The sequence below is a fragment of the Ruditapes philippinarum genome, unplaced genomic scaffold, assembly GCF_026571515.1.
Source record: "Ruditapes philippinarum isolate M1 unplaced genomic scaffold, ASM2657151v2 ctg914_1_1_1_1, whole genome shotgun sequence".
NCBI classification, from domain to species: domain Eukaryota; kingdom Metazoa; phylum Mollusca; class Bivalvia; order Venerida; family Veneridae; genus Ruditapes; species Ruditapes philippinarum.
This window is the reverse complement of record NW_026856575.1, coordinates 103,592-247,770: the sequence shown is the minus strand read 5'-3', so window position 1 is coordinate 247,770 and position 144,179 is coordinate 103,592. Positions and strand designations below refer to the sequence as shown.

Here is a 144,179-nt window from a genome sequence, read left to right as displayed (position 1 = left end):
TTTCCTAATTGACAATGAAATTCCCATAAAGCTCCGGATAGCAACACGTCGTAACATTTCTTGCAGCCATAATCTCTAATAAGGCTAATCTAAAAATGCTGCTTTTAATCCGTAACGTCGTCATAAATGTAAATTTAACTGTATGACATGTTTAGCTTTAAAGACGATGTACTTTGTTGATGGAAAAAAAACGTCTTGATAAATATTAAAAATTAAATTGTGCCTGCAAATAATTAAGACTCGTAAACATTCGGACATTTTCGTCACTTTTCGTAAAGCGTCGATTTGATCTGGCTCAACAGGACGCTTGTAAAATGGCTGCATTTGTCGCAAACATCAGTCAAATTATCACAAAGATCAGACGTTTTATGTATAATTTCATGAATATATCGAACTTGCTTTCTAAATTATTATCACACGTTTAATTGTATTTTCAAAAACAGCACTAATGCATTCAAGAAAAAATGCCATGTCTTTGGCTGCGCCGCTATTGTAGTTTATTCCAGACCATATCAGTCTCGCCTCAAAAGTCAGTAGCATATTACTCACTATTTATCATATGGTATTGTAAAAAGATTGGCTTTGATATTTTCCAGTTACAATATCTATAATAATTCATGTACAAAAATACACGTGGATGTTGTACACATTTCAAAACTCTGTAATAACTTTTCTTTCTTGTACGTATTTTTGTCTATGTGGATGGAATTAACAGATTTCTTTAAACCGTTCATTTTTAATCAATTATTTTTTATTTTTTAAATGTATGCCTGTACGCAATTTTACTCGTAATAAAACCGGCAGGACTTCACAAGTTTTACGTCAGTCCTGTGATTAACGGATCTGTATAGTGTTACAATCACCGTGGTGTCCCTTAAACTACACCATATTATTTTAATTAGAAAATCCTCTAAAAACACTTGTAAAATTTGCTGACATGTGAATGATAATGAATTAAATATGCCTCAATTTCGTTCTACATGAAATATATTATAACCTAAGAGAAAAAGTGTGTAAAATTATATTTAAATTGTGTTTAAGGAAACATAAAACGTGTTTTTAATAGGCAGCCCACCTGGTAAAGCAAGGTTTTATAGCAAATGTTGGTCGTCCTAGAAATCATAATAAAAATACTATGGTATTCAAATGTTACCATTTATAATACAATAAGTACTTGATTGTAATTAACATTTTTTCATGACTGTTTTCTCTACAAACTTATCTGGAAATTGTTTAAAAACATTTTGAACACGGTATTTCTGGACAGAAGTAGTTGAAGAAAATGAATAAATGGTAGGAAAGGAAGTTTTCTTTGCTTATTCAAAATCTTTAAAAGTGGGGGAAATTGCTATGATAATTTTTGTTCTTTGGTTTTTTGGTAAGACACGAAAAGTAGGAAAAACTCCCGGATAATAATAAATTTTTGTTTTTATTTACTATTTTTCGTCTGTGTATTATTTTTCATTTATTATACAACATTATTTTGTAGCCTTAAAAAATACTCCTTTTAATTTCTGTTATCCGCGTACGAATACATCGTCATGTCGTGCGTTGATAATATTTGAAGAAAAAAAATACCCGTGCCGCTTTTGCGACGTCGTAAAAATGTTATTGCACTGCCGTGAATATTTTGTCGTGACGTCATTTGCGCTCTAAATTTCAGCGTTATACTACTATAGGCGCGTCAATGAATTTTTTTTCACTTCAAACGGTCTTTATTTTTGATATGTGATAAATAGAATACTAAATTCGTGTAAATTCATTACTAAATTTATTGAACTCGTTGAATAAAGTAATATTAAGCTCGCCAGAGGCTTGCATAATATTATTTTATTCAACGAGTTCAATAAATTCAATATTAATCTTACACACTCATTCTATATAATGTTGCTTTGACTTAACCTGATATGTTTTGTTTACTGCTACTAATGTTTACAATGCGTGTTTAAGAACTGAAATACTTTGAATGTATCAAAAGGGGACTATTTTCTGTGTGTGAACGATTCCGTAATATATATGTTTGTATTGGAAAGATCGACGACAGGATGAAATATATATTATTGTAATTACTACATGTATTAAACAAATCACAAGTACAATGTATTTGTATTTGGGTTGACATATGATAATTTTTAGAGGATTTTGAATGAGTGTAAGTTCCATGCTGAATTTATTTAACGAGTTGTATAAAATTATATTATGCGAGCCTCTAGCGAGCGTAATATTATTTTATTGAACGAGTTCAATAATTCTAATTATGAAGCTACACGAATATAATATTCTGTTTATCACATACCAAAACTATAAGAACTGTTCATATTTTTTTTTATTCATTGACACTCGTTTAGTGTAACGTTAACATTTAGCACGTCTTATATAACGCAAATGACGTCGCGTCAAAATATATGCCCGGCCGTGCGATATCGTTTTTACGGGGACGGCTACGTGATAAACATGTATAAGCAACTGTTTAACATAACGCAACGCGGGTTGTGAAATTTATTGATAGTAAAATATTGTATTCGACATCCTATGAAGTTGCCAGTGGGATAGAACTAAATCTAAGATTGTAATTAATATCATATGTGTTGTATTACATGTATGACTTTTTCATAATCCTCTTTGAAAACAAATTTATTTTTACATGAACGTTTATTGTATATTTTTTATTGTAAAATTGTCTGTTCTGTTCTGTTATGTTCTTCATAACATTGATCCGTGCAAGTTATCTTCTCTTTCCAATATTTCACACAAACACTTCATGTCAATCAAAACATGTATCTGTTTTCTGCATGTCTGATTCACCAAATGACAAAGATGTCAATATTTCACTATTTAAAGAGGGTTGGGAAAAAAAAGTCGGAATCTAAAATGTCAACTTTTTTTACTCAAAACAGCAATTTTCCCTTTAACCTAATTGAACAAATCAAATGGCCATTTCTTTGGAATCTCTTCAGCTAACTTATAATATAAATGACAACTTTAACACCGTTTATAATTACAGATTCCCCAGATAGACAGATTGAAAAACAGATAAAGTTGTGGTCAGTAAAACGGCGGAGTGATAAACAAACCGATAAGGGACAGCTCCGGTGGCTAATTTTAGGTTGTCTACATTTTGAAACATTTGAAAATATTTCTTAATACTACCCAGCAGATAAAAATGACAAGATTTAAATTTTACAATCTGTAAATGTCTAAAATGTGACTCAATTTTGATACCCTATATGTCAAAGTGACCAAAATAGTTGTTCAAGACATACCCAATAAGTAAATGAAATACCCAGTATGTAGATGAAAAACAAAACTATAATTCTTCAATTACTATAAAGCAAAGCGTATAGTTACATAAAATAAAAATCAGGATATTTTCTTAATAAATGAAATATTTCCTTCATCAACATATTTTATAATTCCATCATCATCATTATCATCATCATAATCATCATCATCAGCAGCAGCATCATGATCATCATCACCATAATAATTATTACTAATTCCATCGTCGTGTTCAGCAGCATCAAAAGCAATGTCGTCATCATAATCATAAAGATCATCAAAAAAATTATCATCGTCACCACCAGCGTTTCTCGCTTTATCACCATTAACTCTATCGACGACATTGTCAGCATAATCATCATCATCATCATCATCATCATCATCAACATCAACATCATCATCATCATCGTCGTCATCATCATCAACATCAACAACATATGATTGGCAATGCTGACTGTTTCATAATTAATATACTAAAATACCTAAATACACCTTTAATAATAATTATTGCGAGTATATGAGTGTAATGAATATGCAAACGTAGATACAAATGATCTCTTTCTAGCGATGGCAGCAAGAAATGAAGCCGGACAGATATGTATATTTATCAGTCTTCACGGAACAAACATTGGCAAGCTTGAAACGTAATAAGTTCATATTAGAGTACATTAATTCTATGTTATAGACGAGAAATCAGAAAATTTAAGGACCTGTTTAAGGTTGAATATGAAATATTTTTAAAATTTCTAATTTGTCAGGATTTCTGTTGGGTGGAAAAGGGGTGTTTTTCTTTTCTTCCGTACGTCCCTTCATCAGACAGACCTAAGACAAACACACAACAGCTGCTATTTCCTTGTCCGTTCTTACCGCTGCTTTTGTTGTCACCCATTCCTTTCAATTTTTAAGATCTTGAATTTCTTTCTTGTGAAAATCTCTATGTAAATTGAAACTTCAAATCTTCCTCCAAAACTCGAAGGAAACTGTAAGCAGTGCTAACTAGAGATGCATTTAACCAAGTGGTCTCGCTAGATATCGGCGTAACGAGTTTAGATTTTGCAATCATTCCGAATTGTATCTGAGCTCAGATCGACTAATAAGAGGTTTCGAGCAAATATAACTAAAGAAAATTCGACAGATGTCACAAAGAAACGTTTTATGCAACAAAATTAGGGGTTTCGTAAATTTACAAGCGTAGTCTTCCAACAGCGCTGTAGAAAATTACCCTTCCAATTCTATAATGGCAGGAGGCCCATCATGAGAGAGAGAGAAAAAATGAACATATAAAGAAAATTAAATTTATGTTCTAATGTAAGTCTAATGTTTGTACATGCGTTCTAATCTGTGCGTATTAGTAAAATTGTTGTTCATTTATTTATTTCTTTGTTTTTCCATTATTTTCTCAGTTAATTTATTTATTTATTTTTATTTATTTATTTATTTATTCATTCATTCATTCATTCATGCATTCATTCATTCATTCATTCATTCATTCATTCATTCATTCTTTCATTCATTCATTCATTCAAGTTAAAAGTTTCCACTCATTTTTCTTATGTTTAATTTTTTCCTGTTCAATTTATTTTATTCGTTTTTCTATAAAATTATTTCGAAATTAATGCCAAGGTAATTATTTCATTGTTAACTCTTCAGACTAACAAAATAAAATAAATTAAGTAATATTTTCTTTATTGTGCGATCATATGAACGTTCCTTTTTTCTAATTTTCAACATTTTTTGTCTGAAATCTTATCATTAAAACAGTATTATTTATAATTTAAACTTTTACTATAATTCAATAATTTTACAACATATTTTCCTAAATCTTTTTGACCAATTCCTGTCTGTTCCGAGCTTATAGTGCCAAACTCTTACAAAATTGTAAGAATATCTACAAGCGGAGAGCAGGGAGAGAGGGTAGGGGGACGATTCAAATGTATGGCAACCGAGACGGGCCTCATCGACATTTAGAACAAAAAATAATTATAGCCCTCCGGAACGCTGGGCGTTTAATTCGCAATGTTCCCCGTCATAGAAAAGAAATAAATAAAAACGCATTGCTTGAAGCACTGTTTATTCATTTGTTTTGACTTTATCCGAAATGGTGACAGTTTAAACTGACAAAATATTTCATTTGAAACGAGGCTTTAATGCTCATAATAGTAATAAATTTCTCGTTAACTCAACGGCAAAAGATGGGCCTTTTTGGCCAGAAATCTTTCTTCTTTTTATTTTATTTGATGTTAAACTTATTTTTTCAGAGATTTTTTCCCAATTGTATGAGGCCATAAAAAAATATTTCGTTTATAATAAAGCCTTTATGTTCACGATGTTTCTGTTTTATTAAACGAAAATATATTTTACGGACTGAATTTGAACGGAAAAAATCGTGGCAATATCAACCATCAGACTTTTGTTCTTTTGTTGTTGTTTTTTAAATATGAATAAAAATGTTTTAATGATAACAATAATAATAATAATAAATGTAACATCTTTTTCTGTTTTATTATTATATGTCTGGATAGAAATTGTATTTATGTTTGCCTGCACAAACAATTAGATTATAAGTTTCATATCAAACCGTTTATTTCCAACATCCCATAGTACGGCAACAACAGGACATTATCTCTGTTGATGTTTTTTCCAAGAGTTTATTTTAAAATACATCCGTGCAATATGCTCATGCGTACACAGTACGTATTACAAACAAGCATAATTATAATATACAGTAGTCAAATGGTCAATGTCAAAAATATATCATTAAGTTACAGAGTATTTTTAGCAACGTCAACTAAGAATACTATCACTTATTGACACAAGAAATCAACATGTCTGGAATTATAATGATATTACTGGTAAATACATATTTAGGACATATACCATCCTGTCAATAAGATTATAAACACAGAACAAAACAACAACAGAAAATATATTTATATAATATAATCAAAGTTGAGAAAAATATATTCAATAGGAAAACTGTTGTGTTTTATTATAAAATATAAAAGTGTTGCAGTGTTTGGAGAGAGAAAACGCGTTCTTTCGCACGAGATGTTAAAACAAAACACATTTGACTTCAGCAAGAATTGGCTTCTTTAAAAATTGACGCTGAGTTAAAAAGTTAAACTTAATTCCCATTTATTAGTTTAAACTTCATAAAATCGCATTAAATTCAAGCAGGTGTTTTCCCTGCTGAGTTAATCACGGTCGTTACTTCGGGAGTTTCCGCCCTTTAACAATATCGTCTGCAATAATTAAATGGCGGGAACTTAGAAAATTATAGTTTGGGAAGCGGGGCGTCTAAAGGCGGCAAGGGGAGGGTTTCCACATTTCATCAAGCCAAGAAAATTGTAAGTTTGAAAAAAGAAAATTAAAGTAGAAAGTATAGCCCGAGAATCAATATCCCTTGTAAATATTTACATTCTAAACTATAGGGTAGAGGTTTTAACAATGGGCGTCATAATATTGGGAATGCGAATCTAAATATTATGGAATGTGTATCTTAGAAGATTTTTGAGCGAACAAACGGACGAACAGAAGAACAAACGGACGAATCGAAAAACAAATGGACGAACCGGGAACAAACGGACGAATCGGAAAACAAACGGACGAATCGGAGAACAAACGGACGAATCGGAGAACAAACGGACGAACTGGAAAACAGATGGACGAATTTGAGAACAAACGGACAAACTGGAAAACAAATGGACGAATCGGAGAACAAACGGACGAACTGGAAAACAAATGGACGAATTGGAGAACAAACGGACGAACTTGAAAACAAATGGACGAATCGGAGAACAAACGGACGAACTGGAAAACAAATGGACGAATCGGAGAACAAATGGACGAACTGGAAAACAAATGGACGAATCGGAGAACAAACGGACGAACTGGAAAACAAATGGACGAATCGGAGAACAAACGGACGAACTGGAAAACAAATGGACGAATCGGAGAACAAACGGACGAACTGGAAAACAAATGAACGAATCGGAGAACAAACGGACGAATCGGAGAAAAAACAACAAACAGAGGGAGAAATAAAAATGGTCAAATATATCACGTTATACCTTTATACAATTTAATGAACAAGCAATACAAATGAAAAATAATTCTTCAAAGAAATAAAAATGTAAAATACTGAAAAATTGAACTTCAATGTCAAGCTAAGTAATGAAATATTATTTTTTATCGGTGAGATATTATTAATAACTTTCACTGTATATCAATCATTGAGCAAATATCAGTTTTTATTATCAATTTTCAGACATAAAAAAAATAGAAAAAATATGTGATATTTCATTGTTTAACTTTTACGTGTTTCATCTTTCGGTGAGATATATTTGATATACAGTCAAAAAATTATTGTAAATAAAATTGAAATTGAAAAAATATAATATGTTAGATTTGGTATAGATAAGAATATATACACATTTATTTATATAAATGAATAAATTTGAATGTTTATTAAATTCTAAATAGAAAATGGGAGCTAAATAATCTTTCGAAGTTTTTGAATTTTGCAATTACGGAGAGAAAATCTGGATGACGTATTTTTATCAAATTATTTAATCTGTGTACAGCCTGCTATTTTCCTATTAATATTAGACCTTTCAGGAAATAGTATTGTTATTTTAAATGACATATCTGATCTCATTTTCATAAATTTATATATTATGTTTATGTTTTTCTATAAACATCGTAATAATACATTATATTATATTATCATTTTCATTATATTATACTATCATTATAATTATATTTCCTTTTCTGGAATATTATATTTCTTTAGTTTTATCTTTTATATTATCAATAATATTATATAAATAATTACACTATCTATTCTTTATATTATATTGTATAACAAATATTTCATTTTTTTTAATTTTGTAACTCTTGTTGTTGCTGTTGTTTTTGTTGTTGTTGTTGTTGTTGATGATGTATTTTTGGTTTGTTTTTTTCCCCCTCATTTTTTTGTAATATAAAGAAAAATAAATTATATTTTTGTAATATGTACTCTTTAAGTCGATTGAGCTATGCCTTGTAATTTAATTTTATCATTAAAAAAATTGAACTTTGTCTTGTAATTTAATTTATCATTAAAAAAATAACAAGAACAGATTCTCATGGGAACCGTGGAGACCTAATTGGTACCTTTGACGGGTTTTCATTACAAACAATAATTGAGAATACGTAATAAAAACATTTCCCACAAAAATTTCATACGCTTTTCTTAAATTTAGTTGTCTTCATTCTGGTACTTACCGGTAATTTTCCAGCTTTCGGTTCGAAATGAAAAAAATGAGATCAAGCTGGGCGTATTAAATAATTTATTGAAACTCAAGTCTGTGAGAAGACATTCCAAAATTGTTCACGGGATGGAAAACACATCGAAGCTTGTTTAAAACTTGTTAAATATTTAGTAATTTGCGCTTTAGCTTAGAATTCAATTTCGCGAAAAGTTAACGTCAGACGCCTGTGCTTGTAAGTTTGATAAAAACGGAAGACTTTTCGTCTGCTTTCAACAGCATTCAAATTAGAATTTTCAAGTTTTCTTACAAACCGCCAGACATTGGTTCTGTAAGTCAAAAGCTCGGGTAATTTATCAATTATTTTATGTTTTTATAATCCAATTGTTGCGGATTACCGCTCCCTACGTCGTCTTACTTTCTTGACATAACGTTTAATTACGCCACTTTAAAATTGTTTCGCTTTTAGACAGAAGTCTTGTGTTTGCCAATCGTGCATTTAACTAGAAATATAAGCATAATCAGATAATTTATGGAAACGAGTATTTATACATAAAAATAGTATTAAAAAAGGTTTTATTTCAACCCACTTGTCATACTAGTCTCCTAGATCCCCATGATCCGTGACGTATAAATCTACTTACGTGAATTGATGAGACCTTTAGATGTATGTATTTATTTGTACGCTCAGATGTACTGTTTGTTTATTCGTTTGTTTATTTGTTTTTTATTTGTTTCTTTTTTTTCTCTTATCAACAATATTATTGTTAAGGTCATTTGAAACTAAAATGTTCAGATTGGCCTTCTTCTATCTCTCCAAGTTTTTATTCTGTCCTCTGCTTTATGTAAGACTCCGAAATTCCTATCTGAGGCTTTACTTAATCTTACCATTTAATGACTGAATAAAGATTTATTTTTTTTTCGATTTATTTACTGTCGAATTTCGGTTGGACACTAAACTGTTAGTTTTATTTTCAGGGCAGGGCCTGGATGACACACTTGCCAAATTCCAGAGGCATCCCTGGTCCTTTGCAATGCCCGAAGCAGAGCACCGATCCATATGACTCAGGTTTTTAAGGTCTCATTCGGAATACCTTTAGTAATGTTAGTGGTAGAGAGTCTATTTATTTATTTCTATTGTTGTTGTTTTTCTGTTCGTCATAAAAATAATTATGACGTCATAAATAGCAAGGTTGATGTATGCGACAATATTGTTGGTAAAATGGCTTGTTGTAATTGAAGTTGTTATAATTATCAACAACATAATCATTCTTGTTGCTAAAGTTGTTGTTGTTGCTGCTCTTTGTGTTTATTTTAGCTGCATTTTTTGTTGTTTTGCAGCTGACTTGGTTTTCCCGTGTTACAGTTTATGTTATGCAATATTATTGCTCCTAAAGTATTCGTGATATTGGTGCTTTTTTATAGATATTGTTGTAATTGTTGATGTTGTTGATGATTATGTCTTTGCGATAAGATAATATTTGTCATATCGATAATAGTGAAAAATTAACTTTGCGTAATGATGGGTATTTTCTGTATAACCAGTGTTTTTATCATTATTATAATGGCTATAATAATAGTGAAATTCATTTATAATAATTTAATAATCATAATTTGAATTTCAAAAGAAGCAGAACGTGAGTTTATAATAATAAAACCTATTTTCTGTCTGAGAATATATTGCGATGTTGTAAGAAAGAAGACAAATTCGTGTAAATCAGTAAATTAAATTTGTAATAATCACTTTCCGCTGAATAAAACATTTCGCGATTTTCTACTTATTTTTTCAAGCCGCTTGTTTCCTTGGAGTTTGCTACAGCTAATTGGATTACAGATATTTTACGTGAATTGTAAGCCCTCTCGGATAGACCAACCCGTATTTTCGTGGTTCCAGTGTTGGGAAATAAAATATGCAAAGAGAAAAGTTTAAAGACACTAAAACCTTCAATTCTCAGGGAAATCTTTTAATGCTAAGCTACCTAAATTAGCCATAATTGGTCAATTCCAGCAATTTCGCTTTCAAAAACGCCAAGATCGGCATAAAGCCGAGGCATAATGATCGGTTTCTGGACGGATTCCGTGAAATTGTCATGAAAATGATATATCGGGACGTCAGACGCTTTAGACATAACCCAACGTAATAACATGGTGCGCTAGACGCTTGGAAATTTAGGATGAAGTCGAAAGCGATAATACGGAGAGCGGAGAGAAATTTAGAATAATCAAAGGATCGCCTGAAAAGCTAATGAGTTAATTGTCTATTCTCTGGACCTTTTCAGCGAAAATGAATAGAGACACATAGCTTAGAAAATTGTGGGAAATATGTCAATTGTCACAGGAAAGTGAAGATTTTTGTGTCTTTTTTGTCTGTTACATCTTTTCTCAGTGACTGAACATAATTTCGAAGGCATTTCCATCTGCGGTGTTGTTTAAGTAAATAAGAAAAGCAATACAGGTACGAATATCGTGCCAGTCATGCATTCAACATGATCCGTTGAATTCTTCAACCGTCCATTTAGTTAAAGTTGTCACATTTTCATAGTTATAGCCACTGTTTCATCACGCTATTTTGTTCGTAGGACATCTGTAATGAAGATGAAATCTCCAAAATTTTGTCTGAAGCATATATGCTAGCAATTGGTTCTTATGTCCACAACGACTAGACCAAGGTCAATTATCAGGGTCACAGGAAAATGTATTTAGGTATTGAAATGAAACATGCATAGATTTTCAGCAATGTAAGTTGGTGTGTTGCGTGCAAAATTTTGGTCCCCGCAGAAAAGGTCAAGGTCAAACTTAGAGGTGAAAGGTCAGGTTATGATATGACAATGTGCGCATGGAAAATTTGGTAGTCCTGGGGCATTATAAATTATCAAAATGTTCAAAATCATCATACTGAGTATTGTCAGAATAATTCGGGTCAATATGCGCAAGGTCAAGGTTACTAGAGACGATGAAATTTAAAGATTTTGTACAGAACATATCTTGTGCATACTTGGATGGATTTGTCCCAGATGTTCACCATCATATGACATAAGGTTGCACTCATTTGGCAGGTTAATAAGTGAAAGGGTCAAGGTCACACTTAGAGAGCAGAGAAAAGCGTTGATCCATAGTGAAACATAGTTTGGACAATTTATTCCTTAGGCTATTTTGCTCTGTGAGTAAAAAAAAATGTTTTTTTTTTTAAATATTTTTTTAAGCTTAAGTAATGTGTCATTTGAGTTGAGAAGATTTCTCTTTACATGTATATATATCAGTCATATTCTAGTGTTAGTTCCTCAGGCAGGGATCTCTCATTGGCCTAGTGGTTAAGGTCCCTGTCTTCAAATCACTTGTCCCTCACTGCTGTGGGTTCAAAAATCCCGTTAGGGCATTTGGATTCTTTCTTTTGGAAAGCTGTCAGAAGGTCGGTAGCTCTACACAGAAGAAATAATGCACGGAAGGGCATCTGAGGTCTTCCTTCCCCGGTAAAGCTTGAAAGACGCCGCATGACCTTAGAAATGTAGGTGTGACGTAAAGCTAAACAAAGTAAACAACATTCTCCAGGCCAGTTTTTCTCTGAAAAAAAAGTGAGGCTTAAGTCTTGTATATCTTCCAAAGATTTCTTCAAATAACTTCTAAATACAAAAAAATCATGTTATATTTGCGACATTGAACAGTGAGTCAAAAAGGGAAACCACGACTTTAATGTTTTAACAGAAACAAGCGAGCGCCTTGTAATAAAATGTTATTTTATTGGCATTAAAGCGTCATTGATGTTAAGATGAATAGTTGATGATAATCAAACATTTTAACATAGTTTGATTTATATTAATCTAATTAGGGACAAACGATGACTCTTAACCTTCTGTATAATTTTTCACACAGAATTTGTAGAAAAATATAACCGGGCTATGAATCAATCTAGTGCATTATGCTTTATTGTTGCTTTTTGTGTTGTCTATTATGTTGGGTTTTTTTGCGTTTTTATGCCCCCGCCATGTAATGGCTGGGGCATATAGTGTTACCCTGTTCCGTCATTCCGTCCTTCCGTCCTTACATCCTTCCGTCATTCCGTCATTCTGTCATTCCGTCATCATCAGTTTCCGTTCATTATCTTAAGAACGGTTGCACACATTCAACTCAAATTTGACATATGGATATGTCATGAGAAAATACAGGTCAAGTTCGAATTTGGTCATGGTTCGATGATTTTTGGCAGAGTTATGCCCCTTTTACTTTGAAAATAATATGAAATTTTTAGTTTCCGTTCATTATCTCCCCAAAGGTACAACACATTCAACTCAAACTTGACATATGGATGCGTCAAAGGAATGTGCTGGTCAAGTTCAAATTTGGTCATGGTTCAATGATTATTGTCAGAGTTATGCCCTTTTCACTTTGAAAGTAATATGAAATTTTCATTTTCCGTTTATTATCGCCCCAATGGTGCAACACATTCAACTCAAATTTGACATATGGATATGTTTTTGGAATGCCCAGGCCAAGTTTGAGTTTGGTCATGGTTCAATGATTTTTGGCAGAGTAATGCCCCTTTCACTTTGAAAATAATATGAAATTTACAGTTTCTGTTCATTATCTACCCAACAGTGTTACATATTCAACTTAAATTTGACATATGGATATGTCAAACCAATGGGCAGGTCAAGTTGGAATTTGGTCATGGTTTGATGATTTTTTGGCAGAGTTATGTCCCTTTCACTTTGAAAATAATATAGATACATCTTAGGAATAAGCAGTTTAAGTTTGAATTTGGTCGAGGTTCAATGATTTTAGACAAACTTATCTTTCCTGAATGTTGGAAAAATTTTGAACTTTCAGTTTCAGCTCTCATACTTTTAGCCATTATTTTGGCTACAAATATGCAATATGCTATTTTAAAAGGTTTAGACTGAATAATTTCAGTGCCTTGAACATTGTTTGAAAATGGTTTGTGTTAACATTGAAAAGTTTTAAGGGCTTTGAACTTAAAATGAAAAAAATAATTAATGCACCATCTGAAATTTTGGCTGCATGCGGGGGCATCCGTGGCATGATGACACATTTCTAGTTTTAAACTTTTTCACTCCATCAAATATAAATTAATAGAAATAAGAACGAGTTGTGGTTCTGTATTGTTTTTAATACTAAAAAATGGTTAAAATGCATTTCTAGAATGCACACGAAAAGAAAAAACACAACAGAAAACAACAGAAACAACAACATAAAAAAATGGTAATAATACCAAAAAAAAATGCTGCTATATTTATAAGACTTTTGGTGATAAAGATACCAGCTATAACTCGTATAAAACAGGTTCGGCTTTTTTTTGTTGTTGCTGCTGCTGTTGCTAGAGGCGTTCCTACAAGGCGTGACGTGTCAATATTATTCCCCGTTCATGTTGAAACAGCTTCTTTCCTGATGGGCGTCGAATTTGGGCGTACAGCAGGGCGGAGAGGGTCATTTGTGATAAAGCCAAATAACACGTTAGTGCTATTCTACACAGTCATTATTATGCCGGGAAAGTAGCTATTTGCAAGCACATAGCGTGTGTAATGAATGACTAAAACAAAGATGGCGTGTCGAAATCTCGTCAAATCTCGCGAAGGGGAGTTGAAAAGGCGGGAAAAGGCGGGTAGGGAATGAAAAGAGGATAGGAACGTTGGAAATTAACGGTTTCTTTTCTTTAATTGTTCTGTTTGTGGTTCAACATTAAAAAGTTGAATAACTGTGCATATATATTTTTATTCCGTAACTAAGAATGGTCATAAAAATACTGACTAATAAAAGTTCTTGACAATTAGTTGAATATTTTCCAAATACTAAACAGCGCGTAAAAATCACATGCAACATGTTTTGAGGAGTGGGAGATATAAGAAACAAGGAAACCAAAGCAAAGTTTATTACTCTCTGCATTCACTTGTACTCCAGTAATTATAGAAAACAATAACACCTACAAAGAAATAAATTACATTACATTGAAATTAATACGGTTGTAAACATGTTTAATTGTTTGTCTTATTTTGAACATATATATCTGTTGCCTAGGAATCGTTTAAAAATTTTGTTTTTTTTCTTAAACCAACAAAAATCAACACTATTGTTCCTTCCTTCCTTCCCTCCTTCCTTCCTTCCTTCCTTTCTTTTTCTCACTCACTCACTCACTCACTCACTCACTCACTCGCTCGCTCACTTGTTCGCTCACCAGCTCACTCATTTACTCACTTACATTTTTTTTTATTTATTTATTTTTTTATTTATTTATTTATTTATTTATTTATTTATTTATTTATTTAAGTATTTTTTTTATACATGTGCCTTACATAATTAGAATAACAAAATATATTTTATAAAATTAATTAATTTGGGCCATACAATTGCTTCTTTAACTTGCAATGTGTAAACCACCATAAAACTGGCTCTCGGCTTTTGTAGTCTTACCTCAGTGAAACTGTAATTTAATGGGGAAGAACTTACAACTTTTGAGACCATCATCTGGCTGTTCCGGCTTTATACCGAGCCGTTGACCTCGCCTTAAGAGGGCCAAGGAATTAGAAAGGCATTTTAAACGGGATTCTTTATTTAGCAAATTTTAAAGGTTCATTATGCCTCAGAAATGCTACCAATTTTATATTTTAAAAACTTATAATTTTTTGGTATCTTGATACAGTTTTTAAAGTACTTTAATTACTCATTTGCCATATATATGGACCATCTTTTGCAACTATAGTTCTGTTTTCAATCAGTGTAATTATAGTGAATTACATGTAGTATTTCATATGGTACTTTGTTTACATATTGCTACCTTAACGACACATTTGTGCATTTTCAGCGGTATTTTCTTCAGTTGCTAAAAATCTAACTTGTTCTAACTCCATTATTCAAACACTATTAAGCACATGTTTGACATTTCGAAATATTTTTTTGAAAAATGATTTCAGATTCATAATGTGCCTTTAATATATTTTTCTTTTACGAAAGTTTGGCTGTTTTTTGTGCTCATCGAATGCACAGTGTTGCGAGCCACACCACAAGCGTGCACCCCGGATGCGTAACCCTGGTCAAACGTTTAATGTAAATATTTAATAACTTTTCGAAACCAAAGAATACCTCCCTAATGGGCGCTGCTGTGGTTATAAAGGTTTGACCACTGGTTTGGGCTGTTCCCATGACCTTTTGAAATTGACCTCAAATGATTTCGTCGCTACAAATGTAATTATTATGTCGGGGAACTTAGAAGCTATAAAAGCCCTGACAAAATTTATTGCACTTTAAAATGGCCATCATTTCGCGAAATGTGGGTGTCTTCCGATTGGCAATTTATTTAAAAATTAGTGTTGACTTATTCGTTACAGATGTTCAACATGACAAATAAAACTGTAAAAAAAATTTATACTACTGCCTCGATATACACATGTGCCGCGCAGATTTATAATTCATTATTCTCAAACAAAAAATAATGCGTAGAAGATTTGTTAAAATTTTCCAAGAAGAAAACAAATTGGTCATTTTAATCTATGTATAATAGAGCATTTATACTTTTACTGGGTCATCATAACATATACTTACTTACATTAAAGTAAATTTAAATGGGCAATTACGTCAGTTTTCTTTGTTGATAGAACGTTTATACATGAACTCTTGTAGAATATATACGTAGTAACACGGGGAGACAATTAAATCTGATTAAAGATGCACGCCTCCAGGTGAGCCAAAACATGTCAAAATAATATACCTTTATAAACATGTACTTAGATTTTAAGAAAAGTTCAAGAAATAATTTACTTGTGGTATGCAAATATTGACTGATTTTGCAGTATTTAATACATTTTTTCTACAGCGTGACTAACGCAATAAGGACTATTTTGACCTTTTTTTGTGTGTAATTTTCGTACATTTTAATGTGTAAATTACTGTCTTTGTGCACTTAAAAATTAGCATGAATCTAGAGGCATGCTGCTTTAAAGGTCGTTGCAAGTTTTGCATGATGGCCTTGTTTTAAGAGGAAGCGGACTTTTTTTCTTGCATGAGAGTTTTCCTTCCACGATCGCCATAATTTACATAGTAAATACATGTATGTTGGGTTTTTTTCACAAAAAAAGAAGCACAAGTTTGTACATGTGAGGAAAAAAATGGTATGTGGTGTTATAAAAAGTATGGTATGTGGTGGTAAACCACAGTATCTCACCGTTAATAAAGAGGTATAAGTACAGACTCTTTATTCTATCCAGATGAACACAAATAAATAATCGTATTTTAATTTTACAACTTACTGAAATTATGTGTTCTTAGAAATATACCAAAGAGGTCTTTAAAAAATGCCCTAATATATTAATAATTGCAATCACGTGACCAGCGTTGTAATATAACGTACACCATTGTAACTCTTGCTATAGTGCCAAATGTCTTTCATGTATATGTTATTTCTCTTTCTAGATCTGGTTATGTCCATTCATCATTTTTTATTTATTTAATTTTTTAGGAATTTTTCAAAATATTTACTGACTGAATAGCGAAAAAAAGGAGGCCCATGCTCAGGCAGTATATATTTGCTGGTCAGCGCTGGTCGTATCGATAGAATCTTTAGTCGGAAGTACAAACAAATATACTGATTGCTCCTCAAGAGCCCGCTCGTGTTTGAAATAATGCAAGGAGAGGCACCCGAGGCCCTCCTGCCATTATACAGCTGGAAACTCATCATCTGACCAATACAAAGTCGGTGTGACGTAAAGATCAACCACGGTCTTATCAAACGTGAAAAATCCTGGTCCAGCCAATATAATAAATGATAATGAATATTTAAAAAGTACCCTGTTTATGTCACATTTGTATTACATAATACAAGTAATTGTAAGTTGTAAGATATTATTTAGTTATTGTTGAACTATAAAATAAATCAATGTGGGTCTTCTAATAAAAAGCACGCGTTGAGGTTAAAGATAAACAATAATGTATTGTTAGTTTTTTTTAATTATTTAAGAATACAATTGTTAGGGAATGATCGAATTTTCATTTAAATTTGTGGTCACCACTTACACATTTGCAACTTAAAAAAAAGAGAGACAGAAAAAAAGAAGAAGAAATATTGTAGATTTTTGCACTATTTGAACTTTTTCTTACTTAGACCACCTTGTGAATGATGTCAAAATGCTAATACATTAATCTAGTATCGGACATCAGATTAATGGACATTTTTACCATTGACAAATGGACTTAAATTTTCATGAAATAAAATACTTAAACGGATATATATGTCGGTGTGACATTGACTCGTCAGACGTGATTCACACCAGAAGAATTTCATTCATTAATATAGCTAGGTTTGAGTAAGTGCCCAGGTTAAAGCAACGCCGAACGTATCACAGTATATTGCGAGTTTTTTTATATTTTAGCACTATACATATAGTATTGATTTGATTTAAACATATTCTGTTGCCAAAAAAAAAGAAACATACACATACATGAAAATACAGATACAATACAAAAGTATAACATATTTGACAAAAGGGTCAATCAAAAGTAACACATGAAGTTATAATTTTTTTCCTATCCATCCTGGCAATCGCTCCTTTCCGACCTTTTCCTTGAAACTTTAGATCCGAAAATTGACGGAAAGAAAGGGATGAGTATTCGCCCATTTTGTGGTCGCCGTGTAAAGTGTGATTTGGCGATGCGTGACGGACTATATTCACATACCTTTTAAAGAATATTTTTCAGCAAAACGATTTCCTTTTTTTCTCTTCGCCTTCTTTTTTTTTTTTTTTGGGGGGGGGGGTATTGCGGGGAGAGGGGGTATTGGTCCAATTTTTTTTCTGTTCACTAGGAAATATAATACGCCATTCATTTCTTCTGCTGAATAACTTTCGAAGTCAATTATGAAATCGTTCCAGTATCTAAAAGACACATCTCACTCATGCAGTATCCATGCGGGCATAAAACTGGAATCCACGAAGATACTTAAATTCCATTCCGTCTAAATTTCTCTTTACAATAGCCTCTTTAATGCTTGTAGCGGTATCAAGGAACAATTGATGAAAATGATGATAAACTGAAAGGATTCATGCTCTTTGACCCCACTCAAGATCCTTAAATTAGTTTTGATTGCTAGAACCAGCGCAATTTTAGCAAATTATACGTCATCTTTGGAGATCAAGCTTCGGTAATGAGCGTCTTTTGACATGGAGCGGATTAATTCGGAATAAATCGGATATTGCCGGACAATTGTTCATCGAATAATTGAAAGTAATCTATTTCTGCGAAACTGCCTTGAGAAAATCGAGTTTTTGTTTCAGGATAATAAACATGTCTGGAATGAAGAAATTTGATAGAATTTTTAGATGTATTTTTTTACACATTAACAAAATGGACGAGAAGTTTTGATGTAAGATTTTTTTGTAGTTCGTTATTTTTAGATAATTGAATATCCTGTCGAATTAGGAAATCGCATGAGCTTATTAAGTCTTTATATTTATGGTTATATGAATCTGACATTCTAAGGTATTATAAGTTTCCTTAATTCATAAGTCATTTGTAACCCAGCCACATCCCAAAAATTCGGGGGGATACGGGAGAAAGCATAGGAAATGAGTCATGGTTTAACCCTCAGCTGATCCCACACTGCCGGGTCGATGCATTGGGTAGTTAAGAGAAATGTTCGGATATAGGATATTTGGAAAGTTTAACTAAAGGGGGACAGTTGTATGGGGTACCTGCATTTCACACAAAAATTTTATTATATATGTAAAATATATTACAGTTTAGAATAAATACAATCAAAACATCTATAATGTGTAACTTTAGTAAGAGAAATTTCAGAATAAAGATTTGGAGGTTTAACTTAAGAGGACTTATAACCTGGTTTTTTTTATATTTTGCACATAAAAATGTATATATGTAAAAATATATTTTAATATATATAAAAAGGTTTAACGCATAAAACCTATTATTTATATTCATTTCTTAATACAAAACTTATATTCCACAGTTTATCAGAGACTATTAAACTATTAAAATATCAGAAAATATCGGGAAGTATCTTAATAGATATTTAAAAAAAAAATATATATATAAGATTTAATTTAGAGAACAACATTACTGTCGCAACATTGAATTACGACTTGTCATATTTTCTTATTTGATAACAAATCTTATAAAGAAAAAAAAGTATTTCTATTGAAGGAGAAAAACTAAATCTTATCTACAAATTATGATTTAATAATTCGATTGCAAAATCCGGATTGATGCAGACGAGCACTACTCGTGTACTCATTTCCGGTTTTACCGGAAGCCATGAAGTTTATGTAAAGAAATGTCCAGCGAGGCTCGTTGTTTGGAGGAGAAACAACATGTCAGTCTTGATTTGACGATTTACAGTCAATGTGCTGTTACTGTCACGTTAATGACTTCATGGACAAGATAACCATTGAATGATGCATAATGGAGCCACGTAATATGTACAAAGTCAATAAATATTTCGTTTCTGTAGGGAAGATTCGTAAAATTGATAAAACCTAAGCATCGCTTTCATCTTGACCGATCACGGTCATTAAATGCTTGCAGGTGTTAAATTATATAAATAAGAAGAAAAACAAATTATTTGGACATTTAAATTCGAAATATGGGTGGGTAACAGTCACTTTAAGGTTTGAAACGAAATTAGTTTTGATGATATCTTGTAAAAGTTATCTAATTTATTTCTTTGGATCTAGATCGTACAGATCTCTTTAGCACGAGTTTCACACGATCAATGTCCAAAATAGATTATTCAATGGTTACTGCATTGAACGAGGACAATATATTAAGTGTTGTAAAATGTAAAAAAAAAATATCAAACAGATGTACAGAATTTGTCGTCTTATAAATGTAATAATGTGAATGTGGAAAATGATGCAAACTAAAGAGAGTTCAGTGACAACAAAATGATAATTTATCAATGAATGATGACAGTTGTCATGAAGTAATATGCTGTATGAAAAGTTTCCTTCAAGCGCCAATTTTCTATGATTTTATTTTTTTTCTTTCCGGGAAAAGGATCTCATTTAGTGAAATCTGGTTCATGTTTTATTAAACCAACCGGAAGCTTCAGTAATTCTCGAAAGGATTCGTCAAGGAATGATGGAACTTACTGAAATTTTCGGATTTTGTCTTGTATTAAAATTATGCAAAAATAGGCAGAATGCTCATAAAGATAATCCGCATTTGCTAAGCATTCTATAAGAAACAGTTAATTTTATATAGTTGTATATATAATGTCTTCAAATAGGTTGATTTTGATGTCTCCGCTTTGATATATTTAGTTCGTTTCTTAGAAATCAAAAGTTTCCATGTTTCCCGTACGAAATTTCGAAAGATGAAAATGTTGATAAAATTCTCACAAATTGTTTCTTATTACATCCAGAGAGGGTTTAATTGACGCCAATTATGAGCAGGTGCTCATGTACTTCTTACGCAAGAGAAATTCTTACAAATTCACCGTCATAATGAAAAACCTCTTATGTTTTTTATGATTTGATGAAGTGTTTTACTTGTAAGGTCGTTAAGCAATATGTAACTTCAAGAATTGGGCGGAGAATGGAAGGCCATTAAACTGATGTTGGTAGTCGAAAAACACAACAAGAAAATAAAGCCGCCATTTTTTCTTCTATAGCAATAGACGCTTGCAGACGGATTTTAAAGTTGCGACCGTAATTGAATTTTCTTTCATGTTTATATGAAAGGATAAATTATACAATAACAGCAAGATCCCAGCTCACTATTTTTTTCGGTTTTCGGATTTATAAAACCTCATTATTTGTTTCAAAAGACACAATAATTTATGTCATATTTGATAATGTAAGTAAAGACAAAAACATGGAAATTTTGGTAAAAAATTCAAGTATTGTTTACGTATGATTCTTTTACGAATGTTCTCAAAAGACCCTTACACGTCCAAAAAGCTATATAAAGTTGTGGTGTATTTTTACCTTATTCCCATGCCTTTGTCAATGGTTTTATGTAACAGGCATATCTTGATTATTAATAATGAGCAGTCGTCAATAGGGTTTAATATCAAGTACCCGAATAGTCTTGTGACTACACGGAAATTTTGCCGTCCAGTCTGACCGATTTGAATTACGGAAATGCGTCCATCTGTGTCTAGATTGTTTCGGCTAATTTCGCCACATTCCGTTCAAAAAGCGTTGGGTTGTCCAGATTAACTATTGCTCCATATCAAATGAACGCTTAAAATTAGTTATTTAAAACACTGAAAAAGAAGAAATTTTCTGATCTTTCATGAACTTATGGTAGATGGAGATGACATAGGAATTTTCTTTAAAAAGAAATAAAAAAAAATAAAAATAAATCAAAGAACCAGACGACTTTAATACCTGATACTGATCATAAGCCGCTATCTTTAAGTGACACAATTAGGGAGAACTTGAACTAGAGGGACTAATGAATTCATCAGGTCTTGATAACAAATAAGGAAGAAATGCAGTGATTACGTCTTAATTATAACCATTACCTTTATAAAAAGATGAGAGAGGAGTGCATTATAAATCAACGAATAAAAAACCCACCAGAACTGAGCTGAATAAAATGCTTACGTAAAATTAAGCGCATCACTTCATTGATACGATACGTTAAGGCATCACGTGGGGGGCAGGTCACAGAAAAGTATATAGAATAGAATAGAATAATAGAATTTAATAGAATAGAAGAATAGAATAGAATAGAATAGAATAGAAGAATAGAATAGAATAGGAATAGGAATAGAATAGAACAAAACAATTAAAAAAAATATCAATGAGGTCAGCTGTAGACACATGCACATGTACTTCACTCTATAGACGTGTTATTGTCGCAAACAGACACTTTCCGTTTTTTCATTTAGTAGAATATTTAGTCTACAGACCTCGGGCCGATGAGGGTTCGCATCATTTAAAAATTGCGTCTTTTGCTTTCAGTACGAAAAGGTTTCTGTATAGACGGTAGAAAAATATGTCTTCTGTATGAAAAACAAGGAATTATTATCTACTATTTTCATGGATGTGCTGTCAGTTGTGGGTCAGTTGTTTAAAAAAGTGTGGAACTCACTAGGTTGTACTCGTTGTGTTGTCTATTTTCTGTTTATTGCATTATTATATATATTTTTACGACATATATAAAAAAGAAAAAGGAACATTTACTTCATTCATATATAAAAAAAATATCGGCACCAAATACGACCGTATGTGCAATATTGCAAATGAGTATAGTTGATATAAATAATTTATTAGACCAAACTCTCTTCAATTTTCAGAAACTACTTCAATTCATTTAATGATCACTTTCGATTTATGTGACACAATCAGGGAGAAATAAAGTCATACACTTAAACTAGAGGGATTAATGAACTACTCTGATCTAATGACAAATAAGTAAGAAATGCAGTGATTACGTCTAAATTATAACCATTACCTTTATAAAAAATGAGAGAGGAGTGCATTATAAATCAACGAATAAAAACTCACCAGAACTGAGCTGAATGAAATGCTTACGTAAATTTAAGCGCGTCACTTCATTGATGCATCACGTGGGGGCAGTCACAGAAAAGTATATAGAATAGAATAGAATAATAGAATAGAATAGAATAGAATAGAATAGAATAGAATAGAATAGAATAGGAATAGGAATAGAATAGACTAGAACAAAACAATTTAAAAAAAAATATCAATGAGGTCAGAGCTGTATACATGTAATTCACTCTACAGACTTAATAAATATTGTCGCAAACAGACACTTTCCGGTTTGCTTATTTAGTAGAATATTAAGTCTACAGATCTCGGGCTGATGAGAGTTCGAATCATTTAAAAAAGAGCGCGTCTTTTGTTTTGAGTAAGAACTGGTTTCTGTATAGACGATAGAAAAATATGTCTTCTGTATGAAAAACAAGGAATTATTATCTACTATTTTCATGCATGTGCTGTCAGTTGTGTGTCAGTTGTATAAAAAAAATTGTGAAACTCACTACATTGTACTCGTTGTGTTGTCTATTTTCTGTTTATTGCATTATTATATATATTTTTGCGACATAAATAAAAAAGAAAAAGGAACATTTATTTCATACATAATAATTATATTAAAAAAAAGAATTTATCGGCACCAACTATAACCGTATTATATGCATTGCAAATGTATATATTTGTTATAAACAATTTATTAGACAAAACTCTCTTCAATTTTCAGAAGCTACTTCAATTCATTTAATGATCACTTTCGATTTATTTCAAGACACTCTCAGCTTCCTGTGATAACTTCACATAAACCACTCGACCCTTCACTGCTCTTTTTCCGCATATCACACTTTTCACAGTCTTATCGGGTAGAGATATCGAACAAATTAATTAAAACAACATATAACGAGCTTCATATAAACATTTAACACCGTTCTTGATCAAGATAAGACAGCAATACGCCATCATTAACCGCGGAGCTACTATCGAGCCTCGGTTTGAAATGCTTACCACGCGCGGTAACGCCTTAAAACGCCTCTGATTGGTCGATAATTATACACAACACCTCGCTCAACCCAGCAATTACCCCGATCAATCAAAAACTACGGAAAAGATATTTCCCGCCCCTAGTATTCAAACCGTTTTCAATACACCTTAAGCGAGAAAATGTTCTAGTGTGTACTTTATGAGGAATAAACATGTAAAAGGGGAGGAGAGGGAAGGAGAAGGAAAATAATCCTAAAGGACGATAAACGGTATTGGCATTCACGCCTTGATAAGTCGGTCGATATTACGTTGGATTAGACAGGATTATCTGAACATATAGCAGTTTATATGTGATATAGATATGTGATATGACTTTTGAAAAATGATATATATTTTATGATATGATACTGTAAAACGTGAACATGTCAGCCATGATTGCGGTGAGTTGAGTTTTTTTGTGTTTCTCGTTTCAAAACAAGAATATTAATTAATACTTTATACAGTAAAGGTCATTTTTGTGACATAGTCTCTCACGGCGTCTCGTAAGGTAATATCATTTTATGCTAGACGTACAATTTATCGCATGAGAAGAAAAACAAAATTATAAGACAAACAACGAACTCATGAGAAAAAGTCATCTTTTAACTTTTTAGGCTGACGAGTTCTCGTGAACTTTTGGAATTAGTACTGTAAATAATTTTCCTGAAAATCAGTAGCTGATTATGTCTATATCAAGGTGGTATAAAACTTTGAAATCAAAGATAATTCTTTCGAATGTGAAATATTAGAAAATGCAGAATATAGATGATATAGTTTCTTAAGAAAACCTTTTTTTAAAAAAAAAACAAAACAATACTTTATTTTCGTTACATACAAGTATTTAGTATCGCAAAGAATATAATCTATTCAATAACTAAAATAAAACCCACACTAATGTGGTCATCTTCACTAACCAAAATAAAAACCACAGCAAGAAATCTGGTCTTACTCATTAACTTAAATAAAACCCCACAAGTCTCTAGACTTATTCATTAATTGTCTTGTAAATAGTGTAAATGACAGCATAGGGGTTTTACGGTGGAAAAAAGCTCTCTCTTTTGGTGGAAAGTAAAAAAAAAACAATTCCAAGAACAAAATGTCATTTAAATGATTGCTAATGCTGTGTCAAATACATGCCAGTTGTTGAATAAGATTTGTAATATTCGTATTAAATTATTAATACATTTTTCATGTAAAATACTTGTAGGCAGATTGAGGTAGAAAAAAATGCTGACGAAGCTAAATTGCAAAGATCAGAAAGAATGTAAACTGCTGAATCTTGGGTTCTAAAATTTTGGTACATTTATAGCTTATTTTTGGGTTGTTTTTCTTTGAATTATTCTCGAGTTTTTATTCTCTATGAATTATGATAGAGGTGAGATTGTCAAACAAAAAAAAGTTGCTGAAAGGCGCCATAGAAAGTCTACTTTCAATAATAGAAATATTCCTTATCCCTTATGTAGGTTGTAAATGGGGCTGTTGTTTGTGTTATTTTGTTCACACAGTTTATTTTGAAGAATATAAATTTGTTTCTGTCGTGTTTTTGTCAATGAATTTCTTTTAGAATAGCTAGGACAATATCATATGGCATTCAGCAAAATTTATCATGATTTATTTTTAGGAATAATCATTATTAAATACATATGATATATATATAATACGAGATGCATAAGAAATTTTAATATGTTCAGAATTTTGATCGGAGAATGTTTCAATAAGCTTATACCTATTTCAACAGAATCGAACTAAAATAAATCCATATGAACTAAACTAAATACTTATTAAGAAATGCGTAACGGAATTGCTGTATATTCTTAGCCTTATTTTGGACTGGTGACCTTTGCCTTTTTATGGTCACTTTAAATTATAGTCTGATAAGAGGTGCGTTGAGATGTTAGGAAAAATAATTTTGTAATTTTAGTAAAGTATAGATTAAATGCAGTTGCGAATATTTCATATTTCTAAAATTGTTAATTATTGAATTAGCTGGTCACTCCTGTCATTTGTGATACTTCAGAAATTACGGTCTATTCTGTCTATAAATTAATACACGAAATTGTATCTTAATATGCGTATTTATAATCGGCATAGGCGTCCTTTTTAGTAGTTGGTTTTTAAAATAAGAGTTAGTTTCTAAAAAAAGGATTGAAATACGCAAAATTAATCCTAATCATACAATTTTTGCGTGTTTTGTTTCGTCACGATTCTGATTTCTGGCTTTTACATTTTTCCTGGAGTTGAATATGGAAAAGAAAATCCCATAATAACGTCATCGCCTTCGCTTCTTCTCCTTCATTTCAATAGAAAAGGCATGTTCGTGACTTTATTTTACCATTTTAGAAAAAAATTTCGTTTTATTGGACAATTATATAGAGAAAGGAAACAAATGATATGATAAAGTATAATTCTGGTACATTATCTAGTAAATGCTAAAACTCCTAAAATTCAGTTGCATGGCAACCAATTTATTACAAAAAATTTAGTGAAATTTTCATTTTAGAGCAACTTGGGCTGAGATGAAAATAAAAAAAAATAAGGTTGAGAGGGCAAACACAGAAAGATTGTTCATGCGTCATATAAATATGATTTTTGTATCAATTCCACGTGCATTTGCATATACATTTCCACGTGCATTTCCACGAGCATTCCCATGTACATTTCCACGCCAAAAGACTAATTCCTTAGAATGAGCCTGACATTTTTAAAGTTGTACTTTCTCCCTTTAAAGATTTTTTAATGAATTAATTGATTTCAAAAACAGAACATGACATAACAAAGTTTAATTGCAAGACTTAGTAGAGGAAGGGTGTTTAAGTAGTCCGACTTAATTGTCAATTATAGAAAAATCATACGTTGGTACGGATTTTATCGCAGAATTCATATCTCAAAATGGAAGCGGTAAAAAAATCTTATTATTCAATTTATTCAATTAATCTATCTTTCAAATCATTCTCGCTTATAATGTAAAAAAACAACAACAGAATGCTCAGTCGATCGGCCTGATAATTTGTTTATAACTTTATTAAGATTTCAACACACACACATTAGTTTAATTTATTTCCACATTTAAAATTTGCGAGAATAATAAAAAAATAAAAAAGAAACATAGAGAAAAATGTCTTACTTTTACAAATCGCAACTTGCTCTTGCAAAAGGCACTCTCTAGTATATATTATAAACAATAAAATCAAGGGTCAAGTGGTAATATGTTTTTAAATACACCTTTGATCGTAATCTAGACAAGTATAATTTACATTCATTTTAAAAGAAAGGGTGAAAAGGTTTTTTTTTATAAATATTCTGTGAGAAATAAATTCCCAAGTTCTGTTCCTTTATGATAATTGATATGGAATTTCTGGTTTCTGATACAGTTACTCTGCGACGCACTGTCTTTAATTTGCGCCCCCTACTGGCCAAACAAGTGCTTAAATGAATTTCTCTTAAGATTAAATATATGACGTGGTGATTTATAGGGTATACGAGAATTGGAATTTTTATGCGTTTATTTCATTCGCATGTATTTGCTGAGAAATCATTTTTTAACGATGATGATGATGGTGTTGATGATAATGATAAGAAATAATTTTGTGATAATGATAAAGATGGTGATGATGTTACATGATGATGATGATAGTCTTATTAGTGGCAGCATTAGTATAATTTACAATAATAATAATAATAATAATTATTATAATTATTATTATTTTTATTATTATTATTATTATTATTATTATTATTATCATCATCATCGTCATCATCATCATCATCATCATCAATATTATTAATTATTAATTATTATTATTATTATTATTAATATTGTTATTATTACTACAATAATTATAGTAGGCAAATAAGTTAGAAACCAAACAGAAAACCATTTCGTCACCGTGAAAACACCGTGTGTCATGTCTGACAAAGGTTCAAAAGTCCAAGAGCACTCTACATACAGTGCTGGAAAAAAACTAAGTCAGTAATTTGACCTACACTACGAGCTGTAATTACTTAAAAGTACATTGTTCTCATATATCTAGGTAAAAATGGCATGTACATGTAAACGAATATGTAACGAGAATCTGTTGGCAGTATTCTGTAACCGAAAATGAAAGAAATCCTGACGCTCATTAGAGATTTAACCGCTAATTTTGTTTTATTTCCAGCTTCGCGACTCGAAGATTTGTTTAATATCTAATTCCTGGGAAATTTCACACGAAATTTAATGAAAAGCCCTGTTTGATAATTCAATAAATCACCGCGGTGTTCTAAGACATTTTGTTGCAGAAAGTTCACTGACGTGAGGAGATGTTATAATTCTTATTCCAGATAATTTTAAATGAAATAATTATGAACACGCCATTATGATAATATAAGTAGCAGTGAGGGCTTAAATTGACCAATTTGGTAGAAAACGAAGCAAATAGGTGCCCATTTCTTAACATTTAGATGAGTTTTAATGAATTAATTATACCCGTGGCTACGAAATAAATATGTTTGAAGGATGAAGTAAATAAAAAAAAATGTAAATTTTCTTAACAAATTTAATTCATTAAAAGGAAAGGAATTTACTCGTATATTCGCGGACAATACATACTAGTATAAAAATATATACATGTCTGTTTTCTGGCGAAAATAGTGAACATAATATTTCGTCTAAGATGAAATTCATTCTTTTTGTATCTTATTTTATCTATTTTGTATATTTATTCAGTCTAATTTTTTTGTAGATTGGAAAAGTACAAATAAATATCTTATTGGACAAACATTATTATGAACATGTGTATATTTTTTTACCAATTGATTTTTGAAAGTTATACCTTTATTTGGAAAATGAAAATTTTCATATTTCGATATCACTTTTGACTAACTATTTAACAAAGAAAATATCTTTATTTAGAAATGGTTAAATAAATGATATGATTTGAATTAGCATGATATAGTATGTTATATATGATATGATATGATATGGTACGATATGATATGAGATGATACGATATGATATGATATGATACGATATGATATGATACGATGCGATATGATATGATATGATATGATATGATATGATACGATACGATACGATATGATACGATATGATATGATACGATACGATATGATATGATATGAGATGATATAATATTTGATAAGATACGATATGATATAATATGATACGATACGATATGATTTAGTTTGATATTTTATAGAAATACTTTACCAAAATTAGAATTGAACGAAAACAAAGATTAAAGAAAGTAGAAAAATGCATTAAAATGCATTTAACATCTATTTCCCGTTTATTTTATTTTTTATTTCCTCTTCTTCTTCTTCTTCTACTTCTTCTTCTTCTTCTTCTTTTTCTTCTTCTTCTTCTTATTATTATTATTTATGATTGTTTTTTAATTTTTATTCTTTGCATTGTCCATGTCAAACGTTGTGTGTGTGCTTTTTATTTATTTTTGTTTTGTTGTTGTTGTTTTGCATTATGCATGCCTCCAGACTCGGATTTTTTTAATTGCATATTCAATGATAACTTAGAAGAGAACGGTTAAAACAACGTGTATTTAGAGTTTAATTTTTGTACCGGGTGACATGAGCGGGTCATTAGGCAGGGGTGTGTATAGGTGGGTGAACAATTACTATATGGGTGACCTGACGGACAATATTAAATTAATACGGCTCTCGTTAATTACTTTGGTTATTAATGTAGTCCGTTTAAAGTTACCATTGATAGATCAAAGTGCAAAGTGAAAGAAAAAAATTGTAAGCCCTAATTTTGAACATTTTGTTTTACATTTTAGAGTTAGTGTAGGGATCTTTCAAATAGAAAGAAATATATTTCTATTTGAAAGACCCTTGTGTGGGGGAGGGGAAGAGATGGGGTTGCTGCGTTTTAAGTCAACCCGACATTTAATGTGTGATACAGTTTTTTATAAGTAAATGTATACATGTATATAACAATATTTATTTTGACAAATATTGTTTGGCGCATCAATTTGGCAACTGACATTCTGGTATAAAACCGAGTTCTTTCTCTCTATCCCTCTTTCTTAAATTATGTACAAGTGAAAGTCATCACTTGGGGGGTATGTTGTGGGGGGGAGGGTATGTTGTGGGGGGAAGGGTATGTTGTTGGGGGAGGGTATGTTGTGGGGTTGTGGGGGGGGAGGGTATGTTGTGGGGGTATGTTGTGGGGGGAGGGTATGTTGTGGGGGAGGGTATGTTGTGGGGGGGGGAGGGTATGTTGTGGGGGGAGGGTATGTTGTGGGGGGAGGGTATGTTGTGGGGGGAGGGTATGTTGGGAGTGGAGTGTCTTGTTGTGTTACCAAATCAATGTATTGTAACCGATTTATAGCAATGAAAGAATTGTCTAAGGTAATTAATTCATCTTTTTTCTTATAAAACCTTTAAAGGCCCACTGCCGTCTTACTCTTATTAGAAGTTACAAAGAAGAAATAGCCTTGCTTATGGTATTTTCTAACTTATATCTGTATTTTCAGATATTTTTCATTCAAAAAATTGAAGGGGAAAATATTTAGAAAATTAATTTAGAAAATTACGAAGCGTTTAAGCGACCCTGATTTTCAATGGGATCAAAGGCCATGATCATAATTTTGTAGTTAAATTTGTAAGAAATTTGAAACTGGGTTGCCTGCATTAATAATAAGGATGCGTTTGCAATAATTAAAGAGTGAAGTCACATTGTGAGTGAATTAGTGAAGGAAATAATTAAATTATCAGGGGTTATTTAGTTTGACGTATTCTTGCTGTGTCATGGATTTTAGTTACATGTATAAAGAAAAATGAAATATAAAATGCAGTTAAACAGTGATTTAAGGCAGTAAAAAAGATGCATTGAAGAGAAAGAAAGAAAGAAAGAAAGAAAGAAAGAAAGAAAGAAAGAAAGAAAGAAAGAAAGAGAAAGAAAGAAAGAAAGAAATTGATAATAAGAAATGAAATTAATAAAACAAACATGGAAATAACGGGAAACGAAAATAAAGAAAAAGCGAGTATAGAACATAAAGGACAGAATTCTCCCAACTTCATTTTTGCTTGTCAACAGCTAATAAGGCGCCTCATCATTTTCCTTTCAGTCATTATTTTCACGACCTTATTTTTCTTCAAAAATGTGTCACAAAACACGAAATGAAAATACACTTTCCTCAAGAAAAACGTTGAAGAAATATTTCACCTGTGGCCAGTATTACCTCTGGGGCTCGCCCATGTTTTAAAAGAGAAAACTTCTGCCCGTTATTCTATTTCTAGCGCCGCTTTCAGGTGCTTTGTCTTGACGAAACTTCACTCAAATTGAAACCAAGGATAAAAAACACACCTATTAATCAATAAATAAAACCAAATTAAGAAAACATGCCTTTCGTTTTAAGTAGGATCATGTGGACACAACTGACGGTATTTATAAAATACGTATATTTCTTACGATTTTAAAACAAAAGTTACATATGTAATTCAGAAAAAGAAAAAGAAAAAAAAACGTGCTTCATACATTATGAATTAAACACGCGTCTTGAGTTTTACGTTATACTATACTATATAACTCTCGAAGGCTTCTAATTGAGGCAGCATGCCTCCATATTCATGCTTATTTTCATGAAAATTTTGAAAATGTATAAAAATCTTTCTAAATCCACGTAAATGAATAAACAATTTAATGTAAAAAATGCACACAAAAAAAACCTTACTGCGTAAGTCACGCAGTAGAAATATGATGATAAATACTGCAAAATAAGACATCCATTGCATGTTGCATGTAAATTATTACTTGACATGTGAATATTTTTAACTTTCCTAAATTCTTAGTACATTTTAATTAAGTATGATTTTCTTTATTTGAATTGGGTCATCTGGAGACTTGAAGCCATAACTGTGTATAAAACATGCAGTTATTCATATATAATACATGTAGACATGTATATATAACCAGGTCTCGTGTCTTCTGGTTGTACGCCTCGAACGTTCTGAAATTGATTTTCTTTAGTGGCACGTGATATCTATATACATTGAACATGTACATTTTAAGATAGCCATGTGATACGTAGAACATGATCACCACGTTTTAAATATAGAATTACAATAATATTTCTCATATAGACACGTGCTTATCAGGCATCTGAATATATATAGATTATATACATCAATATTTAAAGTTCTATTTTGCATGAGTCTGTATCCGAAGAAAACGAAACATGTTTTATTTCGTTTGTAATATATTTTTTTATAGGCAGCAATAAGGTGACATTACGTAATGGTGTCTTTGACAGCATATATCTGTTGTTGTTCTTTTAACTTAATAAGGACAGTGTTCTGGGTCACAAATCTACATGTATGTTCGCCAATGTACATGTACATTTTCCACACGTGGAGAGCTCTTGTTAACCATCCGATGCTATTGTCCATTTATAAAGAGAAGTGTATGGTTTAAAATAAAGGACAGTGTCACACTTTGTACTCTTGTTTTCTACCAAACTTGAATGTTTCATGTCGGTAACATTTAAATTCAAAGTTATTAATTATATATAGGCAAGCACATATTCTGAAAATCATGTACATGTATATACAATCCATTCATAATAAAGCAGTAATATCTTTCTTTTAATTTATAATAACTTATTCGCTTTTACAGGTAATCCCAATAGAGTCATATATTTTTTCTAGGGTTAAAGCCGGTGCAATTTATTTAAAATCTATAGTTATTTTGAAAAGTAAACATTACTCAACAGAATTCTTTACAAATCGATTCTACGTTTAATCAATGTCATAAAACGCTTTTGACAAGACCGAAATACATGCTTCCACTTACAGTGATAAAACCTGTTCAAGCCGTTTATTCGAATTTGAGTAGATTCGTTAGAGAAGAATTTGTCCCGGGTCATTTCTGTATTTACATTGTCAAATACCTTATTCAAAACATGAAGTGATGTTTTAGAATGATCGGAACTCTTCTGTGTGGCGAAACATGATTGGGAATGACATTTTTCACAGGAAGTGCCATTGAGCATGTGTGGTCAAAATAATGGGCTCATTATTAACGAATGACACAATCAAATTATCGTTGTGATCAATGTTACAAAAGCTATGTCTTTTCAGAAGATATTTCAGTACACAGTTATATAACAGTTGAATCCACTGTTGTCTGAGTAGGTCGGTAAAATGTAGAAGACAATCGTGAACTTTTACTTAAAAATTAAACTTTTTTTATCAAAATTATAATGTAAACTGATATATTTTTTGGCTCATTCATGCACGAAAACGAGTTACCAAATTAAATACATTGCATTCTTTGGCCTGACAATTTTTAGAGCATATTATCAGTATAGATTGTTATGAATACTTAATTGCAATAATTTATCGTCTGCTTCAACATGATTAAGAATAATGGATGAAACATAACAAACCTTTTGACAATTATAATAATTATGATATCTTTTTATTTTTTAAATGTAAAATTTGAATAACCTTACACAATTTTTTAAACCAAATAAATCTTCTGAAGACCAATTCACGTGCTATGGGATTGCAATAAAAAACGTGCAAAAAGTTTTAAAGGGGTGTTTTTGGGTGGTAATTCCAGTTGTTTTAACTAGTCATTATATATCTTTATTCAAGATTTGCATCTCTTGAGTTCGCAGTGTGCAACACCATTCATCAAATTTCGGTATTCTCGTCTTTAACGAGATTTGACGTTTGAATAAAAGATAATACCTGGGTATACAGATGCCTCGTTTTCAATGATATATAGAATGGGCCGCCTTATTTGTAACTGCGCAAGTTTATATTTCTTTACGAGATCATGAAACTCGGTTTCCTCATTTCTTTTACTTGTCAGTTACATTTAAAGTGATTAAATCAACGATGTTTGTTGAAGTAGCAAGGGGGTACTTGAGAAGCCCATCAGCCCCTGGGCTATTTGTGATAGATCTTACAGTAGCCTTTTTTGATCCAGTTTCGAATTTTAACGCGATCAGATGTCCTAACACTTAATCCTTGTTGATCATGTTTTTGGTCAATGACTCTCCACACATTGTCGTCTGCTAAGCAAATAATTTTTATTGAGGAGGACATGGTAACAGTCCAAAGTAAAGTCTATCTTGGTCCGTACAGCAATTGAAAAAAAAAGTCTATTTTTCATCTAAATAATTATGTACATCATAAATACAGTCCGACCCCGGTTATTCGACAACCCTTTATTCGAATACCCGGCATTATCCGAAGTAGATCGGCGGTCCCGTTTTTATCTCTATATAAAACAATATAAATACGAGCGTATTATTCGAAATGCATTATCCGAATACCTCCTATTTTTCGAAGTAAAATTTCGGTCCCGATTATACAATTATGAAAGAATTTCACACCTATTATTCGAAGCCAGCCTAATTATTATTCGAAGCCAGACTAATTGGCGCAGATCCACTCGCTGACCAGTCGACTTGTGAAAAAAATCCACAGTCATGCGTGTAATTAGACAATCATGATAATAACTCTTTGTTCTCTAATTACCGAAAATGAAAAGCTATGCACCGTGTCCGATTTTGTTGAAAATGACAGCAATAATCTTTATACAATCCGTATATGTGAATTTGTCAAAACATGCAAAACATTTTTTTCATTAATTGCAACGCTACACGAGAGCCTTAATTTATCCTAATCGAAAACTCCAGAGTTTAGCTGTAAATACCGTAGTGACGACACGGCCATTATCAAGGCTTTGCGCGAAACGAAACGATACATAATGTAAAATAAAATGCAATTATTTATGTCTTCAATGTCAATACAATAATTTTTAAGCATCTTTTCTTAAATATTTATTTTTCTCAATTGATTACAGGAAGCAAGTGTGTTGTAAACGGTAGTTTTGCGATGATTGGTCAAAGTGGAGTAGTTTTCGTCTATCACAATATTTCGATTTCGATTATTCGAACCCATCGATTATTCGAAGTAAAAATTCAGTCCCAGGCACTTCGAATAAACGGGGTTGGACTGTACATGCATCATAAATAAAATTTAAAAAAAAGGAAAATCATCAATTGAGCTGTCGAAGGTCCGAACAATAGCATCTATCTTTTCATCATCTATTTAGCTTAGTCTAAATAATGCCAAAACCCCATCCTGCCGACGTACCGGTGTTTGTACATTAACGTCGCAAAATAAAAAATAATATTAACAATAATTAAAAGGTCGATTTAAAAAGGAATAAAGATAAAAAAGTAAAATTCACAGATTAGGAACTAGGGTAATACATTTTGATGTAGGATGATTAGGATTGAACTGTTCTGAGGTAGGGACAGCGTCAATATCAGGTGGTAAAGGGTTTCAATAGTATGTCGTTCTAGGAAAAAAAAGAGAAATTGCCTTGAATATATTTCAACGGACATGTCTTACACAGAATGGTTGTTTGAAAAATTTGAATTTAGGTTGGCCTAGTTATGATGCCTGTTATAAAAGATATCTCACTATCTATTTCACAAATTTATTTCTTCAGTGTGGGAAATAGATAGTAAATTATTTAATTGTTTCCAGAATGATTCCAAAATAAAAAATACGGATAGTGTTTTTATGAGGTCTTCAATCGATGGTGCTAGTTTTAATTGTTAACAAGTGTTTTTGAATCATCTCTGAAGTTTTATGAATAAAAACTGAAATGAGTCCCGATGCTTTAAAATGTTTTAAGAATATTACTACATGCCGACCTTTTTATTTCTTTTTTTACTGTGACAAGAAAAATGGCCATTTTTCATAATTTTTATTACCGGATGAATCACACCACGCGGTTAAATAAACCTGAACAACCGCGAACTATTTCTTCCTTAATTTTCATAATATTAATTAATTATCATGACGAATTTAACTGTAAATGACTGAACTGGAAAACAATGATGATTTTTAGATGATAATGATAGAAAAATGGTAAAAAAAAGCCAATTTAAACATTTAAAAGTGTCTGAAGGGAAAACATATCCATTCATGAAACTTGAGCGCATTAATTTCTTTTCTCACATATGTTTAGATTTGACCTAACTAAATAACTGAAACTGATATCTTTACATAAATTCTTCACAAAATGTATGCCCAATGCCCAAAACAAATTTGTTAACATCGGACCCTTTTTCTAAATTAATCTCCCAAAAGACCTATCAGTTTTCTTAAGCGTTTTGAGGACATAGATTATGACGATAAATCTCGTTTGATCTCGTACTGAACGTGAAATTCAATCCGTGAACATGCGTGTCTCACTGTCATAACATACATACACGTGTCTGAAATCTGTCAAATTTTATTTCTAACATGCTTAGCCCCTTTTGACTGGTTGAGATTTTTATTCAATCGAAATAAGTCACATGGGTAAAGTTTAATAGTTTTTTTTAGACAATACGTTATAGAAACGGACAGCTTTGATCAAAAAGGGCCACTAATCTGTCAATTCCGCTAACCTTCATGTCAACTATGTTAGATTAAGACGTCACACTCTGTCTATTTTAATGCTGTACTTTTCAGTGCACATTGGGACAAATCTTTTATGTATATGCAATGTAAATATTAAACATTCATAAACAGCAAACAATTGCACATCTAAATGGATTCAAATACAGCAGGGACATTCTCTATAAGTATAACAAATCAATTATTGATTTTAAAAAATCAAATAAAGAAAAAGCAAGCAAAAAATAAATAAATAATAATAAAATATCATTAAGATATTCTTATTGAATATTTCTTTAAAAAAAAGGAAATGTTGACAGAGATCTATGTGATTCATTATGAACAATATGAACATTTTATATGATGAATACTAATATTAATATGTTGTTTAAGAACAATTAATTATCCCTACATTTATATATAGATATGTAATATGGAATCATGAATCCCCCGCATAGTTTACCATATATAATTCTTTTCCTGTTTGTTGTCATATATATGATGCTAAATATTATCAAGGAAACAGTTTCTAAAAAGCTCGTAGCTTTCTAATTATTCTTTTATTACATTATTCAAATTTTGATTGTAATTGTATCGAGCATATGTGCTTGATTGAAATATTGTTTAAACTAAATATAATAAACATATTTATTTATGGTATGACAGATGTCCCATTACATGAAGCAATTCACAAATATGAAATAATGATATATGCAAATATGAATAATATCACAATAAAAATATCTTAATCCAATAAAGATGATCTTTGACATCTAGATGAATTAACTAATAAATACATGTGTATTCTTATCAATTCTAAGTCAAATTTAGATATGTCAATTGTTGTTGTTGATGATGATGATGATGACGATGATTATGATGATGATGATGTTATTATTATTATTATTATTTATTTATTTATTTATTTATTTATTTATTTATTTATTTATTTATTTATTTATTTATTTTAGGATCCTCATCCATTTGGCGGCACACCACTTGCTATGTTAGCGGCTCAATGTAATAAAATTTCGGCTAAAACTCAAGCTCCTTTATCCAACAACGATATGACGAAAGGATTTCATCCGTGGAAGAAGCCAATTACAGCAATGGACGCTCCAAGTCCGTTGTCTTTCACTTCACAAAGGATGGCCGGTTTTAATTCGTCGATGTCAATGACGTCATCAGGTTTTAACTATGCGCGCGCAAATCCTTTGCAAAGTTGTTCCGGTGCATACGGAAGTGAACTATTTTACCCGTCGTCAACCGGAAGTTACACTCATTCTCAAACGGAAAGCTGCCAAGCAGCGCTGTCTCAAAAGATGTATAATGACACAGGGTTTTCTAACTCAAACTTAGGTAATATGTATTCTAGAGTAGCAAATGCTCCAATATATGACTCCTGGTCTTCATACATGCCTAGTGCAAATACCCATGGATTAAAATCTGATTTGACTTCTTCTATGAATTCGCCAGCATCGTGGTGGGATATGCATTCAAACCCATCCAACTGGCTGTCGGACATAACTGGGTCATCAAATAGCATCCATTCTCAGATTTCCACGAATTATCCCAATTCGGACTCTTTAAATGCATTTGGACATGCTTTAGGTTCGAATAGTTCCACTTTTCCCCATTTGCTCCAGGATTCATATAAATCCATTATGCCGCCAAATAGTGACTTGACTGCTTCTGCTGTAAATCCATTCGCACTATCTCGGACTGCAGCAATGACGTCATTGAACCCATCTCGGTCACAGAGACGTTATACGGGAAGAGCAACATGTGATTGTCCAAACTGTCAGGAGGCCGAACGTCTTGGTCCTGCAGGCGCTCATTTAAGAAAGAAGAATCTGCATAATTGTCATATACCCGGATGTGGAAAGGTTTACGGGAAAACGTCACATCTGAAAGCTCACTTGCGGTGGCATACTGGTAGGTTAAATACAGTAAAGAAGAAAAAACACCTTTCATAAGCTCGTAAAACTTTGGCTTATTTCGTGACTTTCCGTTCGTTAAAATTCGGAAAATATTGTGTTCCGGTGTTGGATCACATTCTTGGAAACGTCCGCCATATGAACAATGGTATTGGAAATGTTCTCGAATCATCGCTTTTTGTATAATATCATATATGGAAAGTTGCGAAGTGGGAGAAAATTATACGAACTTTTTTTCTGGTGGAAAAAAATGTACATATCATTTATTCTTTGTTAAAATTCATAAGAGCATGTGTTATAAACTAACGTTAAATTTTTAGTTTTATCTCTTATTTAAAAACGCTAGCCATTTCTGTAAATATAATTTTGAATAATAGATGTAATGTCTATGCAACATTTAAAACAAATATGAATAAAAAGTTCATATTCTTTTCTACAGGGGAGCGGCCATTTGTTTGCAATTGGTTATTTTGTGGGAAACGCTTCACGCGATCAGACGAACTACAACGTCATCTAAGAACGCATACTGGTGAAAAAAGATTTGCATGTCCTACTTGCAATAAGCGATTCATGCGCAGTGACCATCTTAGTAAGCACGTGAAAACACATAATAATGACAACAAAAAGTCGGCTAGTGGGAGTGACTCTGAAAATAGTCAAGATACGAATGCAAATTCTCCAGTTAAAAATGGCTGCCAACAAAGTTCTCCCTTGAAAACTAAAAGTTAATTAGAGGAACTACTTTTTTATATTTATTATCTTTGATAAATTATATCTTAAAGTGCCTAGAAGAACCAAGTTCTTATTGTCATACGTGTTTTATAATCAACAATAATATAACTGAACGTTTTTCTCGTGAATTCGCGTGATTTCATAGTCAGTAGACGCTTGAAGACAGGGAAGTGTCCAGTTAACTGAAAAATATATAGCAATAAATGTTGAGAAATTTCAAGACCTGTTATGTGTGTTCTAAAAGAGAGAAATAAAAAATGTGTTCTCATTTGATTTGTAAAACTATGAAAGGGTACACGCCATTACAAAATGATACAGTGTTAATAAAAATAATATATACTCGTCATTATTCAGGAAAAGTAGATAATGTGACATTGTTGGTGCTTTTTTAATGAAATTATCCGTCCAGAGTTTAAACTCAAGATGCCACATGTAACCTCATGATTTACATTCAAATTAATAAGAGTATAGTAAATAAAAGAATCTTTAGAAAAGAAAGGACTGAAAATGTCATAAGTGTGTGTTATTATGCTAAAACTTAAAATTGTCATGAGTTTTCGCGACTCAAAATATGTAATACTGCAAGTTAGAAATATCTCTCAATTTTATGTAATTTTTGTTCTGGATTATAAAAAACTATGTTTCTGAATATCATAGTTTAGATAATTTAATGTGAATAAAAATCACAAAAGTTTTCTTCATTTTTTCTTTATATTGCAATACTGTACTGTCACACTGTGAATTTAAATTGTTAAAATAAATGTTTTTAAAAAGGCAGTTTGTCGTTTTAAGATTTAATTGTTCGAAATATTATATATGTATATAGAATAAGAATGAAGAAGAATGCTGACACATTAAGCTTTTTTGATGATAATGAGTAAATGTATTTTTGTTAATGAAATGAATTATTGTAAAAAGAATGGATATTTTACTTAGTTTTGCAGTGCATAATTTCTTGTAAGCAGCACCTCATCATATAAAACATACATATATTAAGATTATAAGATTATCACATTTAGGTTATATTTAAGTGCTCTTTATAAAACTAAAAAATAAATAAATAAATAAAATATGTTCCTACTTGCACAATGCAATTTTTCCTTACGTCCAGATTTTTGCTCGACTTTTCTCACTATCCATTGGCGATATTCATCTTAAACCTCAGATTTGTGTTCATTGTTGTAATGGTGGGACACCAACAAAGGCCCGTAACTCTTACATGGACATTAACTTAATCCTACCTCTTTGTGAAAATTCTTGTACAACTTTGTTTTTCTCCACAATCTCACAATCTCAAAATTTTAGCTCATTGACCGATACCCTCTAAATAACTTTTACAGGATTTTTCCCCTGAATTAATTCCCTTGTTGAATCAGAATATTCCTGTAACAGTCTTGCTTTACTGTCAAGCACTGGGAATAGTGGCCAAATATGAATTTGAGTGATATCTATTTCCTAATTATTTATGAAAAATACAATGTGCATAAGAAATGTTTTCATATGTTCAATGTAATGCGCCGTTCTTTAATTAACTGTTTGATTTAAATTTACTTTCATTATGTATTATATACATGTACAGTTGTATATGGTTTTTTGGAGACTGCCTTATTATAAGTTTACATAATATGTTGTCATATATATATACATATGTTTTCTATTTGAATGATTTGCAAAATAACTGTGGCCATAATTATACAATGTTAAGTTGAAAGCTGCTTTTATAGCATTAAAATATATGCAATTACAGGACATTTTTTCTGATGCGTTGTTTAAGAAATAAAATTGAAAGAAAATTCTTTTTCTTATTGTGTTATAACTAAATTCACATATTAACTCACTGTTACGGTCCTGGAAGCATGTGTACGAGTTGCCATATTGGTATTCTCCGAAATGACGTCAAAGTTGTAAACACCCTCTCACGTGACAGAAATGTACTAAAATAGAATTACGGACATAGAATGTCGGTGGAAGGCGATATTGGCATCAACCTGTTTAGTAACAATCATTGGAATAACAGGGGCATCACTCTAAACCTAAACTTTCCATGTCTCTTGTTATATTTGGGAATTACAAGGACATCACTCTTATTCTATACTTTGACTACCTCTGTTATATTTGGGAATTACATGGACATCACTCTAATCCTATGCCTGCAGTGTCTCTGGTATGTTTGGGAATTACAGGAACACCACTCTAATCCTATTATTCCACTGTCTCTGGTATATTTGGGAAATACAGGAACACCACTCTAATCCTATCATTCCAGTGTCTCTGGTATGTTTGGGAATTACAGGAACACCACTCTAATCCTATCATTCCACTGTGTCTTGTATATTTGGGAATTACATGGACATCACTTTAATCCTATACTTTGACTGCCTCTGTTTAATTTGGGAATTACATGGACATCACTCTAAACCTAAACTTCCAATGTCTCTGTTATATTTGGGAATTACAGGGACATCATTCTTATTCTATACTTTGACTGCCTCTGTTATATTTGGAATTACAGGGGCATCACTCTAAACCTAAACTTCCAATGTCTCTGTTATATTTGGGAATTACATGGACATCACTCTAATCCTATGCTTGCAGTGTCTCTGTTATATTTGGGAATTACAGGGACTTCACTCTAATCCTATCATTCCGTTGTCTCTGGTATATTTGGGATTAACAGGAACACCACTTTAATCCTATTATTCCTCTATCTCTGGTATATTTGGGAATTACAGGAACATCACTCTAATTCTACACTTCCACTATCTCTGTAATATTTGGGGATTACAGGGACAACACTCTAATCCTATCAGTCCACTGTCTCTGGTATATTTGGGAATTACAGGAACATCACTCTAATTCTACACTTCCACTATCTCTGTAATATTTGGGAATTACAAGGACATTACTCTAAATCTTACGCGCATTAACTTTTAAACCGCTGTAAAAAATTAAATAACTTGGCACAAGTAATCACCATAATAAGACGATGTGCAGAGCGCAAAAAAATGGGTTGCTACCCCCAAGGTCAATGTCACACTTAAAGGTCAAATGTTAAAATGTCTTCATTTCATAATAAAGTCTACATTTCGTGCCCGCTCCATAACTTTTAAACTACTGAAATTTTTTAAATAACTTGGCACAAGTGATCACCATAATGAGACGATGTGCATAGCGCACTAATTTATTTGCTATCTCCAAGGTCAAGGTCACACTTAAAGGTCAAATGTTTAAAAGTCTTCATTCCACACTAAAAGTCTACATTTCGTGCCCGCTCCATAACTTTTTAACTGCTTAAAATGTTTTTTAAATTACTTGAATAACCGCTGCATTTTTGTAAAATAACTTTGCACAAGTGATCACCATAATAAGATGATGTGCATAGCGCAATAATTATGTTGCTATCTCCAAGGTCAAGGTCACACTTAGGTCAAGGTCAAATGTTAAAAGTCTTCATTTCATTATAAAAAGTCTACATTTCATGGCCGCTCCATAACTTTTAAACCGCTGAAAATTTTTGAAATAACTTGGCACAAGTGATCATACTTATGAGACGATATGCAGAGGGCAATAATTGGGTTGCCACCCGAGGTCAAGGTCACACTTAAAGATCATATGTTAAAAAAGTCTTCACTTCATATTAAAAGTCTACATTTCGTGACTGCTCTATCACTTTTTAACCGCTGAATTATTTTAAATAACTTGTCACAACTGATCACCATTATAAGTCGACGTGCAGAGCGCAATCATTGACTTGCTACCCAAAAGGTCAAGGTCACACTTTAATGTATAATTAAAAAATCTATATTTCGTGTCCGCTCCACATAACTTTTTAACCGCTGAAGTTTTTTGAAAATAACTTAAACAATTGATCACCATTATAAGAACATGTGCAGAGCGCAATAAGTGGGTTGATACCCCAAGGTCAAGGTCACACTTAATGGTCTACATTTTGTGTCCCCTACATAACTTTTAAACCTCTGTTTTTTAAATAGCTTGGCACGAGTGATCACCATTATGAGCGATGTGCAGAGCGCAATAATTGAATTTCTACACCCGAGGTCAAGGTCACACTTTAAGGTCAACTGTTAGAAAGTCTACATTTTGTGTCTGTCCATAACATTTAAACCGCTGCAATGTTTTTAAGATAACTTGGCAGTATTGATCACCATTATGACACCATTGGCAGAGCACAATAATCAAGTCACAACCCTGAAGGTCAGGGTCACACTCAAATGTACAATGTAAAAAACATCTTTTTTTCTGTCCGCTCTATAACTTATTGACAATTCAGATGTTCTAAAATTACTTAGCACAAATGATCGCCACCATGGCAATCTGGAGTTCAACATCTAAGTTGCTACCCCAAGGTCAAGGTTATATGTTCTCCATAACTTTTTTACTGTATGGAATATTTTAAATAACATGGCACAAATAATAACCATCATTAGACTATGTGCTTACGATATGCATGGCATAACATCAAGGCCGTGGCTGATAAAAGGTCAAGAAGTACACTTCGATAGGTGATTTAACTGCCCTACAGACTGCCTTGTTTTTGCTGGTGTTTACTTATTGCGACGGAAGGGAAAGGGAAAGCGATAGAAATATCATATTCAGATGCTCGTTCATTGGTTACTTTTTCTGGGGTTTCATATTGTGACAAAAGGGAACGTGTTTTTTTATGTTTGACTATGATACAAAAGAGAAAGAACATCAAAACACTCCGCAATCTGATTATTACTCGGGGGCTACGCCCACTCGTACAAATCGGATAGCCTTGTGTGCCGATGCTCTTTCTATAACATAATTCAAACTCAGCCTTTCGAATCTTTCTAAATTCATTATTTTTAATGAATATGCATTTTTAAGACAAATGATTCACCGTCTACTGTAAATTGACCATTTTCGAGTAATTTTTCTAGTAAAGCATATAAATAAACCGTGCCAAATCTAAGATTTATTCTTAAAATGGAGTATCATATATTTATAACTTCCCACAGCGCGTGCCTGCCTATTCAATTTATTGGAGACAGATAGTTTTGTACTTAGTCGTACCAATAAATCATTAATTCTCCCCCTATTATAAATCATTAACCTTATCACGTTAATAGAGACGACAACAATATCTATAATTATCCAGTTTTTTTACCGTGCCGCCAAAGACGACGGGAAGAATAATTGAATGTTGCATTATTACCGCGATAAATCCCGTAATGTTCCTAATATACGGCAGTTAAATGAAATTGCATTCTGACGGTAGCCTTGTCGAATGGGTTTCAGTAAGAAATATACGGGTAATAAAATCTGCAACATTGGACTTCAAAGTGGTTAGCTAAATAAAATCGGATCCACGGAGAGAGAAAATTGAGGAAAATTAGCCTATACTTGGATGTACATTTTGGTAACATTTAACGGAATTAACTCGAAAATATGTTCACTAAATCAACTTCAAGACTATCCGGTTACTAGTTTATTTCAAATTTTACATAGATATATATTTTTTTGTGTTTGATAAAGTTTATCATCACTTGTTCGGGACCTGATGGTGATTTCGGACAGCGGCGGGCACTTGAAAATTTGAAACTAAACACCAAAAATAATTTTGCAAGCCTATAAACCGTAATTTTGTGCAATGCTTAGAATGTAATGCATATGCGAATTTATTACATGCAATCATATGAACTAATTTAATACTGTTCTGTTTGTATTTTTGTACAAATTTGTACCAGGGTCTTTCAAAGGTATCATTATCCACAAGATCGTTACATGCAGAATGCGACAACATTCAGACTTCCAATTGGCGTTGGCCTTAAGCAACGAGCACCGTGCAGAATACGACAACCTTCAATGGTGACCTCCAGAAAGTATTGGCCTTTTAACCAGAGCACCATAAAGAGACGTCAAACTTTTGATGACGGTGACCTTCAGAAGATCACCAGCATCAGAAGATAGCTATTTTGTGTTTTTAAAAAAATATGACCACTTGTGAATAATGGTGACCTTTGGGGAAAAAAACACATTGAGAAGATATTGTCCTGTAGAGAACATAGCCTTCAAAAAGTGACGTCATCCACATTGGCTTAGTTTCTGCTTTTAGAATGAAAATTACTTATTGCGTACGTTCATGTCAAAATGGCAGTTTTGAAAGAGAAAGAAGCGCTTGGTATCTTCGAGTGTTTAAGCCTTAAATTCAAGTAAGACTTTGTAAAATAATACATTAGACACACTATGAGCAACAAATATAGGTTTCTTCTTTAGAAAGGGCACATATGAGTTTCACAACGTTTAAAAAACGATTGTAGAGCATGTAAGATACTTGTTACATCTGTAAAGCATATCATTAATTCATTCATTCATTATTTCTTTCTTTCTTTCTTGCTTTATTTCTTTCTTTCTTTCTTTCGTTCGAACGTTCGTTCGTTCGTTCATATACAGTTGCACAGATCTGGAATTAAAATATGCCAGTCTTTGCTTAAGATTTTTACCATTTTCATGTAATGTACAAAAAGTGTCGTAGGATTTGAAAATCATATTCAGTTTCTGCTGATTTTGTTTGACTATAACTTATGAATTTTTTGTTTTGTTTAAAACATGCATTCTTCATATTCTTAATTATATTTCATGTCTTAAAAGTCATAGCAAAGTTTCTCGGTCATTTCCTTCATTTTCCGGTCTTGAAAGTCACAACGAGTATGAATAATAATCGAGGGGTGCCGAATGCGGCGTTAGGAATGACGCATGCGTCATGACCACTTGTTGGGATGAATCATGAAACAAACTTGACGGATTTGTGATATGTCAGTTTAAAAGAGATTTAAACGTAAAAATATTTAAAGAAACGAAACTTAGAATGTAAGAGAAGATGATATCACGGAATTGATGCAATTACCCGAATGCTAAACAGGGACCACCTGCCTCCAGGCTGGGATAATGTATCATTGAAAATCAGCGGTGATACAAATTATCTATCCGTCAACCATTCTAAAAGGATGGTTCTATAACATCGTTTGAATTTAAAAAAGATATCTTAAACCTGTGGGACTGTACAGATTCTTAAAGATGTTGAAATCTCGGATAACTGACACCTATTACTTCTACGAGCGACTATTTTTCGGGGTAGATCACCGTAGAGTTAGTTAGAGTAATTATGACTTCACACCTATCAATTTAGAGGCGGTCCCTTTGATCTTCCTTTGATGTGCCGACAAAGGGGTGTAAGTTTCTCCCTAAAGTGTACGAGGTCGTGAAGAAAATAGTGTAAAGATAGATGATTACAATTAGCCACAATAATACTCGTGAGTGTAAGGATAAACTGCAAAAAATACCTTAAATTTGTTACAATTACACTCTAATCTACATCTTGATGCGTTCAGCTCATTTCCGGCACGCGATGCTATTTCTCCAATTTTTGTTTCATTTATTTTCTTATCTTACCTGACAAATTGCAATTGCAACTGCAGGATGATGTGCGATCCGTGAATTATCATCATCACATATTACAAAATTATCTATAATTATGATAATAGAGTACAATTGTTAATTGTGATAATCATATAATAAAATGACAAAAAATGGGATGAACACCGCTAAATGCAAACAACAAATATTTGCAGAAGCAAAATCATTTCCACATTTATTTTTACAGAATATAATAAAATATAATCACTTTTTCCAAGAAAATTATCTTGTTCACGTGTACTTAATATGACGTCAGCAGATATATGTATGTCAACAAATAGAACTTTTTTAACATTCTTGTAATGAGACCAGCAATCTCATCATCCATGCCCTTTCCGTCAAACTTCCGATGTGATCATTACCAAATGACGAGGTGTTCCGAATGTAAGACCAGTTCTCTGCAATCGACCGACTCTTTAGCGCAAAACGAGGAACTTCGATATAACCTTACGACTGCAAAAAATAGTTCTTACTTTACATCTTAACGGCACAGATCACCTTCACCCAATACTCGTCATTGATTTGTTATATTTGTGTTGTTTTTTGGTTACCTTAGAGGCTTGGACAGAGATGAAGAGTTAGTAACGCAGTAGAAATATTTTGATGAACACTCCTAAATCAGTCATTGATTGCACATATTGTGTATTGAGATTAATAATCTTAGTTCTCTTATTTTAGAAATATCTATGTGTGATAGATGGTATGGTTGTACATTTAACAATTTATTAATTAATTAAATAATTAATTAATTACATGTATAAGTGGTGACTTTGAAACAACCCGATCGAGTTTCGAACAAGAGACATCCACGTACACGACGTAACTTGAAGCCATCACTTCCTTTATTTCAAGCTCGTTCTAGAAAATTCAGATGACCGCCTTTTCCCTTTTCATTAATTATACTGAACCAATAATTGTCTTATTATTTTAGGAGTTTTTACATAAAAAAAACAAAAACAAATACAAACATATAGAAATGACAATTCCATTTGATAAAATATCAAAATACAAATCTCGGACGTCACTTGATTAAATTTATTTTCCCCAAGTAAACTCCATTTACTGCTTAAAAACTTTATAAGTTACTTCTATTTGAGTTTTGCTTTAAACACTCGAATTACAGTCGGGTGCACAGTCCCCCGGCACGAAACACAAACAGTTTTATATATTTGCCTTAATATAGAATTTCCAACTAAAATGAATCTGCAAACAGAACGAGAACTTCCCAAGCATTGTTTGATACTTAATACCGCGAATAAAAACAAGCAATTAGCGTCTTTTAATCGCGAATCGTAAAATTTGAAAACCTAGCTTTTTCGTGTATAAAATTTCTAAATTAACTGTTCGCGTTTTATGACTTTTCTGATAATTAAGATATCATTTGTTAAAACTAGCAACGGTATGTCTGTTTTTCAGCAGCTTATTCGTACTTTTGAACGGATAGGCTCAAAAACTTTCTATATAGTGCAGGGTTAATGCACCTTTTTTCGTGCATTAATACCTGCAAAAACACGAGGACGCTGGGCTATTCTTGCAGTTCAAATCGGTTTCTAGTATTCTGCGTGGTTATTCGTATTTCGTAAAAAGAAACCGTTTATCTAATTCAATACTTTCAACGTGTTAATACGACGTTATTTGATTACGTCATTTGACGTCATGTTAAATAACAGGTGCGTCATTTCATTCGGCTATTTTACATTGCACATATGAAACAACGGCGCATGATCACGAGAATCCATCCGTTATTGCATGTTTTGTCCTCCGTTATATGTATACCTGTGTGCTAAGTTTTTATGCAAGAATGCGGTTTTAAAAAATGAAACTTTACTGAATATCTACGCTACTTTAAGACGAAATGCGGTTTTGAAGATTCTGATACATTAATGTTTTCTGAGCTATCGATATTATCATAAAGTGTATACAATCAGAATCAAAGGGCTGCAAGCTCTGTGGTATTTTCTGATCTTTGCAATCTTAATCGTACTGTATATCTGTATTTGTTTTCCTGTATAAGTTTATTTTTGGCGTCCTCGGCGCAATGTGAAAGGGCGACAGCAACTTCTCGAGCCTTTTAGTCGGACATAATAAAAGCCGTTTATTCCGACCAGTATGAGGGTGCTTGACTGCGGTCTGGAGACCAAAGGGTATTGGTACGCGTTTAACTTTTGAGGCATGGAGGAGCACGTGACCTGTTTTCGGTACATGGAGGAGCATGTGATCTGTAAACCGTACATGATTGGTTAATTGACCTTTTCGGAAACCTGGATAAATACCGTTGGCTGGTACGTTACAGATAAAGCCAGCCCGCATAGCTCAATCGGTTAGAGCGCGAGACTTGTAATCTCGACATTGTGGGTTCGATTCCCAGGCTGGCCAACTAAAATTACTAATCAGTCTTTCGGATGAGACTTTAAATCGAGGTCCCGTGTATGGGTGCTTAAACACTTGGCACGCTAAAGAACCAGGAGAAGCTTCTGGAACTGGGGCATCTTTCTGTATCTGTAATTGCACTATCCTCCGAAAAATAAAATGACTAATACTCTTCTGGAGGGCTCGCCCATATGGGCAACCGGTGGCGAGTATAAATAAACGCAAATACACACAAGTTACAGATAATCCTCTAGGGAATTAGACACCTAATTAAGAACAAAAAAACTATTACGTGATATTTTTAATTTTCTATAATTATGTTACCGTTTAAGGTGGAAAAACTTGAATGATGTGTTTGAAAATGATCAATGTTTCTTTAATATGTATCTCAAAATGTTACAAACAATAAATTGTTTATACTGAAAATCTACAAAATTAAAATATTCGTAGTGGCATCTGCCATCATAAATACTTGTGTTTACTTTTTTTTTTTTTTGCTCGGAATTATTCATAAAATGGTAGGCCTATTTAATTATTTTCTTAAAAAAGAAATAATTGTTTTATGTTCGATCTTCTCCGGTCATCAACGGTCACCAGTTTCCAAAGACCTTCTTCTATATTAATCGATTACTGTCAAATATATTCCAGATACAAACGTTTATTTATCCTCGCCCCACCCCCTGAAAATAGTTAAATGAAATATATTAATATCATTAAAAAGTTCCCCGCAGGAAACCATTTTATTAATTAAAAATGAAATGTCGCGATATATACAATGAATAGCGAACTTGAGAATTTCGCAATGCAAACATTTTCAAATGAAATAACCTTTTCCGTCAATAAATCGCGCTCTTCGGGGTATTTTTATTTATCATTTTGTGGTACACAGTGGGTTATTATGGTTCATGTATCCGAAAGCTGAATAGAATGATGAGTTGGTGACCTATATATTCCGAAAATCTGTTTATAGAGGGGTGTATTCCAATCGGTAATTCCCGGTCTCTCCTGGTCTATTTTGACCGGAATTTACTAGGGACCGGCGAATAGTACCACACGTTTATTGTCCGTCTCTCCCGGTTTTCGAGTAGATGTTTGATATCGTTACAGAACAGAACAAATATTTACAGTTATATAAGTTTTTTTCAAAATGAATGTTTGTCACTTAGTTTGGTTACAATAATTAATAAACACAGATCAACTCTCAAATTTATTGATTATTATTATACATAAATATACAATTCGAAAAAAAAAAAAAAACCCAACAACAACAATAACGTGTTTTATAAAACATGATAAAACACTGATACGTTTGTATCAGATAAAAACAATAAATATGTACAATAATTGAGAAAAAGGTACATTTTTATGGTATTAATATGACACTATCAACTTTGAAACATTTTATTTAATTTGTTATTCGTGTTTAGTAAAGATGCCGAGGAATTATTCAAAGTTACAAATTAGATTTTATGAATTATTCAATTGATTGATAATTTAAAAAATGATAAAGAAAAATACAAATGTACATGTATATGTTTTAAGAATAAACAATATTATATATTAAAAGTTTAACCATAATTTACTGACTTTTTCCAGTTAAGTTTTTACTTAATATAATCGTCGGTCAATATGACAATTGAATTCTTAAAAAGTTAAAATATTAGTAAACGTAAAAACTCAGTATTAAAATAGCACATAAAACACAAAAAAGAAAGAAAACAATATTCATAAAATCTGTATTTTTTATTACAATTATTGTATAATAAACAATTATGCTCAACACGATCGACATGGTAATGTAACCAGTGTCATATAGTTATTAAGTGTGAACAGATACCTTTAGAGGGGGTCTTCGCTAATAGCGATAACATAATAAGGAACAAGTGTGGTGTTGATCATGCATTTACACATATGGATTATAAATGATTGTATACATGTATATCCGTTGCTAAAAAATCATTTATGTTCATTTTTTATGATAGCCACACTTTATCCTTGCATATCGTGGCTATTTCCAACAAAGACACTAAAAAAAGAATTTAAAAAAAATGTTGACTCGACTGGGATTTGAACTCCAGACCTCTCACACGTGAAACGAGCGCGTTACCCCTGCACCACGGACAATATAAAAACAATAGTTAAATAAAATCAAGTCATTCGTAATTTATAATTTCCATTGCATTTTGGGTTAGGGTAATTTCGAGGTATTTTGTTCAGGGTAAACCTGTTGTTTAAAATTGAAGTAAATAATTTAGCAAAAATCTTCTCGCCCAAACAGTCCAACATGTAGAAACTATATATTCAACTACTCGACAGTCAGATTTATTTGTGTAGTATTCGGTCATCGATATCGCTAAAAATAGCATTTTCATTGATTAAAATCATATTCATCCGCGTAATTTGTGAGTGTGCATTTATTGACAATTCCATAAGCCAACGCTACTTTTAAAGTTTGAATGTGTAGTAATTTGTTGGACACTTGTAACAAAATCTTGTTCTTTCTTTTAGATTGCTGGTTTTTAAGCAGTTTTGAGTGAGAACTACATTGCGTTGTTAGGACTGTTGGGAAATATTGTGTTAGACCGTGGATGTTAGCTATGTATTTATCTGATCTTGCGATCAGAAAATACAAAAATTAAAATACACATCTGTAGTTAGTAAGTCCTAAAAATTATAAGTAAACGTTTTAACGATATATCATATATAATATATAACTTTTATGAACATTATACTAAATATATATAATGATTGTAAATAGTTCTTTTCTAATCCACTAAGAAATATTGACTTTCATTTTGATATCATAAACTGTGTTTACTTTCTGGTAATCAACTACATACAACCTACAAACTGTTACTATCGCGTGATGGCTGTTATGATTTAGCTTTCAGCCAAAATCTACACCCACTGAAATGCTGGTCCTTTATCTATGTACAAAGTCCATAATAAGGATATGCTTAAACCAAATACCAAATTTCCATGATATATCTGATTCAGTCATTCTTAATCGGTGAGTTGTTCCGAGATAAAATTCTTGAAAATGACTCGAGCTTATATATACGTTTTCATTTATTTTCACAACAAGTGAAAGTCGCCTGTACAGACAGAGTGTAAAAAACCTCTTTACATTACGATATTTCCTTATAAACGGAAATAACATTTCGAGCATGCGCATTTTGCGTATGGAAATGCGATACTGAAAGTATAGATTTTTATCAGTATAAAACAATTTGATAAACGATTTGATCTCAAACAAATTATTAATCGACAGTTTAGAAGAGATAGCCGATACAAAGTTGAATATAAGTAGTCAATTTGAAGTTTTCTGCTTATATATTCTGTTTTTGTTTTCAATTTTTCAATTTCATTTTATTTATTTTTTTTATTTTTATTTTATTTATTTATCTTATTTTTTGGCAATAAACAGCACATACATGTACATATTTGTAGCAAAAAAGTGCCCATTGCTCTCGAAATAGCTTAGTTTCATACAATTTTATCAACGCCTTTAATTAAACTAAATACAAGAGCCGCAGACAAGCGGGCCACGCTCAACTTTTTTTCTTCTTCTAAAGTCAAACACATCAAAGGAAAAATATTGTAGTAAAGAATGTATCATCTTTTTGTACAAAATATAATATTTCATATTTGACTCTGATAGTCAGTCATTTACTGATCAAGGTCGTACTTAATTTATTCAACATTTCGGTGTTGTCACGAGTGTTGTTTTGTCCCAGTATGAATAAAATCTATCAATTATAATTAATAATTCGTTACAAAGCTTAAGCAATTTAAGCTAAATTCAATAATATAACCTTAACGGTCAATATCATTTGTCACATTTGAATAAATCATCGTGTTAGTTTTGATATATAAGTGTGCTTTTGTCCAAGAATAAATCGAATCCATATTATTAATTTTAAAAAGGTTACGACAATTTAAGCAAAATACAATCATGTGACATTGACGGTCGAGGTCATTTATAGGTCAGGACCTTTAGTGTTAACTTCAAATAAAGATCAATGTCAAGGTGAATTGTATCATTTTTTAAACTTATCTTACCTAAGCCCAGGTATGAAGACAATATATTCATTACTTACAAAGTTATAGCCAAGTATATCAAAACCAATGAAATTTCAATAACCTGACCTTCAAGGTCATGGTCATTTATGAGTCAACGTAAGTTTTATCTTTATTATGACACTGTCCTAAAACTAGTTGTCTTCAAGCATGAAGATAATTATTTCATACATAATAAAGTTATAGCTAATTATAGCAAGAGTCAAGCAAAATTTAAAAACTTGACCTTGAAGCTCAATGTCTTTTACAAGTCAAGGTCAAATTCAGTCTGATCTACTATAAGATCTTGTCAAAAGGGTTGTTGTTTCAAAGAATGAAACAATCCTTTAACAAATAATTTAAAAAAATATGACAAACGTTTAAGTTTCTGGACGGCAACGGCAATGGCAACTGCAAAGGGAACGGGTACAAAAACGGACGACCTATCTGTAGCAATATCTTGGTATTTTTCTTCGAAAAAAATCGAACGAAAGCTCATAGCAAAATATTGATAAAAAACAGCAGACGAACGAGGATTCTCGACGCCATGTTTATTATACATGATGAACGCGGACAACTTGTTAACAAGAATAGATACAAACGTGTCTCCAAGCTTACTAATTAAAAGTAAAATTTAAGCTATACCCAATTAGGAAAGCTTTCTGAAATTCTTCTTCCATAATGAATATTATTTGTTCAAACATTGCCGACGTATGTCACAAAGACGTTCCGATTAAATTCAAACATGGCGGCCGGCACTTACAAAAGATTTTGATTAGGTTACACGCTTGTATTGAAAGTTTGAAAACTGCACAACTGTTGAAATTAATTAACGATCTGGCAAATCAAACCAGCAAAGGTCTGTACTGACATTATAGGGCAACGGACGCTAAAGACTTGTTTCAAGCTACAAATGTTTTTCAATTTTTGTTATTAAAATTATTTCTGTCTTCAGGTGCGAGCTGAATGCGTTAATTCCAATTAGTTACGCCCATTTTCGCAACAATTTTAAAGGATATCAATACAAAGTACCTTATTTGAAGCAAATTTCACACAGAGTGAAGAAAATAGTATTCGTAATATTTCAAGCATAAGACATATTTAAATGGTTCACATTTGATGTTAATATTGCATACATCGTATACAGTCCTTACAATAGAAAAGAAAGAGAGAGAAAAAATAGCACGTTCCGTTCAATATCCTAATGAAGCCGATCGTCTGAAATTCAACTTGAAACGCTGGCTTCTCCTCCTCTGGGTTCGTTTAACCCTTATTCGACTAAATATCTTAAATGGACCAGTCCATATTTTAGCCTGGGCAGGACCATCATCACTTTTAGGGAAAAAATTCAAAGTATGGACTGAATAATAACGAACAGTGCTAACCATGATCTTGGTCTGCCCTTCTCACATTGGTAAATTTTGCAGCCGACAACAAATTGTTTATGTATATATGCAAACGCACGCGCGATTCCGGTCATTACCACCATTGTACGAACTCCTGCTGATCACGGTGTGCACTGTTCTTTATTCAGTCGGTACATAACTTAAAATGAACGATGGTTTAATCTATATATTCAAAATAATGGACAATTGCATTTAAGATCTTAAACATGGTTAGCGAAAAATATATATTCTAATTGCAAGCAAAGCAAATGCAATGCGGTTTTTTAGAACGAAGAAAATTTCAAATGCTTTATAAATTAAAAATCGATGCAAATATTTTATTCTATCACCTGGACACTGGACATGACTGAACAAGAATCAAACACAGTTGTTTTATCAAACGGACAAATTTTGTACTTTTTTTACATAGTTTCCATTTTCATTAATTTTCTTATTGTAAGTGTGAACAGTAAACGCCATAATGTTCCGTGAATATTTAACATTTTCCTTTGATGTCTTGCGCCTTTAATTCATATTTAAATTAATTACAGATTCCATTTTCGCATTAGCATTTTATGGGGATGCAAATCCGGTAATATTGAGTTGAACTTTCTTTTTTACATCGTGCACAATACGGTCCAACAATACAATAACGCCTTGCCTAACGCCACGCATGTTTATTTTATAGCTTATAAATGATATTAAAACCGTTTTAACTGAGCATAATAACCAAATGTTTCCGAATGATCTTTTATATTGAATGAGCATAAATATAAAAACAACAACAACAACAACAACAAGTAATTTGTACAAAAGTTCACAGAAGTGTCTCATATAAAAGGGAAAATACTACTAAATTTTTATCCTTTATTTCCTTATCTTTTGTAAGAAATTATGGCAGTATTTTGTAGTTGTTGTTGTTGTTGTTGTTCTTCTTCTTTCTTCCTTTCTTCTTCTTCCTTCATCTTCTTCCTTTCTTCTTCTTCCTTTTTTCTTCTTCTTCTTTTCTTCTTCCTCCTTTCTTCTTCTTCTTCTTCCTTTCTTCTACTTCTTTTTTCTTCTTCTTCCTGTTCTTCTTCTTATTATCAAACTTATAAATATTATTATCATTATTATTAATATTATTATTATTATAATTATTATTATTATTATTATTATTATTATTATTATTATTATTATTATTATTGGTGGTGATGTTGATGATGATGTGTCAACTCAAAAGCGTAAATGGTGACGTAGCCGTGCATTTAAGGCTTTAACGGACACGTCTTTGTGAATTAGCATTACAGAAATTTTCTTTAACCCCGTTTGAATGTTCTTCTATATTTTTATCATATTACAGCCTAAAACTTTAAGCAGCATTTTATCCATTGACTAAAAAAATGATCACTTAAAACAATCAGAAAGACGATAAGCTCTGCATTGTATAAGAACATTATTAATGAAACAGCCAAAATGAAAAATAAATAATAAAATTCTAAGTTGATAAATATCAAAGCTTATTGAAGATTAGTTCCCAGGTTTTTTCTCGAAAAAACACTTCGATTAAGTCGGAAAACATGAGAAAATTTGGAAAGGAATCAAGCCCGATTTATTAATGGAGTGGTTCTAAAATTTTCAAATAAAATCTTCAAAAGTTATTTCTATTAGTTGAAGTACTTTTAAAGGCATATAAACCCTTATAAATGACGTACATTTCTGCCTCATTAGTGAAGACATGACCGAAGCGTTTAATATTTTGTAAAATCAAACGTTTTATTTTCTTTACATTTTTTCATTTTATCAAATTCAGTGGAAAGCGTCCAGTGCGTGTAAATTAGTAGATTGTAGGTCCGTGTTTTTGGTTTTGCGATGTTGTCCACGGGTCATAAGTTACATTTCTATAAAACATTTTTTTTTAATTTTCGAAATTCAGTTTTGCATTGTGAATTTTTAATTAAGACTTTATAAAAATAAAGAAAATATTGGCTATAGAAAAACGATTTTTATCTGATAAAATATATGTCCTGAAATAAAAAACATTACGCACATTCATTGACTCAAAATTGATGTCCATTTTCATAAAAAAGAGCGTTTCAGGCGACATTATCAATTCAAAAGTATTTAATTATGAATTTGTGACACGTGGGCAGACTGTCCAACCCGTAATTACTGCTACTGAAAATGAAAATAATGGAATATTCGTGACACAGTCTTGGCTCCTCTAATTTGCGGTGGGTGGGGTAATTATTTGACCCCCACCAGCATAAATCACTGAATGTTGATCATAAAGCACAGTATTATCATTACCAATTACACACTACTGGTTAATTAGTTTACTCTTTATTCGAAATTGATGGCTTCACCATATTGATACAATATCTAATCCGGCGGGAAAACTCCTCAAGATGGACAGAAGGTACACGAGGTCAGCAGACGACCGTCAAGATTAGCAGACGACGGTCATAAAATATGTTGAGTCCAGACATCGACATGATTAGATAGACGTGGTACATCTCTATTTGCCTTTTGGACTTTCATTCATCTTGAACGATGAAATAACGAAAACTATGTTGTCTTCAGACATTTTAAAGCAACTGCCTCCAGATTCATATTAATTATCATGAAAATTTGAAAATGTATTTATGAAGTGAACAAAGATAGTAATTTACACATTGCAATCTGCACTGATAATCCACGTAAATTAGCAAAAATAGAAAACAAACAGTAGAAAATAACAAAATGGACTTACAGTAACGCAGATAAATACTGCAAAATAAGAAATTTATCGCACTAAACATGTAAATTATTTTTGAATTGTATATCTTTTAACTTTTCTTAAAAAATTCCTCAAATTTGATTTTCTTGAAATATACTAGATCAGCTGAACGCATGCAGCTTTTTAAAACAGACCTTAAAACCTCGTTCATGTACTTAAATTATGTAAAGTTTTTTTTAAAGCTTACAGACATAAGTATATAAAAGTATATAAAATTATCAAATATAATCATATATAAATTTTATCAGACAAAGAAATTAGGTACTTTAATTCTGTGAAGTTGTTACATCGTGCAGACAAAAAGTTTATTAATTTCAATGAATGGCCGGATTTAATGGATGTATTAAAGAAAATAATGCTTGTTTGCCGACATTGTTTTGCAAATTTGTGTCATTTCGGTAAATAAAATCGAGCTATCATATCAGCTGATCAACGAGGCATTAATATAATATCGCTTGCGTAATACAACTTGATTATTATTTTAAAGGCATATAATGCCTCAGAAATAAGTTTTTCTTTCTTTACAAAGAGAAGACACAAGTTTTGATATATTTTAAATAATGGTTTTAGAGCATGTTAGATGCTTAATCTGAAATACATTTAATTAGCACTGTGTTTTGATTTGTCATAAAAATTGTAAACAAAGTAGTATTTGGACTTCCAAAATTTGAAAATTAAAGAAGAACCACAAAAATAAATATGCTTTTGAGAAATAAAAACAAAAACATTTCTGGTGTATAATGTGCCTTTAAAGCACAAGCGGCAGTATCAGTGTTTGGACACCCCACCCCTACCTGCCCCTGGACCCCTACTACAACCCTGAAAAAAAATAATTCAGCACTCTAAGGCTTACTATATTAAGGTACCAAACTCAAAACCACCGATGAAATTATATATATAAAAAAAAAATTTCCACTATCAAAAGTATAGTTATAGATAATAACTATAGATCTATAACTATAATTTTGATAGTGGAAAATTTTTTTTTATATATAATTTCATCGGTGATTTTGTATTTGGTACCTTATAGTAAACCTTAGAGTGTTGAATTATTTTTTTTCAGGGTTGTAGTAGGGGTCCAGGGGCAGATAGGGGTGGGGTGTCCAAACACTGATACTGCCGCCTGTGCTTTAAAGAGTAACAAAGTTAATCAAAAGAATAGAAATGTATCAATTAATGACATCATTCAAGCATTGTATGCAACGCACGTGCAAAGATTTTGGATTGATGCATTATGTTTGTTAAAACTGCTTGTCCAAAATCATGCTCATTATTTCCAAAATTTCAGCGTTCCCGAGAATTTCATTCATGAAAACAAGCGTCTTAACGATATCTCACCAGTTAATCAAGTGACCGAGACGCTTGTAGTAATAAACTCTTAAACAAACAGAAAATTAACTTAAAGACATTTAGTCTATCAATCTTGAAACAAATTTCAATAGGCTGACTTCTTTCACCTGCGACATACCCCACCCACCTCCGTTTATCAAGATTAAATTTCTAATATAACCATAATTCTTCGCCTGGAACCCGTAATTTTCGTGTCAGTTTTGAGGGGCTCGGCCGTAAACTCTGCACAAGATGGGAGCATATAGGCGATGCGGCCTCTGAAAGGGGACTGCGGGAAAACAATAGGGGTTAAAGTAACGAACTTCTTTCGGGGGTAAAAATGAACGTCATATTTTACATAGCGCAGAAATGTTAAAAAGGTATGCCTCAACTACAGTATTAATGACTTTATTTGGCGCTGTCAAATAAAAATAAAAGAGAACCATGAATAAATTCCACTCTTTATTATCAATAGTTAAAATATAATTTTAAAAAATGTTATTATACCCGTGACTTTATATTCATATTGCGTTTGTGTCCTTTATCATAAATAAAAAAAACATTTTGCTTAAATTATCAGTAATCAGTGCTTTTGTAAAATCAGAGTTCTTATTTCTATTTTAAAGACTAGTGGTGGAAGGGGCGCAACTCGGTTTACAAGGTGATTTAAAATTGTACTAAGTAATCTCCCTTAGAAGACTTTAATTATTATTCTCCCCGGTGGACAAAATGACCACAAACCATTACATGTCACTTATTTAATAAATAAACGACAACAAGAGCAAATAGTTATAGCATTAATGTTTAATATGTTGTAAGCGGCTTGGACATACATCAATCGGAACGTCTTCGGTTATTACAATCGCAACTACTCGGCCCTTTCCGTCAGTCTTCGGGTAAGGACCTCGAACACAATAGTATGAATACACAGAACGGATGAGGTATTACGGTCTAACCTACGCTAAGAAACTAAACATGTAAACACATAGTAATTTAATGCTGGGAGTTGTTGACACGTTTATTTCCAATATATGTAGTAAAAGTCCACCTGAACTAAGTGAATTCATAGGTACAAAAGCAAACAATACATTATTTATATATTTACTAACATGGCTGTGAAACCGAAAGTACAAAAAACCAACCTGTTGACATTTGGTCGGATTTATTTAAAATTGAACATCAGCGGGCATATTTAAATAACAAATTGTTGTCGGACATATTTTTTAAGCATAAGAGTACCGGAACAGACATTAGATGTCAAATATATACATTCGTTTTACATTATCTCTGTTTCTGTTTACATCAGTAAACCACGTGGTAGAACTACTTTCAATCCGTATTGTTTCCGAGGTTAATATTGTAGATAATAGCCGAGGCAGTTCCGAATTCGGTTATTATCTATAATAACTCCGAAGACTGGCGGAAAAGGCCGAAAAGTTGCGATTGGTAGATTCATATCCGTAAGATGGATATTAGAACAAGAAGAAGCATACGAGAGGTCTTTTTTGCAACTGTGTAAGATTTGTTTAATTCGGAAATATTTGGAGACATTTTTTGCATAAAAGGCACAATAAATGTTTATAAATTACAATTATATAACAAAATAGAATTTATTATAGAACAATTATATATACAACAAATGACTGTAAAATGACAACAGAGTCAAGTATGAACACCGACACTGCTTTAAACAATTTGAATAAGATATGCTTTGGTACATTTAGGGCGTCAATAACCAATAAAGAAGCTTGCGATACTATTGATAAAGCGAATGAAATCGAAATGCTAGCCATTTCTATTAAAAACGAAGCTGGTGTTCTTCATCCGAAGGAAGGTTGGCCACCGGACAGAATTTGGTCATGTCTGAGTCTTGCAGACCACGTGTATGTGGATGAAGTTTTTAAGTCAAAACGGGGCTCTCAAATGTTAACGGCAGATATGCGAGAAATGTCAGAGAAAAAGACACGATTTTACGAAGAAGCGCTTAAGACACCTATGGATACTGGACACGATACCAGAGCAAACATACAAGATGAAGTCACACTTTCGAAGATACCGAATGCAGAAAGCATTGATAGTTCGTATTGCAATTATTATGATTTAGACATTAGAGAATTGAAAGACAGAAAGATGGACACAGGAAAAAGAAAGATGATGATAGAGACTTAAAAACAAATGATATAGAGTATGTTGACCCAGAAACAGAGCTTCCAGCAATGGATATTGTGAATGACAAGCCTGAAATGTGAAAGAAAAATGGAAAAGTTTACACGCAGATGCTATCAAAATGCCAACTGTAGTTCAAGAGAATAATGACAGTCTATATGCCTGGAAAGTCTTGAAACCAAATCTGATACATACAAAATAGTGCGATCTAATACCACACCATGTGAATACATTCTCTACCAAGAAGAGAGAACACCAAACGATGAAAGCGATGCACCTTACCCGATTGAAAACATAGATGACGAATTGTCAGACACTGATTCACTTGAGACAATTGTGCACATGAAGCCACCTGATCCAATGTCAGATAGCGAAACAATTCATACAGTTATTCACTTAGAACCAGATCAGATAATGTCAGATCGAGATACTAGCAATGACACTCTAGATACTACTAGTAGTTAAGCATCAGATTCTGATGATACAAGTATGTACACAGGAACAGATGATGAACTGTTAGATAGCGATACGCTTGATGATGTTTGAGATATTGAATTTGATGATGACATCGTAGACATTAAAGAATCGGATGATGATATTGAAGATCTAAAAGAAATAGATAACGACATCGTAGACATCGCAGCAGTAGCTCTCCAAGGTCAAGATGAAGTGGATATAACGGCAGCTAGGAATGACATCGCTGATACATCTGCTAACGACAACGACATGTTTGACGATGATGATAACCTGTTTGGCATCTTGAATGTCTATATAGAGAGTGATCTACACTTTGACCTAAGCAAGGTAAGTATTACATCATATTTACATACATACACGTGTGCAAGTTACTCAAACTTTGTTTCAGATTATTAAAGTGTGTCACTTAAGAAGGATTGTTTCCTTTTCGTCGTCAATCAAATTAATATATATACGCATGTATAGTTAGTTTATATTTTTGAATCACAATAACAAGATAAAATAACAGTTGCCCTGCTTGACTGAAGGGTAAAGGGAATAATTTCGCATTGCAACTGACCACCAATAGTGCTATGACAATTATAAATCAATCTGTTGTATTAGAACATTTATTTACCACATACATAGCTTGGTATTCCACGCCTTGTCATATGGGTTTGGGTTAGGGGGCCCTTCCCTGGGAGACTGCAAGTATGCTGAATCCCTCTGAGTTTTTGGATATCAACTGACGATTTATTTAGTGAAATCATGCAAAACTAGGGGAAATCATGCAAAACTTGGAATCATGATTATGACCCTCTCAATTTAGCACATCCTTTGTAAAAAAAAAAACAACTAGGAACAGGTTTTCATTGTATATTTAACAATAATAATAATAATAAAAATAATAAACTCTCCGAACAAAACTCTAAAAAAAAAAAATTATCAGACAACCATTTTTGTAATTTTAGATGCCTGTTGATGTGAAGCCTGACCTGACGGAATATCTTTGAATATAAATTCTTTTCATTGTCAACTTTCTTTAAATAATACAATAAATATTAGGAAAATCGCATGATTTACGTTTTTAATGCCACGGTATGTTTTCGCCATGATAAGCATGGTACCGTAATAGAGCAATAGAATATAAGAGCGTCAACAGTTGGAACACCTCGACTATTATTCATTAGTCCTTATCCGAATACTCACGGAAATGGCCGAAAATTGTTATTGAGACCGTCTGATCTGACTAACATCCGAGCTGACCAGTGAAAATTTTCATTTTATTTTATTCGATATCTTTCGCCACACTTACATGTATCATTTGACACTATCTTTAACAGACTGACCGCCGTAACACATAGAAGATATTCAAGTTTTCTCTATAAATACATGATTTATTTTCATCGAGCGGTATGAAAATAAATATTTCATGAGTAGCCACGAGTGAAATATGATAATTTTCATGCCACAAGGTGTAAATAAGAGATCCATGCATTATATTAAACGTTTATATAACTTAGTTACCTAATCGTCTCCAGGTAGTGGCAATATCTGATTTGAGACGTGTCACGACAAAACCCACGTAATGCGTTTGCGACTAGCATGGATCCAGACCAGCCTGCGCACCCGCGCAGTCTGATCAGGATCCATGCTGTTCGCTATCAGTTTCTCTACTTGTAATAGGGTTTGTAAGCGAACAGCATGGATCCTGATCAGACTGCGCGGATGTTCAGGCTGGTCTGGATCCATGCTGGTCGCAAACGCATTACGTTGGTATGTCGTGACGCGGCTCATTTAATCTTCTTCACCTCTTTTCCGACGCACGAACCTCTTCTCTCAAATCTGAAACGTCTGCCCTTGTAATGAAATCTTTCTTGACATTTCTGCAAGCTGGGCGTGTAATTTTGAACCGTTATCGATCAGTTAAGATGGTTTTAAATTTTTCTTCTTCGGACATGTTGAAAGTCGGTTGCCTCCATTAAATCGGTTTTGGTGAAAGGGGCGCAACTCGGTTTACAACGTGATTCAAAACTGTACAAAGTAACCTCCCTTTGAATACATGAAATGCAATGGCAGTTAGATTGTGTGTTACGTGTTCTTAAAGAATGCTCAAAACATTGTAAAGCTGAAGGTTGGATTATGATTTATATAAATATAATGAGTTGGCGATTTTACGTACCTATGTTGTACATGGAGCACATATCCTCAAACATTGCATATAGGCCACTTAATGAATTTGATAGGGATAAAAGTTTAAATATCGAGAAAATTTGAAAAAAGGTTGGATAGCTTTGTGATTTTTAAAAGGAAATACCTTGACAGATTTAATTTATTCCACATTTGATACATGCATCAAATTCGCGTCCTGTCCGTGACTTAATTTTTTGTACTGTGGTCGCACATGGTTGATTTTAAATTAAGAAAAATTGGTTTCGCCATGTTGGTTTGATAGATATTACACATAGAACAGAACATTGATATAGCTTAGAGTTACAAAGGATGGTTCAACGTTTCAATTTCCAATAAAAGAATGCTAAGAATAAAGAAATTTATAAAAGAGTGATCCTGATTTTCTGTCAGAATGTTAGCCACTTTCAGAGCGTTTCTGCCATCATCGGCTGTCTCGGAACAACATTTCTGCTAACAATGGCAGCAGTTTCTCTTCGACAAAGCTAGTTAAGTCTGGACTGATGTGTGTGTGTGTGTGTGTGTGTGTGTGTGTGTGTGTGTGTGTGTGTGTGTTGTGCGTGCGTGCGTGCGTTGTGTGCGTGCTAGTGTGTGTGTTTTTTTTAAGTTTGTTTATACTCGGCGGCGGAATAAACCATATCCTTGCCGGCCTACTATGGTAGTCTCATCGGGGACGTCTTTTTCATGCTGAATCTTCGGTAGCCTGTTTCTTCGTTCAGTGGTGGTGAAGAAGACGACAATACTGCCAAGGCAACAGCTTCCTGACCAACGATAACAAAAACGGCCTTTGTTAGCGCCATTCCTACAGAGTTAGTCACGACAGGTCAACCAATCACCTCTGGTACTTAATTAAGATGACTTGACCTTGACCTGCCGTGTGCCTTCTCCGCGACGTGCACGCCTCTGGGGGGATTTGGAGTTTGGCATGCGCGACTCTTTATAGTGGTGATTGTTTATGTGAAGAACACGAAATTCCTTATTGTATTTAAAACTTGAGATATTTTGAACAAAAGAAAGGCAATCATTTTCAAAATAAAAAAAATCATCATCACAGGTTTTCTCGAAGCTGTATCTTTTAACCGCCTCAAAATTCAAAATATGAGGAAACGAGTACAAATTGACCAGGTAGTATCTTCAGTCAAAAGACAGTATGTTGACAGCAAGAAAATTGACATCATTTGCGTAATATAAGTATACTGGTCAATCACATTTATAATCTACCTGTAGTTATCGATTAACTTATGATTTCTGTAATTTTACCAGCACTGGCTTCGGTAATATGGTGTTTTCCATGCTTAGAAAAGTGCATAAAAAACAACAACAGAAATGTTAGATCAAAATCAGCCTCGACTGTCCATACATGTACAATTTATCTCTGAGGACAGTTTAAATCACAATATAAAGTTTTCTTTGTGAAGCTGATAGATATTCGAAATGACATGATATGAACATGTGTCATGTTACCAATGTCATTGTTTTTATCTGGATTTTTCAAAAATATTAATAACATAAAAAATGGGATAGAAGTGATGTTTTTAAACAAAGGTGAGGACAGAATGTTATATACATGTACATTATGTAACAAAGAAAGACAAATCCTTTATACTTACACTTACGATTTGCTTCCCTTAGTGAAGGACACAGCAGAACAAGGGAGGTAAATCTTCACTTGGATATTTTAGATATTGGGAGGCATTGTTTCCCTTCGGATTCGCCTTAAAAGGACATAATATGTTCTGTTCTGTTCTCTTTTGACTAAAACCCATACCTCTCGTGAAATTAAAGTAACGTCCAGTTGTTTAAAATTCGCAAAATAACATGTGCTGGGTACTTAATGTAGCCAAACGTGGCCGTATCCATAACATGTGCGAGTCGTGGCGATGTTATGCATGAATAATCACGGAAATAAATTAAGGTAATCGAAGGGAGATTGTATTTGGAAAACGATTTCAGAGAGGAATGCACATTGGCAACATTTCTTTAATACGCAGTTAATTATATTTTTGCAGAAGAAGAATCACTTAACAAAAGATATTTTAAAGATTTCCTAATGCCCATGCCCTACTTCATAGCTATTAACATAACTGTTTATAAATTTCCTTTGTGCGCCCCAATACGCAGTGCGCTATTCGCACACGCGCCAATCATATTGAGTTTTCCACACAGACAATGCAAAAATGACAACATCATCAAAACATATATTTATTTAGTAAATAAAGATATTCTTCAATAATAAATATATCTATATATGAAAGTCAAACATCTACTCCTAATATAAAATTTACTAATCTTGCAAAACATTTGACCTCTGAATAAAATATACATGTCGGTTGCCATGTTGGAAATAGGCGGACCATGTGACTGGAGTATCAGGGCAAAAATAGTAACAGTGTCACGACTTGTGGCCAAAATTTTCCCTTTTTCCCAAGCCTTTTCGGTCTGTAGGCTTTTAGTTTTGGATTTAATGTTGCAGATAAATATAAAGTCTGCATAAATCTTTAGTCTTTTTCTTGGAATAATAACCAAAGGTTTGTAAATTCTTCTCAAAACGGTTTCGTTTCGACTGTGCTTGTTTCGACTCCATATTGAGTGTTGCATCAAATCAGTCACGGGAAAACACGTCGTGGTTAAATTCAAATTGCTTATATTTTATAGTGTTTTCAATGATTATTTATTGTTAAATTAACTTTTCAATGTTTATTTTGTATAAAGAACGGGTTGTCACGAATATTGGTTCAATTAAACCGTGGTAAACAGACAAATTTCCTTGTGACCTCCAATGGACGGGTGTTATGAATAATTTCTGAGGAAATAACTGAGTCAAAATCTTGTAATTTGTATATATTCTTGCATTGATATTTACATTGTATACGTTGGCCTTTAGAGAATTGCTGGAATATGAAGTTTTTGTCTGTTTGATTGCACATGTCAAAATTTTGGGAAAGCGGAAAGAGATTGTCAGCCATTACAAGATGGCGGCGCCCATGTTTTTTTGTCAAGCCTGAGCCCATTTCGAACATGCTTTTCTCGTATTAAATCAAGTTTGCAATTTAGATAAAATAAATATATGTGTAGTGTTTCGGTGACTGACAGTTGATAGTGTTCCATCCTTTCAATTTACTAGGAAAGCACTGGTATAATTTGAAGAACTTTGCATTTCCTTGAAAATTTTGTGCCTTACCAAATTATAGTTCTGTGGGGCTGGGTACATGTTGGGTTGCGATAAGGTAATGTCACTCTCTGTTCTTGATCTTTCATGTTTAAATAAACTAACAAATTCCTAACTTACTTAAAAACTTAACATCTAATATGTTCTATCCATTAGTTGATTAGTTGGCAAATCACCAACTTGGTTTACTTTTCATGAATACTTCTCTAACAGGATGTCTAATGTCTTGTATTTAAATCTTCATCTATAATTTACATTCATTCTAATCCATCACTCTCAAAATAGTATATTAAAGCCTATGAAATAATATGGGGGCGTCCATGGCCTAGTGGTAAATAAGGTTGTGGACTTCAAACCATTTACCCTCACCACTGTGGGTTCGAATCCCAACAGGGACTTTGGATTCTTTCATGTGAGGAAGCTATCCAGCTAGCTTACGGAACGTCGGTGGTTCTACTCGGGTGCCCGTTCGTGCCTGAAATACCTGAGTACCTGAGGTTTTCTGCCACCAGTAAATCTGGAACGTTGCCATATGACGAGTACAGTGTCGGTGTGATGTAAAACCCAAACAAACAAACCTATGAAATATAGAAATCAGATAAACAAAGCCAAAATTAAAGAAGAGTCTCGGGCAACTTGTTAACCATTTCCATAGAAACATGTACATAACAAACTAATTGATCTACTGTAGTCAACTGTCGTCAGGAAAAACTTTAAAGTTCAATATTATAGACATTTAGGCCAGTTAAACTTTTAATCTAACCAGACCTGTTGATTTTTAGTTGGACCAGAAAGCAAGACCCTAATAATTTAAAAAACAAATTGATAGTAATACATTTATTAATTGTTATATTTCAGGGTTCTCACTAGGACTTTAAAACATGGAGTCCATGGACTCTCAACCCTGAAAAAGTTGGAGTCCAAAAGCAAGTCGCAATTAATATGTTTACAGATTAGTCATTTAATGCTCACAATAGCATTGCTGATATTTTGAATCTTCAAGAGACTTTCAAAGTTTATAGTTATTCAAAACAAACTCTGAACTACATAGTATAATTATTGTTTTGTTGTTAATATTTATTATGAAATTATTTCATTATAATGCATCAACACATGGAAATCGTTTTTTTTCTCACTTTTATACCAAATCAAATTTTATTCTGGTTAAATAAGTCCACTCTAAAGACAAAAAGTTTATATTTGTAAAAAAACATAAATGTATTTAGGCATTCATTCGGAATGAATAGGAAAATCGTGTACAGCTTCACACAGTGTGTAAGAGATTCATCCGATCGACAATTATTTTAGCAAATATCTTCAAAAGGGGCAAATTGAAGATCGATATTTAAAGATTTAATGTTGATTAAATAAAAAGGAACAGTTCATTCACATGTTTTGCTTGGAAACTGAGAATTTTTGTGAAATTTTAGGGTTTCTGGCGAACGTGAAATCGCCGATGTTCGGGATCAATTTTCGGATAGAATCTAAATATCAAAGAAAAGTGTATGTGTATTTTGGTTTGTTGTCCTGGAATTTCGGCACAATATCTTAAATTCCTAATACTCTTATAGAATGTTTTTGCAAGAATGAAACGAAAGCAAAATTTTCCCTAGAAAATGTCGAAAATATTCGACAATAATTCAAAATTACACTCATTTGTAATTTGAGAAAACAGTCTTAAAACTTGCGGCATAAATAGTCGATATTTTTATCCTTTTGTCAGTAAAATTTGCTAATTTCCAATCAACTGTTGATCAAAGATATAAAATTATCACCTCGTGTTATATCTGGTAATTACACGTACAGCGTGTGTATACATTAGTCTAATCTCTATTGCGTGATAATGATCGAAGCATTATCGCTGATTGGCTAATCGCTTCACGGGTCGATGTGCATAGGACCGCCTACCTATAGACTGACACGCGCTGACGTATTTGTGGTTGTAAACAAAGGTAATGTTTATGCGTCCCCAGGCAAAATTAAGCGTACATAAAATCCTTGCTCTGAAATATTTGCGTCCAGCTGTAATAAACTAGCCTGGGATTCAGGCGTTGATATTTTTTTACTTATTCATAACTTACGCAATATTTCATACTCGATCGTCATAGATAACACAACATCTCTGGTTTTGATAGTATCAACGCCTGGGGAAACCTGCGGGGTTTCCCATGTAATTATCGACTAATGATAATCCTATTAATAGACCGATTACAGGGCCTTTTTACCCTTCTTTGCTGTAGCCGGTATTCGGCTACTTCCCCAAGCCAACTTATTACCCTTTTTCCCCAAAAAACAGTCAAAAATTCCCCTTCTTGCGAAGATTTTCCCTTTCACAGAAATGTTAAATCGAAGAAAAAAACTTGTAAACAAACTTTTTTGTTTAAAAATAGATCATTGTTTTTGTCCAATGAAAGCTAACTATTCAATTACCAACTAGAGGGATAACTCGATTCAATACAATTGATGTAAACTCACTGCCTCAACATGGGAAAACCCAATCTCCACACAGTGATCTCCCCTTAATTCTTCGGCGTAGATCTCTGCCCAAACTCCTCACACTGATTACCTCCCTTGGCAGAATTGTAATCACTGCCTTCACAGATGTCACATGATGATGAAAGTCACATGACGTAACGTCGAAATTCAAATGTAAATATCGACCGTTACATAGAAAATCTAACGTCATTTTTCTCTTTCTGTTTTATTTTTAACTTTTTATACCTACGTCCGTTATATTTTAACAAAAAATTATCAAAAGTACACAAAATAATGAAAAATAAATTAAAAAGCTAAAAAATATAAATATCCAAATTTGGATGTTTCAATGTTTGTGATGGCAGAGATCTCTGTACTGATAAGGGGAGATCACTGCGTAGGAGATTGATCTCTGCCACCAAGGTCCCAATATATCAGGATATACTATATTTTTTCAAAAATTGTTTTATCTACTGCTTTTATCTATCAGATAAGTTTTCTCTCATTTATTTAACAATGTTTATGAATAAATAAATAAATAATATGAATATTTAGAAATAATTTTAAAAATTATGAGATTATTTTCTACCGAGACGATATTTTGATATTTTATATTTTTTAGCTTTTGAATTTATTTTTCGTTATTTTGTATACTTTCGATAATTTTTTAATAAACTACATGGAACGTAGGCACTAAAAGTAAAAAATAAAACGGAAAGAGAAAAATAACGTTAGATTTTCTTTGTAACGGTCGATATTTACATTTGAATTTCGACGTTACGTCATGTGACTTTCATCATCATGTGACGTCTTTGAAGGCAGTGATTACAATTCTGCCAAGGGAGGTAATCACTGTGAGGAGTTTGGGGAAAACCCCGCTGCCTTATTTTTTAGTGCACACATGATTTTTTTACGACAATACGGCGACCGATTTACGATGTCGCAAATGTAAACAATGTCACAGAACAAGAAGAAAATACGATTGAGTGACATTTGTAATTGTTTATGAAAAATTGGATAAATTGTTGACCTTTCTGTAAGTGCAAGAGAATCCAATACATGTATCCACTAGCAAGTTCTTGTGTCCGAGTAGCACAACATGCCCAAGTGTGGGAAATAGCGAGTCTAGCACAACAGTGCCAGACTGCCAGTAATAGTGATAATGGTGGGAACTGATAATAATGTTCCCTCTGAATCAAATCAAGAACCCTCACATGTCCTTCGTAAATTTTCTATAATTAGGAAATATGAGTCAATGTATTCTGGGCAAATAAAAAGTGGCAATAAATCGGCGGCACGAAATACCCAAATATACCCAAATATACCCAAATACACCCAAATATACCCAAATATAGCATCATTAATGGTGTACATATATAGACTGTATTTTGGTTCAAAACACAATGATAGGGAAATGTATATTTGGGTATGGTTGATTATATCTTAGTGAAAGTGTATATTGTATTCATGATAAAAACAGCACTTTTTTTAGGTTAAAACATTTATTTTTAGTATAATTGGGCAATATTTAAGTATATTTAGGCAATATTTGGGTATATTTGTGCAATATTAGGGTGTATTTGGGTATATTTGGGTATTTCGTGCTGCCCCAATAAATTGATCTGTAAAAAAATCCCTTTAACTTATGTTAAACAGAAAGCTCCCAAAATAAAGTCTATGTTTGGAGGAAAATATGCAAATATATTATGATATTTCCCCAAAATGTATGATTTAAATAAGTCTTTATTTATAGTAAAAGTGGTTAAACTGCCAGTGGAAAATATAATTTTTTTCCCCAAAAGTATGAAAACCGCGCATTTTTTCCCCACAAAAAGGGCTAGGGCGCCTTCCCCAAAACTAGTGAAAAGGCCCTGGATTAGCATGTGACCAACAAATAACATGACTAAATCGAAATCGAGGCGAAGATGATAAATGTTGAAAATTTGACGTCATTTACCATTATAAATTGAGTCCAGCACAATTATCTGATGCTCACACACTTTATCTACTTTAACTAATCACACCTGTTGATCAAATTCATAGGTCAAAAGGAAAACATGAGTCATGCACCTGGAAAATTTCAAATTAAGCACAAAATTTCCTGTATTATGGGCCAACAATCAAAGAAGTCTAAATGTTTAGGGCATAACTGTATTAAACTAATTTATAAAAGATAATTTTATAAACTATATTGAATTCATTATTTATTGATATCAACTATTACTTTACATATAAAAACAACACAAACTTGTACCTTAATGTTACATTGTATCAGGTTTCTTTATTCAAGGACTATGAGGTGGCATGGCCTAGTGGTTAACGGGTTAATGCATTGAACTAGTAATCTAAAGATCATTATCCATGTACTGTTGCGAAGCATATTTTAAGTGAATGACAGAATCTAATCAAGCCTGCATCTTCAGAGCTACTGATTTCCTGTTTTTAAAGTCGTATTACGAAATGGAAAGTGTTCTACAAAAAAATTCATGACTCCAAACAATTGGCAGAATTCGAGATCAGAAAACATTGATTAGATTTGGTAAAAAATATACTTGTCAAATTGTTCACCTGTTATGACTGACAACGATGAAGTGCAACCAGAAACGCTTGACAGTCTTGTAGATTTTTATGACTAGAAAATCTGTAGTGTTAGAATATGAACTCTGGTATGATTGGTTGTACTACAGCTCTGCCAGAATAGGGTATAATATATATATATGTATAAACACAATTTCCTGCTATCGGCGCTATTCTTAATGATTTTGGTAAATAAATGCAGCACAAACTGGCCATCTCTTGCAATGTTCTGGACAGGTCATTTTGGATGGAATTAGATGGGTTTTAATTTCAAAAAAGAACACAAGATAAAATTCCAGAGAACCCTAGTTAATTTTTTTTTGATGAATTCTTCTTGAGGTACTTTTATGGCCAAAAAATCTACTGGCAGGACGGACCACCAACATTGTAATATCTCCAGACCCCATTGTATACACACCCATCTCTCAAATATCGACCTGTGTCTTACGACGCATTACTCACCCCAAATGAGGGTAAAAATGACTCCGACATAAAGAAGTCCGCATAGGGATGACACTTTTGTTTTATAAAACACAATATATCTTTTCAAGTGATTAAAATCGTTTATTGCTTTCAAAAGAAATCACTATTTTCCAGAGTTTTATTGATAGTTCCACTGTGTTACTATTTATTCAAAATTCAAAACTACTTTCACTTTCGGTTTTAATTTAAACTAACAATCGATGAAATACTATCACGCGTGTTGAACGAAACTGGGTAAAACCAATAAAGGATTGTCAGAAGGAGTTTTTGGTGCATGTTTTGAGTAAAAATGATGTAATGGCTATTATGCCAACAGAATATGGAAAAAGTTTAATTTTTCAACTGGCCCCATTTGCGTTTTGTTCTATCACTTCGGTGTTCAAGCCGCCATGTAAAAAGTAGTGCGTTCCTTCCCTTCATGCTTAGAGTGGTTTCACACAGGACAGTAAGACCGGTGTACACAATGCACCAGACCCATGCTGTATTAAGTGGCCTCATGCCACAGACTACCAATTTCTAAGACAGAGTCAAGTAAACATTTGCATATTATACCTCCAGAAATGTTGTGGGCTAGCATTTTTCAGTGTTTTATTTTTGACTTTTATGAGTGGGTCAAGGGCCCTTTTGAAAATAAGCGTCATAATGCCATTATTTGCAAAATTTTATTTTCATTATGCTGTTAAAATTTAGCTTTTAAATTGGAAAAACATTCATCATGATAACACCACATTAAATAATGTCTCATTGTTAAATTTCTCACTTTCATTTTCTTCGTTGTTTGAAAAAGAAGCTTAAGCTCCAACATAAATTTTTATTAAATAATTAAAAGTTTAGAAATTGAAATTTCATTGCAGAAAATTTGTTCGACAAGCCAGTCTTACTTTAATGAAGTTTTAATGAACATTTAAGTTTAACACTATGACCTTAGCCTGAAGAAAATAACCTGGATGAAGATGAAAATGTTTGTAATTAATTTTAATGAGCGGATCGTTAAGTGAGTGTAAACACGCTGTGATCACTTATTGTCAGTTTTGACAAGGTATAAACTGTGTGGTGGTTTTTTTTTGCTATTATGATGAAAACATTTGCACTTAACAAACTCGTGTATATGTTTATAATTTGTATTTTTCTTTTTGTTCACTTGTAAACGTTCTGTTGTGTTCATGTACAAGATGCTCGTTTGATAGTTATAATTTTGATAATCAAGGTCTTGCCATTAACTGTTTTATATTCTGTCAGTGATTATTTTCCCCCTATATTTTACCCGAATAAAGGCTGTTTCCCCTATCCCAATATAGATATATTTTTCCCTTAAAAATCAAATGCTATATATATGTTTTTTTCTGAAATACCCTGTGCTCATTTTTCATCAGAACAGCAGCTGACTTGTGTTGGCTAGTTGATAAATTTAATTGACTGAAAGAAAGCATGCTAAATTAAATTGAAGTTGAAAATTTTATAAAATATGTGTAGGTAAATCCCATTCAATTTCAGGTTTTCCCCCTTTCTGGTTTGTTATATTTTTCCCTCCAGAAACAAATCCACAGGTTTTTTTGAAAATTGATTGAAAAAAAAACCCTGTCTACCATTCTGTTCATAGCTTGTAATTCATGTAATTACATTGTCTGTTGTTTGCAATTTAAATGTCTTTAAAATTTTATCTGCTGTATTTTATGTCCAAATTGAAGGCAAAGTAAATTATTGCATAAATTGGCTTAATTAAGTTTATTAACATCATTATGAATAAATGTGACATTCAGTTCAAATATGCTGGTGTAATTGAAACTAATTCCTAACAAATACTTGGTTTTGACCTCTTTGCACTGAAATATTATCCAGGGATTGGTTTCAAATTGTTGTCAACTGTCACTTTCCTGTTTACATATAATTTGTATTAAGAAAAAATAATGCTGAATATTGTAATTAAGAATGGGAAATATATAGAACTATCTTGTACATGTTAATTTACAGCACTACTGTACATTTCAATAGAAATGAAATTCCCACAGGCCAGAAAATTGAGAGTTATTTAGTAAGAAATATATGGCTTTACACTAAGGAATATTTTAAGAATTCATCTTGTATATTGAAAGAGGAATTTCCATAACTAACATTTTGCCTACATTTGGTATTTCCAGATAAAGTTTATGACATTACTTTAACTCGGGTGACAATAATTAAAACTTGCCTGCGTCTCCAATATAAAACTAGGCTGTCCATGCACATACATCAGTGTTAACTTTTGACCGCTTAACTTGTGGCCGGCAAAATCTGATTTGACTTACTACTATTTTTTTCTCTGAAGCATTTCTTTACTTGTCCGTATGATATTTATATGGTAAATTTTTTCAAATTTCCACTTGTCCGTACAGGCTGTGGGACAACCTGGGCAATACAGATAGTTGATTTTGAAGCCCCTGGCTTATTTTACCCTTTTAATATATTGATTCCGGAGGGTTTCAATTTCAAAATTTAAAGCAGAGAGTCTGTACCATAGCCTGGTAAATATCAATCAATGGTTAATAGGCTGGTACCAACCCTATGAGATTATGTATATGCTGAAATAATAATTACTCACTGCAACTTTATAGAACTTTATGTATACCATGTAATTATCTACAATATTACCACAGCAATTGCTTGGTGGTAAAAGCGTCCCAACTTCCATGCAAAAGGTTTGCATGTTCTTTAATTTACATGTACCCCCACTTACTATATTTCCAGCATTACCCCACAGTTGTCAAGAATTTTGTTGTTTATCTCTCACTAAAAGTGTAAACGGAAAAAATCAAATTTCATATACTAATAGAAACACTCCTCAATCCTGGTTCATTTAAAACCATAGCCAGCTAGCCTGGCTGCAACAAGTTTTATCTGTGATCTAACTGTCTGATCATATACTAGTCTGCACTGTTTGCTATTCAGTCAGTACTTATTTTCCCCCAAAAAACGTGTTAAGGTCCATTTAAGGATATGGTATTTATAGTGATTAGGATAAAGAAAATCATTTTAGTGAGTTCATGTAAAAATATTTTTACAATAAAATGAAGTAATATGAACTAAACTGTAATAAACATTTGTCATTGCATACACACTGTTATATATATAGCTGATAGTTTGTTGAGGGAAACAAACATTTCTATATATAATCACACGAAGTCAATATTTAAATACTACATTACCAGTAAGGTGCCATATGCAGACAGACAACAAACTGAAAGACATACTCTTCAGTGTTTGATGCCACCCTGAATTAAATTAGTCTTAGGCACACAAAGTTGTATTGTATCTAAAGAAAATGGAACAGCCTGTCTTGTGTAAATAACTTTAACCTTGGACTCTACTTTACAGCACAGTCAATAACTTTAACCTTGGACACTACTGTACACAACAATCCTTGATAAGAGCTCCATTTTGACATTGAAATATGACCTTGACCCATAAAACTGACCTTGACCTGTCAAATTTACAACCTTGACCTATAAGATTTTCAAAATTCTGATGGGGTGGGTAAAGTGACTTTGTGTTCTATGAACTAATCTTAATTTGTGGGAGTTTCTCATTCTAGGTGTGTATTATAAAAAGCATCTTGGGCCAAAAAAATGCATAATCAAATGGGAATACAATGTACCCTGCAAAGTGGTATTGCTTAAGAAAAACTTCAAGCAATATTATGTTGACAACTTGTGTGTCAGTAAAACTCATTCCATGTTATATTTTGAATATACATGTATGTTAAGTATTGATTTGTTTGTAATTTCAGGTGGCCCTGAGGCTTTACGGAAGAGAAAACTCGGCTACCCTCATGACTTCAGACCGGGGAACCAGCGGGGGAGCTGAGTTGGAACTCAACAATACACCGGTAAGTCCTGACCATAAATGAAATTCAAAACCCAATGTTTATAAGTGTTGTATGCTTTGAATGGCAATCAAAAGTTCTGTTTGCATTTTGCAAGTGTTTGAGTATTTTAGTTAAATCTATGGATATAACGCAAGCATTTTCTGTAATCTGTACATTTTAATGTTTTCTTGGTGTTGAATTATGTTGTTCTCTGGTTGTGTTTGTGGTTGGAGTTGCTGACTTAGAATCATATGCCCTTGACCACTTTGTCGGTTCAAATCCTGACAGGGACTCAGAAGTTATTTTCATGCAAGTAAGCAATCCACCAAGCTTATAGAAAGTGAGAAACTGGGTGCCATGTTCTGCCTGGAGTAACATACAGAAAGACTCCCGATATCTTTCTCCACAGTACAACTTGACAGTCACCTTTACAGCATTGGTTTGACTGAAAATACAATCTAGAATTATTTTTTTTTGAAATTTACGAGTATAATCAATATATCATGATCAGTGACTCGAACCATTGATCATGTAGATTATTGTCATTAATTTCAACTCTTGACGCAGATCTTGCCACATCTTTTCTTTGACGAGTCAATCTTAAACAATCTTTGATAATGATGATGTGTTTTAATTAGAAAATTAACTAAAATATCATTTAATATTGATGAGCGTGCAGTTTTCTGATGGTGATTGTATTAATAGTTAATTTTGCATTAAAGATTTTGAGGGATTTAGATTTTCGATTGAATGCGTGGTGAATTAACAAACAAGATTTGTAGGACGTAAGCTGCTTATGTTGTGTGGACAGATGCAATGACAGAATGAGAATATAATTGTAATTTTACAGTTACTGTTTTTTTCGGAATAAACAGTTTTGCAACTATCTAGCAGCTAAATTAATTCCATTTTAACATTGATTTTGTACAAAATCTATGTAAAGAGGAAGAATTTGTTACTGTATTGTATAAACTTTTCATCTATAATGAATGTTGGAAGGTAGATTTCAGCCTTATTCATGTTTTTGCTTCGTGAAATATTAGCAGGTAGTTTTGAAACAATGAGGTTCTAAACTCATTTGATGCCCTCTAATTAGTTCAATTTTGTTATATTTCCGATAGTATATATGGAAATGACATGCCATATCTTGCTTACTTTAGTTGTCGATCAAGTCTTAAAGACATTTGTTTTTAGCACCCTTTTGGGAACAAGTTCTGTGCAAGTTTCTCAATTGCGTAACAAGTAGCAACAACAGTTATGTTATGAAATATTGAAGTTAAAGGAGCATGCCTCCATATTCATGCTAATTTTCTTGAAAATTAATAATATATATTAAATAGTAAAATATTGGTCATGTGAGCACAGAAAGTAATTTACACATTGACAATCTAAATCTATGAAAATTGCCAAAAATAGGTCAAAATGTGCAAAAACTGCCCTCACTTTGGTAGTTATACAGTAGAAATATATAGTGACAAATTCTGCAAAATCAAACAAAATGTAAATTATTTTTTGAATTATGAATATTTTTAATTTTCTTAAAATCTTTAGCATATTTTCATCAAGGTTGATTTTGTTGAAATATATTATTTTGCTCATCTACATTCAGGGAAAATAAGCAGTTAGTGACATTTAGGAACAGGTCTGTTTATCAGACTCGTATGTAAGATAAAAGATTCAAAAAGAAGCACCCAAGTTTAACAAACTGAAAAACTCTGGTTTGAGTACAATAACTTTTCTAAGACAATTCAGTTGATCACATAGGCTTGCTAACTGATACATGTTACATTGTATATGGATGATGTTCCCTTGTCAGCCAGAGATTTTGGCTGTAGCAGGTTTTAGATCATCCTAGAGTAACCTCCCTTAGTGAATTCTTCACCCATGTTTGCTCTGTTCTATTTTGGACAGGTTTCAGCAAGTGTGGTTTTGCGGATTCATACAAGTGAAGTGGACTTTATGCTAAGCATCAGGCATGGTCAGTCGCCAAACCAAAATGTATTTCGGCATTATATATTCTGGAGTATTATATTTAGCGCAACAAAATGACATTTCCATATGGTACATACATGCTCTTTATATTATACAATCCATCTATTATTAAAGAGTTAAAAAGGGTACACACATGAGTGATAAACATTGCAAGCATAATTATGATAACTGCATATATTGAAATTACATCAGGTTGTTGCAATACTTCAGGCATACACCAATATGTGAAGTTTATCTACAAGGGCATTTTTTGTCAAAATTGTGAAGGGGCCTGGGCCTGTTCATTTTGTGAAAAACAGCGTGATATATCATAATATTGTGAAAAAAAGGAAGACATTTTTACTTGGTATTTCGCGACATTTTGAAACTGGAAATGGTTGATTATAATTTCTGGCATGTGTAAAATCTGCTTCAAGTCTGTACTTTAACCCAGTTAACATGTGCAAAAAACCATTTAACTTGATTAAAACTATTTCTGTGTTATTGCAATTGGCGTAAATCAAGTTTTACTGGAAGGTAAACAATGTATTTCGAAGACAAAGTCCCAATATTTCTCTTTTGATGTCGTGAAAAAAAATTCCGCCGCTTTGTGGAAAAAAAAGTGCAATTTTGAATTGTGAAGGGGCCTTATATCGACCCCTGTTATAGAAAGAAAAAAAGCCCGGTCTACATAGGGTCTTTTGAATCTCTAACTTGTGCTTTACCTGCTATATAATTATATTGTTGTTTTTTAACGCTTTTCTGTAACATAAAGATCATAAATCTGTGTTTTCAGGGCGATGACTTTCGGCACCAACAAGTTTAATTTCTGCCAATTAAGTCTGTTGAACCATTCCTCCATTCCACAAATCCATTGCATTATATAACTGAACTTTTTATATACTTTTGCCCAGCCCATATTTTTGTTCCACCAAAATCAAAACAAGACTCTATACTTTATGTGGGAAGTCCAACTTAAATAAATAACTGTTTGTTTAGTGTTTTATTTTACGGTTGATATATATGGAAGATGTTCCCTTGTCAGCCAGAGATGTCGGCTGTAACAGGTTTTAGATCATCCTAGAGTAACCTCCCCTAGTGAATTCTTCACCCATGTTTGCTCCGTTCTATTTTGGACTGGTTTCAGCAAGTGTGGTTTTGCGGATTCATACAAGTAAAGTAGACTTTATGCTAAGCATCAGGCATGGTCAGTCGCCAAACTGAGAGTTAAAAAGGGTACACACATGAGAGACAATCATTGCAAGCATAATTATGATATCTGCAAATTTTGAAATTACATCAGGTGGTTGCAATACTTCAGACAAAGTTTATTTACATACTAGGTCTTTAGAATCTCTACCTGCTTTATAATTATTTAATATTAATAAGTTATTTTTTTACATTTTACTTACAATTTCTCGACATAAACATCATAAATCTGAGTTTCAGGGCATGACTTTGGGCATTTCCAAGTTAATTTCTGCCAATTAAGTTTCTTGAACCATTCCTCTATTCCACAAATCCATTTCATATTTTAAATGAAATTTTATATACAGTAGAACTTCTGAGTCGAACTTCGATTAGTCGATTTTCTCGATGTGTCGTAGAAAAATGAAAGTCCCGACTTTTCCCCCTATATGTTCCTTATGAAAACCTATTTATGAGTCGAGTTTTTATGTGTTGAATTTTTCGATGTGTCGAAGTTTTTCCGTGGTCCGTATAAAGGAAATCTTGTGCAATTTATCACAAATAAATCGAAGTCGATTATTTTGACATCTTTGATCTCGAGACATTTTTCACACCTTATCTGGCTGTGAAGATGATTTCCAATCAACTTGTGTGACAGTTGTTTATTACGCAGTCATGTGTAAAAACAGCCTTTATTTGCCATAAAATGTGTGATAAAATGCTTTAATCGTTTCTATTTTAATTGCCGTAGTGATATTTGAAAGTAAACAGCAAGAACTACTTTCATTTGAAAACATCCTTGACCCGGTGTCGCGTGAGAATAATACGCGAAATATTTACTATAAGCTGGTTTAGTTATTGCCCTTTTGTATTGTTACCCCTTTTGTTACTCTATTGTATACGTCAACGGGACGTGAAAAACGTTATTTAACATGCTATATTTATCATTGTAAAATGTATATCAGATTAATGATGGAAAAACATGAAAAAGGTTTAGTTATAGATCTTATAATTAGGACTAGTCACGGGTCGAAATGTTGTCATGGAATTGAGAGTGATTCATGAGTCGAAGTCCCGATGTGTCGAAGTTTTTACGCAAGTCCCTTCAACTTCGACTTACAGAAGTTCTACTGTACTTTCGCCCAGGCCATATTTTTGTTCCACCGAAAACTAAACAAGATTGTAGAATTTATGTGGGAATTCAAACTTAGATAAATAACTGTATATTTATTAATAATTATTTGTTACTGTTGAAAAATCTAACTGATATATATAATGGAAGATGTTCCCTTGTCAGCCAGAGATGTTGGCTGTAACAGGTTTTAGATCATCCTAGAGTAACCTCCCCTAGTGAATTCTTCACCCATGTTTGCTCTTACCTATTTTGGACTGGTTTTCAGCAAGTGTGGTTTTGCGGATTCATACAGCTTACATAATCAAAGTCATGAAACTTAAGTTTTATTTTGGCAAGTGTAAGTTAGCGGGTTCATACAAATGAAGTGGACTTCATGATAACATAGTCAGTCGCCAAACCAAAATGTATTTTGGCATTATATATAGTGCAAGAAATATATTAAGCCTGGCCAAATGACATTTTCTGAAATTCCATATTGTACACAATGCTCTTTCATGATACAAATCTATGATCTATTATTAAAATTTAAAAGAGTGAAAAAGGGTATACCTGCATTGTTATTTGTTACATCAACAGTTAAAACATGATTGTTGGACATAATGCAAGCTTATTGTTGTGGTATCTGCATATTTTGAAATTATGTTATGTTGTTGATACACTAATATCTACATGTTGCTTTCAATTTCTCCCCGAATAAACGTCCTGAACCTGTGTTTCAGGGCATGACTTTGGGCACCAACAAGTTAATTTAGTTTTGAAACATTCCTCCATCCCCCGAATCCATTTTATAACTGAAATATTTATTCATTTGACCAAAAACAAAACAAGATTCTAGAATTTATGTGGGAAATCCAACTTAAATAAACAACTTTTTAGTGTGTTTTTTTTACCGCTGATATAAAATGGAAGATGTTCCCTTGTCAGCCGGAGATGTCGGCTGTAACAGGTTTTAGATCATCCTAGAGTAACCTCCCTTAGTGAATTCTTCACCCATGTTTGCTCTGTTCTATTTTGAACTGGTTTCAGCAAGTGTGGTTTTGCGGATTCATACAAATAGACTTAGTGCTTACATAATCAAAGTCATGAAACTTAAGTTTTATTTTGGCAAGTGTAAGTTAGCGGGTTCATACAAATGAAGTGGACTTCATGATAACATAGTCAGTCACCAAACCAAAATGTATTTTGGCATTATAATATATAGTGCAAGAAATATATTTAGCCTGGCCAAATGACATTTTCTGAAGTTCCATATTATACATCCATTATTAAAATTCAAGAGCGAAAAAGGGTATACCAGAGCATTGTTAATTTGTTACCTCAACGGTTAAAACATGATTGTTGAACATAATGCAAGCATACTGTTGTGGTATCTGCATATTTTGAAATTATGTTATGTTGTTGATACACTAATATCTACATGTTGCTTACAATTTCTCCCCGAATAAACGTCCTGAACCTGTGTTTCAGGGCATGACTTTGGGCACCAACAAGTTAATTTAGTTTTGAAACATCCCTCCATCCCCTGAATCCATTTTATAACTGAAATATTTATTTATTTGACCAAAAACAAAACAAGATTCTAGAATTTATGTGGGAAATCCAAATTAAATAAACAACTTTTTAGTGGTTTTTTTACCGCTGATATAAATGGAAGATGTTCCCTTGTCAGCCAGAGGTGTCGGCTGTAACAGGTTTTAGATCATCCTAGAGTAACCTCCCTTAGTGAATTCTTCACCCATGTTTGCTCCGTTCTATTTTGGACTGGTTTCAGCAAGTGTGGTTTTGCGGATTCATACAAATAGACTTAGTGCTTACAAAATCAAAGTTCTGAAGCTTAAGTTCTATGTTGACATTATACTGGCAAGAAGTCATTTTTTGTCCAATCCTGGCCTCGAGGTTAAAAAACTTTGTCTGAGTTCTGTCTCAAATCTCAGCATTTTTATTGGTCAGTGTACATTCTATGACAGTTTCTGACCAATCAAATGCCTGAGAAGGGAGTTTTGAGTTCGGAGAATTTCTTTATAATCTCGTAGGGCCAGGTGACATTTCCATGTCCATAAAACGTGCACAGACTATTACACAGTATGAATCCATTCATTAAATGATTGGGAAAAAAACCATATTACATGGTTACATGAATGTTAAAAATCATAAATGGTGAAAATTGTAAGCTCATGATAATCTGTGCATTTTGATTTTATATCTGATAATAAATTAGTTTGTCAACATTCTTCTGGCATGCATCAGTATATGAAGTTTATCTACATAGTGTATTTGGAATCTGTAACTGATGCTTTACCGGTGTAATATGGCTATTTTCTTCATGTTACTTACAACTTCTTCTCAAGTTCTCATAAAATTTAATGCCATGAATCTATGTTGAAAACCAAGTAAGTCAGTTTCAGCCTCTTGCCGGCACATTTGCACTGTTAAATATTCAATTACTTTTAACTGCTCATTCTTGTGATTTTAGAATTAATTTCCTACTCCCTTGAACTGTTGGTGAAGATCATTTCGCATAAAATCAGCATAGCAAAACACTTGAAAGTTAATATCGCTGCTGAAGTGCTTCATTAAATCACCATTATGCAAATGAGAGGGAGGCTGAAAGATTATCCGGCCAGTGCTCCCACTACTACTTGAAAATTAGGGTTAAAGTGTAGTGTTTTCCTTGAATTTTTTCCTTTTCAGTTTAAAGATGTAAAAGCTGAAGGTTCCGAGGGTAATTGGGTACACTGTTGTCTGACCTGTATGAGATTGGTCCTTGGATACCAAGTTATGTTTCTCATTTGAAAAGTTAACTCTTAACTTGTGTTATGGACTTGCCCTGCTTATAATTTGGAACAGTCAATTCCTAATTACAGGGGTTTTTCTTTTGAAATTGCGAAAGAGGCCTTAGACCTCTAAATTTTAGGGAGAATTATTGCTTAAATTGATGAAAGTTAAAGGCTGTATGTTAGTTTGAATTTTTTTTGGAAAAATGGCATGATTTTGATGAAAATTTCTTTTGGGAAGCAGTCTTTTACAGGGATTTAAAAAAATTCATCTGACTGGTTTGAGCATTAAAATACTGATTGGGATCTTGTCGGAGTCAGACTGGGCAGATGTGTTAACTGTCATGTCATAGTTTGTCTGTAGATATAGACTTGCCTTGACTTGCGTTTATTTTGTGTGGATGTTCTTGTTGGCCTGGCTCTGTAGTGAAGGCATTGTCTAGTTATTGAGTTACCATTGCCTCTGACTCAGGGAAGGTTAAGGTTTCGTTGAACGTTTTTAAAACTTGAACATTGATATTTGTGTTTTATACGATGTTAAAATGTCATCTCCGGCAGGTGGTTTTGTCTGTGGATAATTATAGACATTGTTTCTTACTTTTATTGTCGAGTTACGATCTAACAAAACTCTGAAACAAAATATATTTACCTTTACCTTAATGTATTTAATATGTTAACAACATTTTTCCCCGTGTCCTCATGACCACTGTCTGGTATGTCAAGGTCAACTTGACTGGTGCACTGCATTGTAAAATCTTGTGTGATATTCTATTTCTACTGCCACAAAGTATATTTGGAAATGTCGATGGTATTTGTTTAGTAATGTTTACGGAAATGTCTAAGAGTTACCTTTACTAATGATGTAAGGTAAAAGGTATCCTTGTGAAGCTGAATACAGGAACTGGTTATAAAGAAATTCTGCATTTTATGGATTATAACAAATTATTGGCCTTTTGACTTTTTACCTGCTGAGGTGATGCATTAAAGAAAGCAGAAACCTAATGAATTTACAAATGTATGCTTGTTTTACATGAAAAATAGTAGCTTTTAAGTTGTTGAATACTTTAAAGTTGCATGCCTCCAGATGAGCCAAAATATTTCAAGGCAATCAAACTGGAGAAAAATGTACCAGGATTTTAAGAAGAAAAAAAAAGATCCAATATTAAAGTACTGATTTAAATGTTATATGCCATTAATGACTGATTATGCAGTATTTATTACCAGCAAGACTTAAGCAGTAAGGGCTATATCAAATATTCCTTACCTATTTTGGGTGCTTTGCGTGGATTGTTAATGACGTTTACATTGTTTATTAATTTCTTAGTTCACATCACAATATTTCAATTTTCAATTCATTTTCAAATTTTCATGAAAATTAGTATTAGAATCTTGAGGCATGCTGCAGGAATTTATCAAGTCAGCTAACTCTGCATGGTGTGGTGCCAATGCTGTTTTTGCAAGTTACCTCCCTTGGATGCAAGTGATTTCTTGTTTTGATAGTGGGCGAAAGAGAGAGAGAGATCAATATAAAGTGACATCAATAAACATGGTAAATATGGAGAGGAAAAATAGGAGTGTGTTCACATGAATGTCACAGTAATGTCATAGTTTCCTAATATAGACCTGCTCCAACCTCTAGTAATTAGTCTCCTATATTTCGAGATGGGAGGAGAAGAAATGAACAAAAGTGATCAGCAGAATGAAAAGCGTTGTCTGCAAGTTTTTACTTTTTCTATCTCGATAGAGGATTTACTTGAGGATGATCTTGGATGGATCTTAAGTCAAGTGAATTCAATTAGTACAGAGGGAGAGAAGACCCTGAAAAAGAATGAGGTGTCTTGTATTAACCCTGCTTCAACTAAGTTTGAATAATGGACTCGTCTTGGTTTGAAGTCCAGAATTTCTATGGTAATTTAAAGCTTAATATGGAAAGCAGGGTCTGTCAGTAAAATCCACATCGAACAGATGCCTAGCATTCACAATATTTCTTAATTCCTATGAATATGATAAAAATGTTCGATAAAAAATATTTTGGATTAAAAAAATAAAATCATACCTGTCCTGGTACCTACCTTCCTACACTACCCGAGCAGGCATGGTAATGGGAGGGGAAACAAAGATAATTTAAAGGCTGGCCTTACATAGACTAGAGACCAGAAACAAAACTTTTTAGTGTTAATTAGATTGGTTTGGAGTTTTGCTTTTTGAAAGACATTTTGATAAATGCATTAGTAAACAAAGTGAGCGAACATGAAATTAAAGGATTTGCCGCAAGGAAGGTACTTTGCTGTGGGTCGCTGATAAATTGTATTATTTGATGAATACTGTTGGCCGGTTATCATTGTAATAACTGTAATGTTGCTAGCCCATCGTATCCATAGTAACGTGACAAATATTGGTGATCAGTGAAGATTTTACATGATTATCTTGATTCTATTGTATGTAAGGCTATATTTGTCCTTCTGTTGTAAAGTCTAATTTAAATTAAAGGATTTTTATGTATTGAGATTTTTAACGAGAAAATTATTGACGTGAATATGTAGATTAACTCATTGCCTGCTGAATATCTTAATGGACTTGACCGATTTCTATTTTTTGAACTGCAGGAATATCAAGATGAAAATTTAAAGTTAGTCAGCCAACAATAGGCTGACTGGTCAAGGCGTCGTACTAGTAATCTAAAGATTGCTGACAATGTGAGTTCAAACCCCATCAGGGGCAAGGATCAAAAAACTCGATATTCATTGATAAGTACTGGTTGGATCCAGGAATGGATTATAGAGCATTTCAATAATTTAAAGGCTTCCAACACAATCAAACTAAAATAAATTTGTATAGACTTAACAATAGAAAGTTCACGATTTTTACAATATTTATCTCCCTTGCCAAAAGTGGCAGCCATTTTATAATATAGTTGACAAAATATGAAAAAGAATGATATAAACATCTGATTTGTGTGAATTATCAAATTCATTTAAACATTTGCAGCAAAGAATCATTGTAGCACCACTACATGGAATTGATATAATTATGAGAGATTATTAATGAGAGAGATATATGATTTATTGTGAATGACCCCCAAAAAAGGACCAGTGGAGGTTTCAGTGGAAGGTGGCCTGGCTGGCCACTGGTGACAAAAGCTTATCATATCATGACACATGAGGGTTTAAGAATTGGCTTAAAAATTTATATTTGACTGTATGGAAAATTAATGATACTTTTTCATTTGCGGTGGCCTTAAACCAGTATGTCATACATGTTTTATTTCAATTTTGAAAATTTGGTGACCATAAATTAGTACTTAATAGGTTATAAGTGATATGAGTTGACCTAAACAGTATGACTTGTTCTAAATAATTTCATCTGATAAAATATTGAGGCTGGTAAATACGGCTGGATTTAATTTCTTAACTTTTCGATTGTAGGTAGGATAATGCTTTCGCAGACAAGATTTTTAATCAGTGACAAAAATAGTCATCAGAAAATGATCAGAATAGAAATTTTAAAAAAAGGGAAAATTTCTTGATTTTATAGCTATTTTAATATTCTAGGATGATCATGTAATCCAAACCAAGTTAAGGCTGGGCAATACAATGGTGGAAAATTCACTGTGTGGTTTTAGCTGCAAAAAAAAAAATGTAGCTAAATGATGAATGAATATGAGAAATGAGAGGCAAAGTTCTCTTGTTAAACTGCAGGCTATAATTTAATGGCATTTAATATTTCATGGTAATGAGTAGGTTTATCCAATAGAATAATTGGCCAATATATACCTGTAAATGATTGTATTAATGAAATAATAATCAGCTGGGGTTTTGAATCAGATTTATTCCAAAACAGGCGGTTATTTATAAACCGACCACGTAAAGTATCAATATCACCAACCACGTTAAGGAACTCCTGTACTATTTTGGTTCCCCTGTAGTGTAGATACTGGCTCAGTAATAATTGGGGACCGTTTTATTTGAATTGACCTAATTATTAAATGTTAATGGATATATTATACAAAGTAATCCTATTTTTGGAGACGGCAAAAATCCATTGCAAATTTTAGGCATCTCGGTTCTTGGGAGACGTGACTATAATTATAATTCTATACAAGTGCCAGCATTGAATTACATAATTCAAGGACATCAACCCCCTCAAAAATTTCCTCAAAAAAGGGCAAATTGGAGGAGTGGATTTTAGGATGTTAACAGATACCTTCGCAAAAATTTGCCCCCTAAATTAGCTGTGTCCGAGGGCAATTGGATGAGTGGATTCTAAGATGTTTGTTAACAGATTGTTACCCTCTTAAAAATTTGCCCCCTATTTTTGTGCTACCGAGTGGAATTTAGGATTCACCCTCTCAAAACTTTGCCCCCTTGTTTTGCTGTGTATGAGGGAAATTGGATCAGGGTTTACACCTTTAAAAAATTTACCCCCTTATTTTGGTGCATCCGAGGGAAATTGTTGTGTCCACCCCCTCAAAAATTTACCCCTTATTTTCCTGTGTCTGCGGACAATTGAATGAGTGGATTCTAGAATGTGTATCAAATAAAATCCGACTGCAAAAGCAGTTGCCAGTACTTATTTTATATTAGTATTTATTATTATAAATAAAGATGACCAGATAAACCATGCTTCGTAGATGACAACAGTTGTTAATGAAAGATCGTGTTTAAATTTTGTACGCGCAAAATGGTTGTATAATTATAAATATATATAAATGCAGTTTTAACAGTTCAGTTATTAGTATTTTTGTACGAGTTGCAACCATTATGCAGCAAGTTCTTTGAGAAACGAGCAAACTGGATGTGACAATTTTTTTCTATGAGTTGCATTATTGAAAGGGAGACGAGAGTTACTCTTCAACTCTGTTGACGGAGCACGCTGCTATCTATTGAATGTAGCAGTTCTCGGGGAAATTGATTTTCCGAGCACATGGTTCACAGTGAAATCTCTCGAAGTTGTCGTCTTCTATAGGTGGCAGGCAGTGTAACATATGGAAACTTGTCTACGTATGAAATACACTTGGTATCGTTTTGAATTTGGTGACTGGATTTAAAATGTGGTGAATAACTGGCTATTTTGCGGATACTTAATGGATTAAGGGGTTTGTTTTGTCATGTCTGTCGACAGTTTTTGACAGAAAACTGATTCAGTCTGATAAAAACTTTAACCATATGGACACCAAAATATTGTCAACCTGTGGTGCTGGAGTTCTAATGTTCATTCATTAATTATTATTATGATGAAGATATCGAGATATTTTAATGTTTTTTGAAGCTTTCCTTTCCTATTATGTAAACTTTTTAAAAAAGGATAACATCAACAAAAATTGGCTATTTAGAAAATCTACTTAAGATTGTTACTGATAAAAAAATGTGTCACATCTTAGGCAAGTTTATTGGTTATTGGAGAATAATGCTCTTTTTGGACAGTTTTATACTTTGATGTTTATGTTGTCTCTACCATATGGTGTGAAATTGGAAGGAAATGTGACTACTTTGGCACCTGTTTTCTTTTTCCAAACACCTTTTATGAAGAGGAGAGGATATTTTTTATGGAATGAATACAATAATTGTAATCTAATGCTAGTTAATTGCTGATTGAAATACGGTACATTTGAGGAAAAATTGCTTGATAGTGACTGTTAATTGAGGAAGTAATGTGATGTTTTTTATTGTTAATTAATAATAATCAATTTTTCATAGAAATTACTAGGATTATTGAAGGATGGTTTGATCAGTGAAGGAATAAGATGTATGACTAAAGGGCAGGTTGGAAACAGGTAGAGGGTGGGGGTAAAGGTACATGTAGTCAGAATTTTTTTATAGTGTCTGTTAGATGGATAGTCTTAGAATATGAAGAAAGTTGATACTTTTGTAGGACTGTGTAATGTATGTTTGTGTTTTTGTTTCGCTGGACCTGTAGAAATGGACTTTTTTCAAGAGAAGACAATGGCCTCCATGTCTGTTTATGCCAAGAGAACACTCTCTACTCAGAGGATGTAGATCTATTAAAGAATCAAGTATTGTACTTTTCTCGTTTTAGACCCCAGTATAAGAAATTTTATTTATTGAGTTATATTTATTTATTAATTAATTAAGTGTTACCAGTATTATGCAAGATTACAAAAGGTCATTGGTAACTTGAAAGTCCATGTGCATCTGATTTGAATAAGATGGCAGTTCATTGAGCAATAAAAGGATATAATTAGGTTAGAAGGTGATTTTATGGCATAATTTGCTTCCATAATTTAGCAGTCAACCCAAGTTAAAAATGTAATTATTCATCCTCTTTTTGTTCTGCAAAGCAAATCTGCCTGAAGGAAAATGTTAGCCTGTTTTGTAAGTGTTGCAGACATCTTAACTTGCAAACATCTGGCCTGTCTTTTGAGTTTTTAGATATCTGGCCTGTCCGGTAGATCTTGTTGGCGTTTGATAAGTCTTATTGTCATCTGGCCTGAGTGGAACTGTGGTAGACATTTCACCTGTCTTGTTTGTCTTGTAGGCATCTGTCTTGTCTGGTAAGTGTTGTATCCATCTAACCTGTCTGGTAAGGGTTGTAGCTATCCTGCCTTTCTTGAAGCCATAGATCTGGCCTGTCTGGTAAGTCTTGTAGGCATCTGGCGTCTTGTAGACATCTGGCCTGTCTTGTAAGTCTTGTAGGCATGTGGCTTGTCTGGTAAGTCTTGCAGGCATCTGGCCTGTCTGGTAGGCATCTGGCTGACTGGTGAGTCTTATTAGCATCTGGCCTGTCTCATGAGTCTTGTATGCACCTGGCCTGTCTAGTAAGTCTTGTAGGCATCTGGCCTGTCTGGTAGGCATCTGGCCTGACTGGTGAGTCTTGTAGACATCTGGCCTGTCTGGTAAGTCTTGTAGGCATCTGGCCTGTCTGGTAAGTCTTGTAAGCATCTGGCCTGTCTCATAAGTCTTGTATGCACCTGGCCTGTCTGGTAAGTCTTGTAGGCATCTGACCTGTCTTGTCAGTCTTGTAGATATCTAGCTTGTCTAGTAAGTCTTAAAGGCATCTAACCTGTCTGGTAAGTCTTGTAGATATCTGGCCTGTCTTGTCAGTCTAATAGGCATCTGACCTGTCTGGTAAGTCTTGTAGGCGTCTGGCCTGTCTGGTAAGTCTTGTAGGCATCTGGCCTGTCTGGTAAGTCTTGTAGGCATCTGGCCTGTCTGGTAAGTCTTGTTGGCATCTGGTTTGTCTGGTAAGTCTTGTAGATATCTGACCTGTCTGGTAAGTCTTGTTGGCATCTGGTTTGTCTGGTAAGTCTTGTAGATATCTGACCTGTCTGGTAAGTCTTGTTGGCATCTGGTTTGTCTGGTAAGTCTTGTTGGCATCTGGCCTGTCTGGTAAGTCTTGTAGATATCTGGGCTGTCTTGTAAGTCTTATAGACATCTGACCTGTCTGGTAAGTCTGTAGACATCTTACCTGCCTATCATCTACCTGTCATCTAACCTGTCTAGTTAATGATTTTGCATACAAGTTTAAGTCAGAAGAAAAATCACACTTGCTCATAAAGAAAGTCTGAAATATTTAGGTGGGTCTAAATGGGAACAGGTTACACTTTGATCAAGTATACATTCCATGGTTGTCAAGAGATGTTGGAATTTCGCATCTACTTCAGCTTTTGAAACTTTTACTTAAATCCAATCATACTTCTTGACTGTAAAAAAGCAGTATATGCATGGCTATTCTTTTTAAAAGAATTTAAGGCAACCCCCCTCCCCCCATGCAAAAGGATGATCAGTTTAAAGTTTAAAAAAACTATATTCCCATGGTAACAACTTGTTTACCATTTTAGGAATCTGTTAAGGGAAGATGGGCATAGTTTCTAGTCTGTGTTTGGTTGGGAGAAATATTTCTTTAGTATTTATATGAATATGAAGGACAAAGTTTTGACAAATTTTCGTTTTGTAATTTATTTTCCTCTTGTTGAAAGTAACAAGGAAACATTGCGATAATGTTATCATCAGTTACCCAAGGATGCTTGTTAAAATGTACACAAATTTCCCTCATTTAATTTTTATCGATATACTCCATTAAATTAAATTGCAATATTTAACCAGGTTTTCCGAAGGAAAAAACTGGTTATTAGATTGAGGTATGTCGGCGGGCGGCGGACGGGCGGGCGTAAACAATTTCTTCTGTGCGCAACTCCTCCTACATTTCTCAACGGATTTTGACCAAACTTTCACAGAAGCTTTGTCATCAAGTGCCCTGGCGCATATTGTCGGGGTTTTGCGATTAGATAATATTTGACCTAATTATGGCCCTTTGTTTTTTTTTTCCTTATATAAAATATATAGTGAACAATTTATTCTGTGCGCAACTCCTACATTTCTCAACGGATTTTGACCAAACTTTCTCAGAAGCTTTGTCATCAAGTGCCCTGACACATATTGCCAGGGTTTTGCAATTGGTATATATTTGACCTAATTATGGCCCTTTGTTTTTTTTCCTTATATAGAATATATAGTGAACAATTTCTTCTGTGCGCAACTCCTCCTACATTTCTCAACGGATTTTGACCAAACTTTCTTAGAAGCTTTGTTATCAAGTGCCTGGCACATATTGTCGGGGTTTTGTGATTGGATAATATTTGACCGAATTATGGCCCTTTGTATATTTTTTCCTTATACAGAATATATAGAGAACAATTTCTTCTGTGCTCAACTCCTCCTACATTTCTCAACGGATTTTGACCAAACTTTCTTAGAAGCTTTGTTTTCAAGTGCCTGGCACATATTGTCGGGGTTTTGTGATTGGATAATATTTGACCGAATTATGGCCCTTTGTATATTTTTTCCTTATACAGAATATATAGTGAACAATTTCTACAGTGCGCAACTTCTCCTACATTTCTCAATGGATTTTGACCAAACTTTCACAGAAGCTTTGTCATCAAGTGCCCTGGCGCTCACTAAATTCCCATGTTTCTTCCAAGACATCATTCAAGTATTTTTTTAAAATTGTGAACATACTTTTCTTGATATCGCACAAAACACCACACGCCAATATTGTTGACAAAAGAAAATGACAAGAGACGCAAAAATGCAAAAATTAAGCAAAAATAAAGTACTGTTTACCTTTTTAAAACATTTGGGAAAAAAAGGCGAATAGACAACATAAAATTTCTCAATCATTTTTGTTTGAGGAATATTAAAAAAGCCATAATTCCTCCTAAAAGTTCAATTAAAAACAAATGCCCCTTCATGACAAAGCTTCTGTGAAATATTTTGCTGAAAACCTGGTTGCATCGCATTGCGATGTTCCTTGTTGTAAAATTAAATTGCAGTATTCAGAATTAGCCTTAGCTAATGTTATCTTAGGGAAATTTAAACATTGAGTAATGAATATATGAAAATAAATGTTGATTAAATTCAGGGGTTGTTTTTAATACGGGGTCGGGTGGGGGGTAAGTAAGCTAAGTAAGTAGCTTTTACTTAGTTTGGGTGTTTGAGAGTTATTGTCCACAAGTTATTTTACAAAAAAAGGATACAAAAGTTTATTTACATAATATAGACAATTAAAAAAAAAATTTTATCTTTTAAATCTTTACTTTTAATGGTGTTTTCCTAATACATGTAGAGAAGATTCACTGAAAAGATAGTTAAATGATAATCATCCTAGGGCAAGATATTGTTCTATGTGTTGATGATTTGATGATTTGATTTTAAATGATAATAACAATAGAAAAATAACACACACAAACAAGTATTTCATAGGTAATTCAAAACTTTACCTCAGACTGGTAAATACGGTAGTTGGTCACTTGTGGAGAAATTGCTGATTTATAATACTGGTTAGCTATCCAGAAAAGCATGTCAGGTAGATCAGCAATAGTGATATAACAAAAAACATTCATTAAAAATTGGGGAGGGGGGGGGGCATAAAAACCAGAACAGCAACAAGAAGAATTTTTAGAATGGGCTTATCTTGTTATAAACTTGGAACAGTTCATTACATAACAGTTCATTACATAACAGTTCATTACATAACATTTCATTACATATTTAAAGGATTTTGGTGTCTTAATATTAGAATCATTAAATGAAAATTGAGTAGTGGGCAGTATAAGGATTGGTCAGTTTGCATGGTCATTGAATTCTTGTAACTATCACCTCTGCTCAAAGGCTATGATAATTAAGCCCAGAACAATTTTGTTTTTTGTTTCCCTACCTACTGCCAACCATATGACTGTTTACTTGCCCTTCTTCTCCTTTTAGATACATAACTACATATTATGGGGAAAAAAAAGATAATTTTAAAAAGATGTGAAATTCCTTCCTACGTATTCTTTCAGGGTTGGGTAGGATACAAAAATAAAAGAACTGAATTCCTTTTTGGTCTAACAAAATTTCATATCTATAGAATGTGCATTGTGAAAGAAACGGAATTTCTTTGTTCCTGTATTATATAAGTTGGTTATTTTTAGTTTTGCAAGTATTTATTACACTTTGGCATTTAATAAAACAACCTTTTTTATGAAAATGATTTTTTTTACCCTAATGTACGCGCACACATTAATTAGCTGATTGTACAATGAATTTAATCTATTTGCTTATGACCATCCAATTAGAAAATTATGAATATTGATACTTTAATTTAAATATCTTATTCATAGATCATTACGTTAAACTTCCCTGTTATATGTTTTGTTGTCACTGATATTATACACAATAGAAATTTATATGCACAATAGAAATTTGAACTTGATATTGAATGTTGCAATATTTACAGCAGATTTATACAAAAACTTTTTCATTTGTTTTATTTTTGCGTATGAAAAGTTGAAAACAAGTTAAGCTCTATCTTATAACAACTGGCCAAAATTTTTTTTTTTATTGAAAGCTTTACATATGGGGTATGTATTTGCTAACTAGTATAAAATCTTAATGTCACACACACGTAATAAAGATTGATTTTATCTCGATGTGGCGAGTGTACTGTGGCCTTTATTTTTGTTGTTACTTTCGTAATGATCAATAGGGAGTGATATGGAAAAACATGCGGATAAAAATAGTCAGCTATGTCACCACATTGCAGCAAATGCCTTATTTGTTAAAAAAAAAAAAAATCTAGGGGAAAAAATGATTAGTTGTAATTGACTTGTATGGATTGAAAGTTTATATTTATAAACAACTACACGTTACATGGCTTAAATATAGACAAGTGATATATATATATATTTTAAAACAGAAAAGGAAGGAAATATATTAAAGTTGTACTGTTACACAAGTAGAAAATGAAATCTTTATACGGATTATAATAAAGTCATTCACATGAATAAAAGGAATTTTTTTCAAAGTTTTTAATTAATTTGTTACACTGATCAGAAGGAAACGATTGTTGAAGGATTATTTTTAAAAAAGAATTGGGGACTTAGATTATAAGGAGACCTATGTCCGTATAAATATATACCAGAAGTCATTGTTATAATAGAGAACGGAAGTGTTCACGTATTCAAAGTGGAGTCGAACTACGAAACACTGCGGTTAAACACTCAATTAGAGACGGCAGCCTTACACGGAAGACGGTTCTTCCAGCCCGCCAGCTGCCATGATAATAGTTCAAAAGGCTCGCAGGTGACGCCCGTCATAGACTATTTTGATTATGTTAATCCGTCTGATGCCGACGAGAGTGAAAGAGTAGATACAGGGGACGATGATTTGGAAGTGGAGAACAACGCTTCCGAGAGCGAAGGCTTTCATTCAGACTCTAAATTGGACTTTGAGAAAAAATCTCAACTCAAGTCTGATCTAAAAAGCAATGGATTAGATAATGATAGAACTAGTATAAATTCAGAGAAAGAATTTGATGCAGACTTTATTGAAGAAAAGAAAAAATATGATAAAATATCTGCTGAAATAAATGATACTATAACAGTTGAGGTTAATTCTACTGCTGAAGAGGTACCTATATGTGGGGATGATAAAACACTTAGAATTGATGATGTAAATGATATCTGTACTAATAATAATGGCCTAAAAGTAAAGAAATTACGTAAGATTGAGCATAAAAGAAGAAATAAGGTACTAAAAAGAGACGTAAAACCGATCGATGATCAAGATAATGATGTAATAGAAAATAAAGCCGAGAATAGCAATAAGGAACTAATTACTGGACAAAATGAACAATATGTTACAAATGATGTAGAATCTACGCTGGCAGTTGAAATAAAAGAGTTTGAGCCGCTTAGTACTGCTGATAATGAGGTTGAACAAGAACTTGAAGAAGAGAAAGAGTGTGTGGAGAGTGTTATTTCCGGTTTACGTACCGAATTGACCTGTAAGCCGGAATACCGAACGGCTCTTCAAGTGGACACTAGTTATCAAGCCGGTGTTAGTAGCGATTCAAATTGTAGCCAATACAGCGCAAGTTCTTGGAATAGCGAGCATGATACTAGTAGCAGTCTCGATCCAAGTCCAAATTTATGGCATTCGTATATTGACTCTGGTATAAGTCTCGGTACTAGTACAGGGGGTATCTATAGTGATACTAGTGATGTTAGCGGGGAGGACTGTAGTTTCTATGACAACCCTAATAACCAAAGATTTCAAACTGACTTCCAGCAAACAACAGATGGCAAATACGTTCAAATTCGGACATTCTTTCCAAGACACAAACTGTTTTATAGTAACAGTAACTGTTTTTCAAATGGTGCAATAAAAAATAATGGTGCATTTCCAAATGTAAATATATATTCGGAGAGTGACGGTGTTGGTGATTATGATGGGTATGGTGGTAACTATAGCGACCCCGTTGTAGGGGCAGAAACTAATGAAATAAGCTGTGATTACTGCCAATTTTGTGCGTGCTCGGAGTACGAGGGTTGTTCCCTAGAACAGATGCTTCCTGGGGATATTTTCTATTATTCTTCCAACTCATTGGTTCTGTGCGTTAAACAGAACAGGCATTGTGAACAAGTGGACTTTCGTCCGAAACAGGTGAGACATTTGACTGTTTATACAAATGTATGTGTTGTGTACATGTATAAATATGTTAATTTGAAAAATCTTTCTCGATGCTTGTTTTCAGTCATATGCATCTTAAAGGAAGATATTAAAACACTGTCCTGGTAGAAATTTTACAATGGAAAATCAAGCACTGTAAAAGTTATGTTTCTATTTGGATTTTTTCATTTAATTTTATTGTTGTTTCCTGGTTTTCGGGCGGAGTGTTTTTGGTTTAGGTCTTTTTGCTTTTTGCGATCGCTTGCCTCTTCAACCATCAGTTTATAATATGGATCTAAGGTTAGAGCGGCACCAGCATCTGCGAATTCTTTCATGTGAAAAAGATATCCAGCTAGCTTATGGATCGTTGTTGGTTCTACGCAGGTGCCTGTTTGTGCCTGAAATAATGCTCAAAGGGGCACCTGAGGTCTCCCTTCACCAGTAAATCTTGAAAGTTGCAATAAATTATGACATATAATGTGTTGGTGCAAGGTAAAACCCAACAAAAAAAAAATAATGAAAAAATTCTTCAATAACATCTTAAGGTACAATTCAGAGAAGAATAAAGAGTCTCTGAGCTTTCAAGAGTTCATTGTAATTGAAATATACCTGAATTTATATTGAAATATACCTGAATTCATATTGAAATAAGTAAGACACAAAGAAAAGAAAAACGCAAAAATTGAAATTAAATTCTCCGATTTCAGCATTTTTGTGCCAGACAGGATCTAATTAGTTTCTTTAATTTTGCTGGTGAACACTAATTCTAAATATTATGAATCTACTGTCGTTTGTCAGACAATTTTGTATGGAATAATTTCTCCCTGTAGACAACAATTATGATGACTCTAGACTTTCTTAATATGTGTATAATACATGAGATAAAATAGATACAATATGCTTTAAATTTTCTCTTTATTTTCAAAATCTCAGTTTCAAAGATAGTTTTTATGGATGTTTTTTTTGTGTGCATATTTATTAATTTGACATCCATTTTATGTTTGAAATTTCTACATTATATTACAGTTTAGCATGATTGTCAGATTACTGATAAATTAGTATTTTTGTCAGATTTCACATTGGTGGGGTCAAGGTTGCGGACTACAAACCACTTGCGTGACACAGCTGTGGCTTCAAATTCCCTGACAGACTTCTATGGTGCCCAATTGTGCCTGAAATAATGCAAAAAAGGGCATCTTAATTATGTATTCCTCCCAGTAAAAATGGAAAGTTGTCATATGATCTTTACAGTGTCTGTGTGACATTTAACACTGCAGAACAAACCAAAGTCAGATTTCCAGCTTTTCTGTTATTGTCAGCATATCCACCTGTTTAGCTCAAAAGGGAGAGCATCAGATTCCAGTAATCCAGGACTTGGTTTCCAGATGAGGCGTAATATTTTCATGACAGTTAATCCTGGGCATTGAGTTTAATGGTCATTTGTCTCTTACACTGATTCAGAAATCATGTGGGATAAGTAGTCGGGCATTTGGTTAGTTATCCAGGGAAGCAGGTAAGGTGGTTCATCCACCGAGACGTGTGAAAATTGGCATAAAAACTTGAAAAACAAACAAACATATTCAGGCTTTTCCAGTGTTGCCATGTTGTGCCTGACCCATACCCGATGGCAAATATTCTTATTTTTTTCCGAGTTTTTAAAGAATTCACAGAAACTCAAACTGAAGAAGTTGCAGAAATTTGTTCCAATATTGTAACCAAAAGACAACCCATATTGGCATTTAGTATTTGTATTTGATTTTCCTCAGATTTTATCATCAAATTTTATTGTAATTTTATTGCTTTGGTTATTATTGATGGGCCCTAAGGTAGCCCTTAAATGGTGAAATGAAGAGCTTGCCTTGCCAGTTGTTCTTGTTGTTTTTGTTCGATTTTTTTTTTTACCTCAATATTTATATTTATCATGTAAGTATAGTATAAGCAGCGTGTTTATTTGATCTGGTGAGCTAATTAATTTCATATTGTATGGCTAGTATCTAGGATAATCAGATTTAAGAATTGTAAAGCTTCGGTGTGATGGAGATCAATAACTACTGTATCCCTGTAGAAGGACATTGAGGGGGCGGACGTAACTGCGTTATTGATTGAGTGGGGAAAAACGAGAAAAGTTTAAGGTATCTTGAAAAATAGCTTGCCTGAGTTTTGTCATTTGTCAAGAAATAATTAGCATCCCACAGATAATGTTCCAGAAAATTCATTGTCGAACAGGTCATTTTTTATTACTTTTAAGGTATATAAAGGCCATACTGTTCTAGATTTGACTTGTTTATTTCGTTTTTATATGTTTTTGGATGTTATGACTTTGATGGTTTGTTACGTCCCTTCTAATGATGTTTCTTAAATGAAAAATTGAAGTATCTGAAAGATATGAGGTTTTTAATACAATTTGAACAAGAAATGTCAAGACATAAATTACAATTCTGCTTTTCTTTGATGCATATTTTAAATGTTCTTGTTGTTAATATTTGTTCATCTTTTCTGTCGGTCTTGTTAATCTTGCTGTCAATATTTGGTCCTCTTTCTGTCCGTCTTTGAAATCTTGCTGTCAATATTCAGTTCTGTTTATGTCAGGCTTCGAAATTTTGCTGTCCAATATTTTGTTCTCTTTGTATCAGTCATTGAAATCTTGCTGTCAATATTTGGTCCTCTTTCTGTCAGTCTTGGAAATCTTGCTGTCAATATTTGGTCCCCTTTCTGTCAATCTTGGGAATCTTGCTGTCAATATTTGGTTCTCTTTCTGTCTGTCTTGGAAATCTTGCTGTCAATATTTGGTCCTCTTTCTGTCAATCTTTGAAATCTTGCTGTCAATATCTGGTCCTCTTTCTGTCAGTCTTCGGAAATCTTGCTGTCAATATTTGGTCCTCTTTGTGTCAGTCTTCGAAATCTTGCTGTCAATATTTGGTCCTCTTTCTGTCAGTCTTGGAAATTTTGCTGTCAATATTGGTCCTCTTTGTGTCAGTTTTGGAAAATTTACTCTCAATATTTGGTCCTCTTTGTGTCAGTCTTGGAAATCTTGCTGTCAATATTAAGTACTCTCTCTCTCTTCAGTCTTGGAAATCTTGCTGTCAATATTTGGTCCTCTTTAAGTAAGTCTCGGAAATCTTGCTGTCAATATTTGGTCCTCTTTCTGTCAGTCTTTGAAATCTTGCTGTCAATATTTGGTCCTCTTTGTGTCAGTTTTGGAAATCTTGCTGTCAATATTAAGTACTCTCTGTCAGTCTTGGAAATCTTACTGTCAATATTTGGTCCTCTTTATGTAAGTCTCGGAAATCATGCTGTCAATATTTGGTCCTCTTTGTGTCAGTCTTTGAAATCTTGCTGTCAATATTTGGTCCTCTTTATGTCAGGTTTGGAAATCTTGCTGTCAATATTAAGTACTCTCTCTGTGTCAGTCTTGGAAATCTTGCTGTCAATATTTGGTCCTCTTTGTGTAAGTCTCGGAAATCATGCTGTCAATATTTGGTCCTCTTTGTGTCAGTCTTTGAAATCTTGCTGTCAATATTTGGTCCTCTTTGTGTCAGTTTTGGAAATCTTGCTGTCAATATTAAGTACTCTCTCTGTGTCAGTCTTGGAAATCTTGCTGTCAATATTTGGTCCTCTTTATGTAAGTCTCAGAAATCTTGCTGTCAATATTAAGTACTCTCTCTCTGTCAGTCTTGGAAATCTTGCTGTTAATATTTGGTCCTCTTTATGTAAGTCTTGGAAATCTTGCTGTCAATATTTGGTCCTCTTTATGTAAGTCTTGGAAATCTTGCTGTCAATATTAAGTATTCTCTCTGTCAGTCTTAGGAAATCTTGCTGTCAATATTTAGTATTCTCTGTGTCAGTCTTAGAAAATCTTACTGTCAATATTTAGTATTCTCTCTGTCAGTCTTAGGAAATCTTACTGTCAATATTTAGTATTCTCTCTGTCAGTCTTAGAAAATCTTGCTGTCAATATTAAGTACTCTCTCTGTCAGTCTTAGAAAATCTTACTGTCAATATTTAGTATTCTCTCTGTCAGTCTTAGGAAATCTTGCTGTCACTATTTAGTATTCTCTCTGTCAGTCTTAGGAAATCTTGCTGTCAATATTTAGTATTCTCTCTGTCAGGCTTAGGAAATCTTGCTGTCACTATTTAGTTCTCTCTCTGTCAGTTATAGGAAATCTTGCTGTCAATATTAAGTACTCTTTCTGTTAGTCTTGGAAATCTTACTTTCATTATTTGTTTCTTGTTCTTGGAAATCTTGCTGCAATATTAGTGTTGAATTTTTTGATGGCATATTAATTGCTCTTCTCCACCTCCCCTGCTTGCTGATGATATTTAGTTGTCTCTTGATATCTGAGTGTTGCTCGCTCTTGTTGTCCATATTTGGTTTCCTGATACCAGTGTTGAACCTTTTACTGATAATATTTAGTTTCATGGATATCTGGTTGGACCTCTTGCTGTCAATGTTTAGTTGTTGGATCTCTTACTGTCAAATTAATATTGGCTTTAGTTTTGATATTTGTCCTGTCACTTTGTTTTGCTATATACCTGGGTTGCTGTTCATTGCAACTTGAAAAGTTGTTGTTCTCTAAGTTTACTTTATTTAAGATCTGTATTCAAGGACACCATTGTTCCATCACCTTCGTTCATTCATAAAAAGGAAAAAAACATGATTGCTTAACTTACTGATTAACTTCTAGGAGAAGGATGGAAAAAAAACGAAATCATTCAAAATAAGGATGAAAAAAAAAATCGTTCAAAATAAATGATATGCCTCCGTTGTTGCACTGACATTGCATGCTTCATTATTTTATAGCCCTGTGAGGAAATCGGTGTACTTTAACCATGTTCCATTGATAAAATCTTGCTGAAAATGACGACTCTGACTAATTTCCAGCTATTCTTGGAGACTGCATATTTGATAGGTTTACTGGATTCTGATGTGTTTGGGATGGGCCGTATTGGTCTTGATATTGGTTGCATTATATAATTTTCCTGTTCGATTGGATATGGGGTTTTTGTTTTATTTTGCATAAATGGATTTTAGTTTAAGGAAATGTACTGGGGCAGAGATTTCTGAACTTGGATTTTCATTGTGACTCAGATAAATTACGTATTGAACAATTTGCTGATCTGCAAAGCGGGCATTGTTTTGCTGGGATATCTGTTGTTTCATTTTGATATCTTGACAACACCAAAAAACAAAAACTGTTTGTTGATTTCAGGACCTGTAAACAAAACTAATAGCTTGCTAACATTTATTGTGATGATTTTTTTCTGTGATAAGCTAATAATGTAGGTCTATATCAGATGAAAATTATTAGTTCCCATTTCATCATTCATGTAGACTTAATAGTATAATCTTCTTGTTTTAGAAATGTGAAAGGAGTTAAACTGAGGTCCAAAAATTAAAAAACATAAGATATGAAATTCCCTTGAAAATTAAAAAAAAAAAAATCACCAAAAACATGACGTCCTGCAATTGATGCGGTGATTGGATGTAGACGAATGTTGCACTAGGAATTTAAAAATGCACTTGGATTTGCATCACTGATAGTTGTATAAATAACACTTTTCTTTTGTGATATTTTAACTTCCATGTATTAAAAAGGCTTGCTCAAAATATAAATTATAACAAGCCTTTACGACATCTTAGATTTTGGACTTAACTGACAATTAAGTAACAAAATAATCAGTGCCATTATAGTGAGTATATTCCATTCACTTTTCATTGTCAAATCATCTGGGAGTTAACACTATAATTGAACTTTTTGATTTAAGGCAACAGTACAAAAAACAAAACAAAAAAAACTTCAAAGGTCGAGGATGAGATGACCACTTCAAAAAAGGCAAACAATTATTTCGAAAGTACCCATTCATTCAATGATTGCAATATTTATTGCAATATATTGCAATACGCCTTTTACCGTAGTGTTACAACTCTACATATATATTATAAAACTGTTTTAAGGTGACCAAATTTTGTTATTAATTATAGTGAATTATTTATGGAGGAAACAGGTGCTTGAAGTAATTAAGTTTTTCAAGGTCAGTTTTAAATGTCTTTGCTATATCCCCCTTATTTAAAAGTGCTTAAGTCATGAGTTTTCTACTATCATTATATCTCATGACCCAGATCATGCTCAATTTGAGAAATAGATTGACCCTGCATTAAATATGGAACATTTCAGGCTTTATACTGGTTAGTCACTTTTTGGCCAGATTCATTCTGTACTCTATACTTGTGGCAAAGGGTTAGTCACTTTTTAGTCCCAGTGTGTTGATCTGTGGGTGCTCTGTACTTATTGCAAAGGGTTAGTCACTTTTTAGTTGCGGCAGGTTCATCTGTGGAAAACGTTTAGTCACTTTTTGGTCCCTTCAGGTTCATCTGTGCTCCGTACTTGTGGCAAAGGGTAAGTCACATTTTAGTCCCAGCAGATTCATCTGTGCTCCGTACTTGTGGCAAAGGGTTAGTCAGTTTTTGGTCTCGGCAGGTTCATCTGTGCTCTATACTTGTGGCTAAGAGTAAGTTACATTTTGGTCTCGGCAGGTTCATCTGTGCTCCATACTTGTGGCAAAGGGTTATTTACTTTTTGGCCCCGGCAGGTTCATCTGTGCTCTATACTTGTGGCAAAGGGTTAGTCACATTTTGGTCCCGGCAGGTTCATCTGTGCTTCGTACTTGTTGCAAAGAGTTAATCCCTTTTGGTTCCAAAAGGTTCATCTGTGCAGACTAGCCTAGCTCTTATACAAGTGGCAAAGTTTTTAAATGGAGTTGAAAAAATGGGGGGAAAAAGAAAAACAAAAAACACACTCAAAACAAATCACACTGAATTGATAAGCTGGCTTTATAGTTACAGTAAGTGATGCCTTTGTTACTATGATACATTTAGTTTTGTTTGAATCTGTATTGTTCAGTCTCTGCTGTGATCAACAGTGTCTGAAATGTGACACACCTTATGAAATAATAATGGAATCGATTATAAATTATTGAATTGTTTTTATTGGTCCCATAATGCATCGAGGAGAATGAGTCAGTGAAGATTAATGATAAAAGTTGACAGAAATCAGTGTCTGAAATCAGTTGTGGTTTTTACCGTCATTATTGGCCTCTTCTCTGCTACAGGCTCTACCCATGCCACCAGTGCAGACCAATCGTGACATCTGATCATGGTCTGCACTGTTTGCCATTTAGCCAGTACACTGTACTTATTTTGAAATTTCTCCCTTTCAAAAAGATTAACAGACAAGCCACACAAACACGATCATTCAGTAATTATTTATTGCATACGTTTCTGCTATAATTATGCCTTCATCAGTGCAAAACATAAAAATAAAATTACCGGATGCAACGTCATAACATAACACGCGCAGAACACAATATGGCGTTCAGCGGCAAAAATATGATAACATGTAGAAACAAATATTTATATCATTGAGTTTTCTCTTAGTATATCTCAGATATTTGGAATGTAAGTACCTTTGGTTGAATCTGTAGCCCTTGGGGTGTGGTGTGAATCCCATGGGGGCCAATGTCCATGAAGTACAAAATCAATTTTTGCAACTTTTCTTATAGAGTTGTCTTGTCAGTTGACAATTTTATATACAAAGTTGGATACTTTGTTGTTTGTTTTCAATCATGTTGATACAGAGAAAAATGGTGTAGTTTGAAAATAAAATGGGGCTTCAAGTCTAACATTTTTAGTACAGTTTGTTCAGGTTTCTATACAGAGTTTAAAATAAGTTTTTATTACAGTGCTTAATATATTTTTAAGAAAAAGAGATATTTCTATACATTGCAGGTCACACCCAAGTCTGCTGCTTTGAATCCTAATGCATCTGTGTTCCTAAGTGTCAAGACATCTACCCCTGGTGCTCAACCATCTTATACAGGACAGTACGATCATAACGACAGTGGCATAGGAAATACAACCAACAGTAGTAAGTTCAGTTTTCTTATATTTTATCCTTATTATTATACAGCTGAACAGATGACCGGAACTCGGTAAATGCTGGCGGCAAACTGGTGGCAAAGTGTAAATCACATGGTTCCAACAGGGTTAAAAAAAGGGAGGAGGGGGTGGAGGGGAGACGCATTTTCATTTGATATGGATTTAAAAAAGAAAAAGAAAAATGATTTGAATGCTAGTATACCAGTCTATGCCCCAAGCAGATGCCTGTTTGTTGATTTTATCATTTAGATATTTAATTATCTTTATAAGGTCACCTTAAAGAATTATGACTGAAGTTAATAAATTGGGAAAAAAGACATACAAATTGGAATATTGAAATCTGTCTTTACATAATTGATATAAAGAGAAAAATCTGTGGAAAGTAAAAAAAAAAGAAACAATTAAAAAAAATGAAAAATTATATAAATTTAAGTTATGTAATGTAAAAAAAGGGATTGTTTTAGGTATTATTAAACTAAAAATTCAATAACTTTATGACCTTTTATAATGCTTAAATTGAAGGGCAGTTCCCTCCAATATTCCCACCCACACTTCTTTTTATACTTTATGTCTGAAATCAAAGATACAATCAAAAATCTGTGTATAATCCCCATAAAATGAAGACATTATGCTTGCTATTTTTCCGTTACAGGCAGAGTCCTATAGGAAAAACAATTTCCGAGTGACCTTTACTATTTGCCAGTCTAATACACTAGAGCCATTATATTGAATTGTAGAGGTCATAGCCTTAAAAGGAGTGACATTTTACTCAAAATTATGCACAAATTTTGCTCAGAATTATGGGGACTGTAATTTTGCTAGAATTATTTGAGAGAAAAAAATGTAAACCTTGAAATTCTAGTGAATTTTTTTTTTACGATGGTAATACTTGTCGGATTTTTCCTCGTTTAAAATGTCCTTTATGAGGTTTTAACCGAGAAACACAAAAAGCTGATACATTATGTTTCAATATTCATTGTCTAGAAATTAAATACAAAATCTCAGTGCTTGTGAAGCAAGACAAAAACAGACTAAAATTTTGAATGCATCCTTTTATTTTAAGATGGTTGAAAAAAATATAAAAAAATCAGAATTTCGAGAATTCCTTAAAATTCCATTTTAAATTTATTTTGTCTGAACAGGCTCTATACTGTTAGCTGACCAACTTAAAATTTTCATCTTGATTTCCACAAAGTTTATTACTGACAGTTTCAAAACAGAAAGGAAATTTGAGTCCATTTAAAAAAATTCATCATGTAATTCTTAGTAAAAGATTTTACAGTGTTGCTGTTTATACATTTGGCCAAAAAAAAAATTATATCAAATATAGCAATTAGTGCCAAAACCTCCCCTTCCCCATCCCCACTCTGACTCCCCCAAATATTTTTAGGGTTTAATGGTCCATTTGTTTAAATAGATTGCATAGGTTTGAATCCCACCTGGCACGTTGTACAGGAGAAAGTTGTCTTGGTATAGGAAGTCAGTGGCTCTAACTCTGGTGTCTCGTAAATAATATCTGGGGGTCTTTCAAAGCCAATCAAAGGTTGAACAATCACATAGTGACCATTACTGGTTTTTTTTTTGGGGGGGGGGGAGTGTAGAATTTCCATCCCCCATTAAAAAACATTTCTGGTGCTATTCAATAACCAGTCTGAAGTTTTTATGAGGTCATAGTTCCATGACATTTGCATCAATTTCATGTCAGGGGAATGTAAATTTACACGGTAATGATTTTTATTTAAAAATAAATCAGAATGAAAATCATACTGTATAATAGGGATGGGTTTGAAATAATAAATCTCTGTGAAACTGGAAAAAAATCCAGCATTTTCAGGAAACTGTATTGTATTTTTCAATCCATACAAAAGTCTATATTTAGAGTAATAAGACAATTTCATATACTTTTTTGTTCTAACGGCAGACTAAATATGGACCGAAAGATGTAATTGGATATCATGAATTGATTATTGCGGCAATAATGAAATTGGCCAATTTTTACTCGATGTATTCTTGTTATTGATTTTGTGGTGTTGTCATAAAGTGACAATTAGAGAGGTTAGTAAAGTGAATATTATCTGAACATTATCCCAGTTGTTATTGTTTCGGTTTTGTGAATTAACTGTTTATAAACAGAAAGGTTGGGGGAGTCAGGGGGCGGGGGGATGTTAACAGGAAGTGGGTAAATAGTCTGCCTACTTCAGAAAACATCATTACATGTTGAAAGATAAAAAAAATAAGTGATTGTCAATTCAAAAGAAAAAAAAATGCTCAGTTGCATGTCGCCATATGGTTGTATTTTAACAGAAAGAAAGACATTTGATAAATAAAATTCGTAAAACATTACTAAAGAAATATTTGATTTATATTGTAGCATATGTTTTAATTTTGAACAGTCCATTTGTTTAGGTATGAATTTTAATCTACCGTATGAAAATCAGTCTAATTTAACTGTTCAATATTAAGATAATTTTAATTATTATGACAGACCCAAATTCAAACAAGTCTTTTCACATTTATTTAAGTTAGAAAATTTTAGATATTTGTAATAACCATTTTAGTGTAGTGACAATAGTATGTTTATTTTTGAGAAAATAAATAAAACTTTCATATGGATAATAGTTCCAATTTCAAATTGAGGCAAGACCAAGTCCCATGTATATCTTGTAAAAGATTTTTTAATTAATAAATGGTGTACTGATAGTTGAAACCAAGTTAAATTTCATTCCTTGACCAACAGTGTTTACAGGTTTTGTAATGTTGAAAAAATAAACACAAAGTTTAAGATTGGGGAATGCTCTCGGAAATTTATCTATCTTAAAAAAAACCTTTTGACCCCATATTTGTTTTTTGAAACCCTCATTATCAACAGAAATCCGTTGAAAAAAATGAAAAAATTTCAATATTTCCTTTAAGCACTAAAATTTTCTGATATTGACATGTTTGAACTGCTCATTATCAATTTTTGGGATATTCATTACAAAAAAAAACTTGAAGTTGGTCAGCCAACAGTATAGAGGCTGGTCAGACTTGATGATCAAAGGCTAATCACTTTTGGTTACATCATGTTTAGGCAGAAATAAAATAAATTTATCCTTCTAACATTTAAATAATGGTTTTAGAGCATGTTAGATACTTATCACCCAAAGAAAATAGTGCTGAATTTGAAATAAAATAGCAAAAATTAAACATTAAGTAGCATTTTAACTTCCATATAAAATACTAAATCATTATAATTGTACTTATTAATGCCAAAAAAAGCAACAGAAGCATAATATAAATCTGGTAATTTACTAATTAGTAACTTTTTGAAGACTATAACATTACACTAAAAATACGATTTTTTTGAGAAATGGAAATAAAAGCATTACTGAGACTTGTTAAATATTTAAAATAATGGAATTCATAGATAATAGAAACATTCTTTATTGTCAAGAGGATGACTTGTGAGAAGTGATTCGGTGTATTGCATCTTTCGTGAGAAAGAGACTGCAAATAGTAGTTGGTAAAAATAAACTGTGTAGGTGCTAGGCCTCTGTATGGTGTACTGTTGGGATCAAAATTACGAAAAAAAAGTATCTGTTTATTGAATTGTTCATCCTGTATTGTAGATATATTTGTACTAGAAGTACTACTAAATAGAACAATTGAAGAAGAGTATAGAACATTTTATGGCATTAGTAAATTTATATATGAAAATTTAAAATACCATTTTAACTGTTGAATGAGAAAACTATACTAAACTTAAAGAAATGGGGCAAAAATTAAATTTCAAGGAAAAATTACATTTAAAATGCGTTAATGAAAAGATTTTGCTATATTTATAACCCAAATTTTACTTTTGTAACTAGTCGGGCTTTTTTCGCATATTCTGTTTATTCGGAAATTTTTTCAAAAGATACTTAGTGCAGTTTGCAATGTGTAAATTACTTCCTTTGTTTAATTGACAATATTTTTACTTTTTAATGCATTTTAAAAATTTGTCATGAAAACTGGCATGAATCTGGAGGCATGCTGCTTTAAAATTACGTCCCACTTTGTACTCCATACTTACAAGGTTTTATCTGCACTTATCAAGGATACTGTGTGTGTGTATACATGATAAACTTGACTTGTTGATGCAATAAGATAGTACATGTGGCAAAAATGTTTTCAATTGGGGGAGTTGCTTTTTCGCTGATGGTTTGAGTAAAATAAGTTAAATGTATGACACAGCATTGTCATAGGTTTTAATAGAGTTCTATATTTAGTTTGCAATCTTGATTATCCATAGTGTAGTTTTTTTTAATGATCAGGAAATAAATTAAATCCATGAGTGAATGAGCTAATGCATTAGGGGATCTTTTTGGGGAAAAGTGTACTTCATAAATGCGGATTTTTCTGTGGTTTGGATATAATATGCATTACTGAATTTTATTGTAGATACTGCAGTTCATGTATGACAGTTACATGTAAATTTCTTAAATGATGACAAATTGGATATTGTTTTCCCCTTTACCACACTAAATATCTTAAATGGACTTGTCCATCTTTCAATCTGCCATTCTGGATAAGTCCATTTATCATTTCTAGGGAATATTTTAGAAGATAGCTTTTAGTGCAGACTGTGATCTGATTACACTGGCTTAGTTGATTGGTCATATTTTGTTTATGGTTTAGGTCATGTGATCAACACATGAACACTGTAAATGCATTGTATATTGAAGACGGGATTATTTTCTTAAATAAACAAAAGGTCAAGTTTTAAGTTAATTTTGATGACATGCTTTTGAATAGACTAACTCCGCAATTATGAATATTTGGGGTTTTTCCCTAAACTTAAATCCGTAGGTGCAAACACATTTATTACAGTTACAGCTTTGAAAATAAGCGCAAGAGGTTGGCTTATCTATTGTGACGGGTAGTGCACCGAGAAGCTTTAACGGTGAAAGTTGGTATGTGACTACAGAATAGCTGGGGAAAACCCACATTTGCCGAGTTCCGGATAACATCTATTGTAACGGTTCAATTTTTATTTATTTTCAGCTTCTGATTTCTCATATACCAACGGTGACATCAGTGTCGATAAATCCGACGCTGGGGTGTTCTCCCCGACGTCCGACTCTCCATTCCAGGCTGACTTACCAACATTCACCGACAATCATAATTTCAAGTGAGTAGTTGAAATAGTAGAGCTGTAGTTATTAGTTAAGCAATGTTAATGTTATAAGGACAGTTTGCTATCAGATTGATATATATACTTCATATACTTATATAATTCATACATTATTTTAGAGGTGTTCATGTTATGACATGAAATATTTCAGTGAAAGAAAGTCTCTTCTGAAGAGAAAAGCATCTGATAAAGAAATAAGTATCTTTAATTCATAAACAATGCCGTACAGGATTTTGTTTACCCATGGTAAAATGTTGTGACAAATAACCAGCATCGTCCCAGCATGTCTGAGTTAACAGTTAACTGCTCTAATCTCTGTATGACAGCTGGGCATTTTCACCATGTCACCAGGGGCCGAAATAAGGCCCCATTCCCAAATTCAAAATAGCCCTTTTCCCAATTTGTAAAGAAAAAATTCCCCAACAGCAGTCCTAAAATATGAAACTGAATTAAGTTCTGAGAAAAATTGAACTGTTTAAAGAAGTGAGAGGTTACATGAATATACACATGTTTAAAAAAACAAAACCTTTCAAGTGATGTAGTATGTAGTTTTTGCACTTTATAAAATTTCTTGAATTTCCCAAAATGTGGAATATTTTTTCCCAATTAATGTTAAGAGTCGTTTTTCCCAAAACAGCTAGAAAAGGCCCCGAAAAGAATCTGCAGATCTGTTGAGACTGTATATATCTGTGTTACTGAATAAACATGGTGTAACAGACGGGCAAAATATGCTTGTAAATATTGCAGATAATTATTGTAAAATGTATGGAAAACCTCAGATGACCCCGAACACAATGTTCGATATATCAGGTGACCACTTTCACAACACTTGATATCTCATGTAACTTCCTATATATAAGATACTTGATACCTCTGGTGACTGTTCATTCACATATAAGTTTTATATTTATTACTATCGTGGTATAAGGATCGTAATACCATCTTTTATCATCTATATTCTTCTACATGACGTCACTTATATCACACCTCATTGTCGATACTTGTTACTAGTGTGATGTAGTAGTCACAGACTGGTATTATTATGCAAACCAAACTAAATAACGCAACATGATTTCCGTAATATGATAGAGCTATGAGGCAGCAGTACGTAAATGTTACCGCACAAAAGAATGGTCAAGCTATTGAGGCCGCAAAACTGTACATAAACGTGTAACAGGAAGGAATGGTCATTATAATAGCTTGCAATATAATTGTCATCTCAATCTGAAAAGTGTAGGATTTTGTTTTTTTACTTCACCCAAGCACAAACTATGTGCTTAATTGATAACATACACATAATGATTCTGAAATATAGTATTCATGATCAAATATTTGATTGGAATAAATGAAGATAATATGATTCTATTTATATTTATTTTTCAAGCTCAAGTTCTATTTTCCCCCCTGTATTGTAGTTACTAGTAGACCCGACCTGAGATGGATGTATTTGTATGTATTATCTTATAAAGAATAATCAATTTATACACTATAATTAGTTCTCTTACTTTTAGTGAGAACAGCAGTGCCACAATGAAGTTGGAGGAGACGGTTGGGAACCTATTATTAGACAACACAGGAATGTACGGCGTGGATGCCGTGCCACCCGCAGCCAACTTCAGTGGAGTGGAGGCCGTCCCTATGACTGGTATACAGTATAGTACTGAAAATGGTAATGCAGGTAACTATTAAGATGAAAATTGGAACCAGTCAACATTCTGGGTTTTGGCTAATTTAATGGCTGCTAATACTGAACTGGAGTTTTACTGTTTGTGATTTAACTCCATAACTACACAGACTGGGCCTCCAGTGTATAATGCAGACTGGTCACTGTTCTACTCCATGGCAACCAAACTGTTCTCAAGTCTTTAATCGAGATAGGAATGTGTTGAAGTCCATGACTTCTCAGATTGGGCCGTCAGTCTATAATGCAAACTGGTCATTATTCAACTCTTTATACTAAGAATGGTTTTTGGTCAGATTTATGACCACTCAGACTGAGTATCCAGCCTTTATGATTCAGACTGGTACATAAAATTACAGAGTGTATATGCCTTTCTATTATACTGGTGAAAGATTTTATAACGGCAGTAAAGGCTGGCTAATCTGAAATATTTATTTTAATCTTAGAAATTTAACAACCTTTGGGTTATTAATGATGCTTTCTTTTATTTACATGATGTAACTTGATAGGGGTAAAGCATATGTGCATTTCCAGTGCTATTTGTTAACATAATATGTAAAGTGAGAAATAAGATGAATATCTCATAGCTGCAAGTGAGAATATGATTTATATTTCACAGATGGTGATACAGAGGGTAATGTTACAGATGATCAGCTGAGACATGTTCTCAAAAATCAGCTCGAGTCATACTGCTCAAGGTATTGTAGCTTTCTATAAGGTCTCCTGGGACCAGCCACACCCTGGTCCTGCCCCCCCCCCCCATTAAAACCTCCACCTCCTCAATGCTCCAACTAAATAGACTCACTAAATGACCAGTTGATCTAGATCAGCAGGGACATTGATTTGGTCCTTACTGTTTACTATTCAGTCAGTCCATACTTTGAAATTTTCCCTAAAAATGATGAAAAGATTTGTTCGGTTTAAAATATGGACAATTTCATGAATGTGTAAGGGTTAAAAAGTAAAAGCTGTTTTCTGAAAGTTTTTTTAATAACGAATGTGTTAAGCCTTCAAGCTCTATTCCAAATAAGTCAATTACATATATACTAAAAACAAATTTTATACTTCTCTGTGAAGAAATGTACTTTTCCTGACATTAACTTTTAATAAGTTATTTATTTTGACTACAAAGCATTCAGATAATAGCTAGCTTTTTATTTTTTATGCGATTTATTTTAGTAATAAATGAGAGTTAATTTGCAACCTAAGCACTAAATTAAGAGTGAGAAAAAAAATCAGTAAAGGAATACAGTGTTTTATAGAACATACAAAGGTGAAATTTAGAATTAATGTCTAGACGTAGAAATATCCTACACTTACTGCCGGGGATTCCCCGCGCAGACTTTATTACACGGTAATAGTTTCAAGAGTCTCCTGTCTTAAATGTCATTTGTGCCATATGTTTCACTTGTGCTATTTTTAGATTGACGAGTTTTGAGGACATTGGAAAATTCTCCGAAAATTGGCAAATTTTACCGTGTGCACTAATTTCTTTCCTGTATAATTATATTGCCTTTCTGCTGGGGTTAGAGAACTGAGGCTAGATTGTTGTAATGAGACCCGGTAACTCAACTTGAACAAGTAGGACCAAAATACAGACTTTCAAACCTTTCACTTGCAAGGAAACATTTCAAAACATTTTGTTTTTGTATTTTTTTTAAATGAGTCAAACACACATGCAAATTGAATTTACATTCTGTTAACATTTAAAAAAAAATTCCCACTCAAGGAAGTAGCTTCAAATATTACCATTTCATTTCATTTACCCTTTTTGTTATCAGGGTGAGGGGGATCTTAAGAAATAACACAAAAGGTTAGGATTGTAAGCTGGGAACCAGTCCTCTACTTTTTAGCCCCTGGTTCTTAGTTCATGTATAATATAAGATAAGATAGCCTCAATAATTGTTTTACATGGTAAAAGTATTAAAAAAGTATTATTGTAAATGTGCAAGCCTTATAACTAGATATGAAATAAAGACTCAATTGCTCCTGAGTAGATAATGGAATGAGATGTAAACAAAATTAGGAAAGGAATATTATAATATATGATGTCATTTAACTAAATGTTGTAATCTCCCTGAATGTTGTTCCTTATATTTTAATTAAGTCTATTTCAATGAATGTTTTACAATGCAGAAAGATGTGAATTATTTTGTCATGCATAATGACATATAATACGGCATGGCTTGCTCAGATGCTTTGTAATTTATCACAACTGTCAATAATACACTGTACTTCCAAATAGGAACCATGCATTTTTCTAAGGACAATGTTCTTAATAATAAAACCTATTACCTAAATCCGAGATGATATATTCCCAAACTGAAACTTAGACATTGTTTTCAAAGACATTGTTTTCAAAATAAATTTTCGATTTCCTAAATTCTAAATGATACATATATGATTATAAAAGTACTGAACTTCCAAATTTGAACTTCAATATTTTTCTTATGATTAATTTTCTATAGAGTTTGTCAGGTTATGAAATATATATATACTCGGATATCTTGATAGAAACGGGGGAAGAAATCCATAACTGTTAAATGGACGAGTCACATTTCAACCTTACAATTCTCCATTGATTGGACATGCCATTGATCAAAAGAAGCAAAATATCAACCTTGAAATGGCTCTGTTTTCTTGTGTCGTAGGTCGCTGCATCAAAAACATCATTGATTAAGAGACAATTTTATATTTCTCATCCAGTATGTTTGTTATAAAGTATACATTTTACCCTACATTGGTATTTCTTGATTTAAGATACTTTAATTGAGAGAGCTAAAATTAGTAAGAAAATTAGAAAACGATGAAAAGCTTTTATCTTATCCCTTATCATCACATAACATCTATATCTCAAAGAAATAAATATCATAATGGCATTATTGGTGTCTAGTTACCAGTGATTGTAGGTCTGTTATACTGATCAGTGTCGTTCTATACTAAAAATAGATAAATCGAGAATTGAAACCAGGCGAAACAAAAAAAAAGTCTTTTCAATGGCGTCGCCTAAAACCCTGTAATTATTGTTTTCTTGAAAGAATGCTAGCTTGTATATCTCTATTGATAATTATTGTGCGACATTACTTAAATATTATTTGCGGATTATTCGTCTTTTTTCTCTCCAGAAGCATGTTATAACCTGTATTTATACTTTGAATTTTTACTCTGCTGAAGCTGTTAGTGTAAAACCTGTGCTGCCCGTATCGAGCTGGATGTGCAGTTTCACCTGGCTCAGTATCGGTGGCTGCCTGGAAATTTTTACCTTGATATCCTCGAAATTGTTAATAGATTGTCTCAAAACCAGAAGCTGGTCAATTTGATTTGTTAAAAAATCAGCAGGTAAAAGGGTAATAAATCTTGTTACAATGGGAGAAAATGAAATAGAAAAATTATTTGGAGTGTCCTTTGGGATTGGGATAAATATCCCATGAGATTAGGATAAGTTTGATTTAATTTTTTTCCCCATTTCAATGATGGCTTTCCTCTATGTATCCAGAAGTTTGATAAAGTTTAATAATACACTCGGCCAAATAGTTTCTTATTAAAAGTCACAACGCAATAGGACAGCAAACTTAAGTAAAATGTTGTTACATGATACCTTTCATAATGCTTTACGTAAAATTATAAGTTGTCACAAAAACTTCTAGAAGTGACTGTAATGAAGTTATTAGATTTTGAATTGTGGGATGAATTCATTGATGAAAAATATCTTCGTACAGCCAAAAGTATATAGCTGCCAAAAAGCTGCCATAATTCTTGTATAGATTTCTTCCGATTTCATAAATAGATGTACAAATATGTTAAAATGCTCTAGAAATGATTTCCCTTGATTGATTGGGAGTTAAAAAAATATATTTTGCAATGTGTTACAAATTTTTGTTCCTTGATTTGCAAAATTAGAAATGGTTTAAGTAGTGATTACAAGTTTATAGCGGTATTTGTTGCATGTTAATACATTTTCTATTTCAGAGAAAATTTATCCAATGACTCTTACCTGCAATCTCAGATGGATGCCGACCAGTATGTTCCCGTAGCAACGGTTGCCAATCTTGACCAAATACAGAAATTGACCAGTGATACACAGCTTATCGTAGACTTGTTACGTGGTATGTTTGTTAGCATTGTTGTTATCTGTGTAATTCTGGTGAATTTAGTAGTTAAGTTCACAACGGAGGTGATATCCTTCTTGTAAGAAAGCCGTCCATCTGCAGGAAAGTTGGCCATGTGACCCAACTCATTTTGTTGCGATTTAAAAACGAAGAGAAAAACAAATGCAGGGGTTTTATTATGTTTGAAAGGCACATGGTTATTTCTTGAAAATACATGTTCAAGATCAGTTGTCACAGAGAATTACGCCTGGTCCAAGGATCAAACCTGCCCTTAATTACTAATCCTATGCTCTTCCTATTGAGCTAAAATGGTATGGCCTCATTAGCAGAAGCTGACTGCTGAACTAACTTAGCTCACTGTTATCAATTTGAATCATTATGCCCTCCGCTGCGGGTTTGAATCTGGTTGTTTGGCTAGCTTATGGAAGATTGATGGTCCTACTTGTATATTGTCGCACTTGACCCTCTCTAGAATATTGAATAAGACAAGGAATAGCACCCGAGTCTTTCCGCTGAAATATTGAATGAAAGTGACCATACAGTAAGACTTGTTTTGTTGCGACGTGAAATCCAACAGATGAAAATATTGAGATTATACGCATGTATTTGATGTTGATAAATTTGTACAAGAGACATGAATGTCATTGATTCTTGTAAGTTTTATCTATGTGTCATTTGTTTAAAATGGAAATTTACAATCCACATATTACTATTTATATTGATCTTATTCTGTTTCTTTAAGATGGTTAAGATATTTATGGAAACATATGTTGTACAATTGTGATCAATTCTTAGCGAGAATAAAAAAGAAATAAGTACATGTATGTACCTGAATACACCTGTGATTAATTGTTCAATAAAGAAAAAGGAAGATGCTGATTTAGCAATTCTGTATATAAGCAGGGTTGCCATTAAAAGGTGGATAGAGGCTGAAGCACATTTTTGGTTGCCTAAAAACTTAGGAAACATTGTATGTTGTTTAATGACCACCTCAAATTCAAAATGGACCGTCTCGGAAAAATTCTAATAACAGTTCTGCATAAGTATTGCATGATATTAAAAACCAAAATTATTTTACCCAGTACTACGATTGAATTAGTTATTATTGTAAAGCCTGTTTTTTTTAGGCTCTTTCGCTTGAAAATTTGGTGTTTGAAACATAAATTAAAGGTCATTGATGTGATTTTGGATTTTTTTATTGCCAATTTTCCTGAAATGAACCCTTTCGTTTATGTCAATGGTCAGGAAAATGTGCAGCTTGACTGGAACTCGAACCAAGGACCATCTGAATATCATTTCACAGCTGTATTAACTGATCTACTTGACTGCTTACCAATTTCTGTTTTAGTGAAACAGTTCTTTTTTGTGTTACTTGCATCCTTGAAAGATCGCTAGGGAAAAGTTGAATGTCCAGCTCTTAACACTCTTAGTTATAATTTTTTTTCTAAAACAAAACAAAACTATCGAGCACTAAATTTAATCAATTTTGTCATTTCAGAGTCCAACTTCGTGCAAGATGACGAGAAAGGTGTAAAAGTTCGGCCAAATCATAACAGATGTATTGTGATATTACGAGAGATACCAGAGTCAACCCCTGTCGCAGTACGTCATATTCTCAATGTTTTAAAAGAAAAGAAAAAAAAGCATTATTTGCTTGCCATTTGTTCATTATCACCTGATACCTCGGGACAATAATACAGTTCTTCGTCTACATCTTTATGGTTTATGAAGACATTTAATGTTGACCAACCTCAATTTGTTTCCTCATTCCATAAGAGCGAGCAATGGCATGGTGGTTAAGGATAGTTGCCTGTCAACCATATGATCATTGGTTTGAGTCTTTTATGGTCACTGTCATGCATGCTTGTAAAACTGGTTAATCCAGAAACCTAATTTAAAATATTAAATTAAAGTTGATATATAAATTTTAATATAATTATACTCGTTTTTAGCCAAACTTTTGTCATCGTTTGAGAAGATGTGAAGTTGATAATACATGTGAGACTATGTATAATTGTTTAAACTGAACTTCATCCACTGTTCATTGGTTGGACAGGCAGACAGGTTGTTTTAAAAATGTCCAGCAGTCCCTGAATATATTGCTTTTGACTCTTCATCATCTGTCAGTCTGCCTTGTCCATTTGCTCTAATACTTTACCCCCGGGTTTGTCAGTCTGTCTGATATACTTTATATTCTGTGATTTATCAATGAACGGGCTCAATCAACAATTGAGATTTTGCTATGTTAAGCATTCTTAAAGGTTTCTAATTTATCTACTTTATCTGTAATATTTATTGTTGTATTTAATAGGTAAATATATTTGTTAAAGATTTGTAAAGTTTTAGATCTGGCTACCTTTATGTCACATCCACTGCAGGCTTGAACTTAGAGAAGTATCAGTAAGCGGGCTTACATAGGCTTCAGCTTAGCCAGGAAAAAAGGCTCCTCAAAAAAAGCTAAGGGGGAATACCTTTTGCCATTCTTGTCTGTTTGTGATCTTAACCTGTTATAGGCTAAAAAGAATTGTTGATAAATTAAATAAATATATACATGTGTTTTTCAAATTTGCAGGATGTACAAGGGTTGTTTGGTGGCGCTAACTGCCCTAAATTTGTGAGTTGTGAATTTGCACATAACAGTAATTGGTATGTGACGTTTGACGCACAGAGGGCCTACCAGTATTTACGAGAAGAAGTTGGCACATTTCTTGGTAAACCTATAATGGTGAGTTATCCCATAGTTTCTGTCAACAGTCAACTTCTTTAGCCTTTTTGTCCCATCTTTCAAGCTTTGGGGAATTTTAAAATAAAAATATACATATCGAAGGGCTAAATAGCGATCAATAAGTGGCATAGGAATAGTGCATATATAGGTCACAGGTTTGCATCCCACCAGAGTTGTGATTCTATTTTGAGAATCCTCATGAGTGAGACTAAAAAAAGGATTTGAGCACCATACTAAATACCGTATTTAGGTATATACCGGACAAGGCGCTTGAATGATAAAATGCTAAAATCTTGCCATTTTACCAAATGGAATGAACTCATTAAGGTGTAATTCATCTTTTCACATAGATTTATGTATGATAATGGATGAAAAATGTAAAAATCGGCGGAAAAAAACATATTTCTCTATTTTGTGATCATGATTTCTGCAGGCCTCTAGAGTTACTGCTCCTATCCTGTATTGAGTTAAATCCAATTGTCACTGGTACAATTGCTGGCCACACTACCCAGTAACCAGTCACCTGACTTGACTGTAAGGATTATGTTTACGCAACCCCCGTCCATCCAAAAATAAGTGGTTTAAAAAGTGTGAGGAGCATCGGGTGATCTTTCTGTACCAGTAAAAGCTGAATCATTTTAACTGTGTCAGTGTTACCTTGAACTTATAATAATGGTTCTTTAAAAAATTCTCAGTAGGGCAGCCGTTGGGAATTTCACAGGAGTAAAAAAAAATGTTGTATGTAATTTGTCTTTGAACTGGAAAGCCTTATGATTTATATATTTTAGAAATATAATACAATGTTTTTATGTTTATGACAATATGTTTTAATGTCATTAGGCTCTGAAATATGAACCCAAGTTTGTACGTGAAACAAGTACAGTGTTAAAATCTGTTCTTCGTTACTTCTGTTAAATTGTGTTCTCTGGTTACTTTGGTTAAATTGTGTTCTCTGGTTACTATGGTTAAATTGTGTTCTTTTTTGAATACTGATGTCATTATACAGGATAAATTGTGCTATCAATTGAAATACAGTTCACAGATGTTAAACTATCAAGTTATACTCTGGAGAATTTGGCGACAGACAGTTCTCGGAATCGTGTTAAAGCTTGTATAGTCTAGAGACAGTTTATAATGTTCACTTACGTTCAAAGGCAGTACTAAGCACAGACGTGACAACATTTCATGATTTATTGAGAGAAATAAATATCGTCTGGGGGATTTCCGCTACCTGGCTTATATTTGTTCATCTAGAAGAGATTATATGTGTCAAGAGCAGGGATAAATATCTTGATATTTTATGCCCTTGAAATATTTGATATGAGCCGCGTCACGACAGAACCAACATAATGGGTTTGCGACCAGCATGGATCCAGACCAGCCTGCACATCCGCGCAGTCTGATCAGGATCCATGCTGTTCGCTTACCAACTCTATTACAAGTAGAGAAACTGATAGCGAACAGCATGGATCCTGATCAGACTGTGCGGATGCGCAGGCTGATCTGGATCTATGCTGGTAGCAAACCCATTATGTTGGTTTTGTCATGACGCGGCTCATATATTTGCGAAGCATACTCCTTTTGTTGAGTTCTATTCCAATAAAATAAAAGGGTATCTATGGCCCTCTGTAGAATAAAAGGAAAGTAACAAAAGAAATGGCTACTCAGTCCATTTAAGTATATATAAGTGGCGTGGTGGTATTTTAATGACTAACTTTTGGCCGTTACTTTATCATACATGGACTAGACATAACTATGAAAGAAACCTATCAGTTTAATGTATGAAAAACTTATGAACAACTTTCAAAGAACTTATATGTTAGGTCTTCTTCCCCCTCCCCAGCTGAAATATTTACATTTGCCACCACTGTGTTGAAGTGACTTTAGTAAGGTTTGTTAAGTGACCAAAAAGAGTAAATACATTTGTTGTTCATATATAGATAAAGAATCTGAAAATCATTAAGATATAATTGATGACTTTTAATATGTTCAAACAATTTTATGGATTTATTTTTTTTCCAGGCAAGAATAAAGGCAAAGCCTTTAATCCACAATTATCCTCGAAATGGCTATATTAACAAGCGGTTTCAACCGCCTCCTCCGGTAACAGCCCAGTTGCCTACGGAAGTTGTTACCTCGTCAGCCCCACAACCCCAGTTCACTGCCACACAGCCGTTCACACTGATGCCAAATGTATTACAGTATCTAAATAGTCAACAGGTTAGTTATATGTTTATTGCTATTCTGAATCTGCTCAAATATGTATTTTTGCTTGATTGTAAACAATTTTTGAGAAAAAAAGGAGGAAAAAAATGAAAAGCCCCAATGGCCGTGAGGTTAGGGTCGCTAACTTTAACAAATTGCTTCTCACCTTTGTGGGTTTGAGTGTTGTAAGGGATATTTGATTCTTTGAGTTGTTGACTTCATACCACTTGGCTCTCACCGCTGTAGGTTCAAGCAGTGTCTTCGGATTCTTTTATGTGAGGAATCTATTTAGCTGGCTAACAGAACGTTGGTGGTTCTACTCCTGTGCCTGAAATAATGTACAGAGGGTCACCTGAGCTCTTCCTGCAGACCTGTACTGAGTTGGTGCCAAACAAAAATGAAAATAAAATGGCATTTGAAGCAATTAAAACTTGTCACAATTGTTGCCATTCATGTTAATTGTGTTTCTCTGTTGCAGGCAATTCCATTTTACCCCCCACCCCCAAATCCTCTACTTCAAGCCTGGACAAGTCCTACAACTATAATGGATCCTAGTATGGTAAGATGTTTGTCTTTTTAGACTTTGCCCCACTTTGTTATTGGCCGAAATTTGAAAATTTCTGACAGTCTATTTTGCAGAGCAAGTTTTAAATAGTGTTTATTTAACTATGGATTTTAAATGTTGAATCTTATCTGGATAAGCACTATGCATGCCTTAGATGACTGACAAAGATGCTAATAAGAGAAGAAAAATGCATTTTAAACGGCCACAGTTGCTCCTACCATTTGTTTCTTCTTATAAGCGTCTAAATATTGCATAATGCTTACAAAAAAAATTCAGGTATAAGATCCATGGAGTTTTGAAAAATTCTCCAGTTTCTGTGTCACATATCTGTTTACAAAGCTTTTTTCATGTCACATATTTCTTTAAAAAGCATTATGTTACCTTTATTTATATATTTTTTACTGTAAGTGTGTCTTCCTTAACCCATTACTTCATATACACGCCTTTTAACGCCTTTTTCACCCCCCCCCCCCCCCCCTTTTTTTGTTGTCTCAAATTATGAAAAAATGCCTTATTTAGGCCCCAAACACTTGTTTTTGTTTGAGAAATGTTGTTAAAAAAAGTGACCTCTTTTTCGGCGCGGCCCCCCAACCAAAAGATACATCAGGGGGTTGCCAGAAGGGGGATGTGCCCCCTTCTGTTTGGGGGGTTTGAAGGGGGGCGGAGTCCCCCTCATCGCCAAGAAAATTTTGGACTTGTGAGAGGCTGTAAATGACCCCAGATTAATCATAAGGTAACGTGTAACCAACGCTGAAAAGCATTTGACTTTATCTCAATCCACTGAGAAGTTGCAGCACTTTGAAATCAATTTTGATGGAAAAAATCAACGCAAAATCGTGATTTTTGGCAATTTTGAGATGTCCCCTCGTTGCCATGGTCACAGAAAATTTAAGCCTGAGCATGTTGCTGCAAGGGCAATGGTCCAGTCAACATTTGTGCCAAGTTTGATTAGTGTTGAAGCAGTTTTTATAATATTATAGCAATTAAAACTTGTAACGGGAGACTTTTCAATGAAAACAGTCATTTTTCACAAAATGCTCATGAAGTAATGGGTTAATACTGGAGGGGAAGTAATTCAAACTGAAAGAATAGTTGTTCCTTATTACCACATATTTTACACCTGACAAGCTCTGTACATCTTGAGCCTGCATGATACATTATTTTATTATACAGTAACAGATATATATATATATAAGTAATAGAATTTTTTATTTAAACATTTAAATGATGAAGTAAAAGATGGTTTTAATCTGTTTGTAATTGATAAATTACTGGTGACAATTTTTATTGTTCAGTTATGTATATATTGTTGTATTTATTTGTTTTAGGTGTTAGCAATGAACGGTTACCAGGCAACCAGTGTAAATGTGAACTCTCAAGTCAACAATAGAAATATGTTCAACAGTGTCAGTAGGACTACAAACAATAATACCAGGTAAAACCAGGTTCTTATAATAATGATACCAAGTAAAACCAGGTTCTTATAATAATGATACCAAGTAAAACCAGGTTCTTATAATAATGATACCAAGTAAAACCAGGTTCTTATAATAATGATACCAAGTAAAACCAGGTTCTTATAATAATGATACCAAGTAAAACCAGGTTCTTATAATAATGATACCAAGTAAAACCAGGTTCTTATAATAATGATACCAAGTAAAACCAGGTTCTTATAATAATGATACCAAGTAAAACCAGATTCTTTTAATAATACCAGGTTCTTATGATAATACCAAGTAAAACCAGGTTCTGATAAAGTACCAGATTTTATAATACATTTTATAACAAGTAAAACCAGGTTCTTTTGATAATACCAGTTTCTTATAATAATACCAAGTAAAATCAGATTCTTATAATAATGATATCAAATAAAACCAGATTCTTATAAAAAATAATACCAGGTAAAATCAGGTTTTAATAGCAATGCCAGGTTCTTATAATAATCAAATAATAATCAGGTTTTCAAATAATACCAGGTCTACAAAAAACAATACAAGTGTTGTTTTTCCAGTCCTTGAAGTCATTGATTCCAGTACTTAATGTGTTGAAGATATTTGTCTATAAATTTGTGATTTCTTCTACTAAATTTTATTTTATTGCTTTTTGAAGGTCTATGATTTCAATATGATAATATTACATTGGAAATTTTCTAAGGATTGTCTCACTTTTGAATGAAATAATATTACATTAGATATTTTCTAAGATTGTTTCACTGTGTGTGACAGTTGGTAAACAACAGTTTTCAAAATGAAAAGTAGGTGATATTTCTCTCATTTTCTTATAGTATATTTTTGATGTTGATTGTATCATTTTGTGTTTTTTTCAGAAATCAAAAGCAGCATGGCAATAGTGGTCAGCCAATGGGTCGTGATAGGATTAATTCCAACGACTCGCTACCACCTCGTCTTCAGCACCAGCAGCACGAGCGCCAACAACACAACTCTGTAAACAACATGCACAAAAACAGTCAACCGATCTCAACCCATGCATCAGCGTACCAGGGTCGACGTGGTGACGGCCCCGGCCATGTCAGCCATAACAACCACAGTAGCCACCACAGTCACCATGGCAACCACTCGCATGGCGGACATTCGACACCGATGTCACATCCCCCACACCATCATCAGCATCCCCCGCAGTCGATGCCGCATCACCAGGTAATTTACCACTACTGGTGTAATACTGATTTCCTCCCATTTTCTTCCATTCTACGTCCACCCCTTCTCCCCTCCAGTGACTTACGAGGGGACCAACAAAAAAAATAAACATATATTTTGTGATTTATAAATTGTTACTTTGTCCAGCATTAGGATACATCACAGTTTCTTCTGTACATGACAATATCACTTAGCACATCTGTACAATAAGCCATTCACATAAGAGAGAAAAAAAAGAATTTCCTTAATAAATTAAGAAATTGGTCAAACTTGACAGATTCATGACTATTCTGTAGGTCTGTAAACCTCACTCCTATTGTTTGCCTTATTTTGTATAACATTTAATTTCAAGTTTTCATGATTTTGAGGTTATTTTGTCCTTGGATTGTGGTATCTGTAAAATGTCATGTTTATTCTGTTTATTCCGTCTTGACGGTGTCACTGTATTTGATATTTATGTTTTTATAATGCGGGAGAAATCAATATTCATACATTAAAATCTCCATATATCCAAAGATTATTTCCATTATTAAATTGCAACACTATTAGTTATTTGCTTCTTGTGGTAATTCTCTATGGTTTCATTATTGTGAAATTGCATTGGGGGAATGATATTAAAGCCTTTATATGGCATTAAAAGATATGAAACTAACCTCATTTCACTCCTATTTCTTAAGATTTGCATTTCTATTTCATTAATAACAGACTAGATTTGCTGACTTTAAATATTTCAAGGTTATTTTCATTTTCTGAATTACTTAAATAGATTCTAGATTTTACCAGCTTTGTGTCACTTAAATCAGGGCTTGTACTTAAAATACAAAATTGATAAAGGTGACAGCGTTTATGTCTTCACCTTTGGCAATCAAATATAATTATTGCCTTGTAATTGTGTGACCTACCCATTAGAATATTCCTTATCATTTGGCAAAGTAGATGCCTGGTTGAAAACCTGCTGGTGATAGTAATTCATATTGCACCTCTGATATGGAGTGAACATTGGACCCTTAACTTTAACCTGCAGGTTCCTGAATTATCAGATACTGTATAAGTGATTAAGTTGGTCACACTGAAATATTTTCGAATTTTACGATTTGATGAAAATCACACAAATTTCCACTAGCGTAAATATCACCCAATCTGTTTATGGTTTTACCCTACTGTGAGTTTTCAACCTACTCCCCAATATTTCCACATACAAAAAAATGTCTGGAATTTTAAATTCACTAACTTTTCTGCACACGGAAATATCCACTTGTACAGTAGTATTGTAAACTAAACTATCTTGAGACTGTGAAAGTAATGATACTGTGGAAAAAGATTGGACAGTCATGTGATAATGAAATATTTAAGCGTATTTATATTTCTACAGGTTCATCATATAATAATGATTACAGAACGTCGGTGGTTCTACTCACCTGTAATAATGCACGGAAGGGCACCTGAGGTCTTCCTCCACAAGAAAAGCTGGAACGTAGCTATTATGACCTATCTTGTGTCGGTGTGACGTAAAATCCAATGGAATCAAAAGTATGATAATAAGATGTTATAACGTTCTTCTATTTTTACAGGGTCATCATATGCACCAACAGTCGCAGCATTTAGATGGCAACAACAACACCAACAATAACAACAGTAATGGTGCATCTTTACACAATAGAACCTCCCAGGGGATGGACTTATCCCAAAGATATGCAGGGTAATTAACCATATACAGATATACCTCTTGTTTAAAATCCACCTCTGATTAGCAAATCAATCAATCACATCTTAAAAACCTTTCTTTTAAGTTCCAGGGTTTTCATTTTTATCTGAGGCAACATATGTACCAATTTGGCTAAGGGTCAAGGGGGGATATTTTAATCTACAAGCAGAAAATACAATCAATTTTAAGATTATATAGAGGTTTTAACTTGTTGATGCTATGATTCTTTCGAGGACTTTGGCATTGAGTTTGGGTATTAAGTTTCCAAGTGAATGAAATTTATGTAAAATTCTCATGGGAATGTGTGTGTACCAGCATAAACTATTAGTAAATTGAATACCAGTATGAATTGTTGATATTTAATAAGTTATTATTTAGAGGTATACAGTTTGTTATATGAGAGGTACACAATTTGAGAATATAGATGTAAACTGATTTATCAGAAGATATCATCACCTTAGTGCAGTAACAGGTTAACTCCTATCAAATTATATAAGGAGGTAACCTATTAATGCTCTTATGTGATGATATATGTATAATAACCCAGTGTGAATAAGTCAAGTTTCTATCTAAGCTTCATATGATAAAAACAGTTTTTCATTTCATCACAGTCTTACGTTAACTGTTTTTGTCAAGGATCACAATCCTTCCTAAATGTCAGGGGTTCCTTGCATAAAAAATTATTATTATATAAATTTTCAAAGTACATATTGTTTTGCTTCTATTATATAACTTGCCGAAAGAAAAAAACCTGATGCTTAAGTCGGCATGTGGTTAAAATAATTATTTTCACATTCCAAGGCCATTGTCTGTCAAAAGTCTGAAATATTACAGAAATATTTTACTGTATATTTTCAGAAAAAGCTACAAGAGTCGGAGAAGGAGGGAAGAAGATGGTGCTAGACCTAATGTAAGTTGATTTTCAACGCTTCTTTTGATGTAATGACACTCTTAAACTTTTATTTCGAGTTTCTGTGGCCAAATGGGTACGGTCGCGGACTTTGAACCACTTGGCCATCAGCGCTGTTTGTTTGAATCTGGACAGTGACTGAATTGCTTCATACAATGAATGTACTAGCTTACAGAAAGTTGACTCATGTGTGCAGTTCAGGGGGAAAAAATACACAGAGATATTTATGCATCTGTATTGGTTTAAGTTTTGCAAACCAATCAATCTTAAAACAATAACTCGGATCATGAGGATTTCTTATCTGTGCTCTGGTAAAGAGTTATCTAAGTTATCGGCTTTAGAATAACCTGTCACTTGATATTTATATATAATTATCTTAATATCAGGAATGGATAACCATTCCTGATATTAAGATAATTATATATAAATATCAAGTAACTATAAAGTTAGCATTATGAATGTAGGTTGTCATTGTTTTATTCATATATAAAGGGAGAGAACTTCATTTGAAATATAAGATTGTTATTAGAGATATGTCCAGATCTCATCTTGTATAAACAAATTAAACAACTTTTCTGCTTAGTTTTGATATTCTTATACTTAAATTCTTATCATTAATAATAGACAGTCTCAAATTAGCAGCCAGGTAAATCGGTAACACAAACGTATGTTTAAAGTCTCTCAATTTCTACAAGTTTTGCCATTTGTAGTTATATGTAAATCTTTTTGTATAGATTAAGCTTCTGTTGTGAATACTTCAATATTAAACATTTTTTATGGAAAATAAAACATCCTAGGAATGCCTTTGTATTTTGTTGCTAGCTTGTTATAGCATACATGTGTTGTTTACTGTATTGCAGAGGTCAAATTCTTCCCAGCCTTCAACCCGTGATGGTCAATCGGTACACCAGGCACGACCCATGTCTATAGACAAGTTTGATTACGAACCAACAAGTTTCCCACCACTGCCAGGATCGGGGGTAAAACTTCAACTTTTGTTATTATCTATGATCTACTGTAATATCTTGAAATTATCTTCTTGAAACTTTGAAAAGTTGCAAGAGGTGGGTGGTTAAGGTCATAGATTTCAAACCACTTGCCTGTCTCTGCTGTAGGTTTGAGCTGCACAAGCATTGTTGGATTCTACATGTGAGAAAACTATCCAGCTAGCTTACTGAACATCGGTGGTTCTACTCCGGTGCCTGTTCGTGCCTGAAATAATGTACAAATTTGTTGAGTAAAAAAAAGAGATAATTTTTTTACATTATTTAAGAAAATATATCTGTTGTAACCATGATAATTTGTGGCATTTATGATGTTTGCAATAAATTCAATTGTAATTCAATACTCTTATGAAGTTTGTACTAGTAGCAAATAACTTAAGGCACATTACTTGGATATTTGTATAATGTATTGTTGTTGTTTCTTTTGTCTTCTTTACAAACTGATAAAAAAAATGTAAAATTATATTTTGAAAAATAAAATATTGTTGAATATTACAGAATAACGCCTCATCTGGGGAAATTTTTGAAAGCAAATTGTCCGATGTTGTCAAGGGGACGGCCAAACCTCAAGTGAAAGATGTTCCAAAACCAGTCAGCGCTGTATTACCGGTATCCACGGCAACCACTACAGTGACGACATCAAAACCAAATATGTCGTCAAGTAGAGAAGATGAAGTCACTCCCAGTAGTAACCAGTGTCTAAGTAGTTCTTCATCGTGTTTGACGTCGGCAGCACCCGTCACCAAAAGTACGACCGGAAATCTGTCGCAACAACCTACTGTCTCTCAGCAAGTCAGGTTTGTCATTATTTTTAATAAAATTTAATTCGGCTACCTCAATGGCTTAACGGCCATTGATTCATCGAGTCCTTAGAATAGTAAACTTCTACAATTATTTCATTGCTGTTTGAAAGCATACCTACTCTTAAAGTGTTTGTTGTTTTTTTTCTCAGAAGGTGGCAGACTTGCAGACTACAGCAAGCTTATGTAACTTGAGTGATTCTACGCAGGGAGGGGCACTTGAGGTCTTTTCTGCTATTGTTTCATTGCTGTTTCTTAGCATGCTACTCTTAAAGTGTTTTTTTTTCTCTCAATGTGGCAGATTCTTGTAGGCTTTACAGCAAGCTTATGAAACCTAAGTGATTCTACAGGGCCAAAAAACCCTTGTTTGCAGAGGCCGAATATAGGCTGCTTCCCCAACCAAACTAGCCTCATTTTTTCCCCAGTTTGGTCATCGAAATTCCCCAGTCTTTTGAAATTTCCCATAGAAGTTGGAACAAAATTAAATGATGGTGTTGAATTAAGGTCTTTTACTGCCATATTAGTATTTCCCAGTGCTTTTTGCTTTTCTATTTTGAAGAACTTGTTAAAATTTTGTGTTAAATATGAGACACCTTTTTCCAAAGTATGCCAAAATCATGCATATTTTCCCCAAGAAAAAGGCTGAGGCCCCTTCCCCAAAAATGGTGTTTTGGCCCTGTTCTATTCAGGGTCACCGGAGGTCTTCCTCCACCAATAAAGCAGGGTCAGGGTTAAAATAAAGGGTAATGAACTGTAATGAATTTGTGTATTTCAGATGTTCAGCAAGTACGATACAATCAGTGCCTGATAGTCGGGCCGGACGTGAGCCAGATGTGAAGTCTAATAAAGACCGAGAGTTGGAATCCCGACCAAATCGGGACAGACAACAACAACAATCAAATTCAGTATGTATATTTCCATCTTGTTTAATGTTTGTTTAACTTTTAAATGTAATTTCTTAAATTATGTATAAATGTTGCTGGTTATGCTTGGGTGCCTACTCATAACAGTTTAAATTGACCGAGAGGGGCACTGAAAGTCATTCTTCACTATTGAAGCAGTTATTAAAAGTTTATATATGTTTTAAAATTGGACCTAAAGAAATAATTTCATTGTATAATAGGTTGGCAACATTCAGATTGATCTGTTTTACAGTTATTCCAGTTGTGAATTTTCTTTAAGCAATTTGTTACTTTTATTTGAACTAGCAAAATTCATTTGATACAACTTTTGTACAGGGTTCGTACAGTCTTAAAAAGTGCTTAAATTTGAGTCCCTGTCTTAAAAAGTGCTTAAATATGTAAAATAGTACATAAAACCTTAATTTGGCCAGAAAATGTGTATAATTCAAGAAAAAATGGTGAATAAACTATCCTTAGGTTGAATATTGTGTTGATATATGTGCAACAAATGTGCTTAAAAATGGGAATACATGCTTAAATAGTGCTTAAAAAGTCCTTGAATTTTGGCATTGGATGTCTGTATGAACCCTGCACTCTAATCAATGTTCATAAGAAGACACCTTAAGGCTTTTAATTATTGTAATGAAGTTGGAGGTACTATTAAGATGCCCGCGTCATACCTGAAATAATGCTGTTAATGGGTACCTGAGGTCTTTGTCTGCTAGTTTAACTGAAATAGGCCTTTTACATTTATGGTATTGGTGTGACTTTAAACCCGATCAAAATGAATGAATTAACAGATTGTTTTGTGATGTGTTTACAGGATGACAATACTGCCTCACTTTCCGCCAACTCAGTCAAACTCTCCTACGCTCAAATGGTGCAAAAAACAAAAGTCGCTGAAGTATCTGCTAACTCGCTCGCTGACCAATCAGACGAGTCGGAGAGCGAGGACGCCGATTCGTCTCAAGCTCCGAACCGAGCACTTAAAGAACAGGGTCAGCACCCGACTCAGTCTAGCTCAAAGCCATCAACACGTGGGTCTGGGAAAGATTTCTCGCGTAAAGACAGTAGAGAAAATGAAAGTGATTCTCGCCGAGACGATAAAGACTTGAGAAAGGAAAATGACTATCGTAGAGACGAACCACGTGAACAGAGAAATAGACGACTGAAAGAAAATCGCGGAGAGCGTAGGTACGGTGGAGATCGCGACTTCAGTTATAGAAATGATCGTCGTGGGAGAGATGGACCCCAAGCACGTGAAAGAGATGCCCCAAAGCCTGCCACCGCCGCTGCGATTGCGAAGTGAAGGGATGAAATAAGGCAGCATCTTGATTGTTTCACTGGGGACGAGAAAAGAGAATATTTGCATTTCAAATGACATATCAGCATTTCTATTGGGATTTGGGTTATTTTGTTTTTACACACACACAAAAAGTTGTATCATATGATACTGGTGTAACTATTTGAAAGATTCCAGTTTTCTTTTTTCGTACTTTACTGAAAGCAGATGGTTTGTTGATGACCGAAGTTGATTATAGGAAATATTAAACTGGACCCGGCAATCAAATTGCGTTTCGTTCAGTCTCTGATTGATAATTTCCTATTGGAAAAATATGATGGAAATGAAATTTGTATGGAGAAAAAATAAAACAATTGAACCTTGCTTTAAAAAGTGTAAAGGATGACTGGTTGGATTTGAGTCGATTATTATCATGGGAAGTGATAATTGTAATTATCATGCAAGTTGATATAATTATCATGCAAAGGTGATAATTTTGTTAGGAATGATAACTGCACATGCCGTCTGCTGATTGATATTTAAGCGTTGACCTGTTTCAAGTGAGTGCCAAGTTCTGACACACAACCAACCATATTATTTGCGAGTTTCTCTCGTTAACAACCATATTTTGTTTTTCCGGTTTACTACGGAGTTTTCCGGTTTTACCGGAGATCAATGAAATTTTGAAATGGATAATTTATGTTTGTATTTATCTGGTTGATATTTTTGTCATATACTCCTGCATTGTGAAAACAAAACACGTTTTTTTTTTTCTTCAATATTCAAGAGGTATTTTGTATTTATCATTTTAAAACCTTAATGGATAACTGCTTTTTGTTTCATTCTGCCGTCATTGTGTAGAACTATTTATAACTTTGGGCTCTTTCATGAAGTTTTAATCACATTTTCATATCATATAAAAGTTTCATAGTTTACCTTGTTGTGTCCAAGAGCAATATCCTGGCTAGTCAATAAACCGGACCGAACCGGTCCCGTGCTCATTCCGGTCACCTGGTAGAGATCGGTGATCGAGCAATTGTATAATGAACCGGATTTTAGTCAAAAAACTTGATTTTATCGGGGATTTAGTTTGACTATAAAGATAGCATAAGATGTGGAAATTGTCATTTTGAGAATTTTAATATCAGGTATAGAAATGATACTTGATTGTCAAAGATTTATAAAGATAACCAAGTTTCTATTGCAAATAAGTGATATGCATCTAGAGAAAATATTATAATAAGGCTTGGGTTGTCCATAGTAATAATTGTATCTTCAAAAAAGTGTAAAACTACCTCTATACAAATGGATTTTGTTACAGCTGATTTGATTGGCTAAGAGATTGTTCACAGGATTTTTATTCTTAAAATGAGCCAATGAAATTCGACCGTGAATTCCTGTTTATCATTTAGCAATTCTGATTGGCTGATTTGTGTAGTGGAAAGTTTCTCTTAGCCAATGAAATCGGACAATGGAGAAGTGTGAACACCCCCATTAGATAAATGTCTTATGAGCAGATGAATAACTTTGTGATAAATGTTATGTTAATCAGTCTTTCATTAGATGGAATAATGCCAGGGCTATTCGGCTTATAACTCTTTATTATTGTTATATCTTGTAATAACACTATGTCTGTGTAATTGTTGTCAATGGAACATGCCAACTAACATTTCATCATTTCACATATGTACAGGTTTTTTTACATTATTAACTCAAACTATTCCAAAGCATTATTTTGCTGCTTTTATAATTTTGAAGAAAGATTTTTTTTGTATCATTTCTATTCGCACAGGACAAAATGTCTGTCAATGTATAAATGAACGAACACATATTTAAAGTAAATAATGGCAGTTGGTTGATGACATTTCACAGGCGGTTTCTTTTCTTTTTCTTCCTATCTCTTGCTTTCCCCTTCACTTGTTACTGCTCAGTTTGTATAGTTATAATGAGGAGTATTTTTTTGCAATTATGTTTAGTGGAACAATACCAACATTTTCCAATAATTCACCAACAATTTGATATAAGTAAAGATTTATCTAAACCAATATTTTCAGTTGTGAAGTTTTTACCTAAACCAAAATTTGCTATTGTGAAGGTTTACCTAAACCAATATTTGCTATTTTAACCAATATTTTCTCCTGTGAAGATTTAGCATAACCAATATTGTTATGGTTAACTTTAACCAATATTTTCTTTTTTTTGAAGATTTACCTTAACCAATATTTGCTATTGTAAAGGTTTAATCTAAACCAATATTTTTCTAAACCAATATTTTCCTTTGTGAATTTATTACCAAAACCAATATTTTCTGTTGTGAAAATTTACTTAAACCAATGTTTGCTATTGTGCAGATAAACCATTAATTCTCTATTGTGAATTTTTATTTTTGAGACTAAAAATAACCAGTATTTGCTATTGCAGAAATTAATTTAAACCTATTGTGGAGCTATTAATTAACCAATACTAGCTATTGTATAGATTTAACTTTGATCATTATTTGCTATTGTTAAAAGTGTAAAACCTGAAAGCTTACATCTGTGCAGTACAAGTGATCCCCCCAAAATTTAATATTTTGTATATTATTTACTTCAGACATATTGCATTTTGTAGTCCGTTCTAAATGGTGGATGTGACGTTCAAATGAATTTGAAACCTCCACATTTATGGCTTTATTCTTGCATTGTTAAATAAAAAACCAGATATTTCTTTTGTTTTGAAAGAATGGCACCCCACATACTTGTTTTTTGTTTTTTGGGGGGTTTTTTCAAGTCACACTGATGTACATTTTACTTTGTAGAAACCAAGTTACAATGTGGATAGTAATTACATTATATAGGTTTAAATTTGTATAAATAATTTTTGGGTTAAATTGTTTCATTTTTTATGTGAACTCATTTTTGTGTATGACTAATGAAGGAGCGTCGCTTTAAATGCTTCTGTTGATGTAATTTGTAAATTATGATGTTAACTTTGGCAGGATATATAGCAGTAGATGTAAAAATGTCGTAGTCGATATGAATGGTAAAAATGTAAAGCAGAGGTGTACTTTTGAAAAATCTGTAGGCTATATTTATCTTTGCAGGAAAACTTGAAAACCCACTTTCATTTGTGTATATGCATGTATACACCAATATTCTCGTGAAAATTAAAAAAAAAAAACCATTAACCAAAGAAAAAAAGATATATGAAAGAACAAAACTCACTTGTCACATTTTTTTCCTTCAACCTTAAAAAAAAAATATGTCAATTTTGACAAAAAAAGATTTCGATGTCAGATGTTTAAAAGTAGGCCGAACGTAAAACACCAGGCATGTCCGTGCCATTGGAACATGGTGTACACAGTTCACTTTTTGGTCAGTATTTTAAAGAAATAAGCCCCAAAACAGATGAATGGTTTTGTTCAGGTGGAAATATCGTCAAGTCTATTCTAGATATTTAGTGTTGTAAAGATTAGATAAAAGTTATATTCATCTTGACTTAACTTAAAATCAACATAAGATCTCATTCCTTTATTAAATAGTTAACAATGGATTAAATTATTTGCGTTTACCTTGTTTTAACTGATTAACAAATTTAATGAAAACTGCAGCTTGCAAGGTTATTCCAGCATATTCACAAGAAGTGGGGAAAGGAGTTTTTCAAGTTGTCTTGTATAGATTTCTGAATAAGTGACAATATAGATTTCGTATTCGTAACTGGTGCCAGATTCATTAAATTATACATGTATTAATGCGTTAATCACTGAATCATCGTAATGTTTAATTAATTGGACATAGAGTATATATATATACATTTTGTTACATATTTTTCTGCTATTTTGTATATGTTCTCGCCCCCATATGCCCCCCCCCCTCCCCCAATTTTGCAGGATGTGTATATTTAATGTTGATATATATATATATATTTGAGCTTCATTTTTTTTTTTCTTTCACGATGTGTTTGATTTTTTTTTTTTTTGTATGTTTTTGGATTGTTATCAATTATAGATTTGTTCATGTCATATGAATATATGCTTGGTTTAATTGTTATAAAGTGAGAACACTAATTGAACGCTTTTTGGAACACTGATCTTGTTCTCGATGGAACACATGGTTTGAAAATTTAATTTAGGCAACACATGTGTTTTATTTATGAATTCTGTACAAAAGGACTATTCCTAAGAATTGAATGCAATAGAAAAACATTGTGTTCTTTCTTCCATTGAGTTGGAAGTAGTGTATCATTTTGAAAAAAAGAATTATTTGATTCCTTTATATTACTTAAGCATTTAATTGTAAAAATTTAACGTAATATAGTGAACTCGTATATTGCTGTCCAACAGGCATTAAAACTGTAAATAAAACACTGTATTGTAGGTGAAAAGAAATAGTCCACTTCAGTTTCAAAAGAAAAATACTAAAAGTCATGTAACTATTTATTTGTTAAAGCTCAATATAAGGAAACTTGTTATATAAAATAATATTATTTCTGAGAAATGCTGGCTGTTTAAAGAATAAAGTGTACATGTATATATATCAAATATACATGTATATATATAATATTTAAGGATATTCAATGTGTTGCCTAGGTTACAGCTGATTGTAATGTGCTCACTGATATAGTCGCGTCTGTCCATCTGTAGATTTTCCACAGTATTAGATTACAGAGTAAATGAACCATGTCATTAAAAAAAACATACATACCTAATACACCATTGCAAGTTTCAAAAAGCAAATCATAGATGCAAAGATGATAGAAAAGAAAACGAATAGCAAAAAGCACCAAATGGCAATGTTTAGAAAAAGTAAAAATAATTAAATTGTTTGGTTTTTGGGGTGATTTTTGTATTTACTTGATTATAAGTCTGATTTTTATGTGTTGGTTAAGTGGGGTGTATGAAACGCCTTGACTTATAGGTGGGTCATCAAAGCACTTATGACAAAAATAATAGAGTCTTAGTAAGAAACTGTTGGTTTAGATCTGGTTCTTATGTTCTACACTTCTTATAACAAAACTCAGAACTTATGTGAGTAAAAATAAGACTTGCTGACTATCTATGTAATATATTATATGAAATCATAATACTGATACTCTGAATTCAGCTCTGACATGGGTCTTAAGATATATTGTCATTTCAAATTTATCGTGATAAGCATATGGGGAATTTTTTTTTAGTCTTTATGCGAGATGTTTGAGCTTTAATATTTTTGAACATGATAAATCAAACTTGCTTGTCGTTTACAGAGAGAACTTAATATATTTTTGTAGGGTGCTTTCTTTGCGTTTTTGTTGTGCTATATAAAATGTTTCACTGGTTACTATATAATCACTTGCTTAATTAATCCCGGGCAACATAGAAAAACCAAAAATTAACCAAAAAAAACCCCAACCTATGTGTTCTGTTAGAAAAGAAATTATTAGGTGTTGTCATTATGATTCCCGAACATTTTCATTTTTTCTGACTGGCGATCGTTTATCATTTAATACTTGATTTGTACTCCACTTTTTTTGCAGGATAAACAGGAATTACTAAGGTTGTGAGGATGTAACTGAGCTGTCTGAAAAGCATGTGTGACTCAACCGCCTTAACTGCATTATTTTGTTACTTTCTGAGAAGGGGCGTAGGGGGGGAAATGACATTATTTTAAACACCAGAATGTTTTCAGTATAGATGTAATTAAGTGGTCAAGATTGTAAGAGAAAATTCATGTAAGAATGTGTGTATAATTAGGAACAATTCTGTTTTGAAAGCTTGACTTTGGAAAAAAAAGTTTCGCAAGGACATTAACAGTAAATTTAAATTCTAGTTAAAGTAGGTATATTATTTTTCTCATAGATTTGGGTTGAAGACATTTCATTCAAAGCTATTTTATCTTATGCCATGGATTAAAGTGTTCCATTTAGAATAGAGGCTTCTTTCTGTAGGATAAACGGTGTGTTAGATATTGGGATAGCATTTCAGGACTGCTGGTTAGATAACTGTTTGACTATTAAATGGGAAATCATTGGAATATATTCACAATTTCACACTTATCTCGAAACTAACTTGCCTATTTTATATACTGAATAATCCAGATTGAACACGGAAGTTGAAAACTTTCTTTTACTGTTAGATTTAATGACTTTTAAGTGAGAAAATATGAGGGTGTTAGTGTTTCAAGCATAAGAGAGAAATAATTGCAATATTAAAGCCAAGTTTGTATCAAGTAACTTGGAATTTTAAAGGCCCTTCTGGCAACTAAACTATTGTTATTTTTTTTGTTCTTGGTATTAAGGGGAGGTAATAAATAACAAGTTGAGTCTGAAGTTAGGTCCCTTGTAAGATAATTTTTCTATTTTTAGTATGTAAGTGAGAAGAGGGGAATCTATAAATACCCATACTGGTATTGTTTAAGTAGATATTTATATACAAGTTTCTATTTGTCAATATAACATTGTGAACTTCTGTGCCAGAAGTAAAGTAGTTACACATGAACGGCAGAAGTAAACCTGTGATACACCAATTTAAACCAATAATGGCATGCAACATATTTGCAAATTATCATGTATTGTAATTTGATAGTGGAAAGTTTTCTTAAAATGTCATTGATATCTGACAATACACTAACAATACAGCATGTTAAATATTTCCAATTATGAAATATTAATGGTATATATGAAGCAATAATTGAAAAGCTGGTATTTTTAATGATAATACCCCCCTGTGTAAGCTTAACGAATGATTGCAAATGAGTTGTAAAATACATCTGTGTGACATTTTGTTTTCCTGTTTGAAGTGTTAGAATAGAGTGGAAAGTTTAGGACATCAATCAAACTGTTGGTGTAACAGCTGTTGGCACTCATAACATAAGATATTTGTATAGGGTATTATTGATTTTATCATCAGCTGTTACATTTTTCTCCCTCGAAAGATTAATCGCCGTTATGTTTTACTCCCCCTGAAGATTTATCAGATCTGATCTGTTGATTTATATGAAAGAATTTCGTAGTTTGCAAAAAAAATAAGCTTGTTTGTTATATTATAAATGGAGAAGAAAAGATAATCTGTGAGTGTGAGTAGATGATATAATGGTGTGCAAGATGGAAGAAAACGTTTCCATGGTGATGCTGTATTGCTCAAACTTTATGAATAAACACACCCCCTTTTCCTTTCCTTACAAGGACTATTTCATTTTTAAGGCAGCTTCTCCGTATAAGCTTACTAGGATATAGAGTTTTAATGTACAGATACGCTTCAAAAATCTAAATAAAATGGCAGTTGTCTTGAAACAGAGAATTTACAGGCACAAGTGCTAGTCGATTATTGTATTTAACAGGCCAACATCGGGCTGATATTGTATTCCATATTTAACAGGCCAATGTTAGGCCATATTGTATTTTTGCGAACATAATGACAATATTTTGCATCAAAAGCAATGTTTCTGTTTGATTGGTATGAACGCTTGTAATTTAGTGCAGATTAACCTGGTAGAATAATGCTATGGCTCCTGGCATGAAAAAGCAAAAAAAAAGCACGAACCTAACTTCAAGATATATTTGAAAAATATCAACAGGGTATATATAATAATCAATGCGAGTGTCTAGTTTTGTTAAATGTGAGGGGTTTTTTGGCAAGAAAAGAAATGTTGTTATTTATAGTAAATATTATTAGATGTGCTTAGACATAATTAAGGTTAGAAAAAAAATGATTTTGGTTTTTTTTGTTGAGATCAGAGGTGTGCCTGGGGATTTTTTTATTATTTTTTTATGGAAACTATATTATGTGTTATTCTCACATTAAACATGTGTGTGTTTATGCATGGGGTATTTGATTGTATTTTCTTTCCTTATTTTTATGTTTTTCACTCCTATTTTTTGTTATAATTTTTTTTTCAATGTTATTATAAATGGTTTGGGTATTACCTATTTGTGAATAGAAAATTGTATTATTCCATTGCCTTGAATTGTAAGACTTTGCCATTTTGTCTGTTATATATGATACTTATATATAAATATGTTGTTTTTTCTTTTCCTTTCTCTCTCTATTCATGTATATGAAGGTCTTTTTTTGATTGATAACCACAAGTTTTCTGCTCATTAGAAACACTTTTCAGAATATTGTTGGTATTTTGAATATAGAAGAAACATAGAAAATTCTATAATTCAAATTCAGAGTGTACGGAAATTACGTATTTACTCATCTATATGACAGGCCTCTCTATAAGTCGGGAGACCTATATTTGAAGAATTAACTTTTTATGTCTGTTTTGCAATGTCAATCTGAAAGACAAAATTTGTAACTTTGTTGATTTGATACAAATTTTGTCACCTTACTGCAGTAACAGGTTAACACCTTATGCAATTCACTAAGAGTTAACCCATTACTGCACTTAATTGACAAAATGTTCTATTTTCTGGCTTAAAACTTTAGTCACAAACGCTGAAAAGAAAATTTTCAGTTTTCCGATATTGTAAAATTGGTCAAAACACTAAATTTTCATACTTGGAGAATAAAAAAAATTAAGTAAATAAGACAAAATTGGTAGGAACCAAATTTTCATTTTGTTTAAACTTTCTTTTCTGTTACGTTTTATGTGTGTAATATTAAGAATGGACATTTAAAATTTCCAAGGAGCATAAGACTTGTGGGTATACATGTTAACATTTTATATAACATGAGTCATGCAGATGTGGATCTATCATGATTTAAATTATGTTACTTTACCTTGTCCTTCTGGAGAAAGAAAACTTTATCACCATTTTTTATTAATAAAAAATCATGTTTTTCATTCATTATTTAAGTTTTAAGGTAAATATGTTTAATTATTATTTATATGGGAATTTTGAATATAATTTGTAAGAAAAGTAAAAAAAAAAGACGGAATATAAAAATGTTTTATTTTCTTGTAAAAGTAAAATATTTACCAAAAAAAGGATTAAATTTGAAAACTTTTTGTTGCCATGTTTTAATGTACTATATAGAAATTGCTTTATAAATGTTTTTTTTTTAAGCATCACTGTTTAACTTGACTTACACTTTGTATTTTGTTCTTTTTCTCTTATTTTTATGTCGGAAATATTTAGGTTATTTAAATAATGGAACATGAATTGAATATTTGGTATTATTGTTGATCCATCACCCTCTTTTCAAGTGAAAACTGTGTGTTCTTTTTAGAAATTTTAAAAAATAAAAAGTTTGTAAGTTGTTACACAACCGAAGAAAATTTATATGACAGATTTGCAGTTTTATTAGAGAAATAAAGGTATGTGTTTGTAATATTGTAGATATGACCTAGATTTAGAATTTTGAACTGTGTTATTATAGATTGTACTAACTTTTCTTTGAGGTTTAATAAATGCAGAATGTAAAAATTTACAATCTGGCAACTTAAGCATGTGCTAAATGACATAGTGGCTAAATATATATGATGAAGTTTTGTTAAACTACTTACCTCCCTTTTAATTGACTTCTTCAGTTACTTCTCTTTAATAAAATCACGCCATTTGCAAAATCACAACAAAAATTGCATTTTACTCTTTTCCTCTCTTTTTTTTCAGAATTTTCAAATTTTGAACCTTGTGACACTGTTACTTTCTGTCTAGTAATATGTTCTATTTCATAATTTATTATCACATTTGAAGTTCAGTTTATGTTTTGAAAATAGATCAAAAATGTTCAAAAAACTTTTTCATATTTATTTAGCCACAGTTTGTTTTTTTATCTTCTGTATGATATGTTTATTTTTGCAAAAGGCTGTATAAAAAAAGGAGTACAATAAATAGAAGAGGGAATTTGTAATCTTTAGGTTGATTTCAGATTAATTGGGGTAATGTTTAACAATTAAATTGTTTTGTATATTTTTTCTTTTGCCTATATATTTTTGTCCCACACACTTAGGTTCATTTGTTAATCAGAAAGTTCATTCACATATTTGATTTGAGTAAGGAAGTTATATAAAAAAAAGTTATGCACTTGTTAAAAAAAATGATAAAAAAGTAAAAGGGAAACAAAATGTTTCGGAGAGTTATAAATTTTAAATATGAAAGGCAATAAGAAAATTACATGTCTTGAGAAGAATTTTATCTGAAATATTTAAATAAAACAAATCTGGTACTATATATTATTGGACGTTAACATGTTAGCAGTATTAAGCGTGAATGATCTATAAAAAATAAGGGTGAAGTTTTTTTAAAACTATATATTTATATATAAAGATAATTATGATAATATGAAAATTTTGACTCGCCTTTTTTTATATACATTAGGATATCTTCTTTAAAAGTTTTCTGTAGCCCTTTGTCTGCTGAGAGTATTTAACAACGGCCTTTTCAAATAGCTTGGTACATTGGTAGCTTGGTACCAAGACAAGATGTCGAGAATTTCATTGTCTTGTCCAATACCAAGCTGAATGACAGTTACCTTTTATTTTTTTCTTTATTCAAAGAATATTGCACAAAAATGAGAGAAAAAAATTCAGAAGATAACATTTTTTAGCAGACGACAATTTTACCCAGTATGCAAAGGGCTAAAGGCAACTTACGAGGTATCCCTATGAAGATTTTTTTTCTGCCAGATATACAAGATATATTTTGAAAATTGGAACTTTTTGTTTATTTTTCTTTTCTTTAGAATATTTGTTGTTTAAAACATATTTTAACGAGGTGTCAAAGGTTAAAGGTGGTACATTAATGATAATGAGATAGCTGCGGTAGTGCACCACCTTTAATCTCTCCTTGCTATAAAGGACTTACTTGCTCTAAAAGTTAATTTATTACATTGTGAATGATTATTACAAATAAAGCCCATCTTCATTCAATTTGTTTTGTTATTTTTCTTATCTTATTTCCCCTCCATGTGGCCTCGTTTAATCAATATTGCCTTGTTTCTGCAATAGTTATCGTGGCCTTATTCCCTCAGTGTGGCCTCCGTGGATAAGTGACCCGCTTTGCTGACTTTTCCCAGCTTGCTTCTTACTGTTGTGGGTTCAAATCCCAGTAAAGACTCGTTATTGTGTGAATATGAAGGAACCAAGGTGTTTGCAACCAGTAACACATTGAAAGACCCAGCTTAAAGAAAAAATGGGGCTTGTGTAACTAATTCACAGATCTAAAAAAGAAGCAACATTTTTGTCCGTCCCAGTCTCCCCTATGTGCCTCTTTCAAAATATACATGTATACAGTTGTAAAGAAAAGATTTATACCTTAGTATGCAACATAGAAAAAAGTTAAGTTATTGGAAAATGCTTTAAGAAAATACATTGTATTGGTGAAAGACTGTCAAAAAGTATGATATGTGGTTAATTACAATACTAAATTCTTTTGGACAAGTACACAGCAGTTGAACCCATTTTGGACAGGCGCTTGTAGAGAGTTGCGCATCATGCGCTGGTCTGAAGATAAATTTTGATCTTGATATTCTCAAATTGATAATGAACATTAACAAAAACGGATAATCTGTTAAGTAGTTCAGCAGATTAAGGATTAAGCACAAACAACAGTCAACAATCATCATATAAATTAATTCAAATATCACTTCGTTGTTTCTTGTTAATGAATGTTATGATCTAAGGGAGGTAACTAAAACTAATACTGTGAAATATGGTGAGAGATTCTTCTCCCCTTATTTATAAAAGACCTTTCCCAAACTGTGTACAGGACGGACAGCTGGATCCCGGATCTATACGTCATCTAAAATCTACATGTACTTTATTGCTCAAATATATTGACTTGCCAAAGTTAGATTCTGATATATTTTTCTTCTGCGTCAGAATCTCGCTTCTTGCCCATACTCAAAATAGCACAATATCTTATCGCGTAGTACAATTAGTTGAACTAATGAATAACACACTGGAAGGCACTTTTAAGGGAACATCTACGTTCTTAAAATGAATATGGCTTATTATGGTAAAGCCAATATATAAATAAAACACCTTATACATGCTGTTTCTTCAATTATCAAAAACATATAATATCTAAAAGAAATAAATAAAACTTGACAGTGAAAGAAAACTAATCACACAAAAAATGGTTACAAATATGTATTAACGACATCATACGAGTATTTTTCTAGAACACTTTTCAAATCTCATATGACGCAGTCAAGATCTTTTCATGTCATTTAAAAAAAATATCACTCAGTGAAGTTCCAGCATGGGAAGTTCAATCCTTCCCACAGATGGTATTAAAAAGTTTTGAATGAAAATAATTGTTGTATCTAAAATAACACATTTTAACAACAATAATCTTACTTTGAAAACTAATGTTAACTGGTATTTAATAATTTTGCGCAAATTTACGGGTCTTATTTAGAATGACCTTACTACCTGTTATGACGACGGCGCGCAAACTTTTGGAAATGCATGCGAATGATGTGACGTTTTCATATTTATATGTATAGGTTAGAGTGCATATTGGGTGTTCTTCGTAAATAAGAAAGCTAAAACGGAGCGGAGCTTGCGAAGCGACTGTATCTTTCTTATTTACGAAGAACATCCAATATGCACTCTAACCGGCTTAGTGCTCCGCCCACTTGCGTTTTATAATATAAAACGTCCAGTTTATATAAAATCTGTTCTATTAAGATTTGTAACCTGAAAATTTGAAAAATCCTCGTCGGTGATTGGCTTAAAACAATTGGCGAGCACTAAAACGGGGGTGGAACCCCATATGCATACCAAAATTGAGCATCGGTAAAAACATGAAAATGATCCGTAGTTTTGTAGATGGTTTCCTATATCACCTATGGATCTCTTCAGCACATATAAGCTCGACTCGAATTTTGACGGGCAATTGTTTTATTTTGAGCCAAATCTCAATAAATGTTTCAATAGGGGTTTGTTTGAATGTTAAGCATCGTTTGGTGGTAAGATTTCGTGAAAACTCTGTAATTGGAGTCCGTTTAGCGACATTTTCTAAATACATGTACGCATTGCATATTTTGGGCACACCAGAACCCACGACGAATATCTCGATGAAGACTTCATAAAAATCCAAACAAAAATGGGTAAATATAGAGGAAAGCCAGGAGGGTAGAATCACATTTCGATTTCTTTAAAAATCTTTGAATTTTATATAAATATTTAAAAGTTGAAAACTTACCCTGTGATTTTCTCCTTCACATATCGAATGAAAGCGCATATCTGGATCAGCGGAAATTCACATATATTTTTAATGATGCTCAATTTTGAGATCCATATGGGGTTCCACCCCCGTCAATGAAAAAATGATTATTTTTCACTGTGAATACAAAAAGGTGTTATTTTGATAAATAGAAAGTTATATTCGTGTAGTTTCATTACTAAATTTATTTAACTCGTTGAATAAAATAATATTATGATTGTTTATCTCGTTCAATAAATTGAATTGTTGGACAATATTCTCCTTTTATTTTATTTTAGTATGAAATAGCACGTATGTTATGAATAAGCAAAAAATATCAACGCCTGAATCCCAGGCTAATGGTTAGCCATTATTTCACTGGTTTATTTCTTTAGAACGGTACTAGTTAGGTGTTGGAATCTTTCAACTTACAGCTATTTTTCGCTAATACCGCATTACTTTTTCCTCTTGCAGAAATTAGAACTCATATTTATTCCACTGTTTAAGTGATTTTCCGTTATGAACGAATGATTTCATTAAACTTATGTGCTAGAGAAGGTGAACGCACGAGTTTTGGCGAATTTTAATTAATATTAATATTATACAATGATGCAAGTGGTTTTGTATAAGATTCCGTAAGTTTAAAATTATTCAAAAATTGAAATAGTGACAGATATTTGTCGCTGTTCTGTTTTCACATTAATTTCAGAAATGGAAGCCTCGCTTAATAGAGGTCTCATATAAAGCCGTACCAAAAGTGTGGCCGGGGATTTAATAAATCCGTGTCAATTTTTGCATATTTTAGCTAATTACCTGACGGAAAAATCGTGTTAATAGAAAAATACACTTAATTTTTCTTTGGTTGCTCCGGCCGAGATCTGCACATCAGTCTTCTCATCCTGTAAGAGGGCATCTTACCACTGCGCCACAGGCTGTCCATGTAATTACATGTATCTTCAACAAATCATAGGCAAACCAAATGATTCTAAAGCTAGACTCATAATATAGAAATTTTATTCCCACCCCATAAATATTTCATATGAAAGGCATCTTCTTCTTGTAGTATTTTTACAATGTACCCCTCTGCGAATAATAATAATAAGAATAATCAAAGGGAAGTAATTATTACTATAGTACTAAATTTTAAATATGCATGTGAGATTAATCTCCCTCTTTTTGAAATGAATTTCGGTTTGTTACAAGACCAAATGAAATACTCTACTTGTTTCCTGTGCGCTTATTTACAGTTGTACAGATTTCTGTACATAGAACATGGTATTGACTACTTTCAAGTGTATTATGTTTAAGATTATGTCACACAAAGTATTTCCTGCGGACAGGGAGACGTTTGCATTCTTCGTTCAGTTCCTGAAAAGCAGATATTCAAATAACTGTTTTTGGAATGGAAATATGCATATTTTAAGGTTGTTATTTAGCTCAGGAGAGAGTAAGAAGTAATTTGATACAAAAATTAATGAAATACTTGCTTGAAAAATGTTAATAAGAAAATTCCAGAGCCCAGAAATGTCCGTCTGGTGTTAAGGTGACAGGAAACACTTGTGTTTTATTAATCGGGCCTAGAGAAAAATAAAATCGATTTGAAAACAAGGGACTATAATCTAACTTGACTATGGAATATATAGTTATCTCT

At 32.9% G+C, this 144,179-nt stretch overlaps 2 protein-coding genes and 1 non-coding gene across 7 annotated transcripts; all 3 read left to right on the top strand.

Annotated features, from left to right (window-relative positions):
• Positions 1 to 24,158: 24,158 nt before the first annotated feature.
• On the top strand, positions 24,159 to 40,388 carry LOC132747028 (transcription factor Sp9-like). The gene is made up of 3 exons (XM_060736336.1): positions 24,159 to 24,411; positions 37,405 to 38,368; positions 38,810 to 40,388. The coding sequence occupies exons 1-3, from the start codon at positions 24,394 to 24,396 to the stop codon at positions 39,097 to 39,099; spliced, it is 1,272 nt and encodes a 423-aa protein (XP_060592319.1). The 5' UTR covers positions 24,159 to 24,393; the 3' UTR covers positions 39,100 to 40,388.
• Positions 40,389 to 48,857: 8,469 nt separating this feature from the next.
• Positions 48,858 to 48,936, top strand: Trnat-ugu (transfer RNA threonine (anticodon UGU)). The gene has a single exon. It is a non-coding gene; the product is annotated as a tRNA-Thr (tRNA).
• Positions 48,937 to 65,616: 16,680 nt separating this feature from the next.
• LOC132747026 (la-related protein 4-like) lies at positions 65,617 to 130,830 on the top strand. 5 transcript variants are annotated; one of them, XM_060736332.1, is made up of 19 exons: positions 65,617 to 65,801; positions 75,741 to 75,839; positions 103,623 to 103,761; positions 108,795 to 108,921; positions 110,436 to 110,602; positions 111,225 to 111,303; positions 114,575 to 114,711; positions 116,213 to 116,316; positions 117,287 to 117,439; positions 119,462 to 119,659; positions 120,123 to 120,203; positions 121,538 to 121,644; positions 122,539 to 122,869; positions 124,441 to 124,568; positions 125,433 to 125,484; positions 126,345 to 126,464; positions 126,987 to 127,285; positions 128,064 to 128,193; positions 129,014 to 130,830. In XM_060736332.1, exons 2-19 carry the CDS (start codon positions 75,783 to 75,785, stop codon positions 129,497 to 129,499), a joined length of 2,895 nt encoding a protein of 964 aa, XP_060592315.1. In that variant the 5' UTR covers positions 65,617 to 65,801; positions 75,741 to 75,782; the 3' UTR covers positions 129,500 to 130,830. The 5 variants fall into 5 exon arrangements, with proteins under 5 accessions (XP_060592315.1, XP_060592316.1, XP_060592314.1 ...); XM_060736333.1 differs by lacking the exon at positions 65,617 to 65,801 and adding an exon at positions 65,824 to 65,899; XM_060736331.1 differs by lacking the exons at positions 65,617 to 65,801; positions 75,741 to 75,839 and adding an exon at positions 94,136 to 95,830.
• Positions 130,831 to 144,179: the final 13,349 nt, after the last annotated feature.

Bases quoted from the DNA above. Each gene is read 5' to 3' on its own strand.
- LOC132747028 (XM_060736336.1), top strand. The intron at 38,369-38,809 runs GTAGGTTAAATA...TCTTTTCTACAG, and splicing joins TCACTTGCGGTGGCATACTG to GGGAGCGGCCATTTGTTTGC.
- LOC132747026 (XM_060736331.1), top strand. From the start codon at position 95,732: ATGCTTCCTGGGGATATTTTCTATTATTCTTCCAACTCATTGGTTCTG. The intron at 110,603-111,224 runs GTAACTATTAAG...TATATTTCACAG, and splicing joins TACTGAAAATGGTAATGCAG to ATGGTGATACAGAGGGTAAT. The intron at 127,286-128,063 runs GTTTGTCATTAT...TGTGTATTTCAG, and splicing joins ACTGTCTCTCAGCAAGTCAG to ATGTTCAGCAAGTACGATAC.